At 43.9% G+C, this 143,840-nt stretch overlaps 3 protein-coding genes across 4 annotated transcripts; 2 read left to right on the forward strand and 1 right to left on the reverse strand.

The window, feature by feature from the left end:
- Window positions 1–55,089: 55,089 nt before the first annotated feature.
- Window positions 55,090–99,602, forward strand: SESN3 (sestrin 3). Its single transcript, XM_085064766.1, has 10 exons — window positions 55,090–55,299; window positions 78,082–78,147; window positions 80,490–80,687; window positions 81,370–81,552; window positions 81,929–82,165; window positions 83,711–83,858; window positions 86,087–86,202; window positions 88,594–88,784; window positions 90,079–90,223; window positions 91,014–99,602. Exons 1-10 carry the CDS (start codon window positions 55,204–55,206, stop codon window positions 91,098–91,100), a joined length of 1,467 nt encoding a protein of 488 aa, XP_084920892.1. The 5' UTR covers window positions 55,090–55,203; the 3' UTR covers window positions 91,101–99,602.
- Window positions 99,603–105,207: 5,605 nt separating this feature from the next.
- ENDOD1 (endonuclease domain containing 1) lies at window positions 105,208–115,632 on the reverse strand. Its single transcript, XM_085064779.1, has 2 exons — window positions 114,958–115,632; window positions 105,208–109,339 (listed from the first exon to the last, which is right to left on the reverse strand). Exons 1-2 carry the CDS (start codon window positions 115,249–115,251, stop codon window positions 108,206–108,208), a joined length of 1,428 nt encoding a protein of 475 aa, XP_084920905.1. The 5' UTR covers window positions 115,252–115,632; the 3' UTR covers window positions 105,208–108,205.
- A 13,769-nt stretch (window positions 115,633–129,401) lies between these two features.
- Window positions 129,402–143,805, forward strand: CWC15 (CWC15 spliceosome associated protein). 2 transcript variants are annotated; one of them, XM_085064793.1, is made up of 7 exons: window positions 129,402–129,533; window positions 132,217–132,355; window positions 134,425–134,537; window positions 135,434–135,522; window positions 136,260–136,370; window positions 143,061–143,179; window positions 143,456–143,805. In XM_085064793.1, exons 2-7 carry the CDS (start codon window positions 132,225–132,227, stop codon window positions 143,583–143,585), a joined length of 693 nt encoding a protein of 230 aa, XP_084920919.1. In that variant the 5' UTR covers window positions 129,402–129,533; window positions 132,217–132,224; the 3' UTR covers window positions 143,586–143,805. The 2 variants fall into 2 exon arrangements, with proteins under 2 accessions (XP_084920919.1, XP_084920929.1); XM_085064803.1 differs by lacking the exon at window positions 129,402–129,533 and adding an exon at window positions 129,653–129,783.
- The last annotated feature ends 35 nt before the right edge of the window (window positions 143,806–143,840 follow it).

Raw genomic sequence — 143,840 nt, forward strand, 5'->3', positions numbered from 1 at the left:
TATTTAACTGCACAGAATGACTTCACTACCAGTGGGGGTGGGGTGATGCAGCAAATCAACAAAAGCAACCTGACACTTAAGTCCTGGGAAGAAGCCAGGACCTTCTCTTTCTGAATCCAGCTCTTCCTCCAAGAGACAAAGTGCAGAGAAAGCTGCATGGCCTTTGACAGATTGGGAAAATGGTGAGCTGTAGCAGACAGGCTGGAGTTAAAATCGGAGGCTTCTCTCTCAAGTATTTGAGCTGCAGCAGAAAACATTGAGGCGTGTGTTGCCATGGGATACGGGATGCTGCAGCAGGGCCCCGTGGAGTTAGGGGCAATGGTCTCCCCTGGCAGAAGTCCCAGGGTCTCACTAGAGCTATTTGTGGGGAGGCAGAGCAATACCACACATCAAGACAGTGTCCTGGTGTTTCACCAGCCACCTGGGCCTGAGCAGGTCCAGCAGGTGCAAATGCATTGATATTGGAGTGTTACCTTTTGATGGTCTTAGAATTATGAGCCAGACATGGTTAAAGGGATAAAAGGGTTTTACCTTGGTATTTTAATAGGATCCCAGGTGCACAGCTCTTCAAGGTGGAACATGCCGAGATGCACACACCGTATAATGCATATTCTATTTTTATAAATCTTGCAAATTAGCATATCTGACAAGGATTCCCCAAGAAGAAGCTTAAAAAATGAAGTAATGTCCCCCTACTCTAAAGAATTCCCCTCCAGATGAGGCTTGAACACAGTTTACAAAATATGTTCCAGAGAGAAGGTTTCAACCAAGGCTGAAACCTTGGGTTCTTGAGATAGAATAGGGTTCACTGGCCTTCCACTGAGCACGTTTATTCTTCCTGCCTAGGAGAACCCCAAAACCAAGCTAGGATATCAGACTACAAAAATTACAAACATGTAGGCTAAGGGTACAGAGGATATATAAAAAGTATAAAATATATAGAAGGGTATATAAAATATAAAAGGGTATATAAAATATAAAAGGCAAAAATCATCAGGCATCAGAGTGATGCTCTTCAAAGCAGAAAGGAGGAGGGCAAGCAGGGAATATGAGGCAGGGAGGAAAACATCAAAGATAAGGAATGAAAATCAAATGAAAAAAGAAAAGAATTGAGGAAGAGTGGAGGAGAGCTGACACACACAGAAACAAAGGAAACATGATATGAAAACTAACAAAAGAGACAGGGAAAACTTGCCTTTTCTTCCCTTTCACCTGCTTGTGTCTTTTGACTACCGTTGTGGGTCAAGATCAAGATTATAAAGTCACAAAATTTGCAGAGGAGTATGTCTCGGTTTTCCTTCAAAGTCCACTCAGTCAGATCAACAAAAAATCCTGATCCTCATCATTTCATTTGATCCAGGTGTAAAGGTCAGCCTGAACGAGAGCCCAGGTGAGTCAATGGACACAGCACAATATACACTGCCAAAAGGAACACAGTCGTCCCAGGTGATTCATGCACAAGGTGGCATTTTGTTGTTGTTGTTGTTGATGATGATGATGTTATTATTTTTCATACCCGTTATGGGATAAGACACACACTGTGTCTTGGGAACAGCTGGTGGCTGCTTAGTGCCATGTCTCCACCACATCATTGTGCCAGCTCCAACACAGGCAGCTCAACTCCCACCCTATGGATGCAGCTTCAACCAGCATCAAAGTCCTCCTCTAGAAACACTGTTTATGCCTGTGGAGATGGGCCCTGAATGGTCCTATTCATTTTCCAGGAATGATTAGTGTTCATCCAAAATATGCTGTTTATCATGCACCAAACCCATCCTGTGACTGCTGGGAGCATTTGTTTGCAGGAGTTTGACTGCTGGCATCCATGTGAGCAGAGTATGGCAGACATGCCTCTGCTTAGGACATCCTGGCTAATCTTTATGTCCACATAACTCTCTGATGACAGCTCATGGAGCTCATGGACAGTTCATGGAGCAAACTTTCATGGGGATTGCAGGAAAGAGAAGGGTGAGTGTAAGGACCAGCAGAACTCCACAGAGCTGGGCTGGACCAGGTCCTGGAGAACTCGTGTGGAAGCCCATCTGAGTCCAAGAAGTCAGGGTGCAAGGGAGGGTTTGTGGCCCCCAGGAGGGGTGCAGAGACCAGTTCTGCCAGCACTGATACTGCTGGGTCAGCAGTTGGTGGCCACAAGGGAGGGTCACTCTCAGCCTCCAGGAAGGGGTGATGGTTTGGGTGTGAAGAACAAGAGCAGAGATTGTGTTCTACAGCAAACAAGCAACAAAACCCAGATGTGCAGAGAGGCAATACAGCTGTAAATGCTCTGCCCTGCAACAAGTGAACGTGGAGAGCCTAAACAACCTGGTGGAAAGGGGCTGAGGTCTCAGTTCCACACAGGGGATACAGTTAAGGACTGCACTCCTGAATCCTTGCTCACAGGATGTGAAAAGAAACATGTCACCACTAGAGGAGAGGCAACCTGTAGCAGCCTGGAACAAAAACCAGCCTGTTTGCAGCACAGAGAGTTACTTGAAGCGTGACCACCTAAACTGAGGAAAACAAAACAGACCCAATGGAGGGACACAGAGGGTTTGTTGCCACTTGTTTTTTTTTCCCACGAGGAGCATGGACATCCTCCCCACTGCACACCTGGGGGCCAAGCACCAAGGGACTGAACCCCTCAGTTCTCTGCATGCCAGGCAGGCTGTGTGTGCCTGTGGGGCTCTGGGCTGCACCCTGACAGCCCCCACCAGTGGTCTGGCACAGGCACCCAGTGTATGCAGTGCCTGAATGCAGTTGAAATGCAGTTCAACTTCTCCAGGCCCTTCCCTGCTGGTATTGTCTGGATAGAAACAGCCTCAGAAAAATTCCTGTTTGCAGCTTGAATCCTCGATAATCTGCAAGAGAAGATGAATTTGCTCTCTCGCACAAAACTGAACCCCTCATGTGGCAGCTCCTCCTTCTTCTGTCGCCCCCCGGCACCCACCCATCTTAATTCAGGTTAAGGCTGGTGGGAAATGACAAATCCTTTCCACATAAATCTTAACACTGGATTGGGTTTGTTGAGAAACGGTGGTGATTTATGGGGGATTAGCAGATCAGAGTTGAGGAATGTAAAGAGGTTTAGGCTAACTAAGTGGAACGCTTAGAGCTGGGTCACAGAGAATTTGATGCAGGCTTAGGACTCTTAAATGGTGTGCAATAAAAAGTGGAAGAGGGAAGCATGAATTTCCAATCTCCTCATAGCATGGGAAGCTGTTTTCCTGTGTTACAATGTGGAGAAAAAGTTTGGCAGCATTCTGTGTATTGCAGGTTCCTGGTTCCTAAAGGCTAGCATAAACAAAATCTAAAGTTGTCTTTTTTCCTTTGTTGTTGGGTTTTTTTTTTGTCTGGTTGTTGTTGTTGTTGTTTCAGTTTGGGTTTTTTGTGGGCTTTTTGTTGTTGTATTTTTATTGCTTGCAATTATACTCTTCCAGCAAATGGGGGGATGGTATGGTAGAAAAGGTAGTAAAATCAGAATGCAGCCAGTCTCTATGAGATTTTAAAGGCAATGCAGTCAAAAAAAGGTTAATAGGTCTTTTCTGTGGGATAAGAAATTGAGCCAAAAGAAGAACAAATAGGAAAAGCATCCTTTTTTTCCAGTTTGGTTGGGTAAAGCGAGCAACAACCATCTTGTGCTTTGCTTTGATTCTTTTTCTCCTTTGCTTTTTGGTTCTTGTGATTTTTACGGAGCACTGCATTGTAAGTAAGCACATGACACATCCTGAAGCTTAGAGCTTAATTTCAAATCCCCAGACTCATAAACCAGCAGCTCCTTGCTGAGCTTGTCAACAGCTGCCTTCTGGCTCTCCCCAAAACTTCCAGGCACATCACAGCCCCATCCATAGCCTGCACATCTTGTCCTGCATGGAAGCAAAGTCCTAGCCTATCCCTGAGTGGGACAGGAGAGAACAAGTGGTGAATATCAGACAATCAAATGCTGAGGTTCAGCAGGCCAGGTGAATAATTACAAATAGGCCAGCTCGAGTAAAATTATTTGGAATGACGCAAGTTGGTGCAAAATAATATTCATGTCAGAAGCCCTGACAAAGCTAGTGGTCTTACTGCAATTACTCCTGGGAATTACATTACGCAAAACAAGACCCTACTTATTGCAAAACATTTATATATTTTGTTCCTCTGTATTAAAATAATCTATTTATCCAACTAGAGATGAATATTTCTTATGTGTTTTGCAATAAAACTTCAGAGAACTGCCAGACGGTTCTCTTCCTGAATTACCCTCTTTATTTTTCGTAAAGCCAAAATTTCCTTTAATTTCACCAACTGCAAGACAAGAAGAAGAGCAATTAAGTTTAACCATACAAGCTTTTTTATGTGGTTTCAGGGGATTCTTTAATGTTCATATTTTAGCAGATAAGCCATGCATCCACCCATCCACTTAATTACAGGCCTAGTACCTCTAGTCACTGTGTTTTTTAATTTAATTTGCTGCCCAGTTAGAATCTGAAGAAACCTTTGCCATAACATGCCTACCACCTGCAACTTCTGCCATCTTCACTATAAATTTCCAGAACTTTACCACTGCGAGACACTGTGAGAAGGTTTATTTTACAGCACGTCATCCTTCCTCCTAATCCAGAGGGAAAGAAATTGCATTTTTATATCCTGAACTCCAAGCAGAGATAGATACACAGAGAGTTAAACAATTGCCTTTCACCTCCACCAAAGGCAGTTGGTACTTTCAAAAGTGACCAGCGATTCTCACTTGACTTTGCTTCCAGGTGCACAACTCAAGACAATTTCACTTGACCTATTTCTCAAGGCTGGGGTGGGAACAAGGAGCTCTGAACTTCTCAGCCTGGACACCTTGCTCTTGATTCACATTCGTCTGAAAACAGGAAGACACAGAAGAGCCAAGCAGAAAAACCCATCTTCCTGATGGAAGCCCTCCCTGCCTACCCAGGCTGGGCAGCGCTTCTCATTCCAGCACTTTGGATCATCAATTGCAAATAGCTCAGTCAGACTTTACCAGCTACAATATTTCATGCCATCCTTCAGTGACAGAGCAATGTGTACTTGCATAATAATCTTTAAATTACTGTGGACTTTGACTGAGCAAGGTTTCCATAAGTGGACATTAGAAAAATCTTGAGCTCAGTGTAATGGGGTGAGACATTCACCAGCTAGATGTGAAGGTTAGTGGCTGCAGCACAGTCAGAATACTAAAAAAGAAACAGATCTAATTAACATGTGGCTCTTGCACTCACTTATGGGGTCACTGCTGGAAACATCAGGGATTACTTATCTGACCCCAAAGAGGGCAAACACAACTCATTAAAATGCATTACACTTGGAAAAAAAACCCCTGATATTAACACAAGTCATTAAAAAGTGACAAGGCTTGAATGTGGTGCCTTAAAGAAGCTGATGAACTCTCATCTGTTATACCCTGTACAGAAAATTGCATGTCCATCACACAATGGGAATTTCTGCCATTTGACACCACTGTCAGTAGAACCATGGCAAAGATGAGAAACTGGCCTCTGGCTCCTTGGCTGCTGAAGACCAGTGCCCTGTATGAGGCAGGTACTAAGAGCTTCTTTTTCCCCTCTGCATCACCAGCTCCCAGGGCACAAATGCAAAACTGACTTAACACAAAATCCATATGGCTCAGTGCTTCAGACCCGGAGTCTGCACTGCCAGTGACACCTGCATAAACCTCAAAGAGGGCGTCACTGAAGCTTGTGCTTGGCCTGTTGGGACAAGGAGCCATGCAGGAAGGATTAAGCACAGAACTGGATCAGGCAAGCAGTAATGTAAACCTCAGTTTGGCTGTAGAGTGGATGGGTGGGAAATGCTGCAAGCAGTGTGATATGTCTTTGTAACAAACCGCAGCTGGTGTCACTGCTGGAACATGCAGAAGGGCTTGGAGGAGGGATACTCCTACCCTTGCGGTGCTGTGCTCCAACCAGAAACCACCCTGCTCCTGGGATCTAGGCTGGGGGAGAAGGGAGGCCTTCATAAGGTTTGGGCATGGCCCTCAGGGCACAGCCCAGACTGAGTGAAAGAGGTGCTTTGCATTAGGAAAGGTGAATGGTAATGATACAGTGGGTATAATGATACAGTGAATGGTAATGTCCCAGTGATACTGGGACAGCAGTTCCAGCCCCAGACCTGCTGCTGACTCCGGCAAATGATATCACCTCTCAGGATGTGTTTCCACCAAAAAGCTCATTTATCAATTGGAACCAGGGCATGGCTGCCAGGAGACAAAGCCTGGCTCCTTGTCACATGGGTTAAGGTTCCATGTGCCAGAAACGCTTTCACTTTCAGGCTTTCCCTACCACTGAGCATGTCAAGTTGTGGTATTTTCTCTTCTCATCCAGGCTGTGAGAGGCACAGTGTTAATACACCTCTACAGAGATAATTCTGAGGTACATCTAAGCCAAAAGCCATCCTTCATGGGTATTCAGAAGCCCAATGCCTATGGACCACTTATGCAAGGTGCCATAGGGAAGATGTGGTGAGACACAGATAGTGACTTTGACCAGTAAGTCACAGATGGTGACTTTGACCGCCAAGCCCTAGTTTTGTAGTGACCAGACAAATTACTGACCTACATGCTGACTCTAGGTTAACAGATACAACTGTTGCAAGTCTTAATTAATCAATATCTGTTAAGACTCTTAGGTGGAAGTTTCTCCAGATGTAGATAGTCCCAAATCAATCCCATGCTTACTCATCAGGGCAAGGACTATGGTAAAATAAGTGTGTTTGCACTGCACTTAATGACTGGAGCCTCAGCTCCGACTTGGGATCAGGGTCCCATGGCAGTATAAACACAGAAGAGTAATGATTACCAAGAGAGGGATTCTTGAAAGGCTCCATCTCTCACAGGAGAGATTTTTGACAGTCAGTGACTCAATGTTCTGTCTTTCATAACCATAATGACTCACAGCCCCAGGATGGAGAATGAGTGCAATACAGCAAGTACTATTGTTCCAGAGCCCATCAAAATAAGCAAGGTCATTTTCAGCATTTAAAAGAAAATGACAAGCTGCTGGATTAATGTGTGGTGGGGGAAAAAATGCACAGGAAAAAAATAAGAGGGATGAGTACATTTGCAGATAACAAAGTTCACAAGGAGCTGCCAACTCAAATTTTATAACCACAAGCAAGACAGATCAGAAGCTTGACTTTGATGCCATTTGCTCTGCTATAAATCAAGATTAACCCCATGTGGATTTATAACAGGGCAAGTCTGGCATACAACAAGAGAAGGATCAGGCTTTGAGCGCCAAGTGCATCTGGGTACCTTCTGTATTGCCTGATGCTCTGAGAATGAGAGAGACTGTGCCTCGCCACTGTGCTGCCGTGCAACTTAGAGACACATCTTAGGATAAGTAAATTAGCTATGAACATTTAGAAAGGATGGCTTAGGCACAGGAGGTAGCTAGCAGCTGTAACAATCTGTGGTTTAGGTCCCAGATGATCTGCAGCTCCTCTAATCAGATGTCAGAGTTAGGGGTCAAGATGGCTGATGCAATGCAGTTTTGAATTAGCAAGATGGAGCTGACATAGCTGGAGCACTATGCTGATTTCTGAACGAGGACTGCGATTTTTTAATGCGTTCCAAAAATGGAAACCCACTTGGCTAAGTGGTCTCACTTCTCAGAATTGTTGAGTATCTACCATGGGGTCACTGGGTACTCAGCACACCTGAAAATCAGACCATTCAAATGATGCCATCAGGGACAAAATTTCTGAAGGTAGCTCCCACAAAAGATGAGTTTTATGCATGGATGTTACACACAAGTGAGTCTCATCCCTCTCACCGAGTTCCTGTGCACCATTTGCTTTCTGTCTTTCACATGGTAAGTCACAGCAGAAGGGACATACAGTCCATCTCAGCTGATTGACAACTGGACAACATTTCTGTCCTTTCTAAGAGGACACATGATACTCTTTCCCTATCAGAGAAGCATTTCAGCCAGTAGCATGCCCAGATCAGTTTCCTAGATCACAGGAAACCCGTTCCCTCATGTTGGTATCCTGTGGCCTGATCCCGGCTGCCCCTGGTCCGGCAAAATGCCACTAGTGGATACTCCGCAGTGCTGGGACTCCCCAGGGAAAAGGGTCTGCTTTGGAGCGAGGTGACAAGTGCTGAGGAGTTCATGCTGGGTGTAGCTTTCCAGCCTGGCTGGAAGAGCCAGCACGGCCCAGCACGCCCCAGAGGAATCTGTGATACTGCGAGAGGCAGCTCCCACCCAGACCCCAGCCACTGGAGAAGGTTTGTTTGAGCTCCTGCTTGCAGAGGGGGCACTCCCATATCTCAGCAAGAAGACCACAAAAAGTTGTGAAATGTAGCCTGCCCGGTCACTGATGTGTGATGCCTTTTAGTGTCCCCTGGTGCTGCACGTAGCACCATGAGCTTTGTGCACCACCCTTGGGAAGAGGAAATAGCACCTACAAACTTTAAGCCTGAAGAAGAATAAGGGGCAAGTTTGACATTTGACTCTTAGTGGTAGGCACTACCTAGGCAAATATTTGTAAAAGATAGCTCTGGCTCTTTGAACAAGGAAGGGAAGCAGAGGGGCAGGGACTTGCTCAAGGTCAGCCAGGCAATCTGCAGCAGACCCAGGGACCTTTGGGTCCCAACCCAACCCCCACACCCCAGACAGTGCCTCATTTCACCAAGAACCAACAGCTTCACACCTCCCTTTGCCTGTCTTGTGTTTTCTTCCTCTTCTGTGCTTGGATCTTGCTTTGAAATCCTGGATGTTCTCCCAATTTCTCAGATCATGTTTCTGGGTGCAGTTGCTTGGATCACTGAGCCCAAAGAATCTGAGATCTGGGAACAATGTCATCCTTCAAAACATTTAATCAGCAAGTCATTCCTCTCACCTGTCGAAAATGCCATAAAGCCTACACAATTCTTTGCTACCAATTCACAGACCACCAAGTACTGGCATACAAATAAGTATTTAATGGAAACTAGAAATACTCCATAATGTACGGAGTAGGTCGCTGGGATTTCCAAGACATAGTGTTCTACTTGGGATATAAGGAGGGGCACACACTAAAACTTGGTATATTGTTGACTTAAGTTTCCCATAAACCAGAAGTTTCCCATTAACCAGAAGCTAGCTAGCATTTAGATGAAGAAGAAAGAAAGCCATATTTTTCCCTTGGATAAATTCTGGTCACAGGTTTAATATGACTTAACACAGTGTTTGCCGACAGTCAGTGGCAATTGCCATTGTCTTCTCTGGTTTTTGGGCAGGCACACAATCTGGAAGGACCAAAATGGCCCCAGCCTCATACAGACATTTCAAGACCTCACCAGGGAGGTTTTACTTTTGGTTTTCAGTGTTCTCTTAGTGGAAGCCAGGTGTTACAGTAAGAGTACAGAAACCTCATAAAATCCCACATCAAGCCTTGCTTATCTAAATATGAAAAAGAGCTCCTGCTATGTGATACTTTCTGATCTACATTTTACCTGAAGCCTGCAGATAATTTGCAATGATGTGCTCAGTCTGCACACCAGCCACCCACGCTCACCTGCCCACTCCCTTGCACTCAGGAACAATGATCAGCAGAGGGAGAGAGGAAGGAGAGCTCCATTCTGCAGGGAGAAGCTCCCAGAAACTGGTATTTTACTACTAATATAATTGCTGCTTAGCACAAGCCTCCTTGTGCAGATTTTCCTTAGAGTCTTCTTTTATTCCAAATCTGAGGTGCAGAACATCAGCCATGTTGACTCAGCTGATGCACCCACGTTGCTTTTATAGAGCTTCACGTCATCCTAGGTGTTTTACTGTATCCCTGATGTGTTCACTCTGTCTCCTGCTTAGCCTGGAAGGCTCCTTGAGGCACAGAGCATATCTGGTTGCTTGCTGGGCTCCTTCCCTTCCTACCAGCAAGAGAGGGCTGTGAGGAGCTCCCTGCATGCCATGTTTCTGTGGTCCAGAGCCCAGCCAAGCAGCAGCCACAGCTCCTGCACCCTTGCTGGTGCTGCCTGGGGCTGCCAGGGGTTTACAACACACGGAGGTCCCAGGCATGAGCCACTCCAACAAAAACAACAGTGGTGACAAACAGGAAACACAAGTGCATTTCTTCTCAAAATTTAGGAAAGATTTTGCCTCTTCATCGTTAGAGGTTTAAGCTGCCTCTTCTGACTGTATTTCACTTGAAATCAATAAAAACAATCTACACTTAATGTTTCCAGGGTGAAAATTCAACACAGGGAAGGGTTTTGCATTTTTGAAGCAAGAAGGTCCAGTGTTGGGATGGAAAGGCCTTGGGAAGGCAGAAAGTTTTGCAGCCCTTCCCAAAGGGTACAAGCCTCTGCATTAATTTGGATAGATTCATTAGTGAGACCACTCTGCTGGTAATCTCAACGGCTTTATCCAGGTCTACCAACAACTAACAGGCACTTGGAAAGCTGGATGGATGTTCAGCTAGTGGCCCAATAGGGCTATCAGCCATCTGGGATGAACCATAAAGGCACTGCTGATAAGGCATGTGGGTGGTCCAGTACAACCAGAATAGTAAATAATGAGACCATTATACAAAGCAATTAGGATCCATTCAAACAAAATATGCTTTAATAAGGCCTGATTTGTATCTGCCAGTGTATAGAGCAAAGCTCAGATGATTCAGAGCATTTAGGACCAGAACAGAGGAGCATCTCTTCAAAGCTGGTAGCAAGAGGGGTTAAATAACCTTTGGATATTTAAACAAGAGAATGGTGATTACAACAAGGAAGGTGATTTTACCTCTTCATACGGATTTGATGAGATAAGTACCATAAAACTGTATTCAAGTTAAATGTCAGCATTTTTAAAGGGCTTTTGAAAAAAAATTGTAGAGGTGGCAGAAAATACTAACATAAACAATGCAAGGGTAAGGAGAAATTCCTGCAAGGAGAATTATGTGAGTCTTGTGCTGCACAATTTGTCAAGAAGAAAACTGAGAGGTAGCTTTGACTGGAGTGGGTAAGGACCCTTGCCAAGAAAAATGGGGGAAGGTCTCAGCTGGCTATTGTGCTCAGCAGGACATGAAAAGACATGAAAAACTGGAAGCCTCTGCTCAGAAGAATGAAAAGGGAGTCAAAACATGCTAGGTTTTGACATGCTAGGTTTAGCAACTGGCCCAAAACAGAGGTAGTGAGGTGATTGCTCAGTGGCCTGTGACACGCGACAGACCAGATTATTTGGAAAAATGCTAGACAAGCTTTAAGCCCGATGAGCTGACCTTCACCTCAGAGCCCCACATCAGGGATTGCTCCATGCAGCCACAGGCTCTGCTGCAGCCTGTGGAAAGGGAGGAGAAGGTGCAGAGAAAGGTCAGATGGGCCCTCAGAAGAACAGCCCCACGTCTGAGACCCACAGCATCAGTTCTCCCTGTCTTGCAAATGCAAACAGCAAAGCCTGGGAAGCAATTAGCAATGCTTTTTATTTTTTGTTTAATCCTTGGGAAAAAAGTAATATATTTAATATAAAATATCTAAAGGTGTTGCTTACCTGGCAAGGGGCTGCATTAGTCATGCTGTGGTGGAAGGGGAACCTCAGTAGCAAGGGCAGAAAGGGGGTTTTTCTTCTGCCTGCAATGGGGAGCACAGGACTGTGGATTCTCCTCCAGTATACCCTGTGCTGCTCTTCTGGATCACTTCTAGCATAGTCTCACATTAACAAACCACTCAAACAATTGCTGGACAGAAATCAGATCATGAATGTAGATGGGGCTGTTGGTGTGACCTGAATGGTACAACAGAATTTTGGGGATCCTTCAGGGGAGAAAAACCTAAGCTGATTCTGGCACCTTGCATCTCAGAATACTGGGAGTTATAGCCCAAGGGCATAAGCAGAACAGACAAGGGAGTTTTTCCAGCAATTAAGCAAAGGTTTTGCTGTATGCTCCTGTGAAGAACTTCTACAACCAATCTGGGAGGTGCTCAAATTCTTGAACAAGAATTGTTCGCTGTGTTTACTATGAAAAAACCACACCCGTGAAAAATCTGATGTAGGCCAGTAAAATATCTGAAACAGCTAAATTGAGTCATGTTCTTCAGACCAGCAAGGAAACTCCTGTTTGCATGAAGCGGATGGCAACAGGCAGTTGTGGGGGTTTAGGAGGACTACAGCTAACAAATATCTAAGGATTGATAGAACTCAGAGTTCACAAAATTGAAGCAGCACTAATAACATGCTTTCCACTTCTTCCAAGCTGTTGGTGAGGATAGCAACTACCTCCTCCCTCACACACAGCAGTTTTGGGGCTCCAGGTCCAAACTGCTAGCACACAAGTTAGGAGCTAGGTCCTCTTGCTCAAGCTGAGTGTGTCTCTTCCCTTGTCCTGCTCCACCTGAGTGCATCAGGAGCTGGGCAGAGCTCAGAACTGACCCTTCATCACACTTGGCTGAATTCTATCTTTAAAAGTGGGATGTCTGGGGCTGAGAAGATGTCAGGGTCCCTGCCAAGCCCTCACTAGTTACAGCAAGCCATCAAGTTTGAAACCATGCAGAAATGAGACAAATGTTTGAAGGATAAGTTAGTCCTGTTTCTACAAGAAAACAATGGTTTCCTTCAAAGTCCATCACATATGCATGCAGGTTTGGTCAAGAAGCAGTAACACTTATCAAAACTAATGTAACTGGCTTGGATAGACATGGCCATCCTGCACCCTACCCAAGTCCCTTTATGTTCTGTGTAGCAGAACCTTGCTGTTCACACATCTACCACCCTGTCCAACAGAGATAGGTCTACTCTAGGCAAACTGCCTGGTAAAATCAGATATTTCCTTCACACTACTTAAAAAATCTGCCTCTAGGACATGCTGATCCCCAGTGTGGCTGCTACCCCTTCCCCAGGCACTGAATGACCCTATTTACTTTGGCTGCCTTTTCCTCAGCTGTTGGTCTTTGATTCCTTATGTCTGCTCCAAAGTAGAATCATTGCTGGATCTCCTCCTTCTCTGTGAAGCCAGCTGGTATTCAGTGGGAAGCACAAGTTTTGCTGTGATTGCTCACAGGAAACTCAGTTCAGAGCAGGTCCTAGTGAATATCAACTACAGGCAATATTGCAGTCTAGGATTTTTTGCATTATCCTCACAAAAGCCATCTGCAGATGGAGATTGGCTTCTTGCTCTCAATCCTGAAAGGCTGAATGACTGCAGAATAGGACTATAGATTGATTTTTTTCCTTCAGTCTAGAGGGACTTTTATCCAGATTTAGCTGGGATCATCTGCACTGAGACCTTGCCTAAATTGGATGACAATGGCACTGGTGGTTTTTACTTGGTCCATTTCTCAAGATCTTTTCACAATTGCCATGGGCATAAAGTGACATTCAGTGAGTGGGTGTAGGAAATTTCACCTTTCTTAACAGGCCGCATCAGTGATGTGGTTCTATTTGTACCTTCCCCACTTGCCTCCAGTTCCTCTACACTATTAGACTTAAGAAGCAAGATGGGAGCTGTGGTGAGCTACCAGGGAAAGAGCAGATAGCAAACTGTGTGTCAGTGTAATCCATATGTTTTCATGTCTGAATGGCTCCTGTCCTTGACCCAGGGGTACAAGCTCAGTCCTTCATCTGGGTTCATAGCCGTACCACAGAGCCTGGACAGGACAGTCCAAAGTGGATGGACAAGATGGTAATGCTCTTCAGGTGCAAACATGTCTCCACCACACTAACTCATTAACCTTCTAGGCTTTGACCAATCAGACAGTTGGTATAAACAAACTGCTGTCTCAGATGGTTTAGAAATAAATCTTTCTCACAGTCAATTCTTCCTAATAGAATTTCTTACACCTTCTTCTGGAGCAGTTTAAGTTGGTCTTTCACTGTTGTTCCCTCATCTGTGCCAAAATCGCAAAGTGTGGGAGACCAAGTATTCATACAAATGGCAAATGGCACTACCCAAAATGAGTGATGATAATGACCCACAGCCCCTTCTCACCTTTAAACTGCCATGTCAGTGACTGCTGCCTCTTGAGTGCTGTCACCTCACTGCTGGCCTGAGGGTTTAGCAGAGGACCTAATGGAGAACCCGAGGGTACCACAATCACCTGAGTCAATAGGATGAGGCACCCACCCAGACACCCTCAGATCAAAGAGGATCCAGCATAGACCTCACATTTATTGTGCTTCCCCCCAGGGCTGCTGCACCACTCTGTTCATCCTGCAAGGTGGAAGAATGAAGCAACCTCAAATCATATTCCAAATATTACACCACTTTTAAATAGTCTTAAAAGCAAATAGCAACAGCTAAGCACCAAGCACCAGTTCTCTGTGATGATTTAGCTGAAAGAATACCAGACACGGAACAGAATCTCTAACTGCAGTCTACAAAAACATTGGCACTGCATGCTCAGATCCTCAGTTCCTGTTCTCAGGTTGCCACAATATAATACACTCCTTTTTATTTCAGTCGTGCAGAGATAAACCTTGTAAGAGTTGTTATTCCACTTAGCTTTGCAAAATGGTGATGAAGCCAAGTGGGAGTGCATAGGGCTGCAAGCAGTCTTAATTTCTTGAGCCAAACCTGAACTCCATAAAATCAAACTTGGACCAGCAGTGTTTATGTAGGACAACATGTGGTCCTTCTGCTCTAGTGTGTGAGGTAAGCTTCTATACTTCTCAGCTCTGTAGAGAGGAAATAGGAAATACTTTATTTGTATGCATCTTTACTTTAATTTCCTTTATTTTTTTGATTATTATGTGTAGCCACTAAGTTTTAAGTTTGTTACAGCCTGCTACTTCTAGCAGAGACCTAGGCTTTCAGTGTTCTCCAAAATTTTCTTGAAGTATTTTGGTTTTCCAATGGGTTTGTCTTTCCTGCAGGTGAAATTTAAGCACATATCTTCAATGGCTTCACAGGGTCTCAGAACTGCATCTTACTCTCTGTGTCTCATTCCACCGCACAACTCTAAGGCTAGAGCAAGTACCCCCTGGTCAGCACAGTTCATTACCTTGGGTGGAACTAGTATCAAAATGTGTCCTTCGTATGCACTTCCCACTCTCTGCTGAAAAGTTCTTTATGGACTGCCAGGGTCTCTTTGCTGGTGGGCTGGCTTTAAAATGTTTCTCTTCTTGGTAGTAAACTGCCTTTTCCACTGTTTCCTCTGGTAACGTCTAAATTTTGTAGGCCACCTTCATAGGTGGTCTAATTTAGGCCAGATGGGCACACTTGTTAACAAACCCTTGATGATGTGTAAAAGCTCTACATTTAGAAACACCTAATAGGGTATTTGAAGAGTAAAAATTAAAAAGAAAAAAAAAAAGGAAAAGTAAAAGGAAGCTCTGTTTTATAACTCTATGCAATGCCAATAAAATAACTCGGGAAAAGGTGGCTTTTGCTAACTGCTGAAACCAGCATCAGGTTTTAGGTACAACAAACTAGCAGGAAGTAATCCTGATAGTAAATCTCCACAAACACAGATGCCCAGCTGAGAGCTATACAAGCTCACAGGCGCTTTGAGATCCATGCTCAACAAATCACTTCAGACTCGGTCGTCATATTCATTGGGATAACACCTTAGGAAACCTAGGGAAACAGAGTGATGCATTTTTTCAATCCCATTTGAAGCACTCCAGCTGTAATCCTCAAACTCATTTTCAGACAAGCAGTTGCTGACCACAGGAAAATACTTACTGCAATTGTTGAAAATGCTTGGTAGTCTTCCTGACTCTGCATCCCCTGGGAGGATGGACTAAATCTGGCCTCAACCTTAATAAGGAAAAAGTTTGTGAATGCTGGCTAGCAAGCTCAGCTTTGCATACCTGTTGAGGCTAGCTGTCTAAAGAGATCATGCCTCATGGCAGCATGGGAGGTGGGGTGCACAGCTGTTCAAGAAATGCACAAAATTCAAATACTTCCCAAGCTGTAACCACCTAAGCCCCCAACACACATACTTGGAAAGTAAAGGCTGACATTCTATGATACCAGAACTGAGACATTTTCCTAAACTGTCCTAAAATCTTGGAAAATTTGAGTTGCCTTTCACAACATGATGTTTATTGTGAATGATCTTGAAAAAAACCATAAGAAGGGCAGAACATGGGGTCTCAGCCCACTTAAACATTTTAATGTTTTTTCCTTAAAGGACATAGAGACTGAAACCCAAAATCTAGGTAATGACATCCCAGGATTTTAAATACTTGAAATTATTGAAAACTTTGCCAATTAATTCTTTCCTTCTAAAGTCAGAAAATCAATCACCAGCCTCAGACTCACCCTTTCTCACCTTACCCCACTTCAAATGGGGTAGTCTAAACTTTTATGTGGAAAATGCAAGTAGCTGGTTTACAAGTAGACTTCCTTTTCTTTCCACTGCTCTATCAGTACTTGAGGAGAGCTAGAAACAAAACCAGAATAAAACAATGAACCTAATTCAGGTTTCTCAACTAAACAAAGCAAAAGGATGAAAACATCACCTGGCTGGTTATTCAGCAGGGACTCTGAGCTAACCACCATGAGCTCTGAGCATATGCTTTTTCCTTAAAATGGTCTTGAGCTGCCATAGATTGGAGTAGCACTATCTTAATTTATCCCAGATGGAGATCTTCATTTCCACCCCCCCTCCTTACTCTCTTCTCTGCACCACAAATTTTAAGCAAGTCCAGACTCTGAGAGCCTCTGGCACCACTCCTATAAGCCTGCAAAATTTACAATATTCAGAAGCTGCAGTAAACAGAAGCTGAAGATAGTGATGTTCACTGCTGATCCAGCGAGGATTCACAAAATAGCAGGAGCCTTATGACAAAACCATGTGAGCACAAGCAGATGATTGTAACAGCACTGCACACTGCTACTATCTGTGATTTGTTAAATACCCAGTTGCCCAGATGGCTCACAGAACCAAAAATACATTTCTGGGATTTTAAACCTAACTATGGATTTTATACCTGTCATACTCAATTGCTCTAATAATATATATACACCTTTGATTTTTCCCTTCCTCCTTCCAGGTCCTAGTAATTTACTGTACATATGGTACATTACTGTTATTTTAACCAATGCTCTTTGTCAAATTAAACTTGATATCATTCCCTCAACTTCACTGACTTTGCTATCTGTGAGCTGAAAGGGTGTAGGGAGGTAGTTGAACAATGTGAATATTTTGTAACCTTTCAGTCCCACATCTTCCATAATCCTGCAATTATTCAAACAACATGTCCGAAGTGCTACTAAGCCTCATGTCCTAAAGACAGAGCATATGCCTGAAGTCCAGCCCCTCTCATGATGGTCCTTTTCACACCTTTAACACACAGCTGTAAGTTTAAGCAGAGCTGTGGACTAACAGTGATTTAATAGTGATAGCACTTCATACCTTTACAAAGCTCTGCATTTCCAAAGGACTGATTAAGCAATAATCAACTCAATGCAGCATCAGAGTACAGCAGGTGGGTCAGTATTTGCTGTGACTACCTGACAGAAGGGGAAAGTGCAGCACTGGGGCTGAGGGAGCTGGTAGCAGTACCCCCTGGTGCAGCTCCCACAGGCAGGCTATGGTCCCACTGAGCTGCTGAGCTGAGCCATGTTTCAGCAGCTTTCCTTGGCAAGGAGGAAGAACCAGCAGCCCCAGCAAAGCCTTGTGAGGATGGAACTCTCCACTGCCACCCAATTCAACTTGTGCATGACAAGCTGTTGAGCCACTGCTGTCTTCTATGTGTCCTTCCTCTAGAAGACAAGGAAGGAGACTGTCCTCATTGAAAAGGAAAGGAAAAGGCACTGGATAGAGAAGGGATTTCATCTGTCAGGATACTGGTACATAAAACATTGTGACAAGATATAACTTGATGGCTTTTGTTGACGGAATCACAGGTTGAGTTGATAAAGGCTGTAATGCTCATCTAAGAGATTCCCAGAAAGCATCAGAATGGTCTTATGCATGGCACTTTGGCTTATGGAGCCAAAGTGGGAAAAACAGAACAGCACATGTTTGGACAAGGGTTAAATGCTAAGAATGACAAGTTTCAAATCCAAGGTAACCAGGGAAACATCCTCAGACAAGATCCCATGAGATTTTCATTGAATGTTGTTTAACATTTTTGACTATGACATGGAAAAAAGTTATTTAATAAAGTTGATAGCATAAATAGGTGCACAATAGCAACTAATGAGGACAGTACATCCCTGACAGAGTAAATATCTGACAACAAAGACTATTGGTTTATATACAAGCAGGGAATGCTAAGGAAAACAATGATTAAGGCCACGCGTGGGTAAATAAAAACTTGCAGCCAAAAGCAAATGAAGCCAAAGTGATTGAACAAACATAAAAATGCTGAGTGCCTCACAAAGGTATTGAAACAACAAAGAGTTGGCTACTCTCATGGGCAAACCTACAACATGATCCAATGTCTATTAACTGGCCTTTGACACACTGGGAGTAGAAAGATTTAATAGTGAAAGCGTTAACCAACAGAATAGGTCACTAATAGCTATGGAGAATTCTTTGTCAAAGGAAAATTTAAACTCAGGGCTCATGTTTTTCCATCGAAGTCATGCCTTAGTTCTGGTTGATTCATGGAAGTCACAGATTTAAAGATTCTGGCTTCAGTGAGTGACCAGAACTTGTAACAAGCCCTATGTTATGCAAGAGACTGGACACCATATCAGGTGTATATTTCTAAACTTTGCAGGCTCTTAATTGAGAAGACCAGCAGATGAGTGTTCTCCAGTTATGTGAAGACTGTATTTGTAAGTGTATTCTGAACTGCAGCTAAATCCCAAAGTAAGACCTGGATGATAACATAATAGCTCTTTTCCTTCTCAAAGCCCCTAAAAGTATGAAAAGTTAGAAATTCAGGGGATTTTGTGAATTAATGTGAGGTCTTTAGGGTAAAGATCAATTTTAAAAGTGTAATAAATTTCTTATTTTTCCATCTAGAGGTTAGAAGTGGGTTGAGTTGCAGGTTGAGACAGCTTCACGAGGATGTCTGCCACATAGTGTGCACATGTGAGCTGTGTGTCAAAGTTCCTCCATACTCATTGAGATCTAGAGACTTGATTCACATGGTGCAGGTATTGGATACGTCCCAGGGTGTCTTGTCTACCCTCCATCTGCTTCTCCAGAAAGTGTCAGATCATGCTCCAATCTACCCACCCTGTATGGATATCTTGATATCACAAATCATCTCACATAACACTACATGTACTACATGTCACAGGCAGGCAACAAAGTCTTACCCCAGCCAATGGAGACTAGAGAGTGATTCACATTTCCTGTAAGTGGCTATCTGTATGTGCCTACCTGAATCTCTCTCTAGGCTCCATTGTTTGAAGTGATTAGGTCTTCCCTGATCACAGTGAGAGTTTGGATGCCTAACTCATGCAGTCAATATCTAAAAGCAGGTGTCTGAACCAGAAGCTGCACCTCACCCTCGAGGCTGAGTTTCATTGCCCATCATAAATGTCTTGCACCATGTGATGTGTCCCAGACTGTCCTGCCTGCCTTCCAGCCATCACTCATTGGGACACTCATATCCACCAGCCCCACGCAGGTGTCTCACATGACCTCAAGTGTCTCAAATGGCACAAAATGCCTGTTTCAGGTAACCTAATGATCACTTAGTACTCAGTGTAAGGTAGTTGTCTAGGACTTCTGGACCACTGATGAAGAGCAAGAAGTACAGTCAGAAGGTGATCAATCCCATCAACTTTAGGCATCTTTTTTGGCATATCTTGTCTTACAGAACACCATCCTTACAATATGCTATTGTTTTAATCTCATCTTAAACGTTACATGAAAAACCTTTTGTACAACTGCATTTCCCTCAATTCCTATCCATGCCTTCTTGTCCAAGAACCTGCTTCACACTGACAGAACAATTCCATATAGTCCAACAATCAGCCAAATGAGTCAAATAGGAGTTGACATTTGAAACTCTTCCTTTTCAGCTGGTGGGAATAATTTGCTGAGCACATGAAAATGGATCCAAGCATCTTATAAAGGAAGTATGAAAACGGAAAACTATTCAACAAAAGGCAAGCATTTGGGGAAATATTCATTTCCGTGGTTAGGCCCTCTCTTAAAAGCAACAAGATACAAGATATAATCCTTCAGCAAAACAAAATGGAAAAGGAACCTTGCAGTAGATTCCTTCACCTCGATGAGCCTTCATGCAGAGATTGCAAGATGGTCCAGATGCCTCCAAGTCATGCCCAGCATGACACGGGCAGAGGGTAGGGTGCAGCCATGGCAATGCCCTGCTGGCCCAGGAGCCATCCAGTCCATTAGCACAGCTAGTCGTCATCCAGACCTCCATCCAGGTTTGGGCTGGCAGTGCTGAGCTGACACACTGCTGAAGGCTTCACTAGCTCACTCTGGAGTGCAGACATGCCCTGCGCATTCAGTCCTGGCCCTCGCACACAGCAATAATGCTGACAGCAGTTCCATGGCCCCCAGCCAAGAGTTATATCATTCCTTTCTTTTTAATAGGAACTGTGCGTCTTTCTTCATTTGCTTGCTGACATCCAAGCTTTTAGAGCTCCTCACTTTCATTGCAAGCTTCATCTTCAACTTTAAAAATCAGACATTCTCTTGAAAGGCAATGGTTGATAACAGTACAAGATCACTTGTCTCCTGAACAAAAAGCTTTCATGCTTTAAAACAACAGATACTCAAGAATAAGCAGCAGATTGAGCTCTGTCTGCCAAGCACCCACTGGTGTCAGTGTGGAGAAGGGATGAAGAGAAGTGGGTACACAGTCCCTAACCCTGGGCCCCCTGAAACAGCAATTCTCCTGTCCTCTCTTACCTCCCAAGCTAATAATACATTGAGCCTTTTTGGACTTTAAACATTTCTGAAGATCTTACACTCTAGCAGCCTCCTGTTGGAAATGACAACATTTGCAATGGTTATTTTCTAAGCTACTGTGTGCATGTCTAAGTACTTGAAACACATACACATATTTATGGAAGAGAAAGAGAGAAATAAAATTTCCCTCCTTCCCCGTTGCTTGAGACTAGTTTTCCATGATTAGCAAAACAAGGTCTTGATGAACTACAAAATGCAATGATTGGGACTCTGATAATCTGTATGCTGAAAGTGGCACACAAAGCTATAAATACAGAATGGGAAAAACCAGTGATCTCAGCAAGGCAACTGCCAGTAGGTGAACTAATGAAGCAGACACAATATTAACATCACTTCTGCAGTCCCCTCTGAGCGCTGGTAGAAATAGGAAAGGCCATTATCACACTGACATCATCTTAGTCCTTGAAAGCACACTTCTAGAAAAAAACAAGCCAGAAGGGTCTGCCAAGCTTAATGGCTCTTTGTTCAGAAGTCTCCGGTGTTTAGATGAACTGCCTTCTAAATTATGGGGTTAAAAGTGGGTAATTCTGTGAACTCAACACTGAGGAGCCTTTCAAACCTACGCTCAGACACTACTTGAAATCCACTCCACCTGCAGTGTAAGGCACAGCAAAAAGATTTTACTGCACAAATGCTTGATGCTGTGTATTGTACATGGCAAAGCAGTGCTTGGATCCAAAGTTTCTACAAATCTGTGGAAACTGTTGGGTAAGACAATAGCCAAGATCACTCCTGTGAGGAGTGGCTGAGGGAGCTGCAGATGTTTAGTCTGGAGAAAAGGAGGCTCAGGGGGACCTTATTGCTCTCTACAGCTGCCTGAAATAAGGTGTGGGTCAGTCTCTTCTTCCAATTAACAAGTGACTGGACAAGAGGAAATGGCCTCAAATTGCACCAGAGGAGGCTTAGATAGGCTATTAGGAAAAACTTCTTCACTTAAAGGATGGACAGACATTGAAGTAGGCTGCCCAGGGAATTAGTGGAATTGCCATGCCCAGAAGTATTCAAAAGGTGTGTGGATGTGGCATTTGGGGACATGGTTTAATGGTGAGCATGGTGGTGCTGGGTCAATGGTTGGACCTGCTGAACTTAGTGGTTTTTTTCCAACCTTAATAATTCTGTGATTCTATGGTAAACAAATTGCAGAAGGAAATCGAAAAGGGCCCAAACCACTTTGTCACTCAACTCTTAACATGCATTTTATGCATTGTCCTTCAAAAAGAAAATCTCTAGTGCAGTTGGAGAAGGTAATATTAGCATAAAATATTCCTTACAGGCTCTTTTTTGCTAAGCTAAATCTTTGTTTCCATAAGTTCAACTGCACAGGCCTAAAACTGAGGAAAATACCCAATTAATGAATTTTCAACATCTCTAGTAATCGTGTAAATTACGTTTTCTGGAGCTAAAAACATCATGACTTTAAGGTCTGCTATGTCTCAATTTGACAGTCAAAGATGATGTCAGTGGCACTGGAAGAAGGCTGAGAATTTACCTTTTCCTGTCATATAAAATTCCCTTTTTCTGTACTGCATGGTCAAACAAAAGTTGGACCTCAATCTCATTTGTGGTCCAGGATTTGATATTGTCTAGTCTGCCTCTCTATGTGTAATTTTATGGGGTTGGTGGGAGAGGAATTTCCCAATATAGGGGAAGGATTGAAGCAGTTTTGTGGCAAGATGATCTTCAATGACTGTCCCCTGCTGACAGCCTCACAGGAGCTTTAGGAGTGAGAGAAACACCCTTAGGAGATGAAATAGTGTGGCTGAGCAAGTAAAGGTGATCAAAGTTGCACAATCAATTTTTCAGGATCACTGCCAATGATTTTGTGTGCGTGTATGTGTGTATTATTTACATCCATGCTCAGTGTAATGCATGCACGTTGTTGGTTAAAAGGATCATTGCCATGTAGCCAAATATTTCATAATTTTTTATGGTCTGCTCAGCCTTGGATCAGCAGATACATTGAAACGTACCAGTAAATGGTGTCTAATAGATTGCAGACCTCTGTGAAAAACCACTATCAGTGTTTCAGCAGCGCATGGTACATGTGTCAGAGAAGTGCACTGTCAGCAGGATAGTGTCTGGGCATCTATCCACATTTTCCTTAGTTTTAAAAGAGCCAGAAACCTTTTAGAGGCCTTGATCGAAATAGGATGAATAAAAACTAGGTTAGGCATTGTAGTTCTCAGTGCAGCTTCTTTCATTGTGCATAAAATGGTCTGTATGTCTATTTGCAGGCATGGAGACTGAGTCTGAGCACTCCTTGAGTGCTTAGTGGGAATTCATCCCCACAGTCTGCTACCCTGCTGCCAAGAGCAAGCTGTACCTCCTGTGACAAGCTTCAAGGAAAGGATCTGCAAAGCTACAAAACAAACAAGTGAAAAATAAAATACACCTCCAAAGCACAAACTCTTCCCACATATCCAGATTGCTTTTCACTTTTGGTTCCTGCTCTCTTCACTCTCCTGCAGCTTTGTTGTGTGAAGGTATGGGCAGAATCTGCCTGCTGCTACATTTTGGGTGTGTTTAGAGCCAACCTGCTGACATGAGATATAAAAAGCACTGGGTGCAGGAAGTAAAACAAGAAGCAGGCTGAGGAGATACAAAGTAAGGTTAGATGTACTCTAGATGCCTGGGGTTGGGTGCTTCTCCCCAGAACTGGGAATATGGTCAGTCAACAGCTGCCAAACCCATGTTATCAGCATTACTGAAGGACAAGATATGCTGGGAGTGGGGGGAGGGCAGAAAATGAACCATGAAGCAACGCTTTTGGGTGTGAAGTTCATCAGAACCAGTGGAAATTCTGTCACTGATTTCCCTGACCTTTGGACTGGGACTTCCATCCACTGAGGAGCACCAGCAGTGTCAAGGTTGGAACAAAGGCTGCAGGATTTCTTATTAAGCTCAGTTTGACAGGTTGCTGTACCAGACTGGACCTCCCAGCTCTAGCAGGACTAGCTGAGCTTCTCAAATTGGCCCATGTATTCGCCTGTTTCACCCAAGTGGTAATGACTCAGGGATCATCAGGGACCAGAAAGGCTGGCCACCATGAAAAATCCTGCATCCTGGCTGGGCATAGAAACTGGTTCCAGATGCCCTTGGTGAGTTAGGAGGTATCACACCTTAAATCTCTTGCTTCTTGGTCTCATATCTTGCATCTAGGATCTGCCTCGTGTTTGTTCTCACAGGGTCAGCAGCTCTGCCTGTATTCCAGGCTGGGAAGGAGGCACAGCCACCCCATCCTGCTACAGTAGCTTGGTCTCTGACCTGCTGCTGAGCCTGTCAAGTGTCTAGATAGTGACCCTCTGTGAAAATTGAAACAATAGACCTGACTGCTTCCTCCACTGTGTTCCATTGCTGCTTCCTCCATTGTGTTCCCTTGCTGCATATGTGGCTTCTCTCCTCCCTTGTGACACATGCCAGGCATGGACTGGATGTGTGACCTCTCTGGTGTCTCAGCATGGGTGCCAGGGACAAGCTGGGAACATGTCATCTTGCAGGGCACCACATGCATGCCTTGCTCAAAAGGCATCCTCCAAATCCCAGCATTGTGGCCTTCCTTCAGTGCTTGGTTTGGAGCAGCAATCCACACAGGGACCACTGACAAGGTCCATGTGACACCACACAGAAAACTTCATATCCCCTTCAACAGTTTCTGAGGTGTACAGACTCCTTGGTGGCTGCAGGGAGGGACAGAAGCAGAAGGCAAGATCTGCAAATGGCTCACAGTGATGTATTGCAGCCAAAACTGAAGAGATTCCTAGACTTTTTTTAGGAGGCAGACCATTCTCAAAGAACACATGGGATAAGAGGTTCCTTGCTTTGGAGAAGCTCAGTGTGTTGTTGAAATACAGGTAATAAATGCAGTTTTCAGAGCTTTCTAATGAAGTTGGAAGCATGGGAACAGGCAGAGTCCTTAGCACACTGCAGGGATTACATTACATTTCCACCAGTAAGTCCCAAGGTTCTTCAGGACAATAATCCCCACTCAGATAGGGAAATTGAGGCAGGGACAGAGACAGCTCACAGCCACCCTGCAGGGTGGTGAGCACAAGGAAAAGAATCAGTGGGCTGCCACACTCAAGCCTGCTAGGACATATGATAGCAAAACTAGGCAATCCTAATCTGCCCCATCCTAAAAGGGAAAGCACGCCCTTGCACTTAAAAACTAAAATTAAACAGATCCTTCTTCCTCACTGCAGCCTAGCACAGAAAGGAAAATCTCCTTTTGTAAAGTCACTAGCTCCAGAGGCTGCATCAATAAAAAGGAGAAGAAATTGCTGGAAGGAACAGCATGAGCTGCCCAGGCTCCCTGAGGCATCAGGATCACCTGCAGCCCCCAAGGAAAAGGTCAAGGTACTACCGAAATGAAATCACCCAGCCAGGGCATGGTGACAGTCACACACATGGCTGCAGGGAAGGGAAATTTAGAAACGATGATTTAGACTGCAGGTATTGTACAACTCAGTTTGTTTGGTGTCCTTTAAAGCACTCTCTGTAAGGATATGGCAAGAAGAAAATAACGGGAAAGGTCAGAGGTTTTCTCAGAGCAGGAGAGGATGAATCACAGGTACCTTGGTTAGAACTGAGCAGTGCAGAGCACATGTTCCCAAATGCTCTTGCCTGTTTATTGTCACAGCCAGTGATTCCTGTGGCCCGGTGGGCCAGGCATCACTCTGAAATGGGGTAGGAACTTCCAGCTGTACAAGCACTCCCTGCTGCACTCCACTGGGCTGGTTAGCTGATGGACCACTCTTGTGACTCCAGGAGCAAAGAACGTTGGTTGAAATAAAGAAGATGGACGTTTTTTGAAGGAATTGATTTTTTACAATGGCTAAGCAGCCTGAGGAACTTAGAGATAGTAATATGTCAATAAGCTTAGCAGAATTAAAAATCACAAAGCTGTTGTATTGATAAGTGCTCCATCTGCAATTAGCAGAACAACTGCAATTATGAACAAACAGCCTTCACTTCAGGATATTGCAGCCAAGTTAAGGTAGACTTGGAAATAACAGAATTTAGTTTCCTGCAGAAGTGACTAAAATATTATATTTTTTTTTTCTCAAACCAGTACAAAGGATCAAAATCTTAAATATATGTACATCTGAATAACTCCTTCAGGCTACCTCAATGGAAAACCTTGAGGCAAGGCACTCTGAAAAGTTATTTCTTAAATATTGATCATTATTATATTTATATGCTGAATCATAGCAGCATAAGTACAGCTTCTCTCCAAATGCTGGGGAGCTTTCATAGGACTTCTATACTAAATAATATGGAAGATATTCCATGGACTGTGCTCAGCCAAATAAAAAAATTATTTCAGTATATACCTTGGCAAATCAACTTGGAAAAGGAGTCTAAACTCCCCTGAGAGACACCATTCACCACTGATGTCCATTGGGACTCTGAGCTGTTGCCCACTATGCTGTGGATGCAACCAATTCCTCCACTGAGCAGTCCAATCAAATCCCTCTCTCTACAATTCAGAGAGAGGATGATGTGAGGGATTGTGTCAAAGGCTTTGCAGAAGTCCAGGTAGATGACATATGTAGCCCTTCCCTTGTCCACTGCTGTAGTCATTCTATCGTAGAAGGCCCCTGGGTTGGTCAGGCAGGACCTGCCCTTGATGAAGCCATGAAGAAGATCTTGAAAGTCAAACAAAATATTTCAAATTACATTTGAAATGGAAAATCCAACTTTCTACTTCCAAACATATCTCAATAATAATTTGAAAATGTCTCATCACAGCCTCATTAGAGGCTGCTGCCACACAGCCTCTTCATTCTGCTATCCTTCTCCTGGTGTCTTCTCACCTCCCAGTCTCTGGGCTCCCACAAGTGTCCCCTGCCCAGCCTTAGCCATTACTTGGGCATACACTCCCCATTCTGTCCCTCTTGGGTGTTACCACCTCCTGCTACCCAACCCACTGCTTTAATCCAACTGCTGGGCCTGCTACCCATCCCTTACAGGGGATACAAATATGATACTTGAGAGCAAAACAGGACATTATAACATGAAAACCACAAAGAAGAAATCAAGATGTATTTTTGCCAATGCCTTCTGCAGGGTAGGGCTAGACCTGTCAAATTTGAGCTGTTTTAACTCTGTTTTCTTGGAATGTTGCTTTTCAGGCAATTCTATATTCTGGCTGTAAACCTATGGCAACAGATCTGGAAAGATGACCGAAGTACGTGCTCCTGCAGAGCACAGCCATGCCAGGAATCCCTCCATCTTGCAGAGTTTATTTCAGTTTCTGTCTGACAGGCAGAGTGCCACTTGTTCTTTTTTCACTGAAAGAGGCTCAGAGGTAAGCTAAGCTGTCCTTTCCTGACAGCATGCTCTCCTTCCTCCTCCACACTCCCCCTTACCCCTGCCAAACTGGATGAACTGGATACCTTCCCAAGATACACCCCAACTTTTAAAGCACTGTACTGCTGACATGGTCTAATTCACGTCTCCCTTCAGCTCCTCCGTGCACAGTGACACAAACTCTCACTGACTCCCAGGAGGACAGGCATCCTGCCTGGCCTGAGGTTTTGCACAGCCTGGGAAGGCAGGCTGTGTGCCACCAGGAGCAGCTGGGCAGAGCAAGGTAGATGTTTGTCTCCAGGGGCTGAGCCTGCAGCAGAGCTGGAGGCAGCGCTGCCCTGCCTGCAGGCTTGTGCATTCTCCAGGGGAAGCCCATTCAGGCTATCCATCATGCTCATCATGCTGCCTCCTATACTCACAGTTCCCACCAGGATCGTGAGAGATTTAGGATACACTGTCAGAGGAAGATGGGGGCTGGAAATTACCATAGCAGCAAGAGTGGCCCATATACTTTCAGTATGGGTTTGGGGCCCTTGACTGGGAGAAGATGCTTGGCTTACACTGATGTGGGAGACAATCGATTTAAACTTAAATACAGAGATCATGGGGACCAAAGATGAGTTGCTCCACAGCATCTGCCTCTCCTCCCATTGGGACTGGTGAGAGCACTGCTTTGCCCTTATCCTCAGAAACCCTTGTCCCCTGCACCCAAACTTCTTCAAGCACAGGACTGCAGCACCTGGAATTTTGAGGCCCTGCACAGGCTTTGGTCTCTGGACACTCAAATGTACAAGAGCCATTTTTGGTCACACAGCCTCAGTATGACCTTACTCAACTGATGTGGAAAGAAATTGGGCCATATTTTGAGAATAAGATGTGTGTGCAAATAACAGCTCTGAAAATTTGATTTATTCTTTTAGCTTTTACTCTATTAGATCTGTGATAGTCCAGAACCCAGACTGAACTTTAAAACAAATGAGTAGGTGTACTTTTTCATCCAACACATAATTAAATTGTGGGACTTGGTGGCGTGAAAATTGGAGGTCAATAGTTCAGACAAGTTCGTAGAGGACAGATCTACCAAAGGCTGCTGAAAGTAATGTTCTGGATACAACCTCCAGCCCAAGAAAACCTTGGCTTTGCTTTATCTCTTTGCATTTATCTCTGTGCTTGAACTCCTGTTACAGATCAGTCTGAGCATGGACTGAGCCATGTGGATTCTCGCTTTGGCTGCAAAAGTTGGTTCTTCCATTCATGCACAGCATTTCTGCTGTGAACATAAAGCTCTTTTCTCTCCAGTGCACCTTACTCTGTAGAGCCACACTTTATGTCAGACATCAGCTTGTTCTGGAGGGGTATTTGTTTGCTTGGGTTTTGGTTGGTTTTGTTTTGAAGAGTGATGCGGTTAAATAAAAAGAAGTGCAGGCTGGACTCTTGCATTATTCATCAGTTAGGCAATCCCAAACAAAAGCCAGGTTGGCATTAGTGGGAGTTTCATGTGTTACTCGTTCCTCAAGGAGATGTGCTCTGCTACTACAGAGCTAATTTGTAGCCTCAACACCAGGAGCCCATGTCTCTGTCTCTGCCTTTCCCAGGCTGTGATGACATGGGAGTCACCTGTGGCTGCTTCAGCCACCATCCAGCATGCACCCACCTCTGCCATGGGCACAAGGTGGGGGATGCAGGAATAGTGAGACAGCTAACCTGGGCACAGCATGAAAGCTTCTGCCAGGCTGCAAGAAAAAGGAGAGGAAGGTCACATGGATGAGTGAAATCAGAATAGGAAACAGGTGCGTTAAGTACAGTCATACACAGAAAAGTGATCAGGAACACAGGGATGGTGATAGCCCAATAGAGAGCCCACTAGCCCACTGGTTAGTGGAGGTGTGCTCAGCTGTGCCAGTGACATGCTGATGTGTGATGCACCCTGGGCTGACTCATCCTCATGCTACTTTGGTGGATCCCCTTTGTTGTCAGGGGAGCAGCATCAGCACAAAACAAGGAATCACACAGCAGTGATTTGGGAGCTGGGGAGCAGTGCTTCCACTAGAATTGGCCTCTGTTTGCCATGGACTTTGCTGTGAAGAGCAAATAAGACTGTGGCACGGATTGAACTTTTAAACCCAGGCCGTTTAAGTGGGTCTGAAATTAGGACTTTCTTAATTAAAAATGAAAGGCTATTTACAGCATTAAGCTGCCCTTTGATACAGTTAACATTATAAGAAGGGAGACAAATCAGAACCTGAGCTCAAGCTTGGAGATGAAGTTGCTTCACCTCAGTGGAACACAAGTTGTTTACAAAATTGATGTTTATAATAGGAACAAAGCACCTTCAGATAAAGGCAGAAAACCCCGTTTACCTGTGGAGAGAACTGGTAACAGGATGCCTGTGTTAAAATCCCACATTCAGCAGGGCATACCAAAATTAGTTATTTTGTGCTGCTTTCTGTTGATTTAAAATGAGATGACACGGAGACAGATTAGCTAAAACCACAGACTTTATAAATTGCAATTTGGTCTCAAAAGCTGAAATGCTTTGATCTGTGATTCAGTTGGGGCCAAACTGAAGAGCATTTACAGAGAGGGAAACACATACAAGGGAAAAAGAGCTTGGACATAAACAACTTTTTATCAAATTACAGTAGCTGACCTGAATAAGTCTTTGCCATTATTTTCATCGGATTTTAATCATGTCCACCAGGAAAGTTGTATAGCAGCATCCCCACGGGGAGATTCTAAGACAAAATATGGCAGTCTCTAGTATGTTAATTAACTAAAAGCCTAGAAAGAATTTCATCTTTGCTGCCCAGCTGGAAGCTCATATTTGATTTGGTCTTTCTGTGAAAAGTGTGGTCAGAGATTTTTTAGCTGATACATAAGAAATTTTTTTTGTAATAGAGCAAGAAGATCTAGGATTTGGCAGCTTGGAAAGTCCTTAAGGGTTAAGAATATGCTTAAAGTTAAGTAGGTGAGTTGATGTGTGCTGGAGCAAGAGAGAAACTTTCCTGCTCTCTGTGGAAAAAGATTATCCATTTCTTTGCTCCCTTTGGAAAGGTTTCTACTCCAGGCAGCCATCCCCAAACCACACAGCAGGTTGTGGGGCAAATATCTGGCTCATTTTCTCAGCAATGTGAGCTCCTCTCACTGCTCTTTACGCAATCTTCTGATCTTATTCAGTCTTTTGCAACATTTGTCTTTTAAAATAATGTTTTATTTTCACCTTGTGAGCAGACCACCTTTGTGCTCCCAATCGCCTCCACATGTTTCACAATTCCTACTTTTGCCAATGTGAAAGGGCAAGTCACAGCAGGGGAAGGTTTCTAGTGAGGGACTGAGCCTGACCACCCACATGAGCTGGGCTGAAGCAGGGAAGAGGCCTCTGAACAGCTGGAAGTCTCTTCAGGCAGCAGCTCAGGCGCTGGGGCAGGAGATATGCTGGAGGATGATCTGCATCTTTCCTAAATATCTGTGCAAGCTGCCTCAAGGCCTTGCTGCATCCCAACATAAGAGTACATCCAACAGAGCCTCTCTGGAGAAGAGCAGAGCAAAGATGTCAGATTTGTTTTGTTTGCCACAGGTGGTTTAAAGCCAGAGGGTTTTCCTACTTCCCAGTGTGTAAACAAAGTGCATCAAAGCCCTTGTCTTGCTGGCCTCACTTCTGCCTAGCAAGCATTAGCACAGCTGTGTGAAGAACCCTTCCAAATCCATCAGTGCTACTTTTTCCTTTATTCAAGGTACAGTCATTCCTGTGTTTGTTTGTACTGCTTTTCAGAGGCTTACCAGCAGAGTGTTGCAAATGTTACCTTTCATCAAAACAAATATCCTTTCGAATGAGAAAGGAGCCCTGGACTAGCTGGGATTATCCTAGACTGGAGGCAGGAGGATTTTGGCTGTTTCTGGGGCCGGCATTTTGTGATCCAACGGTCTAGTCCTGTGTCTGCCATGGCACTGACTGAGTCAAAGCACATCATAACTCACTTAGTTGCTTTGTCTCAGCTTCCCTTTGGCAAAAAACCAGCACTCATATATCCCAGGATAATTGCACTGTTTAATGAGACATGGCCCTTGTCTTGCTCCTCTTTCTTTAATTGCTCCGACTGAAGACAGACTTGCCTCAGAGTAGGATGAGCAGGATTTAATGCAGTATTTGCACAGACCTGTGGTATGAAATGCTGCTAGGAAAGTGTTTGGGTGGGAGAGTAAAGATGAAGTTCTTTGAAAAAGGCTCAGTTTGGAGAGATCGATAATTTAAATTTAGATACCAGTTCAACATATTGACGAGCTAAACACCACTCTTTTGTGTGCAATTCCACTCTTACCACTCATGTGCTTAAAATTAAGCATATGCTTAAATGCTTTGCCAGAGGAGGTCTTCAGAGCTCCATTAGCGCTGTATGTTTTTGCTCTAAATTCACTGTAATTGTTTCTCATTGAATAGATGCTCACTGAGTAAGATATAAAAAGAGCATGGGAACAAAGGGGCCCTCAATCTGAGACTTTGATCCACATATTATTCAAATACATAATGACTGCTTTGATTTATGGATTTATAATTCTATTGAGGCATTCTGGAGATTACCCAAAACATTCCAGCTCCAGTCGATGTTGGAGGGTGATACTAGAGCCCCTGCCTGGAATTAGATGGATAAAATTTATTTGCCTGTTTGCTGCTGATATTACATCACAGATTGCAGGATAAGAGCAAGCTGCATGGCCATGCACTAACTTATGTTTGGTGCTAATTCCAAAGGCTTTTTTCCCCCTGCCACCTAAGAAAAGCTTCTGAAAGTAGAGACTATACTACCCACAGCATATAGAGTTTTGGCAGTATAACAAGACAGCAGACTACATAGTGGGTGTTTTGAAAGAAGGAGCAGATGGTGGATTGCTAGCACAAGGATTTAGCAGTGCATTTAGAAAACAGATTATTTCGGAAGATGAGAAATTATGAAGTATGATTAGCCCCCTCCCTCCCCTTTACTCCCACTCCCCTCCCCAAACATATCCCCACAAGATGTTAGTTTGGCCATGCACTGTAGGAGTGACTCAGCTCTGACACTGAGTAAGACTTTTGCAAGAATTGAAATAGGTGACAGCTGTTAAGAAAAAAAATGCCCTGCTTTTCATATGCATCAATACCAGTTTGGATTTTTTAATTCATTTCATTTTACACAGCAGACTCACCTTGCTGGTAACAGAGAGGATTACTAGTAAAGGGACCTGGACTGCAAGATGGGCTCTTCCCAGACAGTGTGGGAGCACCACCCAGCTCAGGACCTTGTCTTGTTGTTTGCTCCCCATCTACCTCCACTCTTGTGGGTAGAGGAGTTTCTCAGCCAGTAGGAACTCAGATCTAGGATCTTGATACCTTCCTGGCCATAAAATTTCCTTTCTCCCAGTCATTATGTATGGGTTCTAGTGAGAGATTTAGGTGTGGGATAGAGTGTGATGGTTCTGCTGTATGAGCAAGAGGAAAGAATAAGACTTCATTAAGTGCTGAATCCCTAAGGCAATCCATGTAGTTTGGCTTCTGTGAGAGAAACAGCAGCATCAGAAATGGGGGCAACTGGTACTGATAGACCGTAGGGAGGTTTCTAGTTACATGAGGAGAGATGAAGGGCTTGTACTGCAAGTGGGGGAAGCCCTGGCAATGTGAGATGAACCAGTTTTGAGTTGTTCCCTACTTCTGGTACTCCGGCAGCAGGACTTAGGGGTTAGCCAGAGATCAGCCTAAGGAGTAACTGCATTCACATTTCCCTCTGTTTGGCCACAGAGACAAAAGGGGATTTAAGAAGGACATAAGAGGGGCTGCAGTATAATGTCTGGAAAGCCCTTCAGTGTGAGAAAAGGAGTAGGAGCTGGGCAGGAAAGATGAGTGCTTTTCTGGTATGGTGATACAAGGTCACTCCTGCTATCAACCTTTTTGCTTGACAGCTGCATCCCATCAGAGGCTGCTGTCACTGGTGCAATAACAAGGACCCAAAATGAACATCAGCAGCGGAGTCTTGTGTCCTCAGTCCCAATGGCACCTTGAAACAAGGTAATGGGAGACCACAGAGAAAATACATCCTGGACAAAAAGTTTAATTTTGGTCCTTTACAGTTCATCCTCTCATGTTCTTAAATCCTTGGGATACAAGGGTGGAATTCACCTGGAGACTTAGATCACTTTGGATGTTTCAATTCATGTCATCCTAAAGAATTTTAAAGTAAAACAGGTACATTGCATTCTGAAGGTTCCTGTTTCTTCCAATGGCTATGAAAAGATCCCAGAGTCATCAGTTCAAACATAGGCTATTACTGTAGGCTTTTAAGCAGGGGGAGATAAATGTCACCCAAAAATCCTGGTTAACTACAAGAAATGTTCTCTTAGTGGAAAAATCAGCAACCTGCAGCCCAAAAAAATAAAAGTAGTGTGTTATCTATGCACAAGAATAGTATTGAACATGCCTGTCATTTAGCAGTTTACCATGACTTCAGGCCATTAGGGAGAAGAGGGGGCTGTGCTGATCACTGTAGGGAGATTGTCTTCAGAGACAAAAATGTCTGTTTCACCATGAAATGACACTGCATTTAGTGTGTTGTTTCCCCAGGTGTGCAATCAGGTTTGTTCATGTCACTTCACAACTTAAATGAATTCTTCAGTGCAGTGACATTGGACATGGTCACTTGGGGTAGTGTCCACCTGTATGGAGATGACAGATCTGGGAAGGAAGACATGAATTTTCTGTTCATCAAAGCAGCTATGTCTCAGTGATTACCACCAGCTGAATGTTTGGATCTCATTTTTGAGTGGGAGTGGATTGTAGCAAACTAGATCTTACATTCTGCATCAACCACTACCTCAGCATTTCAGAGGGGAGGCACATCCCTCCCATAAACAACCTCTTTTCCATTCATGCTATGGCTTTGTCCTTTTCACTATCCAGAATCCTGACAGAGGTTTCTTCAGGTTTTAGATAGACTGGATGGTCTTGCTCTCACAGCAAATACAGGTGCTTATAATCAGGAAGGGAATCGATTTTTTGTGGACAGGACTGATTTGGTGGTGCAACAAACTCACAAGATAACAGAGTATTCATCTTCTGTGAAGTGTGGACAACAGGTATTCCTTAGGTAGTGTAGATGTTGGAAAAACAGAAAATTAATTGCGTCTGTATCATCTGTGGTAGATGAAAGCTGGTGGAGAACTATCAGGTCCTTGAGTTAGAAATGGTCAGCACTGCTTTTGATCAAGACAGGCTTTGAAGGAGTCAATAAAGTGTTTTTTGCTCAAGAAGTCATTGCTGAGTATTTGTAATCCTGGTCACACTCAGCTAAAGCATTTTCTTTTTGGGATTGGGTTGTGGAGATGCAGGTCTCAGAGGAGCCAAGTGCCTTTGCTCTCCTTCACTCTTCTCAGTCTCACTACAGCCCTGTGTAAAATGCAGAGCTGGCTTAGAAACCTTTTTTTGGAGACTTGTGAACACCAGCAACATACGGCCATTGGGCTGATTGCTGGTTCCAGACTTCCCAGATGAAGGGTGTTTTGTTGTTCTTTTCCTTGGGGGGTTGATTTGGTTTTTTTCCCCTGAAAATGCTGACCTGACACAAAGAAAACATACTTTGAGAATGGGGATGATTTTGACAACACTTTGACAGAAACCAGGCAATTTTCCAGTACAGTCTCACTTGCCAGGTGGGTTTCCAATCCCTCCCTGTCTCTTGTCAGCTCACGCACAGCACCCCTGGCAGGCTGCCCTGCTAAATCCCAGGCACAAGGATCATGGGTACAGCAAGTTCATGGAGCTTCCCTGTGCTGCATCGAAAGAGACTGATGAAGGCGACTGATCTCAGGGCTGCCATGCTAAGAAAGCCATCTTCCCTTAGTCTTCTGTCCAAGAGTCTTGGGAATATTTATAAATGGTTGACACACAAAATATTGTCTAAAAGTTTTCTCAAATGACTTTTGGAATTTCACCATGGCAAATGTTTATTTGCTTTTAGAGTAAACTTTTTTTTGGCTTCAGCTGTGGTGCTGAACATGGAATAAAGTGTAGATCCAATCCATCTGTTCAAATTACCAATTACCTCTGACCCCATCAACAGCAAGGTGTTGCTCCACTGCCTGCAAATACTTCTGGGAGTAGACATGACCTCTCCTCAGCAGCTTCATTCTTTCTCCCTGGGAGATCTCCACTCCCCACACATCCCCCCAAAGGGCTCTTGACTGTGGGGCATCACAAGTTGTTAATCTTGCCAATCTCCTTTGTTCCCTATGGCCAAAAGGAAAGGCTAGTCAGCAAGATGCAGCATTCTTTTCTTTTTGTCAGGTCTACAGTGGCCAAAGCCATGCTGCTGTATCCTCTGGTATGGAGAACACAGGTCAGCCTCTACATGGGACCCACTAGTGCACTGCCAAGGATAACCCAAAGGGCACCTAGTGGAGGCAAGCTGAGGGTGATTATGGCAACGTGGAGACACGGTGAAAGCCATGACACCTCTTTTGACTACTGCATTACACATACTCATAATTCAGGGAAAACATGCAATTCAGAATTGATTTTAGACTCCCTGATTTTTCCTTGGTGGTTTGAATACTGCAGTGACACAGACAGATTCGCAGCTAGGATCTGCCCAGCAGGCTGTGAAAAGGAACAACCCATCTTTTCCATTCTTTTCTCACCTGTGATCAGGTGACTGCAATGCTCCAGAGTGTTGATGGATGCTGCAGTCAGAGCCCTGCAAGAGCTTGGCTCTGCTGCATAGCAGCTTCTCTCTAAGCAAGTACATGGAACACACTGGTTCCTAAGGGAATGTAAGAAAATACAAAAAATACCCCCAAAAAACCCCAAAACCCAACCAAACAAGCAAAATCCTCTGTATTAAAAAATCTTAAACCAGTCTGAGATTTTTGTATTGAGGTCATAGTGGATCTTGGGGATTTCATATGCTGCAGTGCCAAGCACAGCCACGGAGCAGCCAGGAGCCCCTCACTGGTACAGGGCTGGGCTGGCAGCTGATCGAAATCACTTGGTTCCCCCTTTAAAGAAAAACTTGAAAGGCTCCATCATGGGGGAAGAAAAACACAAAAGCAGTGGTGTGAGGAGCTGGCTGAAGGGACAGAGACAGGCTGCAAGATGGAGTTTAGCAGGTGAAGCCTATTAAATGGACAGATCAATCAATAGGCCTTCTAATGGGAGGGAAAGATCAATCTTTTTCTCTGCAAGGGCAATGAAGCTGTTGAAGTTTATAGAGCACAAGTTTGATGAGGAGTGGCTGAGGGAACTAGGGTTATTTAACCTGTAGAAAAGGAGGCTGAGGAGAGACCTTATTGATCTCTAAAACTATTTGAAAGGAGGCTGTAGTGAGGTGCGGGTCAGTCTCTTCTCTCAAGGAACAAGCAATAGAGCAAGAGGAAATGGCCTCAAGATACACCAGGGGAGATTTAGTTTGGATATTAGGAAAGATTTGTTCCCTGTAGGGGTTGTCAAGCACTGGAACAGGCTGCCCAGGGAAGTGGTGGAGTCACCATCCCTGGAGGCATTTAAAAGACTTGTGGATGTGGCACTGGGTACATGTTTAGTGGTGGACTTGGCAGTGCTGGGCTAATGCCTGGGCTCAATGAACTTTGAAGTCTTTTCCAAACTAAACAATTTTATGTTTCTATGATTCTGTGGCTTACTCCTACCCCAGCTCCCTTGTGTTCATGTCCTATAACCAAGTAAATCCAGAAGAGCTTGACTGTGGGAGGTGGGATTTGGCCCGGAAAGCTTGCACTGGAGCAGTATCCTGCAGGGCTGTGCTGGCTGTGGCAGGGGTCCCCATTCCATCCCAGTCCAGCCAGTTACCACTTACCAGCTGCTAGCATGGAACCTGGGGCTATGCAATGTCCACATTACTTGGGGCAAGGAGGAGGAAGGTTGGTGACAGCCATGCTGGTGTAACTTGTTAAAATTTGTGCTGTTAGACAACAGGATTAGGTACAACTTCTGGTTTTGATCAAAATCAAATGAAAGAGAGACATCCTTATGACTTATACCTGCATTTGAGGAGGCCACTCTCCTGTTTCCCGCAGTGGAAGCTTCTTCACAAGAAGAGTCAAGAACTTCTTTCAGTGAGCAGATGTGGTCTCTTCTAATTGGAGATTAGCTCCAGCCCTGCCATGTTGCTTCAGAAATGTTCCTATTGGCATTTTGTAAGGCTCCTTGTCCATGGGCAAGCAGAAAGCCCATGAGCCTCAAGAGACTTGCTTTCAACAGGGGCTCATTCTCTGCCTACTTAACTCGGAAAGCTCCCGGGCACAGACCAGTGTGCCCGCCTGCCTGCACAGCCCCCACAGAAACGTGCAGCGCTCTAGACATGATTTTTATTCAGAGTCATGAAAATAGCCCATCCAGTCAGACAGGCACAGCTTTGTATTGTTAGGAGCTGGTTCCACTGGGGAATTTTTGAATTCAGATTGCCCAACTCTAGCTCGGCAGGGCTGGGTGCCAAGGTATTTGGGCACAAAACGGTCAAGTGAGGTTTCATTCTTTTTTTGTAGACAGACAATATTTTTATGCCCCGTCATGGCTGGGCAATCAAAACAGCAATTAGGTTGCATCAGCAGATGTGCTTGCTTTTAGTGACTGTCGGTCTCAGCAGCGCACAAGCTATGTTCTGTTTGGTACAAAGATCTTTTCATTTCCAAATAAAACTTGGACCTTTACAGTGCTTTGTCAACCATCTGAAAAGCTGAGCAGGGGTGGCATTTGCTTTTAGCACTCTCAGCCTAGAAAAGTGCAGATGTTTATCTTTAGCACTCCTGTAAGGTGAGCAGAAAATGGAGACCTTGAACCTGCTTGGCGAAGGCAGAGCACAGCATGTGCCCTTGCTCACAGTCCTGGATAGGAACAACAGAGCAGATTCTGTTTTCACATCAGCAGAAAACCAGCCCAGCTTCCCAGGTCTGACCAGCACAGCTCCATTTTGTTACTCTCTCTCCCAGTGTGGTCTGGCCCAAATTTAAACAGCTGTTCTGAGAGTCACCTAACGTCCCTCTGTGACTGGGGAGAGTGATGCTGCTGAGGATGATGCTGCACCTGATGCTGCAGGAGGACTAACCTGCCATGAGCCCTCCAAATCCACACAGAGAAATGGTGACTCACAGGGTCCTGAGCATCTTAAACACAAGGGACAAACCATATGCTGAGGGCTCCTGCCTCTGCAGGTGACCAGAGGAAATGGGCCACCAAAATGCGTCACTTGGCCTATGGATTACCAAAATTAGACACTGTGAATCCCATCTTCTACCTGTACAGAGCATCTGCACCCATAATTTCCCAATCATCCTTCATTCCCAAATCCACCAAGCAGCAATGAAACTTGCTGGTACCTGTCACTTTGGAAAGTCAGGTCTCAGCCGTGCCTCAAGCTTCACAGGAATTTTTGCAGGTTGGAGCAACTAGAGGATTAAGTAAAATAATACACATAAATTTCACTCAAATTAGCTGAGATGCAGCAATGAATAAGTCTAAGAGGGAGATTTGTCTCTTGCTGGCTCAGGTCATCGTGGGTGCAGCCACATGCCCATCCTGGCACCAAGGGTGGGGAGGAACATCCACCTGGCAACACAGGCACCTTGTTTTACAGATCACCACCCTGGAAACACAGTGCAAGGAGATAATGCAGGGAAAACCCTGGGCATGGATAGCACATAGGAAAATGGGACTCCATTTTCATTTGAGCTTCTTTGGCATTTATAGAATATGAACAGATTTAACAGCATGGTCATCTTTGGGTTGTCTGCAGGCTGTCTGTGGGGGAAACAGTTTCACCCTTCATGTTATGGCATTTCTAATAAAGTTTAAAATTAAGATAGAACCCTTATTTTTTTAATATTGATTTTACTTGTGTTATATTCACTTTATTATTTTTTCTACCCCTCCCTCCTCCCAGGTCTGTGTATGTAAATTTGAGGTGAGAATGGTCAGCTTGTATGAAGTACATCATTCACTGGATGCTAATGGGACTGGCTCAAAAATTAATTTCAAATCTGAGGTCTGAACTAAGGCAAGGTAAGGTCACCTGAAACTCTCTTATTGACTTCAGAAGAATGCTGGATACTTCTTACAAGTAAAAATTCTGAGCCTTGCAGCTTTGGCCATGGCCCACAAGTTAGTCACTGCCTGTTGCAGTGGCCAAAGCACCAGCTTTGTGGTGAATGTGGGACGAACTGGAGAAAGGGTTCATGAACGCTGAGAAGGCAGGGACTTCTCCATGTGAAGTTGAGGGCCCTAAGCTAGGGCTAATGGAGTGGCTGTGATGAATGAGCCCAGCACTGTGAGCCAAAAGGCTCCAGGGGAGCCAAGAGGACTTTCTTACCCATGTGTTCATTGTGGGCAGATTTCATCAGATGCAATTTAAAAGATATCAAGCTCTTTCCTAAGATCATTTGTCTTTATAAATAACTACTGCAGTTGAGAAAGGGCTGTTCTGGGATCTCAAAAAGGATGGGAAATAGAACTCAGAGCTGGAAATGGGAGACCAGACTTGAGACAGAAGTCAGATTGGCTGACTGGGCCACCCCTTAAGCCTCTGCAGCACCCTGAATCCTCCTCACCTTCTGCAGGGCTGGGGCAGTCAGGCCAGGTGCAGGGGGTTGGCTGAAGATCTTCCATTTATTAAATGGATGGAGGATTTCAGCAATTTAGCCTCCTTTGGGTAGAGTGGTGTTTGGGACTCACTGCTATTTCATCCCATGTTAGTGTGCTTTAATTTGTCTATTAAAACCCATACCTCTCACCTCCCCTCCACCAGCCTGTGTGGCCTCCTGCTGAAGTAAGGCCACCAAAGCTCAGGCCAGTAAGTGGCAACCAACAGAGTCTGCACAGCACTGTGGCTCCTGATTTCTCCTGCCTATACCAAGACAAGACTGACCAACACCAAGTCTTGGGTTGCCTTCCTGCCCTGGACTCATGGCTAGAGCATGGCTACCAACAGTGACCTCGAGTGTCTGCTGAGCTAAAGCCTTAGGGGCTGATCTGCCAGAGTGCTGGAGAGACTCAACCCTTTCTCTCATGCTGCACAGAGCTGGGCATCAGGACATGGGCATGGAACAACCCCAGAGCCATGGGGTGTCCCAGGATTAGGGAGAGCAGGGCTACATGCACGGAACAGACCTACAGGGATGCTCACCCAGGCGAATGGTGGAAGCCAAAGGCCAGCATCAGACACAAGTGAACCCTGAAATAGTGACCTGCTGTAAGACTTAGACTCATCCTATATCACCCACAATTATAGGAATGTCCAGTGATTCTTTGGATGTCAAACAGGCTGGTTTACCCTTTGGAAAGAACCATCCTTCCAAGCTCACTGCAAAGTGAGTCTGGCCTATCTGTGGTCCCAACTTAAACACCTCTGCTCTGCACACACCTTAGGTGAGCTGAATAATGCTCAAGAGCTGTCCATGAACCTGTGCAAACACATGCTCAGTTCCAGGGAGGAAAAGGTTTGTTCATTCCCTGAACCCTTATCTGGTGCACTGTAAACGTTAAAACAGGCCAAGGAATTTGGGTTAAGAATAGTGATAGACTAGGAAAGGAGATCAGTTCTGTGTGCCAAACAGGGGTTCTTGATGAAGAAGCATTTTGAAACAGGTAGCAAAAGGAGGGTATGAACCACAAAGGAAGATGCAGTTTGGTTTGAAAGAATACCTGAGGCTTTTTTGTTTGGTTGGTTTTTTAATATAAATTCAGTTTTGAAGTTGCCTAAACATCTTTTCCTTTATCCTACCTCATTCTTGTGTGATGCACAAATGTAGAGAGTAAGCAGGGGAACTGCAGCACCCTCTAAATACTTTGTGAGTCATTTGTGTCCCTCACCACCCTTTACGTTTCAGCAGCTACAGCAGAAGTGACTAGATACCAACCAGAGCAGCTCATAGCAAAGTGCTAGTGCTGCACATATTCAATAAAAGCAGCCATTCGAATACCTTACTGCATCGTGAATTTTTTGAATAAGGTTTATATCCAAGGAACTGCTTTATTTGCAACAACTAAGCAGAAACATGAATAAAAAGGATTTCTCATAACAGTGGCTGTTATAAAGTACAGTTGTTCATAATCTCCATCTCACTTGTTGGATCCTATCCCTTTAGATGATGATTTTGCAGAATCACTGGGATATCCTGTGTGATACCCTTAACTAAAAAGCATCTCTGCAGGCAATTGATTTTTCTGCTGGTGTGAGAGAGCTCACAGTGCAACCTAAGTAAGCATACAGTCAAATCAAATGGTTTCTAGAGTGCACCACTTTAGAAAGACAGATTCAAAAGTTCAGTTCTCAGCTGTGCCCATGACCTGTGCCATGACCTGTGCCAAGTCACTTCATCTTCTCATGCTTCCTTTTCCATTCCAACCTTTTTGCATTTATGTCTACAGCGTGTGAGCTGGGCAGATGAGTTTCATTGTGTTTGTACAATACATACTAAACCAGAGCTGTCAGCCTGATTTGTGCCTCTTGGCACTGCCACTGTTACCAGTTCTTGGGGATTTACTGAAGGTCTGCATGTTCTAAGGCTGTCATGAAGTCTCCTTTCTGGGGATGTTGCACTCAATTAATTTTTCATTTAAAAGAAAAGTAAATTTTTCAAGCAAGCTTGAAAAGGCTTGCATTAGAAATTCATTGAGAATATATGTAGAGGTGAGGTGGTGTTATTTTTACATTTGGTGTTAGCAGAATGGCAGCAACACAGAAAGGGCACAAATGACATAGCCCCAACAGTAAAAGCAGTAGAGTGTCAAAATGTTCCTGTTGCAAAGGCACTAGACAAGCAAACATCTAATTACCATGTTTTAACAGCATGGAAAACCAGTTAATTTACCAGGAGTTACATAATATTTCTGCATATTCTGTTTACAAAGGAGGATGCTGCCATCCAAACACTATGGAGTAGTCAGTGGGGGTCTTTACCCTTTATATCAGGCCAGCCCCACACTCCTCTGCACTCTGCTGCACACGATGCTGGCTGCCCAGCACTCCTCCCCTCCTCCAAACAGCACTGCTGAGCCAAAATCTGCCTGCTCCCTATGCACTGCACAGGGCAGCCCTCCAGGGAGTAAGAAAAGGGGCTGGCAAGGAGGAAACATAGACTTTCTATTTTATTGTTGTTGATTCCATGGCTGGCCTCTTATGGAGTGTGGTGGCCTACTAGCCTCTAAAATGAGGATAATGAGCCATTATTCTGCCAAAAACAATGCTCATCTTTATTTAATTCTCCTCCTAGGACCCTGGCTGCCAGCAGGTGATGCAGATTGCCCAGGGTAGGTGACGAGGAGCGACTACCAAGCAGCTGGGGTGAGTGCTAGGGGCTGTGGAAGGTGTACGTACACCACGTCAGCAAGGTGACAGCACCCAAAAGCCACCTCACACACTGATATTTTGGAGAGGTCTGGGGAGGGAATCACCACCCCGGAGAGCTGAGCACTGGGGAGAGATGGGAAGCTCAGGGGCAGAGCTCCAGTCCCAACCAGATGTCTGCCGTTGTGTTCATTTGCATGAATAAAACACAAAAGCAGGTTTATGGAATTGCCCCTCCCAAGGTAAGAGGTGAAAATACTAGCCCCAAGGTCACCCCTGGAACCTGTGGCAAAGTCCAGCCTCTGCAGACAATTTTGTGAAGGGAGTGAGAGGAGATGAGCCCTTCCTCGAATCTTATCACCTGCATATTACACCTTGAGACTGCAGGGGTGAAAGCTTTTTAACTTACAAATAATTTGGTAAATTTAATCTTGAGGTGAGCAATTCAATAAATTCAGTCTTGCGTCAACCAAGTCGAATTGCTCACTTCGGTAGCTTTGTGTTCAGATCCATCCTAGCTTGGTAGTTCCTGAATTTCCCATTTTTTCTGATGCTGAGGGGGTGCCCAGTGCACCTCCACAGTGCCAGCCTCAGCTGTGCTGTGCCTCACAAAGGGTACCTGCTCAGTCCCAGCACTGCTGCAACTTGCCATCAGCCCTCGCTGGGCTGCTGGGCTGTGTGCAAACCATTACATGCAATAACAAGTAAAGCACTGCTTGAACCTTAGCACAAAGAAGCAGAAAACCAAAACAATAAATGCATTTTCCACAAGGGCAGAGACAGCAGCCTTTGAATAGGAATTGCTGGATCGGCTTATGACTCAGCTGGCTGCTCCCAGAGCCCTTCAGCACATGCTCAGCTTGGGATGGAACTGAGGCTCTGTTGGCTTTGCTGGATTCAAAGTGAAATGCAGGCAGAGATGCACTGTAAAGGGGTGGGATATGGTAGAGGTATGCAGCACTGGTAGGGCAGGAGGGATGTGCTGCCCACACATCCTCCCCCAATCAATGGGGTCATCCCAGTGCCGGCAGCCCCTCAGGAGCAGGCCAGGTGTGGAGCAGTGGGCAAGGACAGCCCGTGGTGCTCCCAGGGCTCGGCATGGCGCAGGGTGACACGCACAGGGTTTGCGGGATGCGTTTCACCACCCGGGTCAAGCCCTGCTGGTTGGAGTGGGAGGAGAGAACCAGCCCAGGCGCCAAAATGTCTGTGACTCTGCTTAGATCATAGTTATAATGTTTTTCTGCATACGGATCTACGTCAATAGAAAGAAACCATTCATCTCAGCTGGGAGGACTGGCAGTCTTTGGAGTCACCCTGTCCACTGATATCCAGCCACCTTATTTTTTGCCCACTCTTTGATTTCTGCCCTCCTCCCCCCACCAGCACTGTTCCCAGGGCATCGTCTTCATGAAACGGCCTTTTGTTCGTAGGTGCCTGAAGCCAACGCGCCTCTTTGACTGGCTGCTTCGTTTCACGCCGACACCCTTAACTGCTGGTTTCATCTTCCTGGTAGCGATTGTCTCAGATGAAGTTTCAGTATCACTGTTTCTCATCTGCGGCTTGAGAGTCCCATTTTCACCAGCCAAAAGCCAAAAGCCTTGCACTTGCCTGACCTCTGCAATTACCGGCGGGACTCTTGCTTCACGGCGCTGCAGCCTCTGGCCATGGGGAGCCTTTGGAGCAGGGGCCATTTGGATAAGCCACAGGAGACCTAGGAACAGCGCAGTTTGCTTAAAATGTCCAGCTCTTCCTGCAGTTTCTTTCAAATTCACTGCTGCGACCTCACTTGCTGTGAAGTACAGTTTTGCTTACAGTGTCATTTGAATACTGCCTGTGAGGGCAGAATGCCTGTCCTTACCTCTGGAGGGCCTTCCTGTTTTCTACTTTTTTGCTTCTTAATCAAAGAAGAAAGTTGCTAGGCACCCCAGGCTGCAAGTCTGCCTCGGGTCTTCATGGGCAAGAGGCACAACAGAAGTGGGAAAGAAAGCATTAAACACAACTATTTGGGGATTTCTTCCCTCCAATGCATATTTGTGCAAGAACTTATGCAAGTCTGCTGCTGCTCAGGATATTCTGCTAGATGCACACCACCTTTGGTTTTCGTTATACTATGAGCATCCATCTGACTTCAGCCAGCATCTTTTAATAGCTCTTTGGAAAACCCCAAACATTTGCCCATGCCTTCAGTGGTGTGAGGAGCACACAGCATGCACCTCTTCTTAAAAAATGAAGAGAAAGGCATGTTAATGCAACAGATTGTGTGGGCAAATGGCAAGCCCACCACATGCCCATAATGCTGCTGCACAGAGTAAGTCTGTTACTGATTTTGGCTATCACATTTCACCTGCTGTGCACCACTGCTGTTCTCTGGGTGTGTTCAGGTCCAAATGTAAACTTTGCAGATCAGTAAAGCACCCAAAAACTGGTGGCCATTGCAGTTCTCATGGGAAGCTTGGCATTGGAATAGATCACCTTAACTCCAAGCTCCCTGGAAATTTTGCAGCAATTAGGCAAGCCATGCAGCATAACTCAGAGCCTGCCTGCCTTCCTACAAGCTCTTCTCAGGAAGCTATTTGTCCTCTCTAGGAATAGGATATGATGGGATTAAGGCTTGTGGTGCTGCTCATTGGCTCTGCTCAAGGGCTGGAAGGGAGGTTAGGCATTGAACCCAGAGCTGGGGAAGCTGAATGGCTCTGCTCATGAATCACCCTGAGCACACCACTGTCCTGTGTGTCCCTACAAACCCTAGGAAACACAAGCTTGTTGGTCTGGGTACCATGCTCCCAGCACAGGCTGTGGCCATGCCTTGGCTTACTCAAGACAAGAAGTATTCTGCTCTTCTGACAGCACAGCAGCTTTCAGGGATGGATGCAACCATGGTACTGAGGGGGAGAGAAAAGCTGCCACTCAGCTTTTCCCCTGCGCTAACCAGTGGCAGCTAATTACATGGCAAATGTCCCACCATGCCTTGTGGCTCTCCTAGGAAACCCTGACTTGGCTAATCATTTCAGCATAAAGTGAAAGAAAAGTGTGGATAGCAGAAGAAAATGAGGTCACATTAAAACTATCACACTGCCTTCCTTGATGAGAAGAATAAAATTTCCGTCTATCGCTCAGATAACTTCAGACACACTGTGCATGATCTGCTGGGCTCTTCCCACTGATGCTATTATCAAGAGTTCAGCAGCCACATCAGCTTTGTCTTCAGTTTGAGTATTTTCCTGTTTTACTTTCTCTGCAGCTTATCAAGTACAGACACTGTTTTTTGATAACTCCACAGATAACTGCTCTTTCTTGACTTTTATTTTCACCGTTCATGAAGCATCTTACATGAGTGGATCTTCATGTACTTCAGGAAGCCTTGGAAGGGAGTATCTGGAGGCAGATGGGGTCTGATTCTCCACTACCTCGTGCTGCCCTTCATAATAACATAAAGCTTAAAGAGCTGCAAAGCAATCTGAGGTGTGGGAAAGGAGAATCTGGTTTCACAGAATTATAAATCCTGTCTGTTTTTCATGATGAAGCTGTGTGCTGGTGAGCATTGTGTCTCTAGAAAATAATTCCCACACAAAAGAAGACACAAGAAGTCTGTGGCAGTCCCAGAAGGCAGCAGGCAGCTGTCCCAGCCCCCTGTGCTTTGTTTTAACAGTGAGCCTCACTGCACAGGGGCAGCAGAGACTTGGGCTCAGGTACCAGGTGGCTTGGGAAAATGACAGATTTTTAGCACTTAGGATTTTCACTGCTGCCATGGCACCCAGGTGCCCACCCAGGACAGGTGCCTTCAAAGCAGCTGAACAGCATCCCTTCTTGTTTCTGAATAATCTCTCATGTCCATCATTGCAGTGGGGAAAAGGAAAACATGCTACAGACAGGACACGCCTCTATTTTCTTTTTTTTTTCACCAGTTTAAATATTTTTTCCAGTCTTTTTCATATTAAATGTCAGCTTCTGTGCTTTGGGACAGCTAGCTACAGGTATACAAACCTAAAGGTGTGATTTATTTGCTTGTGCCTCTTTCTCCCACCCACAGCCAAACAAATTGGCGATGGTTTAACAACAGCTGCACGTGGCAGCTCAGAACACAACTGACAAAATTACCTGGCACAGTTGCAAGTTGTTCACCACACTGACAAACAGTTACCAGCCACTTTCTTCTGCTCCCTGAGCTTAATCATGTTACAGACACCGCTTGGAAACCACATCCTTCTGTTTCAGTATGACTTGTCCCCACCGCTTACAACACACTTTCTGATTAAATGCACAAATGCCATGTTTTATAGCAGGGAGAAGTCGCTGCAAATGTTCGGAGGATCCCCAGTCTGCACAGAGGATGCTTTGCCCACCAGCTGCAGAAACTCACTTGAGGCACCAGGACCCCCTTTGTCTTTAGCCAAGTGCTATCCTCATCCAATAGTGGACAGCTTGGCACTCTTTCTCCAGCACTTTTGTCTCACACATTACTTGGTCGATAGCACATCACTGCTGCTTTACTCAAAGCAAATCTAACAATCCTGCTAGGGAAGTAAGGGAAGAAATTCACTTCTCACAAACTGACTAGAAAGAGGCAAATTCTCTGCCTACCAACAGGAACGTGCCTATGAATAGCCACTGTTTAAACACAGATTGCATATTGCAGAACGATATCAAGCGTGGTTACCGCCAGCCATCTCTTCCTGAAATTCAATAGACATTGATATTTATACCCAGCCTTTGAGGTTTAGCATGCTTCAGCACAAATATACATTTATTAATACCCCGTAACACCAGGCCTTATTGACTCTTATTGAATCTCATTCCACTCACAGATATACATTTTTTCCTGGGTTGTCATGCTTGAAATAAGTTAAGCCCAGAGTGAATGATCTTTCAACAGAGTAAGTAATATGTTTAAAGCCACATTTGGCATTATTTTCCTCACTTCCCTGCACCAAAGTGATATTTATGGCGAGGGCTACATTCTGCTCAGCAATAGATTAGTGCTAATGATATATGACTCCAGTGGTTTTAGCAGAGTTGATCTGAATATATATTGACAAAACACAGAGTGGGAATTTGGGCCAACATTCTCAGAATAGGAGTAGTAGAACTGGAGCTATGCCAGGGAAGAATTTGGTCCATACTGTTTCTGAAACAGGGGCGCCAAATAATGCAAAAAAAGAAGATGATCTGAAGCCTGTTTACAAGAAAATCCACCATCTCCAGTGATTTAGAGTCCAGCTAGAGGAAAGTTAAGTTCAAAAGCAATACAACCTGACCAAAATAAGTTATTTCTCCCTGTAAAATGACCTTTTAATGGAAATGAGGACAAATAAAATTCTTAAGATATGACCTTGCTGTGGAAATACAATCTTTTCATGTTTTCCATCTCAGACCCTGTACCGTACAAAGACATCACTTCATCTATAAAGCAGTCTCTGCTTCTACTGTCCAGTATTCTCATGAGTATTCATCAATATAAATGCTTCAGTGGCCATTTATAGTCCAGTCTGTGTGCCTGAGGTTCAGTTATACCAGACAGATCTGGAAGGTAGCAGAACAAAATGCACCGATCCATGTTATTATTCATTTATTTGACCAAACAGGAGTTGGGTTCTGCTATTTCCAGCCCAGGAGACCCAGCACTGAAGCAGTGACTGCCAGGGCTTCACCAGCAGAGCATGATGCATTGATTACATTCTTTTTTTCCTTCCAGACTGACCCTCCTCTCAGGTCATTATAAATAGACTTCATGTCTACTGCAACACTAGGGCTGAAATAGGTCAGGGAGTCTTCAAAGAAAAATCTTCATGCAGGAGACATGCATTTCCATCCAGCGGCAGACAACCAGCAAGCTAGAGGAGACAGGAGCAGGAAGGAGTTGGCTGATGTTGGTCCAGGGAAACTGCTGCTCCTTTTCTCTTGCTCTGCAGTGCCAGATGGCTGGTCCCATCCTGCTTGCTGTATCTTGGTGTATCACAGCAGGCACTGCCTGGCTGGGAGGGAGGGAGGCAGAAGTGCCAAGGTTAGCAGGTTGTGGGGCTCTGCACAGGCAAATTGTGCTGCTGATTCAGTCAGCCAACTCCCCTGCAGGGGTCTTTCTTTAAGGATGAATCTCAGCACCTCTCCTGGGCAAGAACATCCCCAGCATACAGACAGAGATGAATGAAAGAAGAGAACACACCGTGCAAACAAGCCTTCAGCACTTAGCTGATTTTTCTGGGGAAGATCCCATGTGCTAACTGCCTCCACTCACACACCTAATTGCTTCTAAGTGTGGTACCTTCTGAGAAAATCCCATTTGCACTGACTCTCTGGTTTTTCAGGGTGTAACCATTGGAAAAATAATGAAAAAGGGTAAAAATATTTTAAAAATAAGTCAGCTCCATAAGAGATGTAAATCTTTCAGCACTTCAGATCTTCTTTGTCTAAAAACAAAGAATAAAACTCTGCCATAATTTAGTCTGATCTTCCAACATATTTACATTCATATTTCATGGATTTCAATGAGAAATGGAGCTAAAATGTGTGCCATATCCCAAAAGCTGCTAAGTTTTATATTTGGGTTTTTTGTATTTGTATTTTGTATTCAAAAATAATGAAAGCCATAACTCTGCCAGTGAATACAGGAAGCTAATTTCACTGATCAGCTCCGTCCTTAACGTGGCATCATGCTGTACCAAGTGTTTCATTTGCAAAATACAAACAGACAAGTTCTGCTGCTTGAGAAATATTACGGTTTTTCAGACAAAGACATTTGTGTGCTTTGCATTGGCCGGGCACAAAACTGAGCCAAAGCAGTGGGAGGAGACAGGCAGCAAACCCCCAGGTTCCAGTTCTCCTCCCCAGCCAGCTGCCTCCTGCTTGCCCTCTTCTGGCTCCTTGGCTTTTGAGCTCTTGGCCTCATGGTATCCTGGCTGCAAAAGGAAAGCTCGAGGTGTTTTACCCAGCCTGACCTACACCGCTGTGGTCAGGCTGTACTTTTCAGGGATATGCATTGTACCTGGGATCCAAGGCAGGAGCTCCCACTTTCCACCCAAAGGCCAGCAGCATTTCTGTCTTCCTGAGGAAATATTGCCACTGGTCCACAGTGCCAGAGGACACTTACATCTCACAGAGATGTCATAACTGCAGCCTTGATGCAGACACACATGCTTAGGAGAGGGAAGAAACCTCGGGCACATCCTTCCCAGTGCTGGAGCTGGTGTCTCTCGTTGCAGCTGTGCAGCCAGTGCTGAGACCCAGACTTGTCCCTGATCCGCTGGTACAACCCCAGGCATCCATGTCTGCCCCATGAACTCCACCTCCAGTCCTGGAGGGGAGAGTGTTTCTGTCTCCACAGGTAGTCCTCCTGCTGTCATTAAATCTGTTTTGTAGGAATACCTTCGATATTAAGAGGACTATATTACAAGGGATTACTTGCAATTCCCCTTTTACACAGAGAAAGACCAGGCTGCCTTTGTCCTGATTTTCAAATACTTTTTTTTCATTTAATACATTTCCCCTCTGTATCACTCCCAAAAATCGTAGAGACTGAAACATTTCCAACTTTAACTTGAAGCATAAAGTATTTCTTTTCCAGATGATCCCTATTTATGGGCTTGCAGCTCTGGCCAGTGTGGTCTCAGAAGGCTGAATTGAAGTAAACAACATGTTGAAATATATTTAGTGAATTATCATGCAAACCACAGAAGAACGTGAAGAGAGAGAGGAGAAGGGCTTTCTTGGTTGCGTAGTGATTTAATGTTTTTTCTCAAAGAAATCAGATATCAAAATGGCCTACTAGGTCAGTGAGCTCAGCTTTCCCGGGCCAGACCATAATTGTTTCTTATGATAAACATAATTTAAAGTGCTTTATCTAGTTAGGTTTTAAACTGTGTAAATGAAAAGGTGTGTACCCCCACCCTCAAGGAAGAATTCCACTAACTATCATATCTCCCTGTCTCACACAATTATCTGAACACCCATTTTGCAAATTAGGATGTGTAATAGTAAGGATGGGAAGTCATTTTATAGTGTCAAAGTGTGCGTAACATCACTCAGGGCACAAACTTTATCTGTTGCTCTTCCTTCCCCTAACAACATAATACAAATGCTGTGCAAATAATATTGGAACAGTGCAACAAAAATTATGATAATGAAGGCAGGACTATCATTCATTTGACATAATGTCAATGGGCTGAATTTTTGGCCTGAAGAAACTATATCTATTTTCCTGTGCATACATGTTCAGTATGGCTTTACTGAATGACTCATGGAGTCATGAAATGCAAGGCATGTGACATGTGTCAATCAGCTCATTTAATGGTGCACATAGCTCTTTACTGTGGCAGTCAGGGAAACTGGGTAAGGCTCCAGAGCTGGGTGCTCAGGCATGCTCTCTCTTCCTGCTTCTGGGCAAAATTGAGGATCTTTTAATTTTGTGTGGGATACGTAGTCTAGCAGAACTCCAGTCAGAGCTATTGCATGGCAGCTTCCCCCTCCCATCCTCTCTCCCCAAGCTGCTGGATGTCTGTGAATAACAAATGTTTCCACTGCATAACGAGTTCGATTTTACAGCACTTGATCTTGTCAATCTAACCTTTCCAGGAAGCATCAAGCTGTTCATTAATGTATGAACAACAAAAGCACGGCACACTTGTAGAGTGTGCATAATTTAGGGAAGAATCATGTGAATTTTCTGAGCATTCTATAGCACCTGCACAGCACATTGCCACCAGGGTGACTGTTCTGGGACATACAATATGGTCAGTACAGTCAATCCACAGATCATCTTCTTATTGCTCTGGAAATAAGAGTATGTTTTTTGCCCTGTGATCCCATTCTGTAGAATGGTTGTTCAGCAGTTGGTTGGGGGGTCTGATGCTCTCTGGAAGACAGTGGACATGCATTTTGTCCAAATTCCAGGCAGAAATATTGCAGCCCCAGCAGGAGTCCAAAGGTGGCATCACACTGTTACAGCACAGCATGACTGCTTGCTCTGGGGGATGAAGGCAGCTCAGTGTTTGGATGCACCTGTGTCTCTCAGCCGATCTGCTTGAACCATATTAGCTTGAAGGCTGCATAAGGCATTAGGAGAAATTTGACCTTTTTAGCAAAGGCCATTACATCTCAGCCAATCCTACGGCATGGGCAGCAGTCCACGCCTGGCTGCAATGTGTCTGCCAAAAATGCATCTGGTGATTTCAGGAGGCAAAGAAATCCTTACTTCCTTTGGAAGTTTGTTCCTGCCTTGTTGTTTCATCATAGTGTTTGTTTTCTAAACTTTGCAAAGTTATGATCATTGATGATAAAAATCTGTTTAAACCAGTAACCACTTGTGCAACTCTATCCCAGCAGGTCAGTAATTTCTGTGAAAGGATGGGATGATCTCAAGCCAGTATGCTCCACATCATCAAGATAAAAAAAAATCTCCACCTTACCCTTACACAGCAATAGCTCACTGCCTGTCTAGGTGACCTCAGCAGAGAGGACTGATTTGGTTTACAGAACTGAAAATCTATGTAAAATTTCCAGTTAAGTCAAGATGCCATGCTGCTTGTAACTCAAGTACCACTTAATTTCAGCACTCTGCTTTCCTTTATGACTCAGTAGCTGGGCAAAAACTGAAGGAAACCCACAGCAGTGGATGGCAAGCGAGGTACAGTTGAATCATAAAAACTGCCAGACAACTCTGAAGGGAGCACTGGATATTTTTGCATACTACATTTGAGCAATAAGTTTACAAGGAGAACTTTCAAGAATGTGGATATGCTCACCAAGAAACCAGCTTGCACAAAGACAGGCTTTTATTCTGCAGAACTTACGCACATGTTTCACTCAAAATGGAATGATCCAAGAGCTCAAAATCAGGCCCACATGCACAAGCCTTTGCAGGCAGCAGGACTGCTCAGATGCTGTAAGCTGAGCACAAAAACTGCATTTTACAGGAGCATTGCCACACAGAACCCAGCAGTTCATTTCCAAACACCACACCTAGGCAGAGTTCAGGTGTTTTGAAATTTGTCATATTGTCTCTAGTCTATATACTAATTTTCTAAGACTGATACTCGGTAAGCACTGGCCCTGTTAAGCACACGTCTGATCTCTATTAGGCATTAAAAATCTTTATTTAAAAAAAAATCTTTTATTAAAGTAAAAATTGCAGAGAGGAAAAATGAACTTCAGAAAATATATCCAATAGAATTTTTGTTGGGGGCAAGAAAGGGTTTTAGGCAACTTATGTTTGCTGTATTGTTTCCACAAACAATGAAACACTTTCAAAGTTTATATTCCTCTTGACATTTCTCAGATACTAAAGTACTGAAAGGCGAGACTGGGAGCCACAAAGGTACTTAAGTGCTTCTTGTTTAGTTAAGGGTTAGTCAACCAAATACTTAAGCATCTGGGCATGCATGTCCTGCTTTCTTTCACAAGACATTTGTGGCAGAACAGAGACTAGATACCAAATTTTTTGAATTTTAAACTGCCTTACAAGTCAGCCTAACTTTCATCCTAGCTAATGGAAAATTTTCCTGGGTTTAATGGACTTTGCTAAAGACCTGAAGTTGTCACTCAAGGCAGAAATAATTTCAGCAGGGGAATGGGACCCAACCATGTTTCTAAGAATGTTTAGTCATGTGTACTTGCCACCATGGGTATAAAATAAGTGAATGGATGTTATTACTGAAATCTGAATATTTGAAAATGTTCCAATGTGAAATAATTGGAGTAACTCAGCCAAGATCTTTCTCTTACCTGTTTTTCAAACTTGTCTGCTACCATCCTTGCCGATGGGTTTGAGTTTTGAACCACAAACTTTAAGAGCAAATGACTCAAAGTGATCTTACTTGAGCTGAAGATTGAACTCTCCTTTGCTTGTGGCTTAATGACACCATTCCTCTTCTGCTTCTTTTAAAAATTCTTATTTCAGATAACATTATCATGGAGTTCAGCAAGAAATAAAAAACCATTTACATCATTCACATAGTTTGCTTAAATTTTAGCATTACATTCATATTACATGATGAAAACCAACCTGTTTGGCTACCCTTTCCCCCTTGTTAAATAGCCCCATGCTGCAATGTGTGGGATTCAGACAAGGCACAGCAAGTACCTACACTCAAGCAAACTGTTTTCTCACGTTGGGATGCCATTTCTAGTACACTCTTTGGGGGAAAAGAACCCCCAAACCACCAAAACAAAAAAAACCCCAACCCCCTTCCATGTATTCCTCTCCAAGCATTTTGTATGGCTGCCTGTGACTGTAATATTTGGATGCATTCCCAACAGCAGAGTCCACACAGTGTCCGTCTGTTGAAGGCTGCTCTGCCTGAGGAAAAGATCTCTTTTGAAACGGATAGAAGGGAAAGGATGGAGGAGAATGTTTCTGTGGATGGGGTTTTACTTAGGGTGGCAAAGTCTGATCTGAGAAACTTTTCGGTAGTTCTCAAAGACAGTCAGATCTAGGTTCAATCAGTCTCCCTTTAAGATATGCAAATTACTAATTGCATTGTGCCCTTTTCAGCCAGCCAGTTGACTAAATTATACAACGCTTCATATTGCAAAAATAGAAAGTATTCCCAGGCAAAGGAGATCACAGTTCTCACGCAGCTGATTTTAAATTGTATCTCGGGGAGAAACCTTGAAAACAATGTAACATCCCAAATCTGCTTAGAAATTTCTCAGAGCAATGGCATTCTGCTCCCATTAAAAAAAAAAAATCCTTTTATATCATCATTTTTCAAAACAGGAATTACATAACGCTCGACATTTAATGAACTTTTATTGACGTCGGTGAGGACTACTTTTATGTTAAAGCTCATCTGTCCGCATTGAAAAGCTAAAAAGCACACAGGCAAGGAAAACTGCAGTGATGCCGTGATGCAAAAAAGAGGTTCATACCCCAGCTCTCCGAGGCTGCAGATAATAGATTTGCCTCTGTCCTAATTATACACTCCATCTCCGTGCATTAGCATGGAGCCTAGAAAACCTGACTCATCATCCCTAACAATCCCGGCGACCTGAGGCAAACACACACACACACACACACACAAGCTCGCATGCGTGCTCCCAACTTCCCCCAGAGCGAACACCTCATCGTGCTCTGCCTGGCAGCAGCGCAGTCGTGTCCCTGCATGCGCAGCCGCCGCTCCGGCACGGAGAGCAGCTCTCTCCCGCCCCGGCACCAGGGTATCCCGGGAGGACGAGGCCGGCGATGGCCGGACACTGGGTCTGGCCCCGGGGTGGGCAGGCAGGGGCTGAGGGAGCTGAGGGCGGCAGCTCGTCACGCCGGTGACCCTCAGTGGGGACCCTCGGGGACAGTGCCGGGCAGCGGCAGGGGAACAGCACGGCCCGGGAGAGCGCGGCCGCCGAGACCCCGGCCCTGGGGGCGTGGCCTCCGAGCCTCATTTGCATATAACCCACCCTATTGGCCAGCGGAAGGCACGCGCCGAGGAGGCAGCCCCGCCCCTCCGTGCCCAAGGCTGCCCAGAGACGAGACAGGCCCCGCCCCTCCGCCCCTAGCTCCGCCCCTAGCCCCGCCCATCTCCCCGCCCCCTCTATCAGGCTGCCCGGAGATGGGAGCCCGAGCGGGCGCTGCCCATTGGCCAGCGGCGGGCGGCCCGTCGTAATTGGCCGGCGGCGGCGGCGGGGGGCGGGGCAGGCGGCGCTGATTGGCTGTGCCCGCGGGGGTGTGCGCGGGGGGCGGTGGCGCGGAGCGGGCGCTGGGGCCGCGGCCGGGGATGGGGGCGGCCGGCGGCGCGGGCAGCTGAGCGGCGCGGAGCGTCCTGCGCCTCCCCGTCCCGCCAGGCCCTCGCCGCCATCCCCGCCACCATGAACCGCCTCGGCTCCGGGCCCGTGGGCAGCGCCGCTGCCGCCGCCGCCGGGCAGTACCGGGTGTGCGGCAATTGCCGGAAGGTGCCGAGACAGGTATCGGGGGGCGCCCGCTGAGAGGCGGCGGGAGCCTCTCGTAGAGGGACTGGGGGAGCGAGGGGTAGGACAGGGACTTGGCGGGGAGGGAGCGCGGACGGCGACGGTGACGTGAGGGGAAATGGGCAGTAGGGCAGCAGTGCGGCGGGGGATGGAGGGGGACAGTGGGGTGGGGGAGTGCGGGGGGCTTTCCAGGAGGTGAGTGCCTGCGCACCGTGCGGTGGGTGGGCGGCAGCAGAGGGGCGCAGGGCGAGGGGTCTGTGGCCCCAGGGGGTGCCGAGGGGTGCCAAGTCCCGCGGCCCCGTGGCCCCGTTGCCCCTTGGGCCGGCTGTCAGTCGCCCTTGTCCCAGGCTGCCGCCCTGCATCCCGAGGGTTCGGGGGCGCCCGGCCTCCCCGATGGCCCTGGGGGGGGATCGGCTCGGGGCCCAGCCGCGCTGGTAAAGTTTATTATCCACGTATTCCACCGGCGAAATTCATCACCGCGATCTCCTTGGAGTCTTTGTGCGGGGGGGGATCTGAGATCAGAGCTTTGCAAACGCAAGAAAAGCCCCGAAGGACTGCCAGCCCCCCGCCCCCCGGATCCCTGCGGTGCCCGAGCGCTTCATGCGGCTCCCCGGCCCCGGAGGGGTGCGGCGGCTGCACCCCCTGCCCCCCGCATCTGCCCCTCGGCGAGCAGTCGTGGAGGTGCTTGTTGTTTGTCCAGCGCAAATGAATTAAAATTGCTGAGCTGGTCAAACGCGCCGAGTCTCCGAGCGCCCGAGATGAACGCGATGCCGGTTTTGGTTTTATTTTAATTCAATCTCTCCCAACACATTTCGCTCCAGGTTGGTTCTTGCAAATGCTAAGAAAGCCTGTAAGTCAATGAGCTCAAATATTTGCGCTCTTTGTCCAAAAACTGTTTTTCTTCCTCTGTGGGTCAGGCCAAGTGCCAATCAAAGTTGTTTTTCAAGCCTCTCTTCCCTGCAGTAGGACTGCTTTTTTCTTTCTTCCTTTTTTTTTTTTTTTTTTTAAGGGTTTGGTTTTTGGAAAGGAGGTGTGTATTTAGGGGAGGGGGAGGAGAAACGTTAAAAATCCGCCAGAGAGAGAAGCAGATCTTAAAAATCATGTTTCTTGAATATTTTAATGGAAACAAAATCTTATTAAATGTGCATGCTTGGTATGTGCAGTTATTTTTTCCATAAACTCTTGGATCATATTACAGTTGATACTTGGTGCTCAGCTCTTAGCTCAGCTTGCGAGAAATGTAATGGATCAGAGAAGCACACATCAGCAGAGTCTCATTTTTAACCATTTCCTTGCAGGATCGAATCCCTTCTTGGCTTTAGCTTGCTGCTGTTCCCACTTTCAGAAAAACAAGTACTTAAAAGAGGGAAGTTCTGCAGGGTTAAAGCCTGAAACAGCTTCAGACTTGACATATGTCTAAAGACATACAAATTAACCAGTGCCAAATATGTGTGTAGAAAAAGCAGGGAGGGAGCTTGCTTTATTCTGCCAAATAATCAAAATGTTTTGTTGACAAATAAAGTGGTGCTTGGCAGCACTTGTAGATCTAAAATTAAATTTAAGTTATTGAATTTTTTGGAAGCTGTATTCCCATCCTGCTGGGTAGGACTGTTTTTGTATACCTCTTTAATATCAGTGGGAGGGAGGAGGCAGGGACAGAGTTAGATGGTACTTTTCTGGTAACAGGAAACTTGCTGGATTTGATTTATTGTTATATTTTTATTTTATTTTAAAGTAGTTTAAGAATGATGGTGAAACATAGGCACCCATTTGGGTTTGCTGAGGAAGGCACCTCAGCGCTGTTCTGCTTTGGCTGTGCTCATTTCAACCATTACAAAATTGGGGAAGAATAAAGAAGCTGAGTGACAGCCCATGAAACCCTCTTGAACCATAGGTGTTCTGTGCTTTCAGTGGCTGTACTAGGACATCGTTCCATCTCTGTTGCAGGCTGGACAATAAAAACAGAAGTGCAAACCTTCTGAATACATCTATCCTTATTTAAAAGTTGGTGTAATAAAAATCACTGTAAATTTTAACCTTTTGTACCTCCCTGGCAAGCATGCATGTAGAAAACATGAGAAAAAAGGCTTGGTGGAAGCGAGATGCAAATTTGACCTGAGTCTCAGAGTAATAATCTTCAGATAAGTGCTGCCTCATCTGTTCTTTTGATGGTATTGGGTTTTTTTTTTAATGCTCATGTGATAATATACTGGAAAAAATGATTGGTCTTGAAACACATTGGATCTCTTCTGCCCTCCTCAGTCTTAAGTCTTTATCTGAAGTCATTTGAATGCTCACAGTTTGGGTAGTGCTCAAAATCATAAGGGGCAAAGCAAGCTTTCAACTCAGTGGCATATAATGGAATTTCAAATAGTCTAGCAGGTTTTGGATTCTCGTGGGTGAAGGTAAGTTTGTCTTTCAGCTGGGAAACAGGAAAAGCTAGATGCAGCACTTCATGCTTCGGCCAGTTTCAGATCAATCAAAGTTATGTTCTGTTATGGAAAGTTCTATGAGGGCAGCACTGAGAATCTTGCTAGGATTCATGGGTTGAATTTGTCTATTAAGAAGGTTTCTCATATTAACAGGATACAACTGCCAGTTTGGTTTATTGTTACGGGACTTTTTAGATAACCAGATCTACTTGCAGAACAATTGTTGCTAATCGGAAGGGCTTAGACAGTCATAGGTACAACAACTGCATCATTATTTGGTTTAGGAAGAAATAAAAAAGGACTACCAGTAATAGGTGATGCTACTTGTATTTGGTGAGTGAGCTTGTTAAACAGACAACCAAGGCTAATGCATTAACTCAGTTTAAAATAAATGGAAGAACGACCAGAACAAGATGAGTAGCTCTGGTTCATGGAATGGATGGGCAGGCTTTGTAACAAAACTGTGGCATACCAGTGGGGAAAAGTGCTTAACATGGCATATGAGGGCTGTTGCCAAGTCTTTCCTAGAGGTGCTGCCACTTAAGTAACCACGACAGCTCCATATCTCCCCTTTGAAAATGCAACATACAGGTGAGTCCCTGAGCAGGGGACCTCCAGGGTGTTATCCTGAAGGGGGTCTGGAGTCTGATGGAAACCCCAGGTTCTCCCGCCTAAACAAAATCAATATCCCAAGCAAGAAAGAGGAGAATATATCGGTAGAGCTCAGTATTTCTTTGGACAAATAACTGCTTCAGGAAGGCTTTGGGAATAAGCAAAAAGTCTTCAGGGGATGGAAAAATCCTGATATGTCAGGAAATGTAGGAACAGGGAGGGTTTGCCAACTGTTCAAGCTTAGTTGCAAATTGCAAAGCATGTGAAGTAAAAGGTTCTTTTACGTGTACCTACAAGTCGGTAGGATAGAAAAGTCTAAACATGGTTCCAGGATTAAATATTTGGTTTGTGTTAGATTTCAGTGAGGGAGATGGAAGGGCAGTGGCAAGATGGATGATGGAGGAGTGTAGTTTAAAAGCAACCTTCAATATTGGCAGGGTGGAAGTGGACCTGGCTTAGCTGACCCTCCTGGCTTGGGCCAGTCTCTGAGCTGGAGTGCTGCATTAAGGCATATTGAATCCAGCATCTTTTCCTGGTATTTATAGACCTACCCAATCAGGGTGATTCTGTGAGAGGGGAAATACCCATAAAAATGATGGACATAATTTGCTCTTCATCCTTCCATGCCAGTCTCCTTCTGTGGTACAAAGTTACTGAAGCAAATATGAAAAAAATACGTATGACATGATATCACCAAAAGTGGGTCATGCTAGACTAATGTAGTGGTCTTCTGTTAATAAGACAGCTGCTAGTGTGTCCTCTTCCAAAAGCTTTGAATGGACCAAAACTGCACTCTAGGAAGTAATACCAAAGGTTGAACTTGACTCTGCAAGTCAGTGCAAATTAAATGTTTGCATTTGCTAACATAAAATGTTATATATATTAAAAATTTTAACTGTTTTTGAAAACTATTTGGGCAAATGCTTAAGAGAAAAATTAAAAAACACCTGTAATATGCAATAGCAACACCTCTCAGTATAGTTTCTGTATGCTTTCCTGGCTGTTACATATCTCCTGTTGTCCCCTAGCAGTGAAAGATTACTGGGCAGGAGTGACCTTTGATCTGACACAATTTGTCTATTTTTCTGTTACTGTTAATTACAGTGATTGTAAACTGATGGAATGGGAATTACGGTGGGCCATGCTGAAAGGAGAAGTCACTGTGCTGAGAGGAGAATACAATAGTAAATGTAATAGTAAATAGTAAATGATGTTAATCCAGAAAGAGAGGGACATTTCATGGAAAGCTGGGAGACCCTGAGCACTGGCATAGTTGAAGTGGTGTGAAATCCAGTGGTATGAAATGTGAAAGTTACAGCTTGGCTGTTTGTTACACATAACTTTTAATAAGAGCAGCTCCTTGGAAGGAGCAGAGAGAAGGATGTTGAAGCAGGAGGACAGGCAGCTTAGTGTCATCCTGCAGGGCTGTGGTGTTGAAGAGCAGGGAGGCTGGGAAGGATAGACCATGATTAAATAGGCACAGAGGGGAGCTGGCTGGGTGCTGGGAGAAAGGGTGTACTGATTTTGCAGAAGGAAACTGAAAAAGTTTGCTTTTTTAATGCAGCAGAAACAAAGGCTGAGAGGGGATAAGATCTGTGTCTATAAATACATCTCATGGTTAGAGCGAGAGAGGAGACATTAGCTCAATAGTAGATGGATGTAAAATGGTCATAAATACATTTAGGCTGGGAAATGGAAGTGTCCACAGGTATGAGGATCTGGAAGAGTTTGTTCTAGGTCTGGTGCTGCCAAAAAAAGCACCCACTTTTAAGAGAGCAAAATGTGTGACCGTCATTAAATGATGTGGTGCTCACAATAGCACTAGCCTAGGCTCAGGGAGTTGAGGTCATATCCAAAAAAAAAGAAAAAAAAAAGACACACTTTCATTCACTTTATTGTTCTGTGTGGGTGAGTAAGAAAGTAGCCCAAAAGTGAACCAAAAATAGTTTAATGTCAGGTCTCATAAGCCCGTGTGAGCTAAAATATGTGTCACCATGAGTCATGAAGATGCATGGAGATGCTCTTACCTGCACTGTACAAATCAAGAGGCCTTTCAAGGATATCTCAGCTATTTTGAGGGAAGTCAACCTGGTTCAATCTATTCTGAGCACAGGCAAATCAAAATTGCTATGCCTTTGCTTGGAAAACACCCTAGGTTTTCCACAATGCAGCATCCTTTTTGCTGCTGTTGAGTTGCATAGTCTAGTTGGCTTTGGAAATCTCGTCAACATACCTTGGCTGTCACAGAGAATCTTAATTCGTAAAATCAAATTATGTCTTCTGTACTTTGATGCCTCTTAATAATAATCTCTTGTCCCATTGTAGGGGATGTGAGGGGTTGCCTAGATGGCTTTAAATCTCCAATGTGTCTCTTCCTAAAAGAATTCGCAAAATGATTTGCAAAGTCTGTCATGAAAAATCAGCTCTGTTTGCATTGGTTCTAATTTTAGCAACATTCTGTTGTGTAAAGCATTGTGTCTGCCTTCAGTGTTTGTGTCTTCCAGTCCCCTGGAGCACTGGTGAAACATGGTGAAACCAGCTCAGGTCATTCCTCCAACTAATCCTGCATGCACAGCTAGGGGAGAGGATGGGTTTTTTAGGATCCAAAAATGTAAAGCTATAAACCAAGAGCAACAAACCAAACTTTTTAGGGCAGTTAAGGTCAACAGGAGCAGGCACCTCACTCTCATAATTCATCCTTACTTTTTCTTGAAAGATTTGATTTTTAAACAAACCAGCAAACTAACAACTAAGAACAGGGTTCTTAATAAAATACAGTGCAAATCCAGAGCTGACTGGTTTCTCCCTTTCCCCATCCTCATGAGTGTTTAAATAACTTGTATCTTTTCAGACCTGATCCATTTAAAGGATTGTTCTCCCACCCCCATGGAATTATAGTCTTTGTGTCCTGGAATCAAAGGGCAGTATTGCTCTTTGCACATGTATGCTGATCCTGAGGCTTCCTGGGTTCTCCAACTTTTGCCTTAAAAGCTACTGTAAAGAACTTTCCTTGTGTCTTCCTAGTTTTACAGGCTGAAAATGAGATGGCAGAGCTATTAAATTTTCATTAGACATGTAATAAGAGTGGCATGAGCGAAATGAACCACTGGTGAGCGACGCTGTTTTGCAATGAAAAGCTGTAAGAGGTGGCCTTGTAGCAACCATGCTCATTTACAATAGACATTCTATTTAAAAAAAACAAAAGCAAAAACACCGTCTTCTCTGAATTACAGGGAGGCAATGAAGGTGGGAAAGGAAAGAAAGTGGGCAGGAGGATTTTCTTCAAAAGAAACTTTGAGGTTTAGTGTTGGGAGTGGGTTAGCCAAGCATGGAGGTTGTCCTCTGCTAAGACTTACTTCTGCTGGTGGGAGTGGAGCATTGCATTAGCCAAATCACAAGCTGTGGTTTGGAGATGTGGACTCTGTGAACATTTGCTTTAAATTTATGCATATTACTTAATTAGGGCTTCAAATCTCACATCTCTTTAAATGGCAGTGTTTTGAAACCTGAAAAAAATAATATGGTTCATTAAGCATCCTTGGTTTTTCCACTCTCCCACATTGGCAAGGGAGCTGCTAATACTCATTTAGTTCTTTATTTGAACCTTTTTTTCTGGCTAGGGAGATTTGAGCGAGAGAAGATAGTGATATAATTCTCCCCTGTCTGTGCATAGCTGGGGTCTGGAGATTTTATTATCAGATTTCCATTTACAGGGCTGGAGAATAAGGAGGGATCTCAAGCATACTTTGCATGGCCAGGCTGAGTATTGACTTTTGTCTAAGTGGGTCAGGATGGACTAGGGAGAAATGGGGCATTTTCAGTAGAAAAGAAATTTGAATTGTCAGGAGGGAGACCTCAGTTAATGAGAAATTGCACCTCATCAGCTTTGGAAAAACCTGTATGGAAATAATTTATGCTGTTTAATTTCTCTGTTCTTTGCAGGTGTTCCCGTTTGCATGCAGAGGTTCTTCCCATTGTTGTCTTTGCAGCCCAGCCTGGTAGTCTTTGTGCTTTGAGTAGAAGCTATAGGGAACGTAATGCAGATGAGTCAAATTGTGAAATGCCATTGCGGGGAGGTAGGGGTACTCTGCACAAACAATTTTTTTCTGATTGTTTGCCTATGAGTCAGTCCATGAAATGCATTAGAGATAGTTCAAGAAATCTTATGGGGTTCTTGGTATGCCATTCTGGGCAGACGAGTGTTACTGATAATAGGGGAGGCCATGATCAAGGGGTATTAGTGTTAAATGTCTCTCTTAACCACTAGTTTCAAATTTTTATTATAGGATGCTTCTTGCATATCAAACATTAGATAACTATCACTTGGGGCAAAATACTGGTATAGATGGTAGTTAATATTATGTGCTTATGAAGCTGAAAAACTATTTTGTTCCTGTTACAGACCTTATCAACCACTGATTTATTCAAATATCTTCATTTTCACATCTTATTTAAATTGAAATTAAGGTGTTTTGAAGCATGGGCTTTTTTCTTGTAGGACATAATCCTTGTGACAGTCGGAGATTTAAGTATCGGGTATAAGCAATAGTGCTCAGGGTAAGAGACAGAAGTCAATACTCTTAATCTAGCAAGATATCTTAAATCTTTCCTGAATGTGGCTGGTTACCTGAATTAGGGTAAGATAAATAAACAGATACAACCTCCTGATTAAACACCTTTTGTTGTTAATGAGTCTCATATTTCTCTCAAGGTAAGCATCTGGTTTTGTTAGACCAGCAATGGATTTCTGATGGATTCTGAGCTCAGCCCCCAACCTACTGAACTTGGTAATAGTGTGAGGCTACCTGCAGTCCTCTTCCTCAGGGGATCAGGTGGTAAAAAATAATAATGGAGGGGAATATGAATTATTCCTGGCTTCATGTGTTGGGAGTAGGCTGGAACAGAAGTAATAAGTCTTTAACCCAAGGGAATATAGTGTGACCAGTATGTGGACCACCCTTTGGGTTGTGGTTTAAGTCTTCCAACATATACAAATCTTAGGTTAATGTGTATGAAAGCCAGGAGGAATCACATTCTTGAAAATTCTTTGGACTCATAGGTCTCTGTTATCTCTGCAAGTGCAAAAGACATTTGGAAGAAAAGTAAAAGATAGCTTGAAAATCAGGTTTTCATCTATTCTGAATAAGCAATAAAGTTATAAATAAAATCAGTGTCTCAGTTGCTAAACTTTGGAATCAAAATGCATAATTGTATATCCGTTTTAAAGCATAATTAATTTGAAATTAGTTTTGTCATGAAACTGGAGAGAAATGTAAATTCCTTCAGAGTAATTTGACACTTTATAAAATGGATTGAAATTGTTCCTTAGAAAGGAGGAATGGTTGCAAGAATGACTCCTCACTTAACATTTTCAAATAAAAAATTCATGCTTCTGAGCAATTGCACATAACCTCAGTAAAACAAAGTTATGTTGATGACAGTGAAGGAGTACAAGCTGTCTTGGTGTAAGCCATTCTAGAGCAGTGGACAGCTGTTTACTCAAAATCATCTTTTACTGTGTCTGGGCAGTTTATTATTGCATTGGATTTGCTCTGGCTGATACTAACAAAACAACTGAAAACCAGCATATGTTCTCTCCTCCGTATGAATTCTGCAGTTAAAAACTGTTTAATAAGACAGTATGCTAACAGTGTTGAACCTAATTTAATAGCATGTGCTTGTAAATATGTTTAATATCTCCTGCTTTCGCATGTGGTAAAGGGAGTATAGTTACATTATTGTCTAAATGTATCTGGAGGGGTTTTGGCCATATGGTTCTAAATCTGTTTTAAAGTAATTATGCCTATTAACTAAAAAAATAAAAAATATTCCCCTCTGAGTTGATTGACATTCCTCTCAGTAAAGCACCCTCATTGCTGATTAGAGGTGTGGAAATAGTAATTTGTTCTAGCGTTTAGAAATTTGATTAGACCTCTAATGAAATGGAGCGCCTACATGCTGTCTAAATATTCTACCTGACACCAGCTGGATCTCATCCAGTGTGGAAGAACTCTTGAAATGTTGCTTTACTACTACATGTTTTGTGTCTTGAAGTCAACGTGCTACCTGCATGCAAATACCCACTGGCTATTCAGCAGGCAGGGCAAACCTCGAGCCTCCCTGGAAATCAGCATCAGGATGTGATTATTCCAGTGAGCACTGATTGCCTTACTGCAGTATCTGGCTTAGAGTTAGAAAATTAAGGCAACTGTTTCCAGAGAAGCATCCATACTCCTAACACTGTAAGCTGGATTTAGGTGGTTGTGCACATGTTATGCACAACATGATGTGTCTGTGAGGTAGAAACATGCTGAAGTTCCAAATTTGTCCCTGTTGTTGTCTAGTAATAAGGTGACAACAACACACTATAAATAAGAATTTAAAGTTAAAGCACCACATTTCTCTCCCTGTTATGAGCTGGCTTGTTCAGTTTCCTCCAAAAGCTGATTGCAAACCCCCATTATGTGCAGTGGCAGCTGTTTGAGCACCCATGTTTTAAGTCCTCTTTAATTCAGTTGCAGCCATTTTCACTCCAGATCACTATGGCTAGAAAACTCTAAATCAGGATTCTTAGTATCCTGTGGTGGAAACTTCCAGTCCCTAGTGGTAGGAGACATACTAAAACACTTGAGGAACACTTGAGGTGCGTGGTGTTCATTAGTCAACAGTTCATTTTGACTGGTTAGCTTCACCCTGTGAAATCCAGAAGATAGGCTCTGATGCATCTCACTAGAGTCAGACATGGCCTTTTGTGTTCTTCCTTGCATTTTGTTTCTTTGGGTTTTTTTGGCTTTTTTTTACTTCTGTTTCTCCACCATATTTAATATTTTTACATTTTACTATCTCCACATTTAAGCAAATGCAGTGGAAATATTGAACCAGAAAAACTCCAACTGGTTTATGCCATATTAATGCTTCAGAAATTATTTTCATTCTTCTGTTCCCTCCAGAAAACCCAAACAAACTGTTCAATTACATTAGTATTTTTAGTTTTGTGTTACTGGGGAAAAACTGGATGAGGCAATACCATTGGGGGTCATTCCAGTGGAATCTGCTTTGAAATAAGTGACTTTTATTCCAGCAATTTAAAACTTGGCTTGCTTCTGTGCTGGTGCTTGACAAGTAGTTAGGAGGAAAGGTGTGTTGGTTGAAAAGGTCAACTTAACGTAATTAAAGGTTGAAGGAGCGTGCAGCTGGCATTGTAGTTCCTCAGGAGAGATGGAGCTTGGCGCCTCTTCCACCTGGGCAGAGTCCAAGTGGAAGGAGACCAGGCTGCAGCCATGGACAGTATGCTGGAAACTTCTTTCCCACATGGCTTAGAAAAGCAGGAAGGGAATGGAGGTGGAAGGAGGGTCTCCCTCCATGCCCCTGCTCTTTAGGCTACTAATGTGAAAGGTATTAGATAAAGGTGTAGTTACTTGACCTATTTATCCAACAGAAACTTGCCGTACAAGCAAAAGCAGTTTGACTATCCAGTGCTGTTGCTGTTTCGTATGGGACACTCCTCTGAGTTAAGCTGTGCCTCGTGAATACTTAGAGGCAGCATCCAGCCATCCAACATGATTAATTTGTCCTGTTTGAAAAGTTAGGCCTATGGTGTCAGTTCTTGTTTCCCAGAAAAGTTGGACAAAATATTGCAAGGTCTAAGCTCTGTCTGTGTAGAGGTAAGTTGCAAGTAAAGGCTGTGAATGTGTCTCCTAGGAGCTGGACTTGTTCTGATGAAAGGGTTTCATTTTGGGTTTGGTGAATTCATTAAGAAAAAGGGCAAGTCTACCGGAGGGCAATGGAGAACCTTATTAGGCAGTGCATGTTAATCACTCTTCCATAGCTACAGAAGTCTTTATTCAAGCAGGATATACAATAAGTGAGTTTACTATTTCTTTATTACTTGCTGGTGCTTTTTTTTTGGTAGAGTCGTTAAGTCACCAAAATGTAGCAAAAGCCCTCTTAGTAAAAGTGTGGGCAGTAAGCTGAAAAAATGATAGCACCTGCTAGCAGAGGCTGGAGGTAAATCTGAAGTTCTGTCAATCTGCTGGCCTGGGTGGCTGGAGAGAGCAGGAGCAGCTGATCTGTCTCTGGACAAGTCTCTGTATTTGCATGGAATAAATCTTCTCTAACAGTTAGGACTCTTCATTTTTGACAATCAGCATCTCTTTTAAGCTCTGTCATGAAAATACATTAGTATCTTAGGCCTTTGCTTCTACCAGCTCAGCTACATTTAACTCAGTATGTTTTGGAGATTGTATCTCACTAATGACTCACTTTGGTAAGATGTAGCTTAAGATGCAAAATGTTCTTAAAAAAAAATAAAGAAAGAAGAAGAAAGGGGAAGGAGCTGCCTGACTGCAAATATTCTTAGGGTTGTTCCAGCAAGTTGGTGACTTGTGAATATGCCACTGAGATGAAGCCTTTCCTCTGTCTGTCTCTTGCCCAAGACTCTCCCAGACTAATCAAATGTAAAACAATTAGTGTGTCAGCTCCTTGCTCATTGTAAAACAGTCTCCTGCCTTTGCAAACAAGACTCCTTGGAGAAATAATTTGCTCTAATTGGTGATCATTTTAGGATTTCGTATCAGGTGAAAAATCAAAAGGGCTCACCCGTGGTTTTCCATCTGTGGCCCTAGCACCTATAAGATTTTTCTGGACTTCTTTCAAGGAGACTATGTAAGAAGACTTACTTCAGTAAACTCAGGGGCATGGTGTGGATGCCACCTCCTCCTGAAAAATGCTTACGAGTCAACTAATCAAAAGAGGCTTAAACTCCTGGCTTAGACAGCAAGGCGCTTGCTCTTGGAAATTGTACCTTTAGGCTAGAGGTAAAGCGTGTTAGTCAGGGAGATTTTATTTTTTGTCTGGCACATTCTCCCTGTTTGAGTCATCAACCAAAGAGAGATGGAAAAAAGGCGCTTGTCTTATAGCAGGAGGATATTGCTCCTTTTGGATGTCCAGGAGGACTGTCTCTTCCCAGGCAGAGCTAGGAGAACAGCATCAGCATACCTCACATTATGTGAACTGTTGCAAAGATGGTCAGCGATCATCAGCTGAACACAAGCTTTTGTCCAAGAAACTTGTGCCAAGGGGGCTTCTCATTTTCTTTTAAAAGCTTTTCAGTGGATTGACTTAAAATTTTACAGAACATCAGCCACAAATCTTGTTTGCTATAAATTAGAAACGGTATAACAGGCTCATGTTTTAATATTTTGACATTGTCTTGAATGTTAATGCCAACAGCTTAGTTAAAGTTCTTCATGGTGAGGTAGCATAGCCAATATGTGCTTATATTCTGCCAGTTAGATACCATCTATCTAAACAAACATCATCTGCCCATCAGGTGAATAGAGTGGGTTCATAAGTATATTGTCATTATGTTTTAATGCTTAGGCATATTTTTTCTTCACCTTTTTCAAATCTAAATTGAGGGAACTTCTGATGAGGTGCATTCAGAAAGGGGGAGTAATAACACTGGCTTCCTAAAATCAGTGTTGGTAAAGAATTGAAGTGTAATATACTTAAGATTCTGAAGTAAATTATATGATACCACCTGTGTTGAACAGGCAATGTGGGAATGTGCTCATCCAGGCACAAAGGAACTCCATAATATGGCCTGCATCTTCTACACTGGGTTAACACAATTGTTATTTTTATAATGCTCCAGTTTAGCTAAAATATCTCCTTGCTTGGGGGATGCCAATTCCTATAGTTCCACTTTTTAATAGGACTTACAGAATAGTAGTATTCTTAAACCAGTCTGTTCCAGATGCATGACAGCATTAGGGCAGCTGTAGTGGGTTGGATTGAAACTCTGTGTCCAGTTTCTGACAGTGGCCAAGGGAAGACATTGAAGAAAGAAGACACAAAATGGAGCAGTTTGTTATGCACCCCCACAACACTGTCTCCCAGGCTCCAAGTATTTCCTATTTGAAAATTTCTTGAGCTGGAGGTGAATTCTCCATATTTAATAACCGTTCTGGCATTTCTCTTCCATGAACTTGAACACTTCACTTCTAAACACATGCTGACTTTTTGTCCATAGCATCTTACAGCAAAGATTTCCACAGCTTAGTTGCACATTGTGGAAAAGGCTAAGTACTTCTGCTTGAGCTTGTCACCTGCTGGTTGGTTCCTAATCCTTTTATTGGAGGTGGTAAAAGCACACTATGCATGGACTGTGACAGTGAGGAACCAGTCAATTAAAATTATATGACATGCTTGTGACAGCAGCCTCGGCAGTCCAGAGTTGCTTTCCAAGACTCAGGCTACTGTGTTTCACAATCCTATATGAAAAGATGGCAGAAAACTAGCTGGGAGAGCTCCAGTGCTGAGCAGAGCACATTTTCCTCTTTAATCTGTGTGAGAGGATTTTGTTTTCTGAATTTTGGCAAGCTGCTTCCATGACATTTAAGACAGTTCCTCCACACAGATTCAAAATAACTGCTATGATCATTTGGTGCATAAAATATATGGGAAAAGTAATTTGAAAACCCATACATGTGCCATTTGCTTGACTTTCTTATGTCTCTGAATAGAATTTGGTTTTATGTAGTATTTGGTAAGTGAAAGGTGCTTGGGAGCATATATCTGCAGCAGCATTTACTGCTGAGCAAATAGATGGTGTCCTAGAAGCTTTTATTGAGCTGAAAACACTACAAGACACAGACTTATCAAAAGGGAGTGTTGGCAGGGACACATGCTAAGTTTAATTCTGGAGTGGGGGGCTTCTGCTTATGTACCTACTCCCTGCAACACAATGAAGAAGCACCTGTGATATGCTCCAGGCAGCAAAATGTGCCTCTGCAGCGGGTTTGCTGCTCTTCTGATAAAATTCAGACTTCCCACTTACATCTCCTGATTCAATGGCTGATCAGGGGAGCAGGCAGAGTGCATCTCATATTGAATTTTAAAAGAACAGCTACAGGAAGAGTAAGCTATACAGTGACACTGCCAGGTGAAAAGTGGTGGAAATGCCTGGGAAGCTGGACTGTATGGTCTAAAATCTCATAGTTGCAGTCAAACAGGTTTTCACATTGGAAAGGTCCTCAACTTTTGCCTTCTCAAGTTAAACTCTGTGGTGGATTTCCATCACACTTGGCTTGGGAAGATTTTTCAGTGTTTGGTAGCTTGTAAACATGTAGTGCTTGACATTAGTCACGAACATTGCCTGAATAACACCTCAGGCAGCAAAATACTTTGTGTGGCCAGGAGATCAGTGCAGCCTTGTTGCTTCTGATAGTCTATTATGCAGGTAAGTTGAAACTGGGAAGGAAACAATGTTAGTGAGCTGGTGCAGAGGTCAGAGCCCAGCTTCCTCCCCTGCAGCTGTGGGGGATTCAGATGTTAATCAGAGAAGGATATTGTTATTATTTTTTCCATTAAAGTGCAAAGGTAGGACTGCATACTTGCTGTGAGCAGATCTCTTTATGGTTCTGTTCACTCAGAGCTGTCAAGCTTCATCTTTTCAACTGGAAACTCAGCAGTGGCTGACTTAACATTTGTGTGGTTTCTCAAACTGGTTGTGCAGCAGAGCTTCGTTTGCCCGCCTGACTTAGGAACTGTTAACCAAGGACTTCTTCAAAGCCACTGAAGCCAAGGACTTCTTTAAAGCTGGCTTGTAGAAGAGCAGCAGTTGTGCTTGCAACTGCAGTGCAGGCACAACCTTGAGAGTCTTACCTTGGTAAAAATCCAAATCTTAGTATTTCAGGGCACACTGTGCTTAAAATGTGTCTCTCTCTGCACTTTGCCATAATGAACACAACGCCAGTCACAAAGAGGAGAGATGAGAGAATACAGCCTTGATGACGGTCCCTGGTTAAAAATTCACCCGGTCTGTTTTTATAGTAACATGCTGTTAAATGCATCTTCTTTTCTGTAAACCCTTGGTGATGATGGTCTCTGCTGAAACACTGTAGCACTTGAGGAGTTTGTAGCATGAATTGCAGTGGAGTCCTTTCAAGACTTTCTTTAAAAAATTGTCAGAGAATTGTGCAGTGTACTGCCCTTACATTAATCTAATGTTTCAATCATTTAGCATCTTTGAAATACTTGAAAAAACCAAAACCAAACAACAAAAAGACACCACACCCTGAGCCACTTTCTTAACAGTAGGGGGATGCCATTATGCATTTACAGTATGGATGAATACCATTCTATTTTGCTTGCTCACAAGGCATGTCTTTTTGGACAATACCTCTATTAAAAATTCGGTAGAGCATTCTTGGGAGACAGTTCTGCCAGAGATACATGATGGATTTGCATAACCCCAGGGGTCTTTCTCTCTTTTTGTTTTTTAATCTCCAACTGGCAGGATGCCCAATAAATCAAACGTGTGTGTGTTTATGAAGTATTTAACCATTCAATTACTGTGTTGTAAAGAGGCTGTGCTCTCAGTCATTAATTTAGGTATTAATTCAGGCCTGTCAGAGCAGCTGCTGTTCTATCTGCTCTTCGTAGCAAACATTTGTTTTACCTGTTGGCTCTGATCTGCTGCATGGATGGAACAGGGATATCGAGATGGTCTCTCTGTAGGAGGATGGAGGCCACATGCGTGACCACACTGAGCCTGCAGCCTCCTGAGCACATGGCACCCTTCTGGCAGAGCGAAACCAGGCTTGGTTGGATGGGCTGTGCTCAGGCAGGACAAGGCAGCCCTCTGCATGGAGGCAGTGGATTAAAGGATATGCTGTGCTGCTTCAGAGAGTCTTCCTTAACACGCCGCGCTCCTGTCCTGGCTGATGAGGAGGCAGATTAACTCAGCGCAGTTTTGCCAACTTAATGGCTAAAGGCTATGTTCTCCAAACTAGATAATACTGGTGTGTCTCAGTATGTCAGATGTGGACTAAACCTGAAGGTGGAAGGGAGCCAAGGTACAGATAAAACAAGTCCCAGCTAAAACCACTGAAGTTTTCTAACTTTTGCTCTTAATATCTGGTGCTATTGAAACATAGAAAATGTTCTTTTGCTATGCTTGGAGTATATTGAGTCATCTAGACTCACTCACAAAATCTTCTGTCCTTAGGGCATTTCTTGGGGAGCACACAAACTTCAGTGTTAGTGTTAGGTGTGCAGGGAGGGAAGGAGGTGAAGTTCTCCATGGATGGATGAGAGAAGCATTGTTTTTCTTTTTTCCCATTTTCCCCATCGTTTTGGTTTTGGTTTTTCTTATTGGTTTTTTGAGGGTTTTTTTGATGGCTGAAGTAGACCAGAAAACCATTTGTTGTCTGCTGGCAGTATGTGTCTTGGTGGTCTTCAGACCAACACCTGGTTAGCCATGAAGTCCTGTTAGCCTATGGTGAAAATTCAGGCTTTACCATGACACAGTTGATCTCATCCTGAGTTAGACATCACCTTCCTTTTTTAGTTTTAACCAGCATACAGCTGCTCTGATTTGGGTGTCTGTGTTTGGTCAGTTGAGTTTCATCCTTGGTATCTGATAAGGATAGGGTCATGAATCAGAAGTCAGATTTTGAGGTTTGGCTTAAATTAAATGGACGTGTTTTTCAAGCAACAAGGAAGTAGAAAACATAGCTGTTTGTCTCTCATCCTTTTCATGTGTTAATAATCAATGTTTGGGTTTGACTTGGCACCATTAGTTGAGCAAATTTTCATGTGAAGGTCTTTCTGTTTTTCTAATCAGAAGCCTCAGCCTTACTTATACAGCAAGATGTACTCTGAACTTTAGTCAATATTAAGTTACAGGTGTGTCTTTTACTGGATACATTTTGGTCTATTTTGACCAAAAAACCGGCAAAATACAGTTCAGGTTCCTTAAATAAAGTGTTTTTCAGCATACTTGTTACTCTGACATTTGACTTGCAGTCCTTGTCTGTCTGCTCCCAGTTGCAGTTGGAGACTGGTTTTGATTCAGAGAAATTATCTCCAGGACAAGGAGAACAATACAACAGTAGGAGTAGTAAGGATGCAGATGAAGGCTTGCTTTATGGAAAAGGTGATAGGCTTTTCTGGCAGTAACTTCGTGTTCACTGCTGAGTTTTTCTCTTGTAGGCTGAGTGTACCAGATATCTTTCAAAGATTAAGGAGCCATTGTGGGACTTCTGCTGCCTGACCATCCATCTTGTGTTGGGTAGAAATTGCTGACCTTTGGTTTCTAATTAGTGTGGATTGTGTTCTTAATAGCTGGTGGAGGGATGGGAACTTGGGATAGGCTTCCTTTTATTGTGTGAAATCCAAAAGGGCTGTAACCTGTTACCAGAGCAAAAGCTCTCCATCAATTGTACTATGCTGGCTCTCTTCCCAGCTCTTTGCACCACTTCATCAACTGTGAGGCACAAAGATGCCAAATTCTTAATGTTAAAAGTTACTGTTTTAAGTATTTTGAAATGCTGTTCCATAAAAAAAAGATTTCCTGCTGTTTGACTTCCTCTGCTAATTTTCATCTTTATGGCTTAGTTTGCATTTTTGGAGTTGGACAGACTGTTAAGAGGAAGAAACTGTTGCAAAATCACTTGAAATACCCCTAACAAATGACTGTAGGCTAGGACTTTTGCGTTGTGAAGTCGTAACATTTTGACATTGTTTGTTCTGAACATGTCTTTTATTGCTTCTGGAGTTATATCCTGGGTTTAATTATAGGAATGGGTCAGCCGTAAGGAGGAGTTCTGCACTGTCAGCAAATAAAGTGTTGTGCATCATTCAGATCATTGCTCTTCACATTTTTGTCCTTTGGCTTTTCTTTTTGTACAGGAATTGTTTTGGATGACAGGACACCAACGTTTACCCTTCAAATGTGTATCTAAATTTTTGAAGTTGCAATGCAAACTTCATGTGAGATGAATTGCAGATATGTTCTGAAGCTATAAGGCTCCCAATTTTATTATATTATATAAGAGTTTGAATAAAAGTAGATGCTAAGACAGAACTACTGTTCACGTAACTTTTTTTTTAATGCTTTCTTTTGTTTCAGTGAGGAAAAAATAAGCAGATGGTCTGGTATGACTGTATGACTAAAATTGTGTTACTATTTACTGAAACTCAGAGCATTTGACTCTGATTAGAGACAGTGGAGGTAGACCTTGTTCCAGGATCCAAGAACCAGAAGTGTAAACGTGCTCAGTAGCAACAGTAGGAGTAGGAGAAATGAGTTTGTAGGTAGGGTTTTAACCAGCAGCAGCAAATAATGCTGCTTGTAATGCAAACTAAAATTCAAGGCATTTGTGTCTGTCAGCTGAAAACCAGATGTGGGCTCCATAGCATTAATCTGTGAGATTGAACTGGTGTATTTTGAGTTTGAAGAACTGAAAGATAAAGCTGAGACTGGGGAAAAAAGCTATTCCTTTGGAAAGGTTGAGCCCCAGATAGGGAATCCTAAATCCAGTTCTCCACTCCCACCCAGTGACAGACTTGACTCAGATTATTGCTGCAGATGATAATGTGTATTTTAAAGAGCTAGACCACTGAATTTAAATAACAAAGATCCTTATAAATGCTATATGGTAGCAAAATTGCTTGGAGATTATAATATAAGAAAAGTTGTAATAAATAATAAGTATATACTCATTACTTTCCCCCCAAAAAATATTTCTGCTTGTTTAAGAAAAAGAGTTTGTTTCTCAGGAGGAGCTAATTTTGAGATGCTCTTAGGATTTCTATTTGATCTGGTGCTGTTTATTATCTTGATGTCTTGACAGTGGTGGCAGGTGTTGTGACAGTGGAGGCTCTGAGCTCCTTCATGAGTGTTTCCCAGACACTTGCACTGCTCTCAGAGTTTGCAGGGATACAAGTGGCAGTGTTGCCATGGCTCACAAAATTCCCTCTTCAATATTTCTTCCCTGTCATTTCCCCCCAACCCCTTTGAAGCATGACCACCTCGATGTCAAGTGCAGGATGAATTAGATTTTATATGCCACATGTGTCAGAAGCCCCCATGCACCTGCAGCAGTGCAGCCACTTGCTTCTTGCCTGTGTTCTTCTGAATACACAGATATTCAGAAGTACTTCCTAAAGCAGCTGTTTGATCAGCTCGCCCAGCTAGCACTTCCATTCTCAAGCAAAACAGCCTCCTTTTACAGCTTGCTAAAAATAGCCATTTCTTTAAAGCCTGAGGACACAGTGATTCATGTGGTGGTGAAGAGGAAGAAAGGTTATTTCTTTTGCTTTAGGCTTTGGGAGGAAAACCACTGTGCTATCCCAGTGCCAGCTGGGCTCATGTTTGCTCCCACTTGGACTTCATGGCTGCATCACCAGCCCCAGTGGCTCTGGCATTCCTTGCTTTGCCACAGCAGCCTGGCAGCAATTTGAGATGCAGGTGCCACGTCCCAGTGCCCATCTTGGCTCTGGAGGGAAGGGTGTGCAGTCCTTGCCACAACTGAAAATAAACCCGTGAGATAGCAATTGCAGATTTGTGTCTGTGCGTTTGTGCAGAGCTCGCTCAAGGACGAAGGCATGTCTTGCAATTTATAGATGGGTAAAGGGGAAATGCTTCTAGTGTGTAACTGTTCAAATTCCTGATGAAGCTCCTGACACCATTGCAAGTGCAGTTTAAGGACAGGAAGAAGTCAGAGGTAGAGCTTAGGTAGGATTTTTCCTGGATTCCTGCGTCAGCTCTCCCGTGCTCTGCAGAGGTCTCGTTCTGCTCTCTGACGCCGCAGTGTGCTGCTGCTAAACCTGCTCTGAGGCTCTGGCTTGCAGCAGCCCCTCTCTCAGGATCATGCTCAGGTGCACTTTATGCTGCTTTGAAGCCCTTTGTCATCTTGTTCCTTCTGAGGAAATGGCCCTCAAAAAGGCGCTAGTCTTAATGTAAATGGAAATTTTCCATACCATAGCAATGCTTTTTTGGAGGATCATGAAGGAGAAAATGACTGGTAGATGTGCGTACAGCATTTTAGTTGCTGAGCAACCTGTTTCTTGCTTCAGCCTCTTAGCATAAGAATCCAGTTTCAAATAAGATACTTGGGACCCTGGCTGACTTAGTGATAGCTAGTGTAACCTGCAAAAACTACTTGGACAGGAAAACAAAACATCTTTCTTGGAAAACAAGAAGCTTTGCAAGAACTTTCACCATAAAGAACCATATATTTGCACTGTTGGTTTCTAATTCCCATGCACTGTTTTTTATATTTGGATTCTTGGGTAGGCCTTAAATCATTGTTCTAGATAAAGCATGCCCAGAAGCAATGGTGCTTATCTATAGCTCAACAAAGCCAACATTATCTTTTTCAGTGCTTGTAAACTTCACATGTTTTTATTAATAGCATCCTGAGAACTTGTGCAACCAGATGATGTTTGCCCCTTTTCTCCTCACTAGCTTGTTTTAACCAGTTTTAATAAAATAAAAGCTTTGGCAGGAAGGGAAAATAATCTTCTTGTTGATGGAAGGGAAGAGTATACACTTCTAATATCAAAAAACCCCAGCTCCCTGGAAGTGTGCAGTGATAAGACTCATCAACTTGAATGATCATGTTCAGGCTTTTAGGGTTTTGTTCTTGTTTTGGTTGTTTGTCTTTTTTTTTTTTCCCCAGGCTTGTTTTTTTTAGTACTGCCATTACCAAAAAGGAGCTGGATTTTGTTCTTTTTGTAGGAGATTTAACACACATTTTTCACGTCTGACTATGTCCTTGGCTTTCTGTCATCATTCACAGGAATTAATTGTTGATACTTGCCTATATTCATTCGCCCAAGTACCATTTCCTCCTTTCCTCAGCAGTAGCTTATCTGCAGGCTCAAATGAGTAATAGCAGTCACAGAATGGGAAAACAGGGGAATGGAGCCCAGATCCTGCTAGAAGCAACATAGGGATTTTTTTTTGCTGTGGTCTGGCCTCAAGGACCAGCTTTGAAGAACCTGAAGAAGGTACAGATCAGAGAGCAGGATGGAGACGGTTCAGCTCTGGTTTAGACCCGTGCTCCAGCAAGAGCTGACAATGTGCAGCTATCCAAGTTGTGTCACTCACACAAGCTGCTTCCTCCAGATTATTCAGTGTGAAATCAAGGTTCTAAACTTTAATTTCCAGATAACCTTCATAAAACAAGTAAAATCTGAGCTTGGATCCAATCTTGGGAAGCATTTCTTTTTTTTCATGTTGGCAGAAGTGACTGGCTGCTGGCAAGACTGTGTATTTGAAGGCAGAAGATGTCTTCCTGTGCCTTATGTAACTGTATGAGGAAGGGGTTGCATGTGCAGATACCAGGAGTCTCTGCACCATTTCTTCTCACTTTAGATTGAGTACTTTTTATACATGAGAAGTATTTTACAGGATTTTTGAGGCTGTGACAATAAGCAGCAGATGCAGTAAGTTGTCTCCTGGCTACTGGGTTTCACGTGGTTGATCCAGCTTATTTCTGCATCTTTTAGCAGCTAATTGTTCCAAAGTCACAAATTCAATTGTCCTGTGAGAGTTTGCTTTGGAACATCTTTCCTGAATAATCATTGCTGATTTTTGCATGTTATTTCTTAATCTAATTTAGAAAGGACAGGATGTTTTTAAGAATCAGGACAATAGTTACGCAGCTCCAGGGGCTTAATTTTCCTGTGTGGAAATCAGTGGCACATTCATTATGGGACTGGCACTGCTGTTTGTGCACATGAGTAGTTAAGCTTAAAGCCCCCCTGGTAGAGGTATTTAAGGGTCATTTGTTATGGAAAACTTCAGACTTTTATGTCAGGGGCATGAAATATTTACTATGCAAATCCAACACTGCTGTTTATGGATAACATATTAAGAGTCACCAATGCTGTGCTTGCAATAAGGGACTTGAGACAAGTGTGCAGCCACCCAGAGAGACGGAAAATAACCTTAAAGAGGAAAAGAAGAAAAGACAAGAAGCAACTGCTTTAAATTATTGCAAGGGAAATTCAGGTTAGACATTAGGAAAACTTTAACAGTCTGAGGAGTTAGTCACTGAAATAAATGACCCATGGAGATGAAGGAACCTCCAGGAGGATTGGACCAATGTTGGTCAGGAATGACGTGGGCAGTGCTGGTTCCTGCCCCTGATGAGTTGGAGGAGCAGGCAGCCTCCCCAGGTCCCCTTCACTCTGGCTGGCAGCACAGTTTATCTTAGTCCAGTTTCTTATCCCTAATAAATCAAAAAAGTCCTCTGGCTCTTGTTATGCTATTAGCTTGCTCTGTACTAAATATCTCCTCCTGCCCTGTGGCTGGAGTTTGCACACCAAGGCTTGTGCTGCATGCAGTGTGCTGCAGGCTCAGCAGTAAGCAAGGTGGTTATTGCATCAGGTTTCTAGAAAATGCCTGTAACTGGGTCTTGCTGGTTTGCTTGGGCTGTGCTTTTCATGCCAATATTTGGCACACGAAGCGCTTATGCTCTTCTCAACACCAAAGATGTCATCAGATACTGATATTGGAAAAAAACCAGCATCTTGGTTATAATTTCCTGAGTGTGGCTTTTTTCCCCCTGTGTTTTCAAATTTCATTCAGTGTGGTAAATGGCTAATTTTAGCATCGTGTGAGATGTTTTGGTGCTATTGTCCGTGTATCTTCAAACTGGTGTGTAAACCAATTGGGATTAGATTTTTGGGGTTTGTTTCTGCCTTACCCCTGCCCCAAATTGGTGCTGTTCCTTGGCAAAATCAGTGCTATTCCTTCATGCAAAGTACAGGGGATGCAAAGCTGATCTAATGTGGTATGGTGCCATCACCTCCTCAGTGGACTAAAAAACACCCAGGTGGCTTTGAGAAGAGAACTGGATCCAGACCTTGAAGGTCTCGTCTTGTGAGATGAGGATGTAAGTCCTGACACTGACTGAACTATGTGACTGTTTTGCAGGAAAAGCGAGTACAAGTCTCCCCACCATTGACAAGAGGACCAAGTGCCTTTATACCAGAGAATGAAGTAAGTTTGCAGTTAGCTGGGCTGGGTGATAGTAATGTAAAGCTTTTAAAGTAATGACACTGAAGGACAGTTCTGTGATCCTGCTTGTTCCATGATACCTGGATGAGCTCCCTTGAAAGCAAATGCAGTTGTTTCTCTGGAGCAAGTTCCAGTGGGTAAGAACCACCTCATCCTTTCACACAAGTGGTGCTGCTTGACATCTTTTCAGTCACCAGCATTCCTGGAGACAGCCATGAGTGACAGCTCTGCTCTTCTTGGGTGGGTGTGAACACATTACTCATAATGCCAGAGCCAAGGGGAGGCTGGTCCAGTATTGCAGCAGGGTGATTATGTAGCTCTCAGAGCAGTGCCTGACCTTCACTGTGAGAGAACCGGCAAAAATGACTTCATTCCTTAGCCTGTAGCTGTGCCTCTTGAGAGAATTTATGGTTGAAAGGTATGGCTGGATTTCAGACTCAAGATTCCTGCCATGACAAATGCCAACTGTGGTTTGTTAAGCGAACTACTACCTTTCTCCTTCATTCCTTGTAATGAAATAGTGAATAGGGAGGGTTTAGTGACAGAATGGTAACACACTGAATATCTCACAAATCTTGATTTAAAGCACTACTGGTGTGAAAGGCTGCTTTATTGTTGTAATGGAAGGAATACGGGCAAAGGAATAACGACTTAATTGTAAAGGTTCCTATTAATGTGCCACACGGCTTTAAAAGCAGAATTTAAAAAAATATGGTTTTGGATGGTAACAAATCAGGAGGAAGTACATGTACAGTATAAAGAAGATAGTAACAGAGATGGAGATAAATCTTAGAAATAATCATATGGCATATTGCTATGCCTAACATAGCAACAGTACAGTCCTACAGGATTATACTTTGATTCTGTCAGCAGAATTTCTTTCTATAACTTGCACTCTTACAAGGAGAATTCCTGACAAGCTACAGAGGATTATAAACCTTACCAGGGACACAAAAAATATGATTTCCCCAAGAAACCACTAAATGAGACAAGAATCTCTTACATACGTGGGAGATACACTTGCTGAAGAATAAGGGGGACTCCTAGGAGTGGAGTGAGGTATATACAGGGAGATAAAATGGTCTCTAACGTGTGAATAAAATTCTGATGCTAAAAACATTATTAAGGAAAACTGAGAAGGCATTGTTTTGGGTACAAAACACAGAAAAGCTGCCATAGTGAAGATACATGTGTAAAAATGGTGCAGCTGCCTGTGTAGCTGCTTCTTGCCTTTCTTTCTGGGCCCACAAATTAAAACAGGAAAATACAGTGGTGAGAAGTGAAAATGTAGTATGGTTGTGTTTCTTTGTATGTAACTTCTGTGTAGGATCTGACAGAAAAATATTTGAGACATGATCCACTCATCAGCCCATCATAAAGAAGAAAACATATTTTAAATATAATATTTCAGCAAAAGCATTGTGCTTCCTGGTTTTAGGCACTTTCTAGCTTCATGTGCATTAAAACAGCTAAAATATATTCTCATTTCATGGTGTTTGCAAGAGTAAGCCAGCTGGTTTATTACTGCACAGTGTCAGAATAAATACTGGGTTTTCTAGTCTTGTGCTTGTAACTTCAGTGGTGAACATGTTGAGAATGGCTGTTCCTGGTGATAAACACTGAGTAATAGCACTCACACTGTGTCAGGGCTTGCAATGCAAGAGCTACTTACTCTTCTGCTGTTTCATTTCATCTTGTGCCCAAGGTTTGGATTGGTTGGAATAATTAAAGAACAGCTTTTGTTTAAAGAAAGCATTAAATTCATATTCTAAATAATACCTGAATGTTATGGACAAATTAGCATTTGATCTCCTCTTCAATTATACAAGCACAGAAGGGGTAGATTGCCAGGCTGTTTCTATAATTTGGTTACATAATCCAGTTCCTCTCCATTAATTTTGAAATTGATTTTAGGGCTGAACACTCAGGTGGTGTGTGTCTATACAGGCTGTCCTCCATAAAGAATTTACTTTCCATTTAGCTCTTACTTACTTCTAGCTCTCTATACAGGTTTGACTCTCAGCATCTGCAACTCCCACTGTTTTGAAAAGATCTACAGAAAAATGGTTTTGGGTTTTACAGAAACATATAAAAATAACAGAGGCTCATGTAAAGTGCTCTTCAGTTCTCAGTATACAAGTAGGATCTGTATGTGTGTCTTTGCATGCATGCAGGCATGCATGTTTACAAATATCCATCCAGAACTCATCATTGTCTTTAGGTCTCTGCACAGATAAACCTTTCATAATGCAGTATGTTTCTCCCCAGGGCTAAAGCTAGAGAAAATCTCTCTTCTGTTAATATTTCTCCATCTCATTTTCAAGGTCATGCAAGCAAATGGTTTGGATGAACGTACTAATCTTCTTGTGGAAGAATATTCTACGTCTGGTCGCCTGGACAACATCACACAGGTGATGAGTATCCATACTCAGTACCTGGAGTCTTTCCTCCGCAGCCAGTTCTATATGCTGCGCATGGATGGGCCCCTTCCTTTGCCCTACAGGCACTACATTGCTATCATGGTATGTACCCACAGCCTGGGTGTCTTCTCCTGCAACCCTGACTTCTGGATTTAAAAAAAGAAGAAAAGAATAAGAATGTAGAAAGGAGAAATTAGTGTGGTATTTCGACAGGGGCTGAATTTTTGTAGAATATTTTTATCAGAATAAAGCATGCCTAGCCAGAAGGTTTTCAGTGAGAAGGGAGAATTGGCAAATTACATCATTCCCTGTTTCCCACAGTGATACACCTCTCACATGCCCACATCACTGTGCAGCAGTAGGATGAGATGCAGTGGACTTGAGTCCCAAGAAATTCCAGGTAGACATTAGGAAAACAATTGTCACTAGGAGGATGTTGAAATATTGCAGCAGGAACCGAGAAAGGTTCTGTGATCTCCAAGGGTGAAGATCTTGTCTGGACAAGGCTCTGAGCAACAAGATCTAAGTCAGCCCTGTGAGCAGAGGGTTCTTCTCTAGTGATCACTTCCAATCTGAATTATACTCTGCAGTTGAGAATAATCAAATGTATTTTTATTGGAGAATCTTCCATACAGGATAAAAATGCATTGCAATGCATTTGCACAAGGCCCTTTGGAATGACATTGTACTTTTGTTTTGTGTTATTAACCTGTCTTCCACCTGCAGCAAAATCAGATTACACACTGATGTGCTGCACTGTTCACTCTGTGTTTAATTATTGCAGGCTGCTGCCAGACATCAGTGTTCCTACCTAATAAATATGCACGTTGATGAGTTTCTGAAGACTGGTGGGATTGCAGAGTGGTTGAATGGTTTAGAATACATTCCCCAAAGACTGAAAAATCTGAACGAAATAAACAAACTTCTTGCACACCGGCCGTGGCTGATCACGAAAGAGCACATCCAGGTACATCTTCAGTCATGCCCTGCAAATAGCAGTAAATGTCTGGCAAAAAGAACTGACAAGAACTGTGCAAGTGCCTGGTTAAGCTTCATTACTCTGAGTTAAAAAGCTCAGGGAAGCACTAGTGCACCAAACAACCTTATTCCCCTGTGTGACAAAGCCACCAAGATTTTCTTTTTAGGAATAGCATTGGCTAAAATAGCCCCCAAAAAAGAATATATTAGGTGTCTCTTTTTTATCCAGTGAGAGTTTGTGTGCAAGGGGAATATGGTATTATTGGAGGAAAGAATTGATCCCTTTTAAAAATGCATAGTGTTTTATAGAAAAGCTGGGGACCAAAAGAAATTTTATATTTACACTTTTTTTATTCTCATTTCAGAAACTTGTCAAGACTGGGGAAAATAATTGGTCTCTTCCTGAACTGGTGCATGCTGTTGTCCTGTTGGCACATTATCATGCCTTGGCAAGTTTTGTATTTGGTAGTGGCATTAATCCAGAGAGAGATCCGGATACATCTAATGGAGTCAGACTTATAGCAGTCAACAACTTCTGTGTCTGTGATCTTGCCAATGACAACAACATAGAAAATGCATCCCTCACAAGTAGCAACTTTGGGGTTAGTGTTGCAAGAAAATTCTTTTGCTTGCCTCTGTTTTGCATTAGAAAACTTTCTTCCATTCTTTCCTGTTTAAATTTCAGGGTAGTTTGAAATTTTTTGTCTACTTTACAGGAATGCTTGAGTCTGGTAACTGTTACATACATTCTGGCAATTTCCAGTGTAATCTGTTGAAAACCACATTGTAACAGTGGATGGTAGTCAGAGCAATGTGATTTTGATAGTTAATCACACCACCCCTCAGGCAAGACTAAAATTTTGTTTTCAGCAGAAAGCTTAAAGTCCCAGTTTCTTCAGACAGTGTGTCGTTGACTGGAGCATTGTGCCATCCATGTTCCCAACACAGGGAATGAAAGAAGCAGTGGAAAAAGAAATAGAAGTAGTAGTAATAATTATAATTTTTACTTCAAGGCCTACAGTCACAAAACAGTTTGAAACACTTCCATGTAGATGGGAGGAAATGTCTAAGATAAAATTACTTAATTCTTCATGCTGGTGTTCCAGTCTTGAATCAACAAAGAACTTTGATTACTAGTTAATTAACTTAATTAATTTGATTACTGGTTAATTAACTGGACATTTTTTCCTGAAAGGTGCTCTATAATGCTTTTGAAGACATGCCCTTGAATTAATGCTGACAGATGAATTAGCCTCATTGCCTTTGATGGAAGATCAGGATTATAAGCAGATTTGCTAGATACAATTTTTACAATTAACAGTAGAATGTAAGCATGTCATCACTCAGTTCAATTGCTGTATCTTAAATTTCTGGACTGTAAGACATGCCAGCTCATGCCATGGAGGTGCCTTACTCCCCATCTGTAGTGGGCAGAAGGCTGCTGCTGACTGTGCTTCTTGCTGAGCAGTGAGGAGTTTACTAAAAACAATTGGTAACTATGGGCAAAAGAACAGACTCAAAAAGATAGAAAAGAAAAACCAAACAATTTATCTTACAAAAAATCTGAATGATAGGTACAGGGCACCCAAAACTTTGATGTATTTTCTAGTAAAAAAGGTCTATTTTCCATAAAAAAGTAAGAAAAAGGGCCAACATGGTGGCTATTTTGATGACATGTAATGAAAAAAAAGCACTGTTTTGCCATCTCAGGTTGTGTTTCTGTAAGGCAGTGTTGCACTGTATCTCTTCAGAAATATATTTTGCATTAGCAATGGACTGAATACAGTTACCTTAGTGTGAAAGGTTGTTTTATGAGAGACATAGAGCAGGCAGATGGATTTTCCTGACCTATCTACATGGTAGAACATGAGTGACTGTGGTTTCCACACTCAAACACCGCCTCTTCTGTGTTAATCCCACTGCAGTAAATTGCTGCAGTAGGCTACATTAACACTTCCCAGCTCCTGTCTTCTTGCTGTCTGAAAGCTGTTTGTCTGCACTGTAAATGACAAAATTTCTTCTGGCTTGAGTTTTTGTGTTTGCTGCTGCTGTCTGGTTTTGAGAACGTTTGTTGTCAAGCATGAAATCTGAAGATGACACACGTTGTCTATCTTCTAATTTTGCAGAATGTCATGGTGTTTTTGCAGATTGCAGATTCTTTAAGTGAGCTGGAGGCCCTGATGGAAAGGATGAAGAGACTACAGGAAGATAAAGAGGATGACGAAGCCTCTCAGGAAGAAATGGCAACTCGCTTTGAGAAGGAGAAGAAGGAGAGTCTGCTAGTAATTAGTGGAGGTATTTGTGCTTTTCCAGTTCAATTTTTTTGGGGCTTTGTAAGAAATAAATACTTGAGACTAGTTAAGTGACTGAAACGTTTTCTGTCTATTTCTTTATTCTGGCTCTTCATGTAGGAGGAGTGTAGTAAGGGTGGTCTTACCTCTTGCTTCATCATCTTAAGATTCCTTGATTGACAAATAACATCATCCTTTCTACTACTTGAATTTTAGTTTTGGTGTATTAAAAAAAAAAAGAAGCCTGTAGGCTTCCTTAAAAAGTAGAGTGTGCATTTCTCTTTCTTTCTATGTTTAGTATCTTCAAAATAATTAATTTATGTAAATATTAATTAATATTTCACAGGTTTAGGTTCTGTGGTGCTTAGAACTTCAATAACACTCACAAGTAGCCTTCAGATGTGACATTTAGTTTAGGAATTAGATTGGGATGAGACTCAACTACTTTACCATTTACTACCTACCTGGAAAGGACATTTCTGACTTTCTGTTCTGAGTGATCATACTGCTGTTGTGATACAGATTCATAGCAATTTTTAATTCTTAAATAATTTTCCAAATTTTGAGAATTTTCCAAATTCTTTCCCCATATTCTTCATATGCTTTGGAAGCCTTCATCTCCAGCAAACCATGGAATGAAGTCTGTTTCATACAGACAGGCAGGTGGGGTTTTCCCCAAAGAAAGGGTTAGATGAAAAAATATTATTAAGACAATCAGAATCTCTAACTATTTCCTTATTATAATAGAAGCTACTTGAAGATGATTTCTTGTGTCATTTTGAGAAGAGACCCCTAAAATGCTTCATGTGTTACTGCACTGTTTTTAGTGAATTTAGATCTCAGTAGCTTCTGACCAAATGTGTTCAAAAGAATTAATGGTTTTGTGCAAAGAGCCCAAAATTAAGGAAGAATGTACTGAGGATCAGCAGAGAGATTGTTTTGTGGCTCTCTAGGAACATGGCAAAATCTCTGAAAGAAGACACATCCAGCAACATCAAGCTGGACTTTTTGAAATTGTACACTCTTGCTGTATTTTGCTTTGGTCAGGCAGTATCAGCAGTGCAGATAAATGGACACCCATTGCAGTTTCATTATCAAATCAGGACTTCCATGAGTCTGTGCAACTTCAGGTGTTTAAGGAAAAGGGGTCATTCAAGACAGGAGGGGTTTTTGGATGGGGTTGCTAATAGTTTTGTTGACTTTCTTCCCTCTTTACCATTTGATTGTTTGAGTTGAGGAGTCTGTGTGTGTTGGGCCTTTACCCTTTCATGAAATGCAGTCCTTGTCAGGGGAGAGGAGTGTATATATACAGGATTTTTATTCTACACGAGGATTTACTGGAGCAGATGTTGTCCAAGCTTCTTCCTACACAGTTATGTTTTGATTGTTTAATGAGGCAAAGAGGAGATAAAGCACTTCTGCAATTCTTAGATTAACTGACTTTTCAAGGTGCTAACAGTGGACATATGGCAACTGTTCTGTCAATGCATGTGGAAGCGAGCCACAATTTTAACATCAGGGTCAAATGCAGTCAGCTATGCAGTAGTCAACTTCTGCAGAGGTAGTTACACAATCAAGCCACCTGTTTATTCAGGAGGGAAAGATTGATTCCTGATAGAGAACCTGCGCTTGCTTAGTGATATGTTTTGGTGCTCTTTGAAGATGCTTAGTTACTAGAGCTTCTGGCAGAATTTCACCCTGATGCACTGTAGAGCTCTCTGCTTTCATATAATCTTCAGCTGATATTTACAAGTGGAGTGTTGCATTGCTTTCTGGTGCTCATACTCCAGCTTACAGAACAGAGGCGGTGTTATTCCTGGCACAAAGCCTGCTCAGTACAACAATCCTGCTGTCAAGGATCCATTTTTTTGTTTCTTATGCTAACACAATGACTTTGCTAATGATGTTCATCTTCCTGACTTAATATACCTAGCCTCACTCAGAAATGAACAGAGAGAAAAGCAAACCTCCAGACAGAAGTGTAGCCCATCTCTTCCCTTTTTGTAGAAGTACATCAGATGTCTGGTATAGGCTGACATTTAATGGGATCAATGAAAGCAATGTGTCCCATACAAGCTGATGAGCACTGAAATGTTTCTTTCCTTTGTACCACTCTTCTCCTTTGCATAACTTCTAAAATTGTCCTCTAATCCTGTAGTAGAGTGATAGTTGGAAGTTGGCATTAACTCATGTTCTTGCCTAAAGCAAAGCATTTTGCTGTTTTATTCCCAGCATTTGATGATGAAATAGTTTCTACAGATGTCTCCCGTTATATTGAAGATCCTGGGTTTGGGTACAAAGACTTTGCAAGGCGAGGAGAAGACCATCTGCCAACATTCAGAGCTCAGGTACCATCCCTTAAAAGCACATTCACTCAAAGAATGTTTCTATATCTCACTGCAGGGCATAAAGTGGTCATTGTGGGGCATTTTTGTTGTATGCTCCTTTTCTTGCCCCGGTTCGTTAAATAACTCACAAGCTTCCATAAATCTTCGTGAGATGGAGTCTTTTACTATTTGTCAATCTCTGGCAAGGTCATGCCTGGCTTTCCATCTTACTTCAGTTATTACCAATATTAATGTTTGAAAACTGTAAAGCATATCTGAAATAAAATGAAAGGTAGAAAAGAAATAAATTCTTTCCCATCCCTCCCAATGTTGTAGAAAAAAAATTCACTGGAGCAACTCTTTATTCTTGTCATTTTACCAAGTCCAGTGGTTATCAATATCTGGATACATATAGGTCTATGAGAGTGATTTGGGGAGTTGTTCTCATATGTGCACCAAATCTCTGGACTTGGAATGTTGGGAAAGAAAAGGAAATTCCTAAATATGATTACTGAAGTTTTTGCTTCATATTTCAATACATGTTTCTCAGTGCTGTTGAAAAAACAGAATATACATTTTACCTGTACGTTGTCTTATATATTGCCATCCTTTGCCATGACCAGAATCATGAACTTCATGTTATATATAACAGCAGAGACATTCTAGGTGGTTCTGTTCTATTTTACAGAGTACAATAATAAGCAGTCTAGAAATAAATGGAAAGCAAGGAAAGAAATCTTCAACCAAATCAGAGAATTTTAATTAAAATGACCGTGGATGCAGGAAAACTCCATGGTCAGAAGATGTATCTAAGACTGTAAAATAAAGACTCCATGATCACTCTCAGGAAATGTATTTGGCTGTATAGCAGTCTCTGCTGAACTGGATAATTTACTCTGTGGTCTTTATATGAGCCTGAAGTAGGTTATTACTGCCAAAAAGAATAAGGCGTAGTCAGTGCCTATAAATCAAACATTCTGCCTAACTACTTTAGAAGCAGCATGCTCCCTTGGAAAAAAGCTCCAAAGAAGATGCAATTGGAACTAAAACATCTCTGCTCTTAAATAATCAGGACAGCTTCTGGCCTACATTTAAAAGAGTCACCTTGATAATGTAACTTTATTATGTCCGGCTCTTAACGGTTAGATGTATATACCCACAGACTCCCAAATGCTCTGTTATTAATGATATTTAAATTGCAGTAGCATCCCAAACACCTGCAATAAATCTAATCCTTATTCTGGTAAAACAAAACTGCCTTTATCTCTATGGTTTTAAATTTATTAGTAGAAAAAAGGTATTCTGTACACAGCAGAATGTCTTTAAATTTGTTTGTGGTTTGTTTTTTTTTTTTTTTTCATTTTTGGTGTGGATCAATTGCTATTAGTAAACAGCACTTTCCCCCCTCTGGGCCTTCTGCCTTTCAGAGGGTTTTGTGATGTCCCAGGTTGGTGCTTTTGTGATGTCCTGGACACCTTTCCAGGGCTGGATGGGTATGGCATATTTCTCACAAAGCCTTACACTCTTTAGTGCTGGCAGCCAGAGGCCAAACGTGGTGTTGTGGCATGTTTTGGATGTCACTGATGCCTCTGTGAGACAATTAAGTACTGTCCTGCACTTCCCTGCTATCCTACTCAGGGAGACAGGACAGCAGACATGCTCCAAAGTGCCCAGGTGAGGACTCTGGCCTGGCAGTGCCTTTGGAAAACAGCCAGACACAGGAAGGATGTGGAGATGATGTCCTTGATCGTAAAGAGGCCATCAGTGATGGGATGATTGGGGATTTGCCAAGGATGTGGGCACACTTGTACCTTCAGAGTGACAGCAGCATGGAGCACCCTTGCACCCTGCTCTGGAGCAGGATGGTTCTTCTTGCTGTGCCACCACTCTGCAAAGATTTCCCATTCCTCACATGAGCAGGCAGTCTTTTATCTTGCAATCCAGGTCTGAGATCAAAGCAGCCTGGATTTTATCAGTTTTTTTCAGGGATGGTGCAGCACTTTACCCAATGATTGTACATCCTGGCTGGAAGTAAAGACTCCATCTGCTTGGAGCTAGGCATCAACGCCTCCAAGAGGAGTAAGTTTTTAAATTTACAGGCCAATCCCACATGGAATGATACTGGTCAGAGTGGCAAAACAGGAAGATTCCCTCAGCACTTCAGAAGCAGCTTGGGGTTTTTTTCTCCTGTAGTTTAATGATATCCAAGGGTGGAGTGTTGCAACATGATATTAATTGCCAAGAATTCTGCAGGAATGGAGCAGGTGATGTGGATGAAGAATTCAAAATGCAAACTTCTGGAAGAGAATAAAGTCGTAACTATCTAACAACAAAAACTTTTGAGTTATAGACAAGATCACATAGGAAATTAATTTCATTTGTGCTCTTACATATTTCCTTCTCTTCGTGCAGGACTATACTTGGGAAAATCATGGCTTTTCCCTTGTAAACAGGCTTTATTCTGATATTGGACATCTCCTGGATGAGAAGTTTCGGATGGTGTATAACCTCACATATAACACTATGGCAACACATGAAGATGTTGATACAACTACCCTAAGAAGAGCTTTATTTAACTATGTCCACTGTATGTATGGAATCAGGTATGGACAAAAATTCCCTGGCTTAGGAGTACATTTTAAAATTGTAAACAGAAAAATAAACCATATGAAAAGCATGATTTTAGACTCTGGAAAGAGTCTCCTCTCTTTAGAAGTGGAGATGGTACCTTTCTCTGAAAGTTAGAGTGGTTTTACTGGTGTATCAGTATAACTTTTCCTTCAAGTGCACAAAATGAGTCAGGATGAAAATTTTTACGGAAATATCTTCTCTGAAGCCAGCCTGTATCTATTCAGGATAGACAACATCCCTAAGCAAGTTCACAGACAACACCAAGTTGGGCAGGAATGTTGATTTGCTGGAAGGAGATAGGAAGGCCCTACAGAATGCTCTGTATAGGCTGGATTAATGGACTGAGGCCAATTATATGAGGTTCAATGATGCCAAGTGCTGGATCCTGCACTTGGGGCCACAACACCCCCAGGCAGTGCTACAAGCTGGGGGCAGGGGCTGGGAAACTGCTTGCCAGAAAAAGCCCTGGGGGTTCTGGACAACAGCAGCTGAACATGATCCAGCATGTGCCCAGGTGGCCAAGAAGGCCAATGGCATCCTGGCCTGGATCAGCAATAGTGTGGCCAGCAGGACCAGGGCAGGGATTGTCCCCCTGTACTCAGCACTGCTGAGGCCACACCTCAAATCCTGTGTTCAGTTCTGAGCCTCTCACTGCAAGAGAGACACTGAGGGGCTGGAGTGTGTCCAGAGAAGGGAAAGGGAGCTGGGGAAGAGTCTGGAGCACAAGTCTGATGAGGAGCTGCTGAGGGAGCTAAAGGTGTTTAGTGTGGAGGCTCAGGGGGGACCTTATCACTCTCTACAACAACCTGAGAAGAGGTTGTAGCTGGTGGGGTCAGCCTCTTCTCCCAGGTAACAAGTGACAGGATGAGAACAAATGGCTTCAAGTTGCACCAGGGGAAGTTTAGTTTAAATATTAGGAAAAATTTCTTCACTGAAAGGCTTGTAAAGCATTGGAACAGACTGCCCACAGAAGCAGTGGAGTCACCATCCCTGTAAGTGTTCAAAAACTGTGTGGATGGGGCATATGGTTTAATAGTGAACATGTTGATGGTTCAGGGTTAACCATTGGACTTGATGATCTTAAAGGTCTTTTCCAACCTTAACAATTCTAGGATCCTACTAAGCCTTTCAGATTCTCTCTTAATACATGGTTTTTGGTTATGTATGATAAATGGTCCAGTTCTGAGGCTTAAGAATAATAATGCTGCAAAAGACAATGCTTTTAGAAACTCTGTATCAAACAGAATGATTGCTTGTGTTACGTAGGTATGATGACTATGATTATGGAGAAGTTAATCAGCTACTTGAACGCAGCCTGAAGGTTTACATAAAGACAGTGACCTGCTACCCAGAGAGAACTACCAAGCGCATGTACGACAGCTACTGGCGTCAGTTCAAGCACTCGGAGAAGGTATGTGTTCAAAGCCAGAGTGGCTTCACAGAGACCCCTGTGCTTTTGAAAATTAAAATATGGGGACACCTAGAATGGCAGTATCTGTCAAATGAGCTGTTTTGAATCAGAGAAAAACAAATGAGATTCATTTGTTGAGTGTTAGATACCAATTTTGCAGAAATGCTTCTTAGTGTGCTGGAAATACTTAATATTTTGAGTGACTTCTTCATAAAATTGAATGGACAACTGTAAAAGAAAAGTGGATAAACTTGAGAATGCAGAAGTGGTCAACTATGCCAATACTTGGGATTTGGAGATCAAGAAATACCTAAACTCATATATATATAATCTTTATGTTGTTTTTCAGCAATAAAAATGTCAACATGCCTTCAGATAGCACATTAAATGCTTCCTGAGAAGGGTTCAGTGCATGTGTGCCTGCTAGCCTATCTGGCATGGAAACTGTTCCTTATTCTGTGCTCCTATATAATGGTCACAAGTAGTAGTAAAGAAAACCAAATATAATTCAGAACTAATGCCATTAGGATACAAAAAAGGGCTTAAAGGGGACTTCTCAGATGGAAGATTCCTTAAAGCAGCAGTTCAGGCTAGTTCCTTGCAGGCCTGGGATGTTGTCCTTATTGGCATTACTACACAGCTGTCTCAACAGGAACTGCAGCAGGGTACAGGGAGAAGAGACCAAGTTTTCTTGCAGCAATACTTTACCAAAGGTTAGAAATTTTATCCTGAATGAATAAACCGTGTTGCATTCAGAGGTGAGCTACATGGCTGATGTCATTTTTTACAGGTTCATGTCAATCTGCTTCTGATGGAAGCTCGGATGCAAGCCGAACTTCTGTATGCCCTTCGTGCCATAACTCGTCACTTAACCTGAAGCACTCGCTGGCCAGGAGTACAGGAGCTTTTACTGAGTATGTAAAGACCTTTGGAAATAGATACACACCAGAAGCTGTTTGTGATGTAGCATCAGGTTATTCAATTCTCTAGTGTCAAAGTTTAGCCGTGCTTCTTGGCGGCTGTAATGTGCAATGACGTGTTTTATTTTCTTGATGCTTAACATTACTAATGATAACAAAAGTAACACTGAGGAGCACTACTCTGCATTGTTTCCGGCTGGATTTCTGCACAGCGGTCAGGATCCTGAAACTGGTTTTATTCTATCCAATCCTAGCGCTTTGTTCTTTAAGCACTGGAGTGAAGTGCTTAGAGACTTCTTTTTTCCAAGCAATCATTTTTCAGATTAGTGGAGTCCAGCAGAAGATCAGTTCTGCCTGTCCTGAGAAGGTACCACCGCGTCGTGACTCGTGACGGAATCGCGGGCTGTGCTGCATTGAATTGCCCACTGGATTCTCCTGTGTGTCCTGGAGACTGCTGCCAGTCACTGTCTTACCACAGCAATTGGAGGTGATGCAAGATGTGGATGCAAACATCGAGCACACTTTAATGTGAAATTAATCTTGATAAATCCTACAGCATGCTACTGAAGTGCGAAAGTCATCCGCTTTTCGCGCCCCTTCCCAAAGAGAAGAGGCCTCACGATTTGCCATTTCAGCCACACTTACTGTGTTTCAATCATGCATAGTCTTGTTTTACTGGCAGTCACCCTCAGTCGTCCTGACAATATCCATGCTCATCATGTGTTGCAATTTGTTTAGTTGGCACCTATAAAATTAATACGCAGGCTGACCAAAAATAGGGTTGTGGGGTTTTTTGCACTCTCTTCTGTATCAATGTTTTAACTAAGGAAAGTAAAGGAAGGCTAGCATATCTGTTCTTTCATATTTGATGTATAGAAATTATTTCCCATAACTTTTTCATAGCATGAAATTGTAATATTCAAAGTTTAAAAAGTTTCTATGCATTAGTGTGAGTGAACAAAAGAAAAGTGCAATATTTAAAAAGAAAGCAAGCTTTTTTCCCTGACATGCCACTGCTAAAGTGTCCTTCTTATATAGCCATAAAGAAATTTTAAAACCAAATTTCTTTATTGTCTAAGGCCTAGCAGTTTTGTTTTAGCTTTTATGGCTTAAGACAACCTGATACTGAGATGCCAAAGCATCCCCAAAACAAAGCATTTTTGGACAACTGGTAATATTGGGGAAGGGAAGAAATAAGCTGCCAAAAATGTCACACTTTTGTGCTGATTTCTGTTGCTTTTGACTAATTTTGAGAGCACAAAATGTTGATATTTATAGCTTTATTTTTTATTGCATTTAATGAACCAGTGAAGTGCCTAAAGAGATGCTTAAACTTACCCAGTAGTACACAAGTTAACTGCTTCAGCTTTTGTCTGTTGGTTTGGACTTTTCATATTTCTTTTGAGGAGGGTGACCTTTTTTTCTGTGGTATACATTCAAAACTAACTGGACAGTTTTATTTTTAATGTTCTGTTGGATTGTAGAAGTTAATGCAGGACTTTTCTTTCATTGGTGATTGCAGAATAGCTAGAAAAATTACTACCAGTCATATTTTGACACTTTTCATTTACAAAATCATGGACCAGTACTCTATTAAAGTTAGTTTTCTCTTTTCTTCCCTTTTCCTTATCCTTGCTTTGACTTTGCATGTTGGTTTTTCTGCTTTATCTGTCTGTCCCAGATTGGAAAGCCCAATGATTGTACACTTTTCTGCACTTTCAGACTGCAGACTCTGCATGTGAAAACCTTTTGAGGAAGAAATCAGTAATTATTTTTTTAAATGTCATGTTGGCTATTTAGAAAACTACCCAACAGACAGCACTGGTCTGTCTTCTAGAGAGCATTGGGTAGAGCATCAGATTTATTTATCTTGTATAGCTAACTGCAAAGATTTCTCAGAAATATTGAGATGCTCATATGTATGAACTTAGATATATTTTCTAAGTTGTTATGATCTTTTTTCCCCCCTTGTGATTGTAGTGGCCATACCTAATGGCTTTTGAGCAAAAACAGTTTTGCTGAGAGAAATTTTCATGCAATACTTTTGCTTTTTTTCAAGTAGTGGGAACTGTTCAGTACTACTTTAAATTTCTTTGCATTGAAAAGTCAAGTAGTTCTCAAGAAGCACAGTTGAGCTCTGGAAAGGAGGTGAAACTAGATTTGAGTAACTAATATGATGGCTTTGTTTCCCCTCAGAAATGCAAAGACTTCTGGAGTAGGTTTAGTTTTGCATTTGGAAACATGAGTGCCTTTACTTCTTTCCTTATGAAATATACTTGCCAGCTCAAATGCCTTTGTGAGCAAAGTACATGAGCAGATTTGAAATATAGAAACCATAAATGGATTGCTTCATAAAACTTGTAGTGTTTTGGTTTGGTTTTTTTAAGTGCCATATCAAATCCCATATGGCCTGCAAGACATTCCATCACAGGAAATGTCATTGTACAGCTAGTTTGCTATTTCTCTCTTTTTTTTTTTTCTTTAATATTAAATGCAAACTTGAAACATCTGGAAATGTTTTCCACGTGGCATTTTTTTTCAAAGTATTGCATTTACAGTGCAACAGTTTATAGCCTGGTTTTCATACACAAATTTGGGATTTTTCATAGATGTTTGTTCAGAATAGGTGTTTAAAGACAGACAACATTACCATACACTTTATGCACGCTTTAGGTCCACACTGTGCCAAATTTTAATCTGCAAGCATTCTTGGATTTTTTTGCATTTTTAATGCACTCATGAATGTGAATCTTCACACTTTGTTCATTAATATTTTCCTTAAGAGTACCATAATCCCTAGAAGTGTAGATCCTTTCCCTCTGTGTTCCTTTATTGGAATTGGTAATTACCAGCATTCATGTTAGTCTAAAAAATCCCAGCCATGACCAACATAAAAACAAAGTGTAGTCTCCTGTCTACTGAAGAGAAAGATTAGTAGGTACAAATTAACCAGCTAGCACAGGGAGCACTGTGAGTAGGGAACAGAGCTTTTGAGCATGAACAGCTTCTTAGCATTGCAGAGTCCCTTAAAATATGTGTTACGATAGAGTATGTCCTTACTGAGATTGCTCCATTTTCTTTTGGTAATGAAGAGAAGTGAAAAAGGTGCCAACTGGAGAAAGCATTTGCATTTCCTGGAACACTCTACCCATAGCTGAACTTCATGAGTGTCATCATACAAGAAGAGAAATCATTTTTAAAACAGAAATAATAATTTTAAACTTGGGTGCAGTTTGTGCAGATATCTACAACTGCTAGTGCTTGGTGTCCTACGAGAATTTTGGTGAGCTGTAGATGGATTTATTTTTATCAAGGCTTAATTTAAACATATATCCTTTGTCCTGCAGTCTTCATTAAAATGAAAATCACAGAATCACAGAATTTGCTGAGTTGGAAGCGCCCACAAGAATCATCGAATCCAGCAGCTGGCCCTCCACAGGACATCCCCAAGAGTCACACCATGCACTGTCACACCTGAGAGCATTGTCCAAATGCTTCTTGAACTCTGTCAGGCTGGTGCTGTGACCACTGCCCTGGAGAGCATGTTCTAGTGCCCAAACACCCTCTGGGGAAAGAACCTTTTCCTGATATCCAACCTAAACCTCCCCAACTCAGCTTCAGGCCATTCCCTCGGGTCCTGTTGCTGCTCACCAGAGACAAGAGATCAGTGCCTGCCCCTCCTCTTCCCCTCACAAGGAAGTTGTAATTGCACTGAGGTCTCCCCTCAGCCTCCTGCAGGCTGAACAGCCCAAGTGACCTCACCCACTCCTCATACAGCTTCCCCTCAAGGTTCTTCACCATCTTTGTTGCCCTCCTTTGGACACTCTCTAATGGCTTAATGTCTTTCGTATTTTGTGGTGCCCAAAACTGCTCACAGTATTCAAGGTGAGGCCAGCCCAGTTCAGAGCAGAGCAGGACAATCCCATCTTGACCAACATCTTGATCCTTTAAAAGGATGTACTTTCAGCTGTAAGAGTTAAAGAATTCCCACTAACAGCTCTTCCTATGTATTAAAAAAAAAGCTTTAAGGACAGAAAAATCAGTGCTTATGAACAACTATAAATGTAAGTCTATACATTTAGAACAGATCAGGAGAAAGAAAAGGAAAACATTTTGCTGCTCTGTTATTTGAGTGCAGAAAGTCAAAGCACCAGATTTTTCAAGTGCATTTTTTTTAGTGATGCTGATAGGTATTTTCATGGGATTTGGAAAAAGCAGCTAGCTGCCTAAATTTCAATAGGAATTTAAGCACCCAGGCACTCAGCAAAATCCTAGAATGCATTTTTGAGTTAGAGTTTTTAAGAAACTGAGTCACCTAAATAAAATAGAATAAAATTAATTTCCATAGAGACTAAAGGAATAATGTGTACCAGATCCAAGTGATTTGCAGTGATTGTTAACATAATGGGTCGTTTTGGGGACTTAATGCAGGCTTAGAGAAATCTCTCCCAAAGCAGTTAAACTGTAAGCCACTGCTCTTGCAGAACAGGTTCTCAATGTTTCTCATGCATGTGTGTTTTCCATGAACATAGGCATGCATTTCAGGCTCATGTTCCAGAATTTGGACTCTCTTTCAGAAGAGCTGGATTATTTAACATCTACTTGCAAAAAACATTCATTGGTGGTAGTAAGTGAATAGCATGTGCCTGAACTCAAGATTCTTGGCTCAAAAGAAGTACTCCAAATCTTCTTGATCTCAAGTGATGTTCTTTCAGTTACTTTCTGTAGATGTTTGGATCCTTCTCCCATAAATGAGGGGTGATGTTGCACAAAATAGAGGAAAAGGGGAGTGGATTCATTGTAAATGAACCTTCTCAGAGTGAATCTGACTATAAAGCTGTAAGAATTAGTTTGCTGTTAGTGATCATTCCAAAAGCTGGACAAAATGTCAGTTTTCATTACCTGAACTTCAGATTTACTGTTCCTAATGTCCCCCAGCACTATGTTCCTCTGAAGAGATGCATCCACCAGCTTTCCTATACTTGGGAATTGTAAGTGAAACATTTTATCTCTAAATGAAAATTCATTTAGTATTTCATACCTACTGTATAGATTACATGTTTGGGACATGGAGAGAGCACAATAGTATGAGGAAATTTTAGGAGCATCTTGATCAGTGTTAATTTATTCCTTTTAGCACATTTCCTGGCAGGTGGTCGTGCTGCTGCTCCCCCAATACGCATCAGGTCTCTCTTGCAGACATTTAATCCTTTGCTGCTCATCAGGGGAAAAACTGTCATTTTCCAACCTGCCACCACCCCTGTCCTGCATCAAGTGCTTCCTGTCTTCCCAGTTCCCAACCCTGAGCAGGCATGCAGGGACAACTTCCCAGATTTAACCCCGAAAATAAGGTTCCTCTATCACTGCTTGTTGGTAAGTGCAGAGGCTCTTTCTCCCATTTAGAAACACTTAATTGCTGTAGTAAGTTATTTCAGGACAGGAAGATTCTCAATGTGGTTCAAAAGGATGAAATTCAGTGTTTGCTTACATTTAAGTCGCATTTGCCAGTAGCGTGTCAAAGTCCATCTCTGGAGTTACAGTAAAAATCCAGTGCATCCTCTAAGGCAACACTTCTTTTGGTGAAACACCCCATGCTTGAGCTATTCAGCTGTGCAGGTTTCTCAGAGGGACTTATAACAGGGGATTTGAGGTCCCCTTGTGCCAGGCAGGCTTACAGGGCCATCAGGTCAGCAGCCCCTCAGGTGCCTCCAGTCTCTGGAAGGAGTGGATTTGGGTTTTTCATTTACCTATGGGAAAAAATCCAAATGCACATTGTGGAGGGACTGCTGGAGACAGAGTTGGGTGTTCCTACGGGTACTGAGTATCATCAGGGCTTGTGGAAAATAGAATCCTTGTTCCTGACAGTAGTTAGAGGTACTGGAGATGCCAATTGTTACAGTAACTGGGGGGAGAAAGCCACGCTGTTTGCATCGGGACGTACAGACCACAGGCACTCCCAAGGGGACATGGCCAGTGCAGGAGAAGTTGAGGAACTGGTCAGTTGAAGAAACTTCACTGATGTGTCTGAGAGGTTCTTTTGTATGCCTGTGGATAGGGGAGGTGGTGGAGAATGCCTCCTTCCAAGGTGTCCAGAGAGCTTCTCTGGGAAAAGAGTTGGCACCCTTTCCTTTCTCCAGAGATGGAGAAGGGGAAGGGAACCATTCTGCCCAAGAAAAGCTTGCTGCTGTTGAATTGCATTCTCTTGCCCCCATTAGCCCTTTGAAGGGAGTTTTCAGGCAAAATGGGTGAATCACTAAGCATTGTGTCTCCAGCTGAGAAGTCTGGGGGGCAGTGACAGTAGCAGGTCCAAACACCAACAGTCTCATGCCTCACTTCATGCTCATGCTGTGCCACCAGACCCAAACCTCTTCCCTCCAGCCCGGCTGCCACATGCCCAAGTGGCTGCAGGAGCAGCCCACTCGTGGTGGTGGGTGATGTGGCCACTTTTAAGGGGAAAATAATAATATTTAGGCTACAGCCCTTGGACTCTGCGAGGCAACACAGTCAGAGTTTTTTCACGACTGCGACCAGAACTGGATATAAACTGTAGCTTAAAAGAATAGGAATTTTGTAAACTTGAAATCTCTTGGTTTTACCCTTTTGTCCTTTTGCTGGAAAGCCACACGATGAATGTATATGCTTTATCTTTCTATCCGACATAACTGAAAATCAGACTGCCAACTCCTTGTTTTGTATTAGCCTTTTTTTTTTCTTAAAAAAAAAAGTTTGTGAGCAATATATGTAGCATGCTGTGAACGTCTGTTTTGATCTTTATAGTTACTCTTTAATCCATCAGTATTAACACCAGTTCTTTTTTGTGTTCCCCTTGGTACTTCGTATGCAGTGTAAGCAGAAGCTGTGATCGGCTTTGCAGTCCTGTGCCATGTTACTGTAACTCCTTGATTTTTCAGGAAGCACCTGACTGTGGGCCACCCTGGGGCAGGTAGCGTGCCCATACACGACTGCCACTTTTCGGTCTCTTGTACTATGTATAGTTCTAAGTAGAATAAGCTTTTTAACAGAATATTGATGCGGTTTATGAGTCACGCAGGCTGCAAGTGTCTGGTGTGTGAGAGTCTTTGTATTTATAGTTGTTGGGGTTTGGTTTTTTGTTTTGTTGTTTTGTTTTTTTAAATTCATAAAGTAGCAAACTTGATAAACATAGCCACTTTAAACTGCTCTTGCTAAACAGACCCTGCTGTAGATAAAATACCACTGTAGATACAGGGAGAAGCACCAGCTGACCTCTCTTGACTGTGGGTGAGCTGAGCCCCTCTCTGCAAAAAGCGTGGTCCGAGCTGCACGGCCTCCCTGTGTTTGAGCACACGTGGACCCAAACACGGCGAAGGCTGGGCTTGGCATCTATTTCAGCCCCCTGGGCCCCTAAGCCTCCCGCTGGCTGCCTCCTACACTCTGCTCACCAGTGCACAGGGCAGGTGTGAGCCTTGCTGGCATGAGAGGGATGGACAGACTAGCTGCTTGCTGGACCACAAGTGTGGTCATGGCGCTTCTGCAGCCAAAAGCCTTCCAAGCCTCTCTCAGTGCAAACCTTAGCCCTTGATTTGCTGGCTGCAGAGCCCGGCACGTCCGGGTAAGGAGCAGCATTGGCTCCCCGTTGGCAGCCGTGGGTCTGAGCCCCCTTGGCTGGGGCAGCAGGCAGGGCAGTGCCGTGCCCAGGGAGGGGTTTTTCATTGCATCTCCCACCTCTGACCCTCTGGACAGGGGGTAAATTGTACCCAGCCCAGCAGCCATCAGCTTCTTGCCTCCTTCTGCCAAGGCCACGCAGGTGTTTTGGGACGGAGGGCTGAGGACAAAGCTCTGATCCTGCAGCTCCCACCCACCACCAGGAAGTGAGGAAGCATGGTAGCTCTGTGGGTCCCACAGTCCCTCCAGCATCCTGTGGGCAGGTGGCACATCTCCTGTCCTTCCTCCTGGGTCACCTCCTGCCCTGAGCTCCGGAGATAGCCACAGGCTCCATGCTTTCACAGGAGCTTTGCCTGCAAGGTGAGGCAGCTGCTAGGAGTTCACTGTGGGTTCCCACAGCAGCTTCTATCATTTTTTTCCTATTGTTGCTGGTTGGGTTTGTTGTTTGTTTTGTTGGTTGTTTTTTTTTTTTTTTTTTTGCAAAGGACAGACTGACCTAGTGGAATGGATTTTTTTTTGTGTGACTTTTGTTAGTTTTTAAGTTACCCGACTTGAATTTATCTGAACAGATGCAGAAGGAACTTTCTTTTTTTTGTGAGTTAAGAGACAAAAACGCATTTTTAAATAAAGGAATCATGTATTAACATTTTAACAGCAATTCATAAATCTGCACTTTTTATGAGGTTTTGAAAAATCTATTTATAGGTACGGAACAATGGGGTTTGTTTAAAACTGTATCGCATTTATACTTGCTGAAATTACTTTCATTGTTATCAGTAGGAATTTCATTGGTTAAATAAAATGGATAAAACCTGTCTCCTGTTTGAACCATCATTTGCCACATGCTGGGGAACACATCTCTGGAGCAGAACATTCTGGTTTTGGAACAAAATCCAGTCCTCAAAGTGTTCTTCCTCTCCATGTCTTTGTAGTGAATTTTAATCTGTGTATTATTTAATACAGAGATTATTTAATCTGTCTTCCAGGGAGACCTGGGCAACCCCCAGAGCAGAAGTGAGAGCCATAAAAACAGGAAGGAAATGTGAAGGCAAGAGGAAATATGTGCTGAAGGTGCTGGCTCAGGGCAGTGCCAAGTTTATCTAGCAGTCAAATTGCCCCCAAGTGCCCCAGTGCTGCCCCTTGCCCCATCCAGCCCCAGAGAAGGGTGACTTAGTGCTGAGGGATCACCAGGGAAATTTGTCCTGGGGAAGATGCTTATTTTTCCCTCAGAGAGACAAAGCTAGTTAACACAAGTGCACATCTAGGGTGTTTCGGGTGTAACTTTACCTTCAGCTGCAGGATGCACTCATCACAATAAAATAAATACATGTATATATAAATAAATATCTGTATATATATATAGTGATTATGCATTTGCTTTTGGGGCAGTTCCAAATACTGAAAATATCTGTCATCTTAGGTCCAGGCAAAACTTCCTGCTCCCTAACAGGTGCTGTGGCTGCTCCCTCCAGGCACCAGAGCAGCTCAACACAGGGAGGGTGACCGTGTCCACCAGCACCATTGTGAAAAACATAAAAATCCTGCAGTATTTGTCAAAGCCAAGGGCTGCTGTGGAATTCCTGCTTTAGTTCTGGAAGTGCCAGAGGATAGGTGAGCAGCAGGGCAGGGCAGTGCCATCCTCAAGTGACCCTGCCCTGAATTTGGTCTCTGGCCCTTCACTCACCAGGAAGTGCTCACATGGGGTACCCAGCAGAGGCAGAATCCAGGCTCCCACAGCCTCACCTCTCCAGCTGGTTTCCCACAGGAAATCCAAAGCCAAAAACATCTGTGTGTTGGTGATTCCCAAAGACCTTCTTGACCATCCTCCCGGGCCACCAGGGCTCTGCTGCCACCTACCCTCTGCCTCCTGCTCCTGCACCAGAGGCCGCAGGGTGGTGGCAGAGCAGGGACCGTGCCACAGGGATGCTCCCACGCCGAGCGGCTGTGGGACAGTCTCTGCAGCCCACAGGTGAGCGCTGTGGCTTGCCCCTGGGATCTGGGAAAGGGCCGTGGCTAGGATCAGGCTAGGCAGCCCTGCATGGGCAGCACATCCCTGGGGAGATGTGCTAGGCTGACCCCAAGCCCCACCAGGTTCCTCCCCTCCTCATGGAGCACAGGGGGACACCCTGGTGTCCCCATGACCATCAGCTGGGAGCATGGGCAACCCCAGCCTCCCAGCTGTAGCCAAGAAGCCACAAGCAGGGCAGGGTGGCCAGCAGAGTGGTGCCACCACCAGGGGAGACCAGCTGCCCACTCACAGCCCCAACAAGCCCATGTCTGTAGGGTTGAATTTCTACTTGTGTTGGGGTCTCCTTTGTTTCTTCCCACATCACCTCAGGCTCCCGGTGCCATGGCAGGGGGAAGAAAGGGTGACCAGCCCCAGACCCCTGCACAGAGCCATCAGTGGATCTGCTCTACCAAGTTTACATGGCTGCTGCTGAAGTGCACCCACCTCCAAGACTTCATTTCAGCACTATGTGCTAGATTTACCTGACCTATAGGCAATGTGGGAGCTTGGAAACTCCCCCCAATAACTTTTAATCGGATGATGATGGAGCTATCTGGTGAAGCACCTGGGCAGAGGAGCAAAGGCTCTACAAACCCAGGCTAGAATTACATATAAATACCATCATTCATCATGCTAATGAGCTCATGTAAATACCATTGATTTTTTTTTTTGTCAGCTTTGCAATTTATAAAGGAAGATGATAACTGCATTTCCATTTCCTGCTAAATTAAAATCCTCCACCTCTTCAATATGTGGTTTTTTCCCTCAGGCTTTTTTTGAGCCCTTGGAGCAAAACTGAGACCTTTCTGACCTGCAGGAAAGTGCTCTTGCAGAAGGGAAGCCCTCCTTCTCCTCCTCCTCCTGCCTGGGGCTGGTGTTCAGAGTATCAGCACGTGCAGGCACTAAAACACTGCCCAAAACTAGATACAGAAAATGCAACAAAATGTAATTTCAGCCAAAACTGAAGTGTTTTAGCAGTGGTGACCTGCAACATTCAGTGTTAAGTTGCTCAGGAAGGAGTTCCCCAGCAGTTTGCTGCCACAGTGTGCAGCCCCAATGGAGCAGGGCTTAGCTTCAGCCCTGACCACCTCTCCCATGCTGACCTGTGTTCCAGTGTCTCTTAAAGCACTGAAGCGCTGGGCTGGGGAGGTGATGCTGCCTGAATACAGCCATTTAATTTGCCTTGTAAAATTACCTAGCTAATCTCTCTTGGCTTCCTCTGCAACCCGTGGAGAGAGGCAGAGGCTCCACCAGAGGGTGACATCTGCCCTGAATCATCTCCTGGGGGACTCTCACTCGCCTCCACCCTCCACGTCAGGGGAAACACAGTTGGGATGCAGTGTTCAGCTTGCAGAAGATGAAACTGCAGCTCACATCTGTCATACAGCAGAATGATGCCGAAAAGATCAGCTGAAAACATGGTATTAGATTTAAGCTAACCCCTAGGCTTTTTCTTTCAATTTTTTTTTCCTGATGAGAAAACAAAACAACAAAAAAACACATTTTTTGTGAAAAACAGGAACAGGAGCAGCTCAGTTGGAGGCATCATTACCAGCTCTAATTAGCAGACCTGAGTGCAAATCCCCACAACTGCAGAGGTCCAGAGCCTCAGTGCTGTGTCCATGGGAGTCCCAGCAGTGCCAGTAGGACATGTTACAGAAATGTGCTCAGTGTTGAGCACCTGCATCTGCTCACAGCTGGACATGGGGGATAGAGAAAGCATGAGACTTTGAACAAGCTCCTGAGAGAAATGAAGAACAGGTACCAGGTTCCCAGATAGATCCTACACCACCAAACCTCCCTTGTATTGGGAATGAGGGCATGATCTGAAGCATCACAGGATCTGGGGATGGACAAAACTATCTTTCATCACTGGAGCCTGAGAGCCTGTTCCCTTGTCCTCAATGACATGTGAAAGGAGACTGAAGGCTCTTCAAGGGTGGGACAAGCCCCATCAGCCACCAACCCCAGCTAAGCTTCATTGGCCCCAGCTTTAGGCATCCAGCTGAGGTGCTCAGGTGAAAGCCAGGTGAGATATTTATACTGAACTCTGGGGCTCCTGTGCCTGCAGAGAAGAAATTTTAAATGCCTACATTTAGATGGGATAAATCCAGAAAGTGATGTCTCCAGGAGAGTATTGTATCATCCCTCTGGGACTACTCTGTTTATCTCAGCAGCCTGTTGGTGTCAGGACTAAGCAGAGACCATTTTTCAGCCCTTACTGCTCACTGTTTATCTACCAGCCACTTGGTTTCACAGAATCATAGAATTTTTGGGTTGGAGGGGACCTTTAAAGGCCACATAGTTCAACCTGGGACATCTTCAACCAGATCAGGTTGCTCAGCCCAACCTTAAATGTTTCCAGGGCTGGGGCACCTACTGACAATCTGGACAACCTGTATTGGCATTTTACTCATTGTTATTTACCCTCATTTAAAAAGAAATTTCTTCCTTATATCTAGTCTGAAACATCCCATCCATCTGATGTTCTTCTCCCATGTTTCCTCCCCTGCCCACCAGCACAGTCCTGCCCACCTGCTGCAGCTCCTGGCATTGGCCCATATCCATCTTCTAACAGCAGGTACTGGGGGGAAGTCACACAGTGACATCTGCTCCAGATGTCCATTTTTCACCATGTTAAATTATCTTAAAACATCAACTTGTTAATAAAGATGATACTACAGAGGAATTTGAAGCCTCTGCTTCAGTTTTGCAGGCAACTTTGCTGCAGGCTCAGTAGAAAATGGCTTCTACCTCCCAGGAATATTGTCCCAATTTCAGTATTTTTGGAAAGGAGACAGGGTTTTTTCACCCTTACAAGTGGAAGAAAATGACACATATGCTAAGATGGGCCATGGCTGAAGGATATGCCTCTGAGACGGAGAGAGCCACGTTCACATGCCAAACCTGCTGTTAGGCAGGAGTGGGTGCTGAATGTCCCCATCCAAACCACTAATCCAGACACTGGGCTGCTCTTGGATGTTTCCTGTCCATGTTCCAACCTGGACTGAAAAATATTTTCCACTAAAAATGGTAAATTGCAATGAAAAGAACCCTATATGATAAATCACCCCGTTCTGACAGAATATAATTCCTTGGAGATTTTCCAACCAGCTGTAACACTAACACCACTGGAAAGTCTTTAGGCGTTTTTGCTTGGCTGGAAACACCAGTTCTGTGGAAATCAATAGCAGATGTTACACAGTGTGAGATTCACAGAAGTGAGTGTAACAGCCCAGGAGACTGCAGCAAAGAGGAATCATCCCATGCCAAACCCACAATATCACAACCTCACTAATACACACACACCCTGGACACACCTCACACTCCTTGCTCCCAGACAATCCCTCCTGGCCAAACAAGTTACACTGGTATTTATTTTCCAATACCTTTTCCATTTTCTGGCACTGACTATGCTGGAGAGATAACCTGTGAGCAAGCATGGCTCGATTCCCTGCTGAACAGGAGCAGCTCCCTGACCAGAGGGAGGGACAGAGCTGCTGATGGAGTTCCATGCAAGCTGAGCAGCTCCAAAACGTGCCATGGCAGCAGAGGTGTGACCCAAAGGGCCTGAGATTGAGGGGCTGTCCTGCCAGGGCTACCAAATCCCTCTGCCATTATGGGTGGATGCAGCAGAGACAAGGGTCACCTTGAGGTGCAGAGACGCCTGTGTTGAAGCTTTGGGTGATCTGGTTAAAGCAGGGACAGCCTAGCACATTGATCAAAGCCCCATCCAACCTGCCAACTTGACCCTGACCATTTCCAGTGATGGAGCATCCACAGCTTCTCCAGGTAACCTATACCAGTGCCTCACCAGCTCCTGCAGACCTGAGACAGATGCAGGCTCAGCTGCAGGGGATCATCTGCCCAAAGAGAAGTACCTGCAAAACATAGATGCCAACATCTGGTTTACTCATCACAGGATCTCTATACTTTCAGTGGAGGAAAATTACCCCTTTTAGGGAGTGCCCATTCTCCTTGTAAAGAAGTTGTCATTAAGCCAGTCCAGAGACTGGCAGTGCACAACAGGCAGCTCATAGTTTCCCCCTATGAGCTGCAAAGAACTGTGCTGCTGTGCTGTGATTTCTGTATAAAAACTGGCCATCATGTTGCACTTCAGGTGCATCTCACCGCATCTCACAAGAATAAAACAATCCCCTCTACTGACACACACAGTACCAAATTTGCTGCCTGAAACCCCTCAGCTTTTACCTACTTATTTTGCAGTTTAATTAATTGAGTCTTAGAATGCTTTGAGAGAGTAAAGGTGTTTAAAAAGCACAAAAGGGGCATTAATATCAGATGTCAAGCTGTTAGAACAATTGTGCTACTGGAGTTTTCTTGATTAGTCAGGGCACCCTAGGTTGTATTATCTCATTTGCAACTGTGACAGAAAGTGACATGAGCCTCTCTTTGGAAAATTCATTTTATTTTGTTGAAGCCATATGTTTCCAAGGATAGAGTAAAGCTCAGGAACCATAAATCATGCCTAGATAAGAAGAATCCCAAACAATGGTTGGTAGCAGGATGTTGCTTGTTCTGTGATAATTGCTCGATGTTCAAGGCAGATTTCCCACTGCCTGCTCAGACACGCAGCACAGAAGAAAAATGCCCCATGCCAGTTACTCTTCTTAGCATCTGAAATCTGAGCATGTTAAGACAATTTTAATAATACTGTTGCACATCTGCCCAAATGCTACAGAGCTGCAGCACCTTAGATTTCAAGGACTGTCCACTTGCAGTCAGGAGTTGTGGCTGCAGCAGAGACCTGCTGGCCTGACCCAAGCTAGGTGGGGTAGTGACGGTGGTGGCAAAGTGGCAGTGCAGACCTCCTGAGGTGCCTGAGCTTTGCTGCTTCTCAGCACATGAGCTCCCATGTCACTGTGACTGTGGAGCTGCACTGGAGATGCTGGTGGACCTGGGATGCAGGAGCTGCTGGGTTCAGGTGTGGGGAAGCTGCTGTGGGGACAGAGCCCCCAAGAAGTGCATTGCTGGCTGCTGTGCAGTGACACACAGCTAAGAGGGGTCAGAGATAAGGCCACACAGAAGGTGCAAGATAGCTGTGGGGGGCAGCTACCCCTCCTCCCCAGTGCTTGGGCTGCACTTGAGAGCTGCTGCCACCACACGTGCCTTCAGAGGCTGCTGGGAATCCTGGGGACCGAGACTGAGGGCCCTGTCACCCCACCCTAGCATCTCCTGGGACCTGAGCAGGCTGCTTTCCTGCCTTGACAGCTGCCATGCACCCCAACAGGAGTACTGGGATTGAGACAGGGTCCTGTCAAGGAGTGGGATATCAGCTCCACATCTGTCTCAACAGCAGACCAGGCATGTTCAAGCGGGCAGACATGCAAAGTTCAGTTTGGAGAGCATCTGCTGGCTGTTCTCTGCCTGTTAGGAGCAGTGACTGTGCCCCTTGCACCCAACATTCCTACAGCAAAACATCCCTGACTTTACCCAACTGTACCCATACTGGGACACGAAAGCTGCCATTCCTTTTGAACAAAGCCAGTGCTGCTTGCAGCTTCTATTTCTCCATAAACCAGCTGTGGCCCACAAGGGGTGAGACAAGGAGTCACCCTCTCTTCCCACTCATGCCACTGCTTCCCCACTTCATCACCACTGTCAGCATTCTCAACTTTGCCATTTGCATCACTGCTGAACTGGGTGCCACCGGGCCAGGGTGTGCTGGGCTGGGATGTGCACACACATCTGCTTGCATTGAATACAGCCTCTGAGCTAAAGAAACAACTCTCTGTCCCATAGTGAGCCAGCCAAATCTCCTTTTCCCTCTGAATCCATCCACCAGCTCAGCCTTGCTGCAGGCAACGTGATGCAGGGAGGCAAAGCTGCCATGTTAGTAACTGAGTTTTCTTCAATCCAGGACAGGCCACCACCAACACAACACCACTGAGATGGCAGCACCAGCTTGCTCACTCCTGGGACCCATTATGGGATGCCATGGCAGATCAGGGGGCCACACCAAGCTGGTGCTGGAGGGAGAGACACAGTTGGATGTGAAGGGAAGGAGCCATGTGTGTAGGACTCCCAAATGCCTCTTGGAGTCCAGCCAAAGTAAATGCTGCTGAGACAGGAAGCTTCCCTCCTGCAGGCAACTGCACCAAGAGATGCAAAGCCCCTTGCTGAGCCAAGCCCCGGGAAAGGGCAGCACCCCGTGCCTTTCTCCAGCAGCAACAGATGTCTCTGTGCCCCTCATCTGGCTGCAAACCCCTGATGGTCCCCTGCAAAGCCCTGATGTGTGCCCCAGCTCCAGTGTCCCACGTTGGGAAACATGGCTCATGCTGGCAGAGGGAAGAAGGGGTGAAGAGTGAGCAGAGAGGATAAGCAGTGCAGAAGAGGGGTTGGTTCTGCCTCTGACATTAAGGGGTCTGTTTGTGCATGGGCTCACCAGCTGAGTCTTCACACAGCAAAACAAGCACTGCAGCCCAGGATCCCTCCTGCCTCTCCTCCAACCTGACTGTCCATAGTGCCTTGCATTCTTCAGGAGAAGTCAGTTCCCAAGGGAGGCAAGGCAGGTGGCAACAGATTTGAAGCCAAAAGTGCAACTACCAGATGCTGCTGGGCTTTGGAGCAGACATGATGCCTTCAGGGCTAAGACATTCATGGGCTTAGACCTTTTGAGAACACCGCGTCTTGAAGCTTCAGGGCTTAGACCTTCAGTGGTCACCAGAGAGCAGGAAGGGTTGGGGGAAGGTGGTAAGGCTAAGGAAAAATGCTTTCCCACCATGCAAAAAAATGGGCACTGGGTCTTTCCTTGCAGCAAGATCCATGCAATTTCAGATGTCTGGAAAGACCCAAGGACTATGAGATATACCCAGTTGCATCCTCTCCACGAGTGGGACACCAGAGCAATGAGCAATGCAGCCAACAGCAGGACCTTGCCCCCATTCCACCCTGCTCCCTGCTGTTTCACTGCCCCAAGTCCTTGCACTCTTACCTCCTTCTCCTTTCATCATGTCCCAGTAACCCTCTGTAACTGAAATCCTCCCCTGACCACAACCACCTGCTCCTTGGAAGGGAGTGGCTTCTACAAAGCTCACTGCCACTGCGTAAGTCTCAGTGTCATCATTGCCAGAAAGAAATTATCTTGTACCACATTTAGTGCAAATTTCCCAGAGGAAGCATCTTGGACACCTGCAAATCACAGAAATTTTTTGTGGCCTGCACCGATAAAACCCAAATATTTTACAACAGACAGAACTTGAGTTACAGTGGTGGCAGCCCCGAGCGACATTGCCTTGTCCCTCCTTGTTATTCCCCAGTCAGTTCATTATTATTAAAGTCACTACAATAAATACCAGAATGAAATCGACAGCATTTGGCCACATATCTTAAAGCATTGCCCCATTCCTCCTTCAGTCCGTGTGTTTGCAGCCTTGGTTTCTGCCCCCATCAGTCATCAGAGGAGCCTTTAGGGACAAACCGTTTGACGATGTGACCAGCCAGGTAATAAAAGCCATGCAGAACCGCGGCTGTGGCATCAATGACCAGAGAGAAGGTGCCCCCGATCCCAGTGGCCATGTCTTTAAGGACAGAGGGAATGGCACAGATGGAGTGGTAAGGGAAAGCAGCCAGGTGAAGGACAAACCCCACAGGGATGCTCAGGATCCTGTAGGTGAGGGACAATACATCTTGAACAATTTGCAGGAAGCCCAGGAAGATGTTGATGATGACCCTTCCAAGATCATAGGGGATGCTGATGAGCACCATGGTGACAGCTTTAAGGTAGGACACCACCCCATTCCACAGGCTGTAGACTCCATCCAGAACTGTGCCAACAACTCGCTTGACAACAAGCCACAGAAAATAAAACACAAATTTCACCAGCTCCACAAAGATGTAGATGAGGAGTTCCAGAAGTTTGATGAAAGGGGTAGCAATGATGCCAGCCAGTCTTCTCACCCAGCCACTGTCTTTGGTCTCCTGGTTGTCACTTGCTCCTACTTCCTCTCCAGAGCGGATCTGACTGACAGCTTGCAGTACTGCTTCTCTTTTCTCCTGGCTTTGTTTGTCTCCCCCACAGCTGCCCTTGAACAAGTGAACTCCTGGTAGAAGCTGCTTCTCCAGCTCTCTCACCGTGAGGTCTGCCAAGCTGTTTTCATCATCGATTTTCTTCACTAGTCCCAGGGACCATCCCTCTGGAGCATCACAGCAGGCTGCCAGCCACAGGCTCTCTGGCACTGACACCTTGCCTTTAACTCGGACACTGGAAGGAATTGCACCTGCAAGGAGATACAGATGATCCATCTTGGAGCAGTGAGGGATCAGAGCTTGCTCCACTACCTTCCCAATGGCTCTGTGCCAGCTTTGGCTCAGAGCTGGGCTCAGAGGGACGGCGTTTGTGAGTGTGTAAGTGGCCACCTGGAAATCCTCCTCATTAAGCAAGCTGGGATTGAGTAGGCCTCTCTCATAGCCAGAGCCCACGTAGTCTGAGGTCAGGGCTTGATTTGCCCCAAGGTTGGCCACAGTGCCACCAATATCAGCTTCATGCACCATTTCATGCAAGTCATTTTCTGGATCATCTATCTGAAATAGTAGAGAGAAGTGTTACTGCATGCAATTCACCTTCCTAGAAAGCAATGTGTAAAATGGGCCTTGAAGTATACTTTTCATTAGGACTACTTGTACACGCTGTGACTTGGCTTATACCCTGCGCCCTCTCCTTACCTTTCTTGAAGTGCTTCAGAGGACTGTATTTTCTACTTCACTTCTCTGCCAAACACATTGGTTTAGGCTCTAAAGGATATTTGCAGCTCTCCAGTCTGCTCTCCAGTCCACAGCTCAGCACAGCCTTCAAAATCTCACCAGACACCCTATACCAAGCCTCTAACTCGTGCTTTGTCATAGAAGAGATTTTTAAGACCAATAGATGGCTTGATTTAGGGTCATGTTTTCACCTCCTACTCTTGTGGTACCTGCAGTTCATTTAAAAACCTACCATGGCACCTTATGTCCCTCTGAACTATCAAACTCAAGCCATGGGGAAAGAAAAGAACACAAACAAGCCATTGTGTATAAGATGTCTAGAGAAGGCATTTAACTCTCACCACTTATTGTGTAAGAAGCCAGAATGAAGCCAGACACCATGTCAGGTGAACTCCTAGGGCTCTTGCAGGGCTGATCATCAGTAGTCTGATCCTCATGTCATTAATAGTCTGAACCTCATCCTTAATAACCACACAGCTCCTGGCATAGCATGGGTGAGGCTGCCATCACCAAAGGTCCTCGATGGAATCTGTGCTACCTGCTTGTGTCTGCGGTTCCCATGCACGGAGCCAGAGGTAGCAATTACTGCAGTGGGAATTTGTCCTGGAGTCATGCACCAGGAAGGGGGGCAGGTGGAGGCGGTGAAGAGCAATGGGAAGAGAAGCACTCAATGTCAGGGTGTGTTCAGGTCTTTCTCAGGTGGCCACAGCTCCACAGTCATTCCTGTTGACACTGCCTGCAGCCACTCCAGAGGGCTGTGCCAAATTGTAATTTTCTTCCTCAGATTAGAGGGTGAACATGTTGGTAGAAGCTCAGGGGTGGCAGACAATCTCTGAAACTCACTGCCTCCTGTAGCCTCAGTTTTCAGCACTGTGCTGGCCCAATTAAACCTTCTAACTTTGCCCCTGGCCTATAAATTGTTTACTGCACTACCTAATATGCACTTTGGAGACATCTGTGGCAGACAGTTCTTAGTCTACCTTGAATCACTGCCAGGTCATCCATCACTGTCTCTTGATCATCCTGCAGTGCATTTGGACAGATGTCCAACTATGTCCTTGCAACCTTACACAGAGCTTGCATCCTCTTAGTGCCACATCGCCTCCTCACAGTTCTGCACCAGCCTGTGCTGAGAGTCAGGCTGAAAGGGCCATTGTCAGCCAGTGTCAGCAGCTGCCCATCACCCTCTCCTGGGAGCTGAGCTCTGGCTGGCCTCCTGCATCAGCCAAACCCCTGCAGTCGAGGCGCAGGGCTGCCTCTGCACCAAGCATGGTCACAGTGCCAATCTGGGCCACTGCAGAGGGCTGAATTACCCCACTTCCTGCTAAGGAGGTTTCTTGCTCTTTTTTTTTGAAGCATCTGATGCTTATTGTTTCAGGACTGCAAAGATCACAGTGAGTTCTTGTGCTGATGCACAAGTCACAGTTTTTTCTAAATGTACCACTTAAAACAGACTTATTCTGCACTTCTATTGCCTTATTCTGCTCCTCTTGCTCAGCCACCCCAAACAACAGGCTGCAGCTGGCTGATGAGACCAGACATTCCACAAAATCACTGCCTTTTCCTGCCCCCCTCTTCCCTTGTCACTCGTGATGGTGTGCCATGGGACAAGGGATACACCTAGTGTATTAAATTACACAGAACAGGTGAGGGGAGTGGGCACAGGTGCAAGGCTGTGCCCAGGAACTGTTCTCCAAGCTATGACCCTTGGGAGCTTTACACCCTCTCAAAAACACTAATCTCATCTCACTCCCATGGTGAGTGTTGCCATACAACAAGGATACAGACCTAAGATGAATCAGCTCTGCCTTCTGGCAGAGATTCCCAACACACATGAAGCAGATGGTATAAACTTAACTTTTCTCTCCTTATGAGCTGCTCCTTGAGGAGCCTATCAAGAAAATATGTCCCTGGTTAGCTGTCCAGTTGCAGGCCTTTGCATGTACCATTGGGATTGTTTGGGTGCAGTTATAAAAGGACATGATAAAAATGTGGCTATGTGCTGTTCATGTGTAAGGCTCTGACATCACCTAATTATGCTTATAATAACTCCTATAATGGTTTGTAATAACTAATGGGTACCTGAGGTTTTCATGCCTCCTCCAGCTCAGTCCCAAAGGCAGGCTGACTCAGCACTGCATCTAATCTGCATTGCAAGATACCTTTCCTCCCTGCTTCAAAAAGCTTTTGGCTTGTGTAACCCCAAAGCATATCTGCATTCATGGATCAGCCATGAATCCACCTGTCCAAATAACCTGGAACAGCTCAGGGCAAAATCCAAGCAGACAGGTAAACTCCTTATTCATAGGATGGAGATGTAAAAATAACTTATGTGCCTGAGCCCTGAAAAATCTGTATGATGTTAGCACATAAAAATATTGATGTGTGTCATTAAGTGGGGGTGCAGTTTCACAGATGGGACAGAGCCAGAGGGGGATTAAAAGTATGGCAACATACAGTTATTAGGGCAGGCAGCTTCCATTAAGTTTGGTAATTTAACAAGGCAGGACACTGCCACCTCCCTGCTTCCCCACCCTGCTATGTAGGATCCCTGGTGAACTTCAGCATCCCACTCCCCCCACTACTTCCTCAGGCCCCCTTACACCTTTGATTGAAGCAGAAATGTTTGATCCAACCTTAGTGTGGGATTCATATCCCAGGGAGGAGGCACAGTGCATCTTACACTGAGGTTTCTGTAGTAGGACATTCACATGAGTGGCTCTAGAAGTGCCTGTTCTCTTGACTCTCTACCAAGAGAGATTGCAAGAGCAGCTCGGAGATAGCTGCACAATAGCTGGGCAAGAATCCCACCTTGGTCATCTGCCTGGGGGTAGCCATCAACCAAATGAAAACAAGGTAATTCATCCAGCCACTCATACATCAGGATGGAAAAAGCAACTCCAGAGTTTTCCATCATTCTCCAAGCTACAGAAAGAATCAAACACAGAGATTTTCAGACAACCAAAACGGAATGAGGTAAAAGACACCTAAGTGACTTGCTCTCAACCCCTAGGAAATCTGTGGCAGAGCAGGTTTTCTGACTTGCACCTGGGGGAGTCCCATCAGTACCCTGCTCATCAGCCTACTCTTCCTGCTCTCTAATTTTTCACTAATTGCTGAATTAATTCATTGTTTCCAGCTGCCAATCAGCAGTGGGTGGCACTGACATTCCTCACACTTCTCACCCAATTACTGCCTCTGTGCTACATCTGGCATTTGTTTCTCAGGCAGACATTCCTGAGGAGGGAGTGAGATGGTGCCCTCACCACTTACATCATTATCCCAAAAAACTGAGTATGACAACCTTGAGGCCCTCACTGGAGTGCTGAGAATGTTTTTATAGTGATTTCTTTCCCTTTGCTGTGTGTCTGCATCTCCATGTGCATGCACATGCCACTGTGCAGCTGAGCCAGCTCGTACCCAGCTATCCCTGTCTTGGCAAGGAAATTACCCAGAAAATCGCCAATACGAGCTCACTGGGCTATGCTGCAGAGCAGGGGTTGCTAAGGATTCCCTTCAGCAGCCATCTGACCTAGCCTTGGCAGGACATACATAAAGTGTGTGAAAGCTCTTCTCCACTCGTTCCTGCAAGTGGCAGTGTCTGAGAGGGCTGTAGGTACTGATTTCTTGAGTTACAGGAATTTTTCATATTCTTGATTTCTCTCCCTTACATATTCTTCTGCAGATCTTTTTTGTCCTAGTACTTTTCTGTCTCAGGCAGAGGTTCCTCCAGTGAACTGCAAAGCTGCTATCTTCTGCCTCTGAGACATCTGCATTTCAGCAGTGGATGAAGGGGACCCATTAGTGTCAACTAAGAACTACTGTCAGCCTGTGAGGATGCTCTGGAGAAGCCAGAGCAACTGAAGGTAGCACCTGCCCTGTTATTTCTGAGGCTGCAGAAGGTTTTGGTGGCAGGATACACAAGGTGTGGGGCTCTGGAGTGCTGGCAGGAACAAAGACAAGATGAGGGGTGAAAAGTGATGGAGCAGGAAAGGCAGAGAAGCCAGCTAAAGGGACGTGCAGAAGAACCAAAGTTACTAGGGGTGGCTGCGCACTGCTCCATGGCAGGAGCAGCTTTTGAACCTACCTAGGCAGGTTGGGAGAGCTGGACCACAAAAAGCATGAGGAGATATGGGGGCTAGAGGTGATGAAGGGTGTCAATGGCCAAGGCAAATGGGAAAGGACCTCATCTCTGCCACTTTACCTCACTACCTCCTTGGCACTGACCAAAATCCCTTGCCAGATGAGGTCCCCTTCGCACTTTAAAAATTCACCAGCCTTCCACAACTCAATAATGACAGAGTCTCCAAAAAGCTTCCTCTGTTTTAACAAAGGGCAAGCTCCCACAGCTTGCCTGTGAAGTGGAAGGAGACCAGATCAAAAGGCCCTTAGGAGCTCCTGCAACTCAAAACCCAGCCCAGAGAGCAAGGAGACAGTGCAGGGTGAAGATACGCATGTAGGATCTCCTGTCTTCATTGCCCTGTGGTCTCATGGCCTTAGTATCTCATCACCCCACATGAGAAAAATAAGCTCAGCATTCTCCTGGCAGAGGGGTGAGCTTTGATTTTGGCAATGTCCAGTAGCTGAGGGCCACACTCCCAATACACTGCTCTAATACTGCAGCCATTCCTGCCCTAAGAAAGCACCCTTGCACACTGACAATCTCTCCTAAGCTCAACAGGTGGGGTAGTTTGATGTTGCTACAAAACTCCTCATGATCACTGCTGAAAAATCTAAAACATGGGGGAAAAAAAAAGGAGAGCTAAAGTTCTCTTAGGACACTCACAATTTTTCAAGGATTTCCTTTAAATTGAACAGCCTGAAGGCCTTGCTTAAACATGCCAAGAGTCAGGGGAGACAAAAACCACTGACGCTTTGGCAAAATTCATTTAATACTGCATACTTCTGACCTGACTGAAGCCTGCACGCCCCAGGACACAGCAACTCATTTCCCTACCTCAGTCTGCTACACAGGGACACACTGAAAAGCTGCAGCATCAACTTGGTGAACCACAAATGGATGTTTTATCTCTGCTCAGTGAAGCTAAAGAACTCCTATCAACACTGCAACCACTCTGGCAACAGAACAAACTTGAACTTGACTCTGCGATGTTTAACCCACTAGCAGTGCTCCCTGCCCACGAGAGCTGGCTGGGCAGGACAGACTCATCACTGGGGTCAGAGAGAGTTTTCCTCTCCCCTGGCACTGCATACACACAGCAGCCTCCCAGTTTTCACTGCAAATTCCCTGGGATAAGAAACTATTTGTTCCCTCAGCTCCAAGCACAAAAATAGGTTCTGTTCATGTCAAGTTCATACCAACAGAAGTTCAACAAGCAGAGTTCTTGCCTCCTTTGCAAAATTCTAGCCCCAGCTTCACCCCAGAAGAAATGTTCTCCAGGAACAGCTGCTTTACAGCAAAGTAAAAGCTGCCTTACCTGTGGTTCAACCAGCCAGTTCTCCTCCTCACTTTGGGCTGGCTTTGTAAACTTAAAAGCTGAATAAAGAGGGATTTTGTCCTTAGTACTGTAGAGGGTTGCAAAGCGTGGCTCTTTGTTGTACTGCTGACAGATTTTCACATGGAACGGCTCCGTAAATCCTTCGGGTGGGACTTGTCCAGGGAAGAACACGTTACACTCGGCAAAACCAGTTTCATCCTCTCTAACAACTCTGCCCTGGGAAAAGCCTGGGAAAACGGAGATGCAAAGCAAAAATACAATTGACGTCTTCATGGTCCACTCCCTGGAGCTGAGGGAAGCCCCGTCTGCCTCCTCTGGGTACGGCAAGGGACCTACGCTCAGAGTCCATGCAGCAGCGAAGCCAGAAAGCGTCTGGAATTCGGGTGTAGCGTGCGAGGGAAATGAAATATGAAACCACAGCCGATCCCTTCGGGGAGCCAGCGAGTTCTGCAGGCAGCACGTTGTGAAACCGAACGTGCGCCAGGCTGCTCTGACACACGCTGCGGACGCGAGTTACCCGCAGGAGATGATGCCAAGCAACCTGAAATCATCAGGGCTCTTCGGGAAGAGGAGGAGGGACGCCTATGGCAGCGGCAGGGCTGGAGCCGAGCAGCACCGGCTGTCCAGGCTGGGGCTCAGCGCCGGCGGGGGTGTGGTGTGCTGCATTGCAGCAGTCCCCGGCAGGAATTTTGGCTGACACAGCCAGAAATGTTCCTGGTGCTGTCAGAAGGGATGCTGCAAAGTCAGATTCACTGCCCCAAAGAAGGTACTAGCTGTTCTCTCCAGCTGTGAGCCTGGCCAAAGGAGAGGGAGAGGAAGAAGAGAGGTGGCAACATTGGAGCTGCTGGGAGCCCCCTTTGCTCCTTTTTGGGGTGTCTGTCATCTGTCACTATTGCTGCCAGCCACATCACTATTGCTGCCAGCCACATGCTGCTTAGATGCCTGGGAAAGGCATTCACCTCCCATCTCTCCTGGAAGTGAATGGGCATTCAAACCCTCCAGCATCACCTCACCTTGGGAGACCCTCCCTCAGAAGAGATTAACAACAGGCAGAAGGATGAAGACCTTTGGATCACATACACCTATTCAGCATCCACCTCAGAACATTTTGGCCAAACCCATGGAACTGGCAAAACCAGGGAATGAAGCTGCTCCTCTGAGTTTATGTTCAGCAGAGTAACCATCTGCCCAATAAACAGCTGCCTATGACACCTTGGCTACTGCTGGGTAAAAGCAGTGTTCCTTAAGTGACTGGGAAAAATAATGTTTTCAGAATAGCAGAGATGGAAAGAAAATTCAGAGCAGTACCTCAAAATCAGGAAAAGGAAGCATTTTCTCATCTAAGAAGTAAGATGTGATCAGCTGTGTTGCCAACAACTTTAAAACTCCTGGATGCCAATAGGGCACAAGTCCCTTTTATAATACAATTTCCAAGCAAAAAAACTCCCAAGTTCTACCATCCCACAAGTACTTTGCAGACAAGGTAGGAGTACTCCATACTGAAAGTTATGAAGTGGGACATTGAGTGGTTAAAGTGCATGCCCAAGGTCAGAGAAGTAGTCTGTAAAAGGCTAAAAACAGACTGCACTGTATGACTATCATTCCTCTACTCAGGGATGACTTTTGGAAGTATCAAGACAAGGAAATACGTCAACAGCTCTTGGTGTGGTGATATCAGCTAGGGGAGACAGAGGCAGGGTGGACAGGCTGGAGAGCAACAGGAAATGTAGTAACTGGGCTTGGGTTTGGTCCAGACAGATGACTGGTCACCCAGCCCTGAGAGAAAGAGTTAGTCATGTTCAGGAAAGGTGATGGAAAGGAAAGCACAGACATAAAATTTCATTTTCCTGGATGTAAAAAGGCTACTGGAAAATCAAGAACTGAAACTAAAGTTTAACTGTTAGGTGCTTTTCAGAGCCCAGACTTGTAATTACCTGGGCAGCAGAAGAAAATATTTTCACCAGCATGGTGAAAATACCATCCCTGGTACTCAGGCATACCTAGGTCAGACATACCTAGGTGATTTTAAACACCCCATTACAAGGCTGACATGCATTACCCTATGATGGGCATGGTCTGAATCCAATGAGCATGAGGTGTCTCGAGATGTGCATGACAGAGGCCACTAGCATGCTGAACCAGATCAGTAATTTCCACCAGGAAACAGATCAGTGATTTCCACCAGGAAACATCCTGCCTCAGGTCCAGGTCCTGGACCTGTGAATCAACCTCTTGCCTCAAAGTGGCACCTCTGTCTCACCAGATGTACAGCTCCAAGTTGTCTTCTGAGCCTCAAGGGCTTCTTGTGGGCTTTTTGGAAACTGAGGAGTTCTTTCCTTTCAGGGTGTCAGGCTGGGGTCTGTCTGCCAATTTAGCTCTGTATTTATCAGCAAACAGATAAACCTGACTCAGCCTGAAGAGCAGGAGCTTCAGGATCTCAAATCCTATGAGGAGCAGCAGTTGAAAGCCAGCATGGAGTTCCACTCCTCTGCTCCCAGTTCGATTTTCTGTCCAAGCAAGGTGCCTTTCCAATTTCTATCTAATTTAAGATAGCTGTCAGGACCCTTGAACACAGACCTGTATATTTTTTTCTCTTGCTAACATCACTATTATGAAAGAGACTACTGCCATCTTCAAGCTGTGGCACTAACCATGCTGAAAAGACAAAGACCAAAGGACTGCTCTGCCCTGGGAAGATCTTGCTCTCAGCCAAGGGACCACCGACAGAGGACTCAAACACAGTGAGATGGAGTTGGCCAGAGGTTTTGATGACTCGGTGCTGCAGTAGCTTTTCTGCTGTCACACGCTTCTATAGGCATCACAGGGATTGATGCCTGTAGGGACTGATGCCAAAAGGAGTATTAAGGTCAGATCCAAAACAGCCCTAAGGCTGTTGATGCGAGCAGAAGGGCTCTCGCAAAATACACACTGGGTTGGCAATGGGCTGAGCTGGTGAGCTGGTGGTGTCAGTGTGAACTGTGACAGCAGTGTGACCTTGCAGGAGCTGGGGCTGCCTTCTCCAAACCCACTGAGGGGTGACACTGCAGTAGGCTGAGCAGTGCCAACGGTGCAGGCAAGAACCCAATGCTTTATGTGATGAGCAGAGGGAGCCCAGGGAAGATGCAGTGATGTGGCCAAGGGGACACAAGAGAAAAGTGATCACAGAATCACAGACTATGCTGAGTTGGAAGAGACACACAAAGAGCATGGAGTGCAACTCCTGACCCTGCACAGGACACCTCAGGTCACACCATGTGCCTGAGAGCATTGTCCAAACACTTCCTGAACTCTGTCAGGGCTGGTGCTGTGACCACTGCCCTGGGGAGCCTGTTCCAGAGCCCAACCACCCTCTGGCTGAAAAGCCTTTTCCTGATAGCCAACCTAAACCTCCCCTGGCTCAACTTCAGGCCATTCCCTCAGGTTCTGTCACTGGTCACCATAGAGAATAAAACAGTGGCTGCCCCTCCACTTCCCCTCATGATGAAGCTGATTTCTCAGTGGCAGGCAGTTATGTGGGAGACAAGAAAGGCTGTAGAAAACAAATTGTGTAGACACTGAGTTTGCAAGGCATGACAGAGGTAAAGTGTGTTGGGGAAAATTAAGAGAGGTTGGAGAGAAGGAATGGCAAAAAAAGAGGTAAGGATCCAGAAAATGGTATTTTCCAGCAGGAAAAAGAAGATACTGGGCAAAAATTAGAGTTGAGGAGGATCTACATTCCTGAAAATCTGGGGTGCAAAGAAAAGGTTGAGAAGGTAAACAAATGGAAATAGGTGTGAGGAAATCCAGGCGGTGGGTTGTGACAGGTCAAGTGAGAAGATGAGAGAAATCTGACGCAAGTCTCTCATAGTAATAAAAGGAGGAGAAAATATTAGGAGGAAGAGTAGTAAAGGAGAATTAAAGGTTTTCATTCATCTTCATTGACCTGACATGAATGAACGGTCTTCCTGTTCTCCAAGAGTCTGAAGCACCAAGAGCAATGTCTCAAAAGGAAAAATACCTGTCTGCAAAACAAACCTGAAAATCATGTCAGCATCCAAACTCTCAAGCCATTAACAAGCTGCCAGGCTTGTCTGTCTACTTTCCCACACTGCTTCTCCAGCCCTGTCTCTGTTCACACGACTGACACTGGATTTGCTACAAATAGAAAATCTATCTCCTCACATGCCTGACCCCTTTACCCTAGTCTTTCAAAACATTCTTGACTCCAGATATTTTTCCAGGCTGGATCTCCATTGTCCTATCATGACCTCTTTGAGACTCTAGTGTTTTATGTGACTGTCTCTTCCTTCTGAGAAGAAAAGGAAGAAGAAAGTGTCTCTAAGGGCAAGCAGTCTCAAGAGGGAGACACCATTTGTTTCAGTAGACATACCAAGCTTGGACTTGGATCCCAATAGTGCCAGTAGACATGCCATGGCATGTGAGAGAGCACATCTGCCTCCTCACTGTCTCATGGGGAAACAGTCTCTTTTTTAAATTAGCTAAAAAACTTACTCTGGGAAGGGAGCCAGTGCTGAGCTAGAGAGAAAAGCAAGAGTGAAACAATTTTCCCATTACAAACAACAGATTCAAGGGCTAGGGGAGGGGGTGGACAGAAGGACTACAAACTCATTAGGGAAGAGCTTAAAAACGCATTGTTGGGCTTTTGATTCCCACCCAAAACAAGATCTAGGTGCCAATCTCTGCTGCCTTGTGTCTTCACATCTTCCCCACAGTGTCCCTGGTGCTGGTGAGGAATGGCCCTCCACTGGCAGTGCTGCTTTGTTGCTCACTTCTGCCATGATGCTCACAAGCCAGGGTAGCCCAATGGGAGGCCACGAACTCCCTCAGACTGCCAGGGGTGCTGATCTTGCTCCTCTGCTTCTTCACTTGTATTTTCTCCTGTCCAGACTCACAGTCTCCATCCACAGCAGACAGTGGATGCCCCAAAGTGGTGTCAGAGCTGAAATCAGAAGCAAAAAAGACTGGGAAGTTTTAAACAAAAAAATTATGGAGAAGGTTGTCCATAGTGCATAATCAGAGGAAAAGGGTGACAACTGGGGACAGTAAAGTACCAAAACTGCTCTATGGATGGTAACACCATTAAGACAGAGACATATTCTGGTTTTGTACAAAAACTTGCACAGTGGGAGTCTGACAAGCACCTTGTAAACCAGTAAGTATAAATGCATTGCATAAATACTGAATAAAATTAATAAAGTCCAAAGGCTGCTTCCTTTGGCACTTTATCACCGTCTTCATACCCAGGAGATCTCTGTTAATCTTCAGACAGTAAGAAAGAAGCACAATGACAACCCCATGCTAGACAGCAAAAGCAGGATAGATTTAGATTAGCAGTATAAAGCAATGTTTTTAACAGTGCAAATCATTATCTGTCAAAATGAACTATTTAGAGATGTGCTGAAAGCTCCAATACTTCCATTTTTAAATTAGGAGCTGCTTCTTAACATGATAACAACTACAAAAAAAGAGTTGATGTTTCAGCTGTAATGGCCTTTGTTTTATGGTTAGTCAGTGCCACAACAGTTCTGACACACCTCAAATCTCTTTTGGACAGGGAAGTTGCCCACTTACATGCTTTTCTTCTAGGTATTGCTATGGATTTTTTTACTGTTTGCTTTACTTTATATTTCCAAAAGTGCGGTGCGATTCAGTCAATGCTGAGAACTTGCCATGCTGTGTGCTGCCCAAAACAAGGCGTGAGACAGCTTCTGACAGTCTGCATTGACAAAAGACTGGTGAGTGGGAACAAAATTAGAGGTATAGGCTTGTTAGGTTTGCATCATCTCAGAAGAGGTAAGGAGAAAGCCATAACCCTTGAGAAAGCTAAACCTGCTTGTAGGATCCAGAACCTCTAATCAAGAGGCAAGATAGTAGCCACACCCAGGACTGCCTGTCTCCAGAAACACCACTGTGTTTTGGAAGCATGGAGTAGTAGGAGGAGCAAGATGTTCTGCGTTAAAGGTTTGGCCAGACCTGATAGATGGATATGAGGTTCCAGCTGCTCCCCATCTCCAGCACCCTCTGTGGCACTCAGATCGGCAGTGGAGATGCCCATGTGGAGCCCAGCCACCCCAACAGCCAAAGCAGAGAGGCAGGCACCACAAGGGTGTGACTTGCATCATTCTACATGGCCAGGCGAGGACGAGATGGCATCCTACAGATGTGCCTCTGTCTGCACCAGCTTTAAAGTGAACCCAGGATGTCTATAGCTGGTCAGACAAACCTCAGGCAGGATCTAATGTACTCCTGCCACCACAGGCACTTAGCCCATGAAAAATAAAGTGCGTTGGCTGCGTGAGAGGAGTGAGCTCTTTCTCCATTCTTATTTCAGGCCTTGGCTTGCTACTGAAATACATATTGCAACTGCTGCTAGGCATAAACGTAATATCATATTTTCCACATATGTTGCTTCTTGGCCAGTACCGCCTGGGGAAAAATTCAGATGTGAGAAACACAATCACCAGTTCCAGGATCCTGTCATTACCATGAGTACAGGGCTCATATTCTGCCCTTAGACTTCACAGAATAGTACTGGTGCATGACAGCCAGGACAAGGTATTTCCTCTAAAATAAAAAAGCAGCAGTGCTTTTAGTCACACTGACAGTAGGGTGGAAGGAAGTCCTGGCCTCAAATTAGACCTCTAAGCAAACAGGTGACTGTTGGGATTGCAGGTTAAATTACAAGTGCAAAATGCAAAGCCCCTGAGGAACGGCAACTATGTCTCTCTCTCTTAAACTCAGTTCAGAATCTAGGAGATTGAGGTTTAGATTTTATCTTCATCAGAAGGCAGAAGAAGTTTGTGCTCAACTGTCTCACACCCGTAAGAGCCAGTGACAGGAGTCATTGTCCTGCTGCCCTGGGCTGCTTGCCATTGAACTTTGCACAAACAGTCAGAAGGAGAATCACCTTCTGCCCTTTAGTTCTGTAATGAAAGCACAAGAGCAGGAGCCTCAAAGTCCAGCCTGGACCACTCTGCTTACTGTCCCTCTGAGCAGCAGTCCCTGTGCCCATGGCATGACATGGTGCTCTCAACCTCCTCTGCACAGCAGCCAAAGGAACCAGAACTCCCTTGAGAACACCTCATCCTTCTAACCTCCCTCCACCACATGGCCTGCATAACCACTCCATGTGCTCCTAACTGAACATCCTTACACCTGATGGGAAGTGCTTTGAAGTCTACCAAGCACAGACCACAGAGCTCATAGCTGGTAAAGACTGCAGGAGCTGGAGTTGTTGGAGTAGGCAGGCTCCAGCACAATGAAAACTTGAAGGGGGGAAGAGATGTAAATAGTGCAGCACATTCATCACACGCCGAACATTCCTATGCAAGCCCTACCCCCACAGGCACCAGCTCTATCAGGCTTGCCTCCACAGCTGCTCAGGAACTGCTCTGCTCTGGTGGGTAGGACACAGCACCTTGCACAGAACCAGGACTCCTCCCTCCATACCTGCTTAAATTTTTACCTTCAAGGATTGCAAAGCCAAGTTATTTGGGGAACAGTAAGATACTACTAGATAGGAGCAATGAGGTCAAGCTGCTCAATGTGCATGTTTTTGCAGGGACAGATGGGAAATGTGACTGCTTTCACCATGCTCATGGCAGGCAACTGGACAAGGAGAGCAGGAAAAGGGAGGGGAATGCAAAGCTTGGTTGCAATTACTAATCCTCAATAGCCATGATACAGAAACAGGCAGGGTCCTGCCAAGATGAGGCACATCTGCAGAGGTGTTTGAAGCACACACACCTTGGTGTGCCCTGAGTCTTCAGGGGAGCATGCAATGCCCTGTTCAAAAGGCCTCCTGCTTACACCCACGGTGGGGCTCCGTGTTCAGCTGAAGGAACAGGCCACCAGAAATCCTGAACCAACCAATTCTGCTAACTGGGGTTTGATACTCCTAACCAGCATTAAACACTTAAACTTCAACTGAACCCCTCCTGTCTTTCTGCACAAAACACAAAACAGAGATCAAAACCCAGGAAGGGAACATATTTTGCCAGGCTCATGTCATCCATAAGAGGCTTCAGTCAGGGTTACTGACCTTTTAGGAGGAGCCTGCTTTATCCTTAGTCTGAGTCCCACGGCAGGACTCAGTTTACAAGTCTTGCTCAAATAGAGGTGACGGTTCTGGTGGTAAAATTAAATGTAAAAGCCCTGTGGGCGTTGCAATATAGGAAATCAAATTTCAGAGCCTGCTCTTACATGGGACATTACAAGTTGCAGAGCAAAAGCCTTTGGTCCATTAATTGTGGTTTTAAAAGAAGGGAAATGCACAAGACTTGGGGAGAGCAGGTCACTTTGTCAGGGTCCCCTGGCTAGTGGCAGTGCTAGGAAGAAAATACCAGTTTCCTGAGTGCCAGCCCTCTGCACTGACATAGTTCTGCAAAAGCAAAAGGCTCCCTTGAGGCCTTAGCAGCTAAAATACCGTGAATTTGTAATCAAGAACTAAAAGAAAAACAACCTGGTTGATCCCACTTGTGGGGATTTCATTGTTTTTCAAGCTCTTGTTCTTTGTTTCCATCTGAATCAGAATAAACTCGCTTCTGCCCACATCTGAAAGAAACAATGCGGGTGGTTAAAACTCTTCCAAAGCCAGAGTGGCCTCACTACTGAGTGAACTCTTTGCACAGTGTGCTAGTTCAGTAAATAAAGGATAACTAAGGATAACTAAAGGTTATTACAATGGTTCAGAGAACTCAGTGCTGGCTGATACCAGCTAGAATGCTCTTAGGCAGGAGCATGTTACATTCATGTGGCATCTTTGGAAGTAGGGGAAATTCATCCTGTGGCTGACTTTCTTTTCAATTAGTTTGAGGACTGCACTACTGAGCTGTTGTTCGAAGGGAACCTCAATTGTGTTTTAACTTGGTCAGGATGACATATAGCTGTTTTACTTTTCTTATAAACTCATCCTTGTATTCCTGGTCTGGAGAGTGGAGATAAATTAGGAGATTCTTCCACACTGGCTCCTCTGTTCCTTAGAGCCCTGTTTACAAAAAGTACTTATCTACATCGTGAACCTTTTAGTAACTGAAATTTTGAATCCAGATCTAACTTAACCTCATCTTTGGAACAAAACTACTTATGTAGTTTTACCTTGTAAACTCCACATCTTCTGCTTGCCTTTGTAAATTACTAATGAAATATAGAGCAGGATTTTCTGGGACTGCTCAATCAAGTGAGTGAATCACCTCCCAGAGGAACCTGTCACTGTCCACTGAACAGAAAGAGGGCCCTAAAGATTTGCCTACACTAGATACCTCACTTACCTGGAGCTCTGTGAGAGTAAAGCTAAAGTTAAGGGAGAGATGCACATAAACTGAATCAGAAAAAAATATTGATAAAGCATTAAAACATTAAAAAACTTACAGAGAAATATGTATGCCAGCTCTTGATGGTATCATTAAAAGTTATAGCTGCAGCTGACTCTTACAGATACAAGGGCATCTCCATTCCACCCTGCCTGACAAACTCACTTGTGGAATACTTCACTGGTTTCTTTATTCCACATCTACACAATGAGATAGGTAAAGTGAGCAGGTCGAAAGCCAGAGCCACTGTGGTACATGGAGAGCCAGCCCTTCCTTCCGTGTAACACCAGTCTTTGAAATCTGGGCACCGTGCTACTGAGACTCCTCCCAGCCAGACTGAGTCATCCTCAGCCAGCATTAAGGAAAGGATAAAATTAGCTTGGCTATTAGAAATGTTTGGTTAATAAATAAAACAGTGGGACAGTTTTGCTTAACAGTGGATGCAACCATAGACAGAGGTATGTTCTGGCTGCTTGCCTGGATGTAAATAGTGCGTGGCTAAAATTATTTGCTTTGTCCAAGCTCAAAAAAATCACTTCAGTAGGAGCAAGAGAGCTTCCATGGAGCTGAGTATGCATCCAAGACTGAGTCCGGGAAGCGTTAGCTGTGTGTCTTGGGGCGCCACTCCTTCCTGCAGCACCCTCCCTTCCCCAGGTCCCTGAGTGCCTTTTGGCTGACATCACGTCTCACGATGGAAAAGCACTGGGATCTCAGCGGAGAGCCGTGCGTGTGGGGAAGCAGACAGAGAAAGACACAACACACAGAAGATGTATTCAAACTCAGTATGCTGGACCTGCAGCACTGGTCTGGCTTGTTTAATGGCTGGCAGAGGAACCACAGTCTGTGGTGTCTGACGAGGGTCATCACTGCCTCGGGAAGGATCCAGATCAGGTCCTCATCCTGTATCTTCCAGGGAATTCCTACTCATTCCTGGGATTTTCCCTCTGTGGTGAATAGGTTACAATGTGTCTCTGTTGCTGCAAAGCAAGAGTTCACAGCTGCTACATCCACCCAGGACTGGAGTACTGAAGGCACAAAAATCCCAGCAGCCTAGGGAATGAAATGGAATGGAGCACAGAAGCAGAAAGCTGGAGAGACAATGCAGTGGGAGGTGTCAGGGCAGAGGTTAAGGGCCGGGATGACTTTGTGAGCAAAGAGAAGCAGCAGTAAACGGTATTTACTGTCCCAGTGCAGGCGGCAGGGAAGGTGAGGAGAGAAAAAGAACACAAGCCTGCCTCATGGGAAGGCAGCCCCTGCTGACTCACTGGCTGAGTCACAGCCTTGCCCAGCTTCTATTCTTTTTCCAATCAAGGAAACAGCAACTTCCCAGAAACTTCTTTTACGGCTGGTCTGGATGCTGAGCATTCCTGCACCAAGTTTCCACTCTGTGCCCTTCCATATCTGTTTCCCAGCGGGAGGCACAATCCTTCAAAGCACACAGTGTCCTGAGGGAGGAAACGGTGCTGTGGTGCTGTGGTCTCTCCAAAGCAGAAACGGGATTTACTGTGGATCGGCCATGCAAACTGTGCCTCAGATGACCAGACACAGGCTCTCACAGGAAGGGAGGCAAGGGGAAAAGTCAAGCTGGGAGATTTCTATTCTGGCACTGAACCTCTGCCCTGCTGGGGAAAATGCTCACCTTCAGAGCACGGCTTTGAAAGAGATTGCACACCCTCCTGCTGTACTTTAAGGGTGGGCAGAAGACAGCTTACAGTGTGAGACACAAAAACTCAGGAGTTACAATTGCTTCAACTAAATTCCTTTCTGGATTCAGAAAAAAACCAGTGAAAATCATCAAGTAAGAGTAATGCTACAGATGGAAGCAAGGGGAACCAGATACCAAAGAATACACAAGAGAAGATTTCAAGAACAGAAAAATGACACAGGAAACAAGAAAAAATCCCTACACTGGCAAGGCCAAAAGGGAGTTTTTAAAGTCCATTAGGAACATAAGCAATCTCCATAACACTACAGGCCAAGAAGTAGATGAGAAAAACATTAACAAAGCTCCAAATAGGCACAAGATTTTTATAAATGTTTTTGTCTTTTTTCGGGACACAATGTCTTTTACAGTCTTGCCATGATCTTAGAGAAAGACCAACACTTTGGTGAGACCTAAATCCTAAAGCACTGGGATAACCAAAGAATGTTGGTCTCCTGGTGTGATCCACAAACAAATACAAAATTGCACTAAGAGTATGCACAGGCACTATAAAGAATTTGGGACACTAGCTAACCAGTGGTACTAGCAAGGGATTTATTTTTAAGACAGATGCCTGTAACACAACCAAATATGTTTATTTGTCACAGCTCAAAGACTACATGGAATTTTCTAATTCAGAAAATAACAATCCTGAGAAGAACTGAAGAGTCACCATAGACATGTACCTGCATTCAAGCCCCCAGTGCAGTGGTGTGGGTAAAAAGGCCAGTGTGATCCTCAGATAAACAACCACACAGAAAGCTGTGGGGGGGAAAGTAGTTATATCTCTCTAGTTCTCATTGATAGAGCTGATGCTGAAACAGTTCTTATAATTTTGTGGTTGATAGATAGGATAGAGAGCAAGAAAAAGCCCTCAAACAATTGGTGTGAGGAAGAAAACAATCCTAAGACTAGAAGAGCCCAGGCTGCTTACCTTGTCCAAAGGCAGCAGCAAGACTAGATTACAAAGTATAAATACCTAGTGAGAACACAGGCTTTTAAAATTATCATAGAAAGGCACAAAAGGCACCTGTGGTTGGAAACAAAGCCATTTGAAATTGAAAATAAGGTGCAGTTTCAAACTGTGAGGATAATTAATGACTGGAGGAAATGATCAAGGGAAGTGGTGACTTCTGCTTCTCATGTTTTCCATGCAGTACACAATACCATTCTAAGTGCTGCCACAACCAAATTGCTCAGCAGAGGTAGGAGCAGCCTAGGAAGGGGGAAGATCTGGGTTTTTTTATAATCTGGTTGTTTACACTGTCTGATAACAGTTTAGTGCATAATCCAGGAACACAGGAATTCACAATTGCCACCTTTACCACTGAACTTGAGTGGTGCTCCCTTCTACATGCCTGTTCTTTCATGGATCTTTAACCCCTTCCCTTATGCTTGGCTTATCAAACACACAGGGAGAATATCCCTAAATGTCAAAGCCTGCCTGGTGGGGCCCTGGAGAGAGCATGGTAGTAAACTTCTTACACATAAACTGAATCCAAACAAGTTCAAGATTAGGGAAATTTTTGTATGTTTAGAGATCTTTAAACTCAAAAGTTGTGGACCTGTGAAGGTTAGGTGCCTCTGCAACAAGATTGAATAGATATTTTTAGGAGTCTGGACTCAGGCACCTCCATTTCACCAACATCCTTCTTTAGCGTTCAAGTCTTCTAAGGAAAGCAATCCCTTGACCATAAAACACATCTTCACATTGATATACACAAGCTGGGAGAAGGGAAGCTCCCTGGAGAACAATTTTGGCCAAAGCCACAAAGCCATTCCTTTACTGTTTGAAGAATACTCCAGTCCGCTCAGAGCTGGGACTGCACTGGTTTTTAACACATAATGGAATGCTTGCCTTTTCCTCTAACCCAAGAGCAGGAGAGGTCCCTTTGGTTCTTGAGGTCTTTAATCAAGACATGATATCCTCTGCCAGATGGATATTACAACTGAACAGTAGGCACTGCCTTCAGGACATGTAAGTGAGCAAAACATGACTTTCTGCTGCACCACAACAGTCAAACTAGCACAACAGTCAGTGCCTCTTGATTTAAAGTCCACAGATTTATTAACTAGGAATAACACCCCCCATCACAGAATGATGCACTCAGTTCAGGCTGCTGTGATCTGTAGCCCAGCAATACCAAATTCCTGAAGCCAGACTTCTCTGCAAGGTTTGATCTTGAGTTTAAACTGCCTGTAGTGGAAGAAATCATAAACCCATTTCACAGGGCGCCAATACAGGCTTGCAGAAAATGCAGTGGTGGATATTTGGTTACTGTCAGGTGTAGCTCTTAGGACATGACACAGTAATTACTGTCACTATTTACCCAGCTTCAGAGTGAAGCCTAAGTTGCTCAAAATAATTGGTTTGTTTCTGTACTAAAGGGCCACTTCTTCCAAGTGCTTTCTCTGATGGCTTGTTGACGCAAAGGGTGCAATTTCCATTGTTGCCGTAGCTCCCTGGATAGCAATATCTGTGGGACCTCTTGTGGGCTCTCTTTTAAATTGCATGTTGGCTGCCGAGCACTCAGGAAAATGTTTCCGTGTTCATTTGTAGATACATCAGAGAGCCATTTACTTCACATGCCTTCGGGTGGATTCGCAGAAGTTTGATAATAAAGTACATCTAAAAGGAACAATAAACACAAGGAAGGAACTCCATTTTAACATAGGGAATTTAATTCCTTAGTGATGCTCATTTGTACCTTCGCTTCTTTACATAGACAGCAATGATTATAGAATCACAGAACAGTTTGGGTTGGAAGGGACCTTAAAAATAACCTCGTTCAAGCCCCTCTGTCATGAGCAGGAAAGCCTTCCACTAGATCAAGGTGCTCAAAGCCCCATCCAGCCAGGCCTTGGTCCCTTCCAGGACCCTAACCCTAACCCAGCCCTAACCCCTAACCCTAACCCTTAACCATAACCCTAACCTCTAATCCTAACCCAACCTTAACCCTAACCCTAACCCTAACCCAACCTTAACCCTAACCCCTAACCTCTAATCCTAACCCTAACCCCTAACCCTAACCCAACCCCTTCTCCGTACAACCTGTGCCAGTGCCTCACCAGCCTCACAGTAAAAAACGTCCTCCTTATCTCCAATCTGAACCGATTGCACAAACACCTACAGCACGCAGAGGAGCTCTTTGCAAGGGGAGCAGGGTCACTGACACGACTCGCTGCCTTACAGTCAGACTTAGGCTGATGCTGTTTACACACAGCCCCGAGTAAAGAGAACGCCTAAGGTACTCCCTTTTCCTCCGCCTGCCATTTTTCCTATCCTCCCCTACAATCCGCACGGGCTCCCAGCCGTCCCTCGCTAGCCCATCCGTCCCTGCCCGGAGCCCGCGGCCGAGCCGCCATGGCTACCGAGGCACCGCCGCCCAGCGCGCACTGCCGCCCCGCCACGGCACGGCACGGCGGGCCTTCTCTATGGTCAGCGGCGCCGTGTCTATGGCCCGCCGCGGTGCATTGTGGGCGCGTGGCGGAACGATGGTGGCGGTGTAGGGCCGGCCGCGCTAGCTGGAGGAGGCCGCGCTGTGAGTGCCCGGGAGATCGGCGGGGAGGCCGCGGGAGGGCCCTGAACGGGGACGGGCGGCCCTGGGACAGGGGGTGTCGGGGGAGGCGGGCCCGGCGAGGGGACGGGCTGCGGGCGGGCCGGCGCTGCCACTCGGGCCCCCCGGATTCGGGCCCCGCCGGGAGGCAAGGCCGAGGCGATTCCCCTGCAGGCCGAGCTCTGTCTCTCCCTCTTGGTCGATAACAAGAGTAGCGCTAAAGAGGCTTTTTCAGGTATTTCTGAAGCGTGAGGGGTTTCAGGTTGAGTCTGGGTCCTTTAAGGCCAAGTTGAGTGCGGACTGACACAGAGCCCTGAGGAGCGGCTGAGGCAGCTGGAGTTGTTTAGTCGGGAGAAGAGGAGGATCAGGAGCACCTTATCTCTCTCCCCAGCTGCCTGAAAGGAGGTTGGAGCCACGTGGGGATTGGCCTCTTGTCCCAGGACAAGACGAAGTGGTCTCAGGTTGTGCCAGTGGGGATTTAGGTTGGACAGCAGGAAGAATTTCTTCACAGAAGGGGTGATTAGACATTGGAATGAGCTGCCCAAGGAGACGGTGGAGTCACTGTTCCTGGAGATGTTTAAGGAAGGACTGGATGTTGCCATTTAGTGCTCTGGTCTAGTTGACAAGGTGATACTTGGTCGTAGTTTGGACTCCACAATCTCAGAGGTCTTTTCCAGCCTGATGAATTCTGTAACTTAAGAGAAGGAGGGATGCTTTCCAGACAGTGTGTTAATGCTTCCTGAAACTACTGCAGCTACACCAGATCTCGTTCTTCACCTGGTTTCACTGATCCCCCCCATTATATATAATTAGCACAGAGAAGTTATGGGAGCAAGTGACTTTCTTGGATCATGAGTCTGGCAGAGTCTGTGCCAAAAGAGAGCTAAAATGTCTTGTTGAGCTTCAGCTGACTTGTACAGCATCACTTAAAAGTGTCAGCCGTCCTTGATTAACGAGCCAAGGCTAATTACAGTCCCACTTAATTTTAAAGGTGTTCCCCTGTGTTAATATTGTTTTCTGAACACTAGTTCCGTGGCAGTAACTGTTTTCTGCATAATGAGGTGTTACTTTGAGCCACACATTGTATTGTAATTTTGACACTGAAGTCAGGTATTTTGTGCTCTCATTAAAAGTGACAAAATAACAAAATAGGCAGAGCATAAATAACTTTTCTTTGTGGTCCACAAAAGCGTATGAAATGATGTAATGGTTTGGTTTTTTTTTATTTTGCCTTTTAATATTTTAAATAGGTACTCTTGTCACCCTTCAACATTCAGCCTTCTGGTTGCTAGGGCTGATACCTATATGTGTCTCTGCAGGTCTCTCTCTCCTGTCCTAAATGTCTTTAGGCTGTCACTAATGGGTATGTGTGTCTCGGTGAAGCAGCAATGAGAATCATTTCAGATAGCAGATTTAAGATTCTAGAATTAGAGAATATGCTGAGCTGGAACGGACACACAAAGATCATCAAAGTCTGGCTCCTGACCCTCCGCAGGACACCCCAAGAGTCACACCATGCACCTGAGAGCATTGTCCAAACACTTGCTGAGCTCTGTCAGGCTGGTGCTGTGACCACCGCCCTGGGGAGCGTGTTCTAGTGCCCAGCCACCCTCTGGGGAAAGAACCTTTTCCTGATATCCAACCTAAACCTCCCCTGACACAGCTTCATGCTGTTCCCTCATGCCCTGATGATTGATCACACAGTGTTTTCTGGCACTGATTAACCATCTCAAACTCTTGGCTGGCACAGTGGTTTGGGCTTGCAGGGTCTCCAGATCCTATCAGGCAGTGCTGAGCACAGTGTGTGCTCACAGGGTGCCTGTGTGGCTGAGGCTGGTTGGAGCCTGTTTCACTCTTTGCACAGAAGAGTTGGTAGTAGAAATTTGGACATCTGCTGCTTTGGTTCTTTGGAGATGTTGAGTTCCTGCAGTTTCTAGGGGAGAGCTGGTGACAACTTCCCCATTTATCCAAGCTTTTTTACTTGCACTTTGTTTATGTAGGGGTAGAACTGTTGGCCTTGTGCCACCAGGGAAACATTGGTTCTAGCCCTTCAGAGGATTCTGCTGGTGAGCTGGAGCCCTGCACAGCTGGGTCCCAAAGGACTGTGCCTCAGCATTGATGTTAGGGTACTGGAGAGCAGAACAGGGTCATGGTGAGGGCTGCAGTGCTCAGGTTGCCTGATCTTCATCAGTGGGTAATGATCAGCACCATCCTAGGCACACTGTGGTCTGTGTCAGCCAGCATTGCTAGTGGTGGTACCTAGCTGTGGTCTGGGCAATAATGAAGGGGTCATCCCAGTAGGCAGTCATTTTTGACTGCAATTTTTTAGGAGGGGAAGGAGTTTAGTTACAAGACTGTACTGCTTGCTTTAAGGATGGGAGATTAGCTCCTGGCTCATTCTATTTACTTTACAAATGTAGCTTCATATTTAGGTTAGAGTCCATGTATCATCTTTCAAGAATATTGGAAAATACTTTTATTTTGAAACCTGGATAGATTCTGTCAATAAAAAGCTGCTTAAATTTTGAGGATCATGAGCTGAGTGACAGCTGGTGTGCTGTAGTGGGACTTGTCACTGCTTCTACAGTTCCAGGAGCAAAGTAGCTTCTATTGAGTGTCTTTCACTGTAAGTTGTAGTAACAACTTGTTCTGTCCCTTGGTTCTGTAGGAGTGAAGATGACGACAGCAGCAAGGCCAACGTTTGAACCTGCAAGAGGAGGAAGAGGAAAAGGTGAAGGAGACTTAAGCCAGCTATCCAAACAGTATTCCAGCAGAGATCTTCCTTCTCATACTAAAATCAAATACAGGTTAGTATTGGGTTTTTGGGCCTCAGGGAAGAGCAGGCTGGGAATGATTTTTTTGTTATGAGTGGTACTCTAAAATTTTCACAATAGACGTTGATGTGCTTGACACTGAGCAAGGTCCAGAGATTGTGCAGCAGTGCTGCACATTGGGCTGAAAGTCTCAAAAGCAGAGCTAGGAGCTCAAATGCATTGTAGGTGACTTTTGGGGAGTTTAATTTTAGTGATAATTTGTTGCTGCTCATGGACACGAATCATCAGAAGATGAGCATTGGAGACTGAACATTTCCAGCAGCGAAGTGGGAAGTAAGTTGTCATTGGGAGTGAGCCACAGGGAGTACTGTCACTTGCAGAGCAAGGTGGGATGAGAAAAGTGAAGTTAAGCACATCTTAAAAGCAGGAAAACCACATCATGTATTTGGCAAAGGGCATTAAGAGGAGGCAGAGAAACCATGGAATAGCACTTAGGTAGTGGTATGTGTTGGAAGAGCTGATGTTAAACTGAAGCTGATGTTAAGCTCCAGGTGACTCATGCAGGTCCTGGGAGAAGAAGTTTCTTTAACCAGTGAGAATGATAGTACAATCTTAGGAATACTTTCCTATGTTTGAAGTGCATAATAAATCTTTATATTTTTGAAAGATTTAATAAAATCTGGAGTCAATGTGATAGAATTTAAATTAAATGTTTTGACCTAAAAGTGCTCATTTTATCTAACTAATGTTACAATTGTCAGCGAAATCAGTGTTAAAGTTTTACTTTTGCACTTCTTTGTGTAGATGTTTACCCTGTCACCTCTTCCCTCCTACCCCTTTGGTTTTTAATAATATGTATTCATAAGGGAGTTGGAGTGTTTTGGAGAATACCAAAATAAACAGCATAAAAAGTGCTGTCAAATGCGTTTTGCTGTTATGGAGAAAATTGCTGGTGGTTTGTTTTCTAAACAAAAGTGGGGTTTGGAACACCTCTCTGTTGCTTTGGAAAGAGTCTGTGGGAGCAGGTATGTATGGGAATATACAATGTATGTTTTAACAAATCCCTCCATTTGTGTGAGAGGGACAGATGGAGGGAGCATCGAGTGTCTTCTGTTCTTTCTCCCAAATACCTAATACAAAGTTGTCTTTGTTAAATAGCCAGGACTGCATTACTGCAGGAAAAGCCCAGTGTTTCAGTCCCACTTATGTTTACTTGCCTGGCACAGGGTTTGGGGAGATTTTGCAGCTCTAACAGGGATTCCAAATTCAGGGTTTTAATTACAAAAGCAAATTAAATACTTCATCATAAAGACAGGCTGTGCACACAATGTGTTTGTAATAGCTCTAGTCTGGGTTTCTTCCACACACTCTTATTTCCAGCACTGGGTTCACAGAGAGGTGAAAGCAATTGCTGCTCGTTTTTGTTCACTAGTTCTTCTCAAGATATCCACAAAAATTTCATCAGTCTCTAGGTGGAACTTAATGACTCAGATATATGTAGTTCATTGTTTTTTCCTGGTGTGTTTTTATGTAGAAGAGGGGTGACCGTGTATTTACAAGGTATTTCACTAAAGCTAGTGTTTTGCCTGTTCTCTCAGCTTTTATTTATTGGTCACGCTCTGGTCTCAGGGAGAAGAAAAAGTTTATGAAAATAATGTTCTAGTCTTGGTCTTATCTGTAAGCCTTAGGGACTGGCTTTGTGGCAGCAACTTTGGATGCTAAAACGATGAAGAGAGGTGACTAATGCTTGTGGATGTCTTCTAGGACACTGGGATTGGACTGCTGGAGAAAGAACATTTCAACATACTGACTACAGACAGATGTAGTCATCCAGTTTTGTAGGAATTTAAGTAGGGTCTTTTCATTCATTCAAGATCCACTGGTAGGAGCACAAGCATATGGCATGGCAGCTCTGTGTGTGCAATGCGTATGTACACAGGAGGGCTCTGCTGAAGAGAGAATAAATATACATTTACATGGAACCCAGTTCTTGTTCTCTGTCCTTACCTGTTCATCCAAGGATTTACTGGCCTCTGTGAGAAAATTGCTCCCAGCTGCAGACTGTCAAACTTGAAGCTTTTCCCCCTTGATATTTTTTTTAGACAGACCACTCAGGATGCTCCTGAAGAGGTGCGTAACCGTGATTTCAGAAGGGAGCTGGAGGAGAGAGAACGGGTTGCTGCAAGGGAAAAGAATAGAGACAGACCAACCAGAGGTAAAAACCAAGAAACAAAAATCTTAACAGCCTTTGTGAAGCATTGCTCTTGCATGAAATTTGATGTTGTAAGAAGTTTGCAGTTGCAGACGGCATGTCATGAGAGTAGAATTTAGGGTATCGGTCTGATAGTTCAGAGCTGTTGACCTGCAAGGGAATGTCCACTGGCTTTCATGCTGGCTTCATGCTAGCAGAAATCTAGGCCAGCCAGTAGAAAAGTGTGCCCAGCTGATACAGTATAATTGTAATGAATTGGCAACAAGTGTTTACAGCTAATACAGGGCTTTTTTTTGTACTTGGACCAGCAAGAGAGGAAGAAGTGGTAATGACTCATCCTCTACTGTTACAGCACCAGTATAACAATAAATCTGTTTGAAAGCATGTTATTTTGTTCAGATATGGTGAAGTAATAACAAAATCAAAGAGCACTTGGAGAAATACTCCTTTTTGTGTTAAGCTCAGCAAAAGTTAAGTACTTTAGGATTAGGTGGGAAGGCATTGCATGGCTTTCAAATTCACAGAAGAAAGTAGATGTGGTTTGGACCAAACTAGCCAACAGCTTTGGGATTGTCCTAAATGGGAACCCTCCAGTTGGATATATATAATAAGAATATTTATCCAAAGCTACTTTTTCTTCTATTCTTTCTGCTTGAAATAATTACTTCAAAAAACTTCTGGAGGCCAAATTTTAAGTTTGGGATGTTATTGCTGCTCTTGTTGCTACATAAGGGGAAAAATTAACATGGGCATTAAAATTGAGAAGTGAGGGAAAAGTAAGCATAAGCTTGTTTCTCTTGCTTGAATGCAAGATAAAGGGTGAAGATTTTTGCTTTCTGACATTAGATGCTGTTAAATGAAGTAGCTTAGTCCTTTTTCTTTTAACTCTTACAACATAGAACATACAACATCATCTTCAGTGTCTAAGAAGCCTCGGCTAGACCAGATTCCTGCAGCAAATCTTGATGCAGATGATCCTCTTACTGATGTAGGTATCTTGTTTTCTGTCTTCTTTCCTTTCATTGCCCTGCCTTAAGGATTTGCTGTTAATGGAATATGTACTTTTAGGTCACCTAAAGATTTCAGACATGTTCCCATGGATTTTCCTTTTACAGCTTCTGTGCTGTGGTGAAAGCCCAGAGTGGTTCAGAGGATTTTGGTCCATGGTGTAATGGTATTCTTAGAAAGCACACAAAATCGAGGGAACTGAAAATACCACTTACAGTATGGAGAATCAACCACTGGGTTAGTTAGAATTCCCCAAAGGTAGAACTGTTGGGATACCTGCAAATGACTGTATGCATGAGCAACAAATGCTTGCCCTTGACTCCTCTACTTACGCTGACATCTAGGAGTTAGGTCAAAGGCTTGACAATAAGCTCAGGGGTTTTTAATCCTGTGGTATTTGCTCCCAGCAGTATTGGACAGGGTAATCAGGCACACTGTTATAATGACTTTTACCACAGTAACTAGAGAGTGACTGGGGATGGCCATTCTCTAGAGTCTGTCAGTTAGATAGCATTTTAATTGCAGTCATCCCAAAAGTGAAAATATATTTGACTTTACTATAAAAGAGCAAAAACCCCTTTTGTATTGCATTTGCTGCTACCCAAGTAGTTCAGAAACCAGCCAGCAGCAAACTGTAGCCTTAGCTGGGCAGCCCAGAGTTGCTTTTATTAAATTAAATGAACAAGCTGATTCTTGCCTTCCATTTGTTACTATTAGGAAGATGATGAAGATGAGGACTTGGAAGACAGTGATGATGATGACACTGCAGCTCTCCTGGCTGAACTGGAAAAAATCAAGAAAGAACGAGCTGAAGAACAGGCTCGAAAGGTAAAATCTCACACATTAAAGAGCACCTGGTTTTTGTGCACTGGTGTCTATTAAAACTGGTGTGCCTTAAGTACTTAAGACAAGTGAGAACTGGTAAACTAAGCGCTGTTCAAACCTCAGGTATGATGGATTTGTTCTTTTATCTAATAATTTCTAAGAATTTTTTTCTTTAGTAGGTGTACTGAATGTTTTACTCACTGGAACATTCTATTCACTTTCCCTACACTTTGTAGGGGCAGTGAGTCAAGATAATCTTGCTTTTCATGTGCAAGTCCTCTGAACTCAACTATCATACCAAAGTATACAGTGACATTAATGAGCTGCATGCAATCCACTGTAATTTAATTTTTGTTAACTAGCTTTTATGAAACAAGAAATATTATTTATGAGATAAAGATGTGTGCTTTTTGATGCTGCTTCTTATGCAGGTTTTATACATTAGCTGTCCTTTCACAGCATTGATGCTGTGTTGCCTTGGCAAGGAGCACCAGTTTGAACTATAAGACCAGATTGATTTTCATGTGATTTTCCTGTGCTGTTGGTGCTATTACCTCCTTGGTGTGAGAGAGATTGTTGGGATGGAGTGCATTAGCAAAATCCCCTAACTATTGATTGGACTTCTAGGGACTGCTTCTGGGAGTAGTCTGTTATCAAACTTACCAGGTTTTAGGATTGTGTTGTGTACTGGCTCTAACACTGTATTGCAGCAGAGTTTAGAGTCCTGGTATTTCGTCTGCACTGCTGAAATGCTCTCTTCTAGTGGTGCAACAGCAGTAGTGGATATGTGCAGCATTCCCTCATCTGCTTTTACTAGGTGTTTTCTTTTTTCTGAGTAGGGTTTAAGTAATTTTTGTGCTTTTGTATAACATTGCTTCCTTCACATGGAGTAGTTTTGTATGTTTTTATAAGTAGTTTCTCCATTGGTGTAAAACAAAACAAAAACCCCAAAGCAAACAAACAAACAAAAAATGTCAGAAAACCAAGCTGCCTGTCACCTTTGCATAGGCTAATCTGAGCTGTTTTTTAGAACATGCTAAATAAACACATTAGATGCTGATGAGGAGGCTAATCAAAGGCTGCTCTGACAATGTTTTAGTGCCTCTGAACTACTGTAGCTTTCCTGTAGCTTAACGTACATGTTCATAGATTAATGTTTTTCATGAACGCATAGCTGGTGGGGAACAGGGCAGAGCTTCCAGCAGACACCAGCAACAGCTAGGAGAGGATAATGTTTTAACTGCCATTGGCAACATTGTAGTTGCGAACCTGTTTTTGCCTAACAATAGAAAAATTTACCTTCAGAAACAACAAGGCCTGTAAAACCAGTGAGCTCTGCAGTTTTGCACTTAAATAGTATGGAGGGCTAAAACCTGTGCCATGCTGCTTCACTGCAGAAATTGTGCTATAGAAGACTGTTGCTGCTTGATTCCCCATCTGGCCTGTGAGAGATCTTCTATATTAAAGTATGTCTGAAAGCATCTCTTCTCTCTTTGTCTAGGCATTTGAGGCACATCACACAGCAATGAAATTGTCTTTTGCAGTAACAACATGGTGAAAATTTCTTAAACAAACTGGCAACAATTCGACCATGTGTTCCTATGTGAAATGTACTAAACTACAAATTAAGCGTAGCCTTGTGTAGGAAAGATTTTAACCTCAGCTCTCCTTGCATGGTGCTTAAAATGAAAGCTTACATCTGTGTGGATTTTTTTACTTTGCTTGATAGTTGAAATTATGCATCTAGATTAAACAGCATAATTTGTCACATTTCAGTGCAGAAAACTCGCATTAGGAAAGTAACAGTTAGTTATTAAATAAATAGAAGCTCAGACAACCAAATGCCTGCTTCTTTTACCCTTTGTGGAAAGTAGGAACGTTATCATCTCTGTGAAATTCTGTCACTAGAGGGTGCTAAAAGCCATGTAGTGTTTGGGACAGCACTTGTTTTATTTTGCTGTCTCCTAACGGGTATTATGTGTTACCTGCATGGATGTTCTCCTTATCCCAGCAGCAAGGTTTGTAATGTCCAATGCTATGTGCATACTGAATACAATCATGTATTTGCAATAGTGCCCACTATTGCACACCCAGAATCTAGACTGACACTGTTCATCCTTTCACTGGTTGGTGGCAAGTAGGCTCTCTTTGAAACTGGTATCTTTAGTAAATAGTATCTCTTTAGAAATGGTATCTTTAGTAAATAGTAGATAGTAATAAATCTTGTGGTGCTCTACACGACAAAGTTTTTGATTTGTTTTCTTAACGGTTTTATTTCACCAAGTGTTTCTCTATAACTGAATGTATTACTTTACCAGTGGTCAGAGTAAATCTTAGCTCTGCTCCCTGTTTTAGCCATGTCACTGGCTGTCAAATAAAAACATCAGAAAACGAGTCTTGATAGATATTAACATTTTCACTGAAATCCTAAGGGTCTGACTAAAACCAGAACGTCAAATGATTAAGTGATTAGAAAGAATGTCAGTTAAGAGGCAAAAGCAGATGGCAAAGTGTGTTTCTTCTTTCAGTGTTTTAGACATACCAGCAACACTTAACCCTTTCCAGGAACTAATGATAACATCCCTTTCCTTGTGGACAAAATGGCAACAAAGCTGCATGTGGACACTGCCCTTGTGATTTCTTGGTGCTCTTCATTTCTGAAGTTTCAGTCAATTATTTGAATCTCTTTATTGCACAGAGATAGTAACTGTCACAGGATCAAATAACTGCGGTGCGTATGTGCACTACTGAATTTTGTTCCCTGCTGATAAAGTCAGGGTGCTATCATAGTTTGTTATTCAAAAAATAAACATTTAAATCAGGTTATGTGATTTCTAAAATTGTTTTTTTTACTTTTTTTTGGCCTTCAATGAAATGTGGGTATTTTAGGTTCTTCTTTCAGCTGCTTAACATCTATAAAAACTGAGTATGTTAACTGGCTTCAATACAATGCAGTAATTTCGGGGAATTTCAGCACTTTCTGTAAAAGTAATCTTGCTCTGTGCTAAGGGTAGGAACTAAGCTAAAAATGACCAATGTTTTTCTTTCCTTTGCAGTCAGAAACAAATATGCCAAGGAAAGAAATTCCCAAGATTGTCTCTACCATTTCTTTTATTGTGTAATTGTTGCCACCCTCCAGTCCTCTGCAATTGTAGTTGACTTAAATCAACACAATTTTTTTGTGCTAGCAGTAATCAGCTATAGAAAGAATTTTACAGGTTGAATGTTGAGCCTGAAATGCCAAGTTGTTGGGGCCAATGTGCAAGTTGTATATCCCAGCCTGCATGGTGGTGCAGTGGAGATGCAGTCAGTAGTGCCTGAAGTGTGGGTGGTCTCCTGTGTGATAATTTAGTGTGAGCAGAAGAGCTGTCTTGGCTCCCTGTTGTATCCTCTGGTCCCTGCCAAGATGTGAGCTCAGGTGCCTACAGGCCCATGTCTTGTTGCAGGTGTCTTAACCCAGAGCTAAATCCTTTTTTCAGTCTTACGCTAGTGCTTGTAGCGTAACACTTCTTAAAAGTGTTCAGCTTTAATTTTTTTCTATCCCCACATTTTATTACTTAATGCTTTTCTGTGTTGTCAGAAATTGAACTGTGTCAGGCCAATTGAGGCTGAAGGATATTGCATGGGTTATGTCAAAGCATATAAAAGTTAGGATGATGTGTAACATGCCTTTTTAAAATCTTAGTATAGAAAATTTGAATGTGTATCTGTGTGTAGGAAGTACACTGGAGTACTGTAAACATACTTTTTATGATTCTTAATATTGGCTTTATCTTTCTCTAGTGATTCTGAATATTTACCATTCAAATGACTGACTGCTTTTCACTTCTCTTCATGCATGATGGAGAGAGCTGGAATCATCAGCTTTGTGGGAACTGTTGAAATTAAATCTGAAATGGGGAAAGGGAGGGAAGGGGAGCTGCAATTGCCCCTCAAAAAGTGCTGGCTGACTCAAGTCAATTTTTGACCAGTAAAAAAACACTGTATGTGGAGTGCATTGTAGTTCTGAGGATGTCAGTGGTGTGTGGATGCATTTCATGCATCACAAAACCCCAAACTATAAAATAGTAATGCCTGCTCCAGACAACGTAATGCATCATGCACAGGTTCAGTGACTTTGGGTCATGGCTGAGGTTAATGTCTTAGAAGTTTGAGGGTGAGACTGGGCCATGCTCTACCTGCCACCTTCAGAAGAGTTCCCCCGGAGTTCACCTCTAGAATGAGAAACTGCTGCATCTGTTTTCTTATATAGATTTAGCAGAAATTCTCTCCACAGAACCATTTTTCAGCAGAGGACTGTTAATTTCTTACGATGGTCTTAGTAGTTCTGCCTTCCCTTGATTAGGAATTTTTGGTTTGTAGCTGCCTCATTTGCTCTCAATGTTTTTCCTAGACCTGTTGTGTTTTCAAATCCTCACTTTTAATGGAGCACTGGAGATTAAAGTTAATGGTGCAGAGCCCAGCCTCATTTTGGACAGCACAGAGGACACTTTACATGCTTGCATGTAGCTGTAAATTTGCTAGTGGTCATAAACAGTATCTGATCACTTCCTGGGAAGTAGCTGAAAATCAGTATTGGGTTTTTTGCTTGTTCCAGTATCCAAGATTTTGCATGGTTTCAAGGCAGTGCTTAGCATTCATGTGCTGTATGGTAATCTGAGAGCTGCTGGACTTCTGGTGGGAACACATGGCATCATTGGATTGAACATGCAGTAAATTGGATTTCATGGCTCTTGGCTACACCATGTTTTGGGGAAGGAAGATGGTAAATCAAAGGTTGGCACTCTGTGGAGAAGAAACTGCGTACACTTCTTGTCTCTAATCCACAGAGAAATTGAGTTTATATTTCTAATACAGGAGGAAATTGCTGTTCCGTATCAAATATTTTTTATCTTCATGTTTCCATACTTACTGGGGTGATAATAACTGATGTTGGAGTGCAAATGTTGGATTTAGAGCTATTTTTGAAAATTGACAACCTTAATTGATTTCTGTTAATAACTTCTGACTGCTGCACTTTGTGTTAAAGCTCCACAGATACAGTAGTAAGAGCAAGTTTTGTCAATGCATATGTTTTAATGAGGGCATTGCAGGGCTTGTCCTGAAGTTATGCTTTGTTTTTGAGCAATATGCCCTTTTGGGGAGCTTTTCCCATCCCACTGGCAATTAATTGCAGCTGGTTCTATATTTTATTTGTGAGAAGCAGTGTAATGGTAGGTGTTTTTTCATAACTGAAACTTGAGTAGATTTTGAAAGGTAAAATCTTTACCAGTGACCCTGCAGCATCTGGTATTTGTATGAATGATAAATCAATGTTCTTAAGAAAGCTGGGATATTATAAATGAAAATTTCATAGAATCAAAGAATGGTTTGGGTTGGAAGAGACCTTAATGATCATCTAGCTCCAGTTCTGCTGTGGGCAGAGACACCTTCCACTAGACAAGTTTGCTCAGAGCTCCATCCAGCCTGGCCCTGAACACTTCCAGGGGCGGGGCACCCATCCAAAATTTCACATGCCTGATCAAATTAATGGAAAAGCATTGTAAATTGTAGATAATAAATAGCTTAGTATTGATTAAATGTTTAAAACTAGAGAACTGTAGCTAGCATCAGGATCAAGTTTAGCATTTAAACCTTGTAAACTCCAGCAGCAAAGAAACCACTTCCTCTTTTGGGATCCTGTAGAAGTCCTCAGCAATGTATTTTCTGCAGGTTTTGTTTTCCCAGTTTGAGAAAAAACCCCAGCCTTATGATATCCTTGCCTTTAGGTTATATAATTTTTAAAAGCCATTATTTGATTCTTCTGCAGTGCTTATGAGACTTCAGTTCATTTCTTAAACAGAGTGTCTTTAGACCATACTTCAGAGTAGGAAACCTACTTAGTCATCTACATATAAAGAATTACTTTTTCTTTTCCTTCTGGTTCTTTCATCAAAGAACACTCCTTGCAGTATTTGTGAAAGCTTGTGGAAAAACATGGAATGAATATTAAACATTAATTTTGAAGTCTGTGAATATTAAAGTCACTACATGTGTTAATAGAGCTTGGAAGTGTGGGCAGTGAAATTACTTTGTGTTGCTTGTAGTGTATTGCTTCACTTAGTCTTGAGTTGTATGCATTTGACAGTACAAGGACAAGAAAATTTGTCTGCTTCTTAATATTGAAACTCCTAAATAGTCTTATGACATTCTCTATTCATTTCACTGTGAGGTTCTCCATATTCTTTTTAATTGGTCCCTAGGGAAGTTGTAGTTGTAAAATCCAAACAGCTGCTGAAAATAGAGAACTTTCAACATGCTGTATGATTTCTTCTTCCTAGTGAATATTGTATGATGTACTCTGTTTTCTCATGAGGATAAAGAAAATATTTTAATCTGTATACAGATTTTTAATATAATAAATATGTATATGGTAAAGCTAGAATGTAACTGAATATTTGATGGTGCATCAGAGCTAAGTAGAGCAGATATGAGTGTTGTCAGCTTGACAGTTTATTAGCACAGTTATGCTTTGTAGAGTATCTCTGCTTCTATCCTTATTCTTCTCAAATGCAAGTGCCAAACACTGAAAAAATCTGAGCTAGGAATTAAAGCTCCATATGTGTGAGTGTTCAAAGCTAAATAACATGTATCTCTACCAACTAGAGGAGAAAAGTGGCCTAGAAAAATAATACACCAATTTCTGGTTCTCAGGAACAAGAGCAGAAGGCTGAAGAAGAAAGAATTCGGATGGAGAACATCCTGAGTGGTAACCCACTGCTGAACCTTACCGGGCCAGCACAGCCTCAGGCAAACTTCAAAGTGAAAAGGAGGTATTGTGCAGTCTGTTCAGTGACACCCATCCCATTGCTGCCTCTCCCTCCTCGAGTCAGAAAATGTAATCACTGTAGCTGGTTTCTGTTTCCTTCCTCAGATCTTGTCACAAGTGTATGGGAGATAGATCATCTTTTCTTAAAGACTAAAATCTAATCCTAATGACTAGTTGTCTTAGTACATTCAATAGAAGGGTCAAACTCCATTTTTATGCTTTTGTATATTACATCTGATTTTCATACAAGCTTACTGAAGTCCAAAACTTTTGTTTTCAGGTGGGATGATGATGTTGTCTTCAAGAACTGTGCCAAGGGAATAGATGAAACAAAAAAGGACAAAAGATTCGTCAATGATACTCTGCGTTCAGAATTTCACAAAAAGTTCATGGAAAAATATATCAAGTAGTACAGTTTTATGTGCAGTAGTGTGGAAGGACTTGGTAGATCATGGCTGTTCCCTCCCTTTCCCTCAGAATTTAAGGCTGAATGTTTCGTCATGGATTCCCAAACGTTTTTCCAAGATCATCAGCAGCTTCATAATAAATAACTGCTATGTATCCAGGGGTTTTATTCCTGCATTTTGTTTTCCTTTACAGTTTTAATTAAACCAGTTTGTGTCTCATGAATGTTTTTTTTCTTCATGAGTGTTTACTTTTCTGTC

The sequence above is a fragment of the Lichenostomus cassidix genome, chromosome 1 (assembly GCF_008360975.1).
Source record: "Lichenostomus cassidix isolate B80296 chromosome 1, HeHo_3.0, whole genome shotgun sequence".
Classification (NCBI taxonomy): domain Eukaryota; kingdom Metazoa; phylum Chordata; class Aves; order Passeriformes; family Meliphagidae; genus Lichenostomus; species Lichenostomus cassidix.

What these genes read in the sequence shown, in the direction of transcription:
- SESN3 (XM_085064766.1), top strand. Translation starts at nt 55,204, where the DNA reads ATGAACCGCCTCGGCTCCGGGCCCGTGGGCAGCGCCGCTGCCGCCGCC. An exon ending in GGCACTACATTGCTATCATG is followed by an intron (nt 80,688 to 81,369) that starts GTATGTACCCAC and finishes TAATTATTGCAG; the next exon opens with GCTGCTGCCAGACATCAGTG. An exon ending in TCACGAAAGAGCACATCCAG is followed by an intron (nt 81,553 to 81,928) that starts GTACATCTTCAG and finishes TTCTCATTTCAG; the next exon opens with AAACTTGTCAAGACTGGGGA.
- ENDOD1 (XM_085064779.1), bottom strand. Translation starts at nt 115,251, where the DNA reads ATGAAGACGTCAATTGTATTTTTGCTTTGCATCTCCGTTTTCCCAGGC. An exon ending in ACTGGCTGGTTGAACCACAG is followed by an intron (nt 109,340 to 114,957) that starts GTAAGGCAGCTT and finishes CTACTATTTCAG; the next exon opens with ATAGATGATCCAGAAAATGA.
- CWC15 (XM_085064793.1), top strand. Translation starts at nt 132,225, where the DNA reads ATGACGACAGCAGCAAGGCCAACGTTTGAACCTGCAAGAGGAGGAAGA. An exon ending in CATACTAAAATCAAATACAG is followed by an intron (nt 132,356 to 134,424) that starts GTTAGTATTGGG and finishes TATTTTTTTTAG; the next exon opens with ACAGACCACTCAGGATGCTC. An exon ending in CTGAAGAACAGGCTCGAAAG is followed by an intron (nt 136,371 to 143,060) that starts GTAAAATCTCAC and finishes TCTGGTTCTCAG; the next exon opens with GAACAAGAGCAGAAGGCTGA.